This window comes from Sciurus vulgaris, assembly GCF_902686455.1.
Source record: "Sciurus vulgaris genome assembly, chromosome: 5".
Taxonomy (NCBI): domain Eukaryota; kingdom Metazoa; phylum Chordata; class Mammalia; order Rodentia; family Sciuridae; genus Sciurus; species Sciurus vulgaris.
Window position 1 is genome coordinate 13707946 of NC_136465.1, and position 142359 is coordinate 13850304.

Sequence of the window (142359 nt, forward strand, 5' to 3'; positions counted from 1 at the left end):
TAAATCGTGGTAGAAGAGCCAAATCTCAGGGTGGGCCCAGGCCTCTGTGGTCAGATCCTTCACTTTCCACACTCAGGTCCTTCAAAATGTGCGTCAGTGCTGGAAAAGTGCTGCCCTAGACCAGGACACGGGAAAGCTTTTCTCTAAAGGGCCAAACAGGAACCATTTCCACCTTGCAGGCCCCATGGCCTCTGCCCGCCACTCCCTTGACTGCTTTCGTGGTGAAGTGAGCCGTAGGACGCATGTCGGGTACGGAGTACCCCCGGGCCCTGACTCTCAACCCTGGGGCTGCTGGGCCTCATGCCAGGGGGGTCGGCCTACCTCCAGACACAACAGCTGCCCTTCAATTCTTCCAGAACCTTCTTCACAGACCCTCCTTTCCATTCCGCCTGGGTGTTACTTAGATGCACAGAGGACCGGGAGAACGCCTCCTCTCTGCACACCAACCGTGAAAAACAGAAGAAAGCTGGAGGCTCTTCTGGACTGTTCCTTATCACCCCCGATGTCCCTCTGGTCAGTCACTGCGGACGTGCTGGATCCACACCACTCCCTGTTCCCTCTTCCTCTCTTCTAAGCTAACAGTCTTTCTGTCTTGCTCTATTTCACGACTGACTGTGTGGTAAACTCCTAGCTGAACTCGGCACTGGCCATTCCAGCCCCTCTGCTCTGCGGCCAGAGTGAGCCTTCCAAAGGCATCTGGCTAAAGCCTGTGCTACAGGACAATGGCCAATCTTCACGCTGGCCTTTGTGTTCTGGTCTCACCCCCTCCCAGCTTGCCCTGCTATGCCCGACTCAGTCCTGCCAGATTATTGGACGTGGAATGAGCCCTTTCTGCTACTGCTGCTTCTGCAGCCAGCTTCCTCGGGTGGGTCCACTCAGGAGGCCGCTCAGCCTGTGCTATTTAGCCTCACTGTGAGCCGCTCCCAGGAAGTATATTGATTTGCCAGAGACGATAACCAAGTACCACAAACGGAATGGCTTAAAGCAGCAGAAATGGATTCTCTCAGTTCTGGAAACCTGAAGGCTGAGGTCAAGGCTCTGCGGGGCTGTGCTCCCTGGGATGCTGAGGAACCCTTCCTTGCTTCTTCTCGTCTCTGGTCATGGCATGGCTCCTTGGAGCTCCTTGGCGTCCTGCTGGATCACTAGTCTCTGCCTCTGTCTTCACAAGGCATTTTTCAACTCATAAGGCCACCACCTGTCCTACTGGATGGAGCCCTGCCGTAGTGACCGCATCTTAACTTGACTACATTTGCAAAGGTCCTGTTTCCAAATAAGGCCACGCTCAGGGGCAGCAGGGTTAGGACTTAAGCATGGCTTTCTGGAGGGCACAGGAAATCCTGCTTGCCTGAGTTCTGGCCCTTCTACCTGACCCCATGGCACCGTTCCCTACTATCTGTCATTGAGAACGTCTGTTACCCGCCCTCTGCCCGCCCCTGAGACTCTGAGTTCCTTAAGAATAGTGACCATGTGACCACGCCTCTTCTTTCTTTCTTGACCCCCGTGGCCTCACCCACACCATCTGTGGTGTCTGATGAAAGGAGTTTAGCGGTCGGAAAGCCTGCCTGTGGCCCTGAGTCCGGAGGCCCACCGAGCCCTGTCCCTGTCACCCCAAAGGTGTCCTTCGTTAAGCCATCTTACTTCCCTGGACTTGGTTCTCCTCTCCTATAAATTGTGAATAAAATGTCCTGCCCCAGAGGGGCTGAGTCAGCTCGTGCGTGATGAATCCTGCGGAGTTGCCTGTACAAATAGAGTTCCTGTAGTCACACTTTTCCAGGCCAAGGTTTTAGTTCCTCGTCCATTTTTCTTGGTCCAAAGGTCCCAGATGCAGCAGCCGCAGCCCTAGTCACCGGTCAGGATAGTTTTCTCTGGTGCTTGGGGGTGGGGGAGTCTGGAGAGGAACCCGATCAGCTGTCCTCTTATCAGGGCTGGAGGTCAACCTGTTGCCCTGCTGGAGGAAGATGTCGCCACCTAGTGGCTTCCCCGCCAACAGTCCTTCTGTAAAGGTCACATCCTTGGTGGCATAAAGCTAAAAGGAGTCAGCCCAAGCTACAAGTAGTCATTTTACCAGCAGAAGTCCAGAGATACTGCCTGAATTATACAAAGCGTCACAGTAAAGTGACACTTCCTACCACCCCGCACTTCCTGATTCTTGGGGGAGCCACACTGCCCTGTGACCACTCCGTGCCCCTGCATGAAGTCTGTGTCTGTGCCCTGGGACTTCCCCCACCACCACCACCAACAGGTTGTTCCCACTGTGGCTCCCCAGAGCAGAAGGAAGCCCAGGACCTGGAGAGCTGAGGAAGGTGGGTGCACTGGGGTGGCTGGGCACCGCAGATCAGCCCTGGCTCTCACACCAACAGGTCCTAATCCATGGCAGGAGAGCCAAGTGGCAGGCTGCAGAGAATCCCGCTTCAGATCCACAGGGTGGAATAGCAGCTCTATTAGTTTCCTGTGGCTGCTATAACAAATTATCCCAAATGGGAAATTTATTCTCTCGCAGTTCTGGAAGCTGGAAGTCCAAACTGAAGGTGTCTGTGGGCATGCCCCTTCCCAAGCCTCCTGAGAAGAACCGTGGCTGGCCATCCCTGGCACTCCTTGGTAGTGGCAGCTTCACACCCACCCCAGTCCTGCCATTCTCTTTGCCTGCTTTCTTCTCTGTGTCCTTGCATCTGTCTCCTTCTAAGGACACCAATCATTAATTTCAAGTTCATCCTTATCTGGTGTGATCTTAGTTCAACCTGGTTGCATTTGCAAAGTCCCTTTTTCCAAACAAGGCCATATGCAAGAGTTAGGACTTCAACGTATCTTAGGGAATATAGTTCAACCCATAAGAGCAGATATCCATTCATAAAGCACCTCCCGGGAAGAAATGGTTCTCGAGATGAGATGGTTAATTAGCATGTTAGGGGACTTATCAGAAATATAGGGAAATTAGTGTCAGAAATAGACGAATTCACTATCATAGTAGATTGTTACACACCACTCCCAACTACTGATAAATCGAGCAACAATAATCCATTTACCTCCTGCTCAGTTATCCAAATGCTAAGCAAAGCTTAACAGAGCAGACGCTCATGGAACACAGCTTCGCAAGCACGTGGTCACTGCAAAATTGGAGCTGAACAAATTTTAAGCAATTAGATTCATACAGACCACATTTTCTGACCACGCATTCATTAGGTTAACAACAAATGACAAAAGATAACTTTTTAGAAAATCAATATTTAGAAATTTGAAAACAATTCTAAGTAACTCAGACATTGAAGAAGAAACCATATTGAAAATTAGAAAGTAATTAGAACTGACCATTCATGAAATACCACATCTTAAAACTATGCATGCAATGTTTGTTTGTAGAACATCTGTGGCCTTAAAATACATACATTAGAAGGACCGGGAATGTGGCTTAGTGGTAGAGAGTCGGCCTAGCTTGTGCAAGGCCCTGGGTTCTAATCCCTGCACTGCAATAAACAAACAAGCAAACAAATAAATAAAGCATGAAGGATAAAACTTAGTAAACTAAGCAGAAAAAGAACAACAGAGTAAATGCAAAAATAAAAAGAAACCACGAGTCAGCAAAGCCCAAAGTCCATACATTGAAATGACAGATAAAATGGGCAGACTTGAGGCAGGATCATTGAAGACAAAAATAAAAAGAGAGAGGAGGAGGACAGAAATAATTTTATGAATAAAAAAAGGGAACTACACATATATCAAATATTTTTTAAAATAAAAATTATGACTATCTTTATGACACTGAAAATTTAGATGACCTGAACAAAATCATATACAATGACAACTTACCAAAACTGATTCCAGAAAGAATAAGGAACTTTAAAAGTCCTACATTCATAAAAGAATGAATGAATAATTTTTTAAAATTATTCTGCTGGGTCTGGCAGTTTTATGTGGAAATTTTACCAAATATTTAAAACACAGATAATTCCCATCGTAGTGCAAACTTTCCTAGATAATATAAAATAGAGGGAACACTCCCCAATTCATTCTATGAGATTAGTAGCACCTAAGACTAAAACTAGGAAAGGGTGGTTGGAAGAGTAAAACCCAAATAAATGTATGTAATTCAATGTTCAGATTCAAGAAGAAAGATGGTTTGACCACGTCCATAGCTACAGGAAATGCATGTGATGAAATTCAACAGACTTGTGTCATAAAAATCTACCCGTAAACAAGGATGAGAAGGTAAGTCCTTAGCTTGTTAAGGGGTGTCTATACAAGCCTCATGGTAAAATGTGACAGTTACTCTCTGCAAAATTAGAAGCAAACCTAGCATTCCAACTACAACCATTTCTACTTGACCATCTTACAGAACAATGAGGTTATGCTCAAGACCAGGGGGCACAAAATATGAGAGTTGGGAAGGCAGAAATTAAGCCATCATTTCCGCAGATATTACACTCATCTGCATTGAAACTTTAAAGGGTCTCTTAAATTATCAGAATTAAAATGAAAGTTTAGGAGAGTTGCTAGATATTTTCATATCCAAAGAGCAATTATATTTCTATGCATCAGTCACAGCATTAGAAAATGCAATTTTAAAAATGCTATTTATAGGAGAAATAAACTGCATGAAATACTTAGAATAAATCAAACAAAAATGGGCTAGACTTTTATGGAGAAAACAAAGCAATTGTTTTGAGAAACAATAAAGAAGATCAAAAATGGAATACTAACCTTATTCACAGGCAGAGAAGCTAAATATATCAACAATAAGGTAATGATTCTCTCCAATTTCATCTATTGATTCAATGCAACTCCTATTGAAATTCGAAAAGGGTTTTAATAGGTTAGTTCTAAAATTTATAGGGAGGAACAAATGGTCAAATAGCCAAAACACTTTTTTTGTGGTGGTGGTATTTTGGGGTTTTGATTGTTGTTGTTGTTGTTGTTGTTGTTGTTGTTGTGTGATGCTGGGGATCAAACCAGGGCCTCAGGCATGCTAGGCAAGTGCTCTACTACTTTGCCATGCCCCCAACACCCCAACACTCTTTATTAGGCTGCTGTGATGGCATATCCTAATCATGGCGTGTTCCACCTTCCTGGCCACGAGGACAGCCGGCACTGGTGCCGTGGTTGAATCCAGGGTTTGCCTTCACTCTGTTAGCAGGGCTGTGACGACCTATCAGTCAGACTCTGCTCCAATAAGTCTCCCGAGTCAAGATCCTCCTAAGGCAACGAGCAAGCTGGAAATTGAACGTGAAATTCAAACGTATCCCACAGGACAGGCAAATTAAGGCAAGCATTTAACAAATCAATTATGCGAGTGAGGATTTTTCTTAGTTTTCATCAGATCGTACCACCCAATTCTGGTGAAATATGGCAATATAAGTCATCTTAGAACTCTGCTTGCTTGTGGGAATATGAACTGCTGCAAAAATCTTTGGGGCAAATAACTTTGTAGTATCAACTAAATTAAAAAATACTCATACCCTTTGGTTCAATCATTCCACTCCTAGAAATCTTTCCCGGAGAAACAGAAACAAATGCTCCCATCACAGGAGAGAGGACTGTCATTTATGAGCTTTCACAATGTGACCAGGCAGTCCTCTTTAGGGGCATTATCTCACCGCATCCGGACAGCAATACCATGAAGCGAGAGTTGTTACTATGGGATTCATAGTTCACATGAAGAACTGAAACTAGCTACCTGGTAAAGTGCATAGTTAAAAGGGAGAAGCCAGGATTCAAACCCAAGAGACACATGGTAGCAAGCACTTAAACACCTCATTACACAGACTCGCTTGTCAATCATCCAAGCGGAATAAACTGAACACTCGCCCAACAGTGGAGACCGAGTCAATGAAACACCCAGGCTGGGAGGCATTGCAGTTACTCCAGAGTGAGTCAGGCCTAAGTATTGACTGCAAAAGTCATCTCTGGTGTGTTTTTAAATAAATGAGCAAATTGCAAGGTAATTTGGATCTCATTAAGCCATTTTAAGCATCTTTAAATGGTCCAGATTGGTATGTTTATAGGTTAAATAGTAGAGTTAATCATGTTAGTCCTTTGGGGCTATATTTCTCACAAATACCTTCTCCCATTTTGGAGATTGTATTCTCAGTTTCTTTAAACAAACCATATTTTGATGGATAGAGGTTCTTAATTCAATGCAGTAAAAGAGATCAGGCTTTTTTTTTTTTTTTTTCTTTTTTTGTAGTTACTGCTGTTGGATTTAGTTTAAGAGGGGAACTTCAGACTTTCCAAAGGAAAGAAGTCAGGAACTAACACTGCAGGACAGTTCTGAGAGCAGGGAGCCCTGCAGGGCTGCGTGACCCGCTGGAATCTTCTCCTCCGAATGCTGCTGACCTCGAGGAAAGCCATTCATTCATGGCCAAATAGTTATTAAACCAAGGGCAACACTGTTCTAAATTCTTGAAGTAGCAGTGAACAAAAAAGGGTAAAGCAGGGTTTTGTTTTGTTTTGTTTTTCATCCCAGTGGACCTTATATTCCAGCGAGGAAGAAAAATATGAGGAATGTCCGTAGTTTTCTAGAAGGTATGATTGCTAATGGAGAACTACAATGAAGAACATGCATAGGAAATGCCAAAAGTGAGAGGGTTGAAGTGTAAATTTAAATTTAGAACTTGGCAGTCAAGAAAGTTTTTTCAGAGAAGATGGCATTGGAGCCAAGATTTGAGGGAGGCAAGGGAGAAGACCCAAGGGCTTCCAGCAAGAAGAAGCAACGTGTGCAAAGGCCCTGGGACAGGAGCACGCCGGGGCACTTGAGGAACAGCTGGGAGGGAAGTGGCCCAGGAGCAGAGAGATGGGTGTCCAGGGGGCTGATATGAGAACTCTGACATTCACACTAAGGGTGATCAGGGGAGCACATGAGTCAATCAATATTTAAAGAATTACTGGCTTGAACCTTGAACGTCAGCTGTTGGGGCAAAGAAGATAGAAGCACAGTGATCAAAGGGGCTGTTTCAGTCATCTCAAAGAGAGATGCAGAGGGAGGAGGCAAGGAGGGTGTGGATTCTGGAGGTCCTTCAAAGGCAGGGCTGCCAGGATTTGGAGTGGATCTGGGGGATAAAGGTCAAATGTGAGGCAGCAAGAAAGATGGCTTTTCTTTTCTGACACCCTAGACCAGGGAGAAGACCAGGCACTCTGCAGTCTGGACATAACATGGTACAGTGCAGGTACAGTGCAGGTGCCTCTTGGACACCCAGTGGGCCGGGTTAAGAGTTGGACGATGGAGTCGGAGATTTCTGGAGAGGGCCAGGCCACAGATGCACGTGTGGGAATCGGGAAGCAGCATTCTGCATGAGATCACCCAGCCCTGACATTAGGAGGTCAGGGAGAGAAAAGCCAGAAGCCATTACCACTAACAGGAACATGTTGACCCGTAGAGCAGGGAGGCGGCTTTGGCAAGAGCCTGTTGGTCATGGAGACGGTTCTGGGTGCTGGTGATATCTAGTCCATGAACTGCAGAGTCATCAGGTGGGCGTTTTCTTGATCTCAGTCCTTGATTGTTTATGTTTTATGCACTTTATATTTTTTAATATTAGTGGACAGTTAATATTGTATATATTTATTGGGTTCAGTGTGATGGCTACATGTGTGATGATACATGTCTACATTGTGGAATGATCAAATCAGGCTAATTAATGTGTCCATCACCTTGCCTATTTATCGTTTCTTTGTGATGAGGACACTTAAAATTCATTCTTTGAACTGTTTTGAAATACATAGCACATTATTATTAGTTACTAAAACTCATCTCTTGGGCTGGGGGTATAACTCAGTTGGTAGAGTGCTTGCCTTGCAAGCACAAGGCCCTGGGTTCAATCCCCAGCACCGCAAAAAAAAAAAAAAAAAAAAAAAAAAAAAAAACAACTCATTTCTCCTGTCCAGCTGAAATTTTGACTGATGTCTGCCTTTTCCAGTCCACCTCCCTTTCTAGCTCCTGGCAACCATGGTTCTGTTCTCTCCCTCTACAAGTTTGGGATTTTTTAGATTCCACATGTAAGAGATCATAGAGTATTTGTCTTCATGTGTTTGGCTTATTTCACTTAGCATAATATCCTACAAGTTCATCCACGTTGGTGCAAATTATACAATGTCCATTTTAAAGGCTGAATAACATTCCTTTATGCATACGTACCACTTTCCCTTTATCCTTTCATCCATTGATGATCACTTATGTTGATTCCCTATCTTAGTTATTAGGAATAGTGCTTTGATGAACACAGGAGTATAGATTCTCTTTGACATACTGATTTCACTTCCGTTGGACATATACCCAGGAGTGGGATTGCTGGATCTCATGGTAGTTCTATTCATAGTTTTTTTGAGGAATTCCCATAATATTTTCCATACTGGCTCTGCTAATTTACACTCTCACAGTGTCCAAGAGTTTTCTTTTACCCACAACTTCACCAACCCTTGTCTTTTGTCTTTTTAAGAATGACCATTCTAGCAGTTGTGAGATTATGGGTTATTGTGGCCTAACTCCCCGGATGATGAATGATGTTGAATATTCTTCTATGTATCTGGTGGTGATTTGTACCTTGTCCTTTGAAAAATATCTATCCATATCTGTTGCTTATTGTTTAGGTTGGTCTATTTGGTTTTCTGTTATTGAGTAGTTTGAATTCCTCATGTTTTGGATGTTAGTCCTGCTATGGTTTGGATGTAACCTATCTCCCAAGTGTTCGTGTGCTGGCATTTGGTGCCTAGCATGGAAAATTGAGAAATGGTAGGACACCCAGAGGTCATAGGGGTGCAGCCCTCAGAAGGGACTAAGGTAGTTCCTGTTGGACCCTAGTTAGTTCTTATGAAAAGCTTGTGATAAAGCACAAACCTGGCCACTCTCTGGCCGCAAGAGCTCTGCTTCTCACAGACACTGCCGCCATTGTGATGTCATCCGCCATGAGGTGATGCAGCCAGGAAGCCCCCATTAGATCTGGCTTCACACTGTTTAGACTTTCAATCTCCCAAACTATGACTAAAATAAACCTTTTCTCTTACAAATAACCTAGCTTCCAGTATTTCATTATAGTAATGAAAATGGACTAATATAAGCCCCTTATCAGATGTATGATTTGCAAATAATACCTCCAATCTGGGAGGGGGTCACTCTTCCTCTCAATTTCTCCTTTGCTGGGCAGAAGCTTTTTCGTTTGATGCAATCCCTTTGTCCATTTTTTATTTCATTGCCTTTAAATACTTTTGTATATATAAGTTGTATTTCAAAATTTTGGCAGTTGAGAGTGAACCAGGAAAATGATACTGAATATAAATGACCAGAAATGACTTATGTTGAACCACAGGAAGCTACATCATCATCATCATCATCATCATGAGTCCCTTTTCCCTTAAGGAAAATGACCCCAATTCCCAATATGGAAGGTGTGTGGAAGAAAGGCCTTTGTTCATTAGTGGAGGATTCCTCAGTGGTTTCTTAGCAACCATCCATGAGGCGTAAAGCTGGGCGGGACCCTGGCTAAACTGTCCCATGCTGCTTAGCCTTGACTTGCTCCTTAGTAACCCTACCAAGAGCGCTGAACCCCTCTTCCCTCTCTAGAGCAAGCTCACATTTAGTTTGTTCAGTTTTCTTACAGCTCTTTGAAATACGTGGGGAAGACAAAATGATTCCTCAAGCTACGAAAAAGAAAATCACGATTCAAAGAAAAACAGAACAACGCCATTTCTTCAGCAAGGAGGGGACTTCTGATCTACCTCAACTCCGTTTCCTGAGAACAAAAACTGGGGCTGGAAGCCCAGTGACCTGATGTTCCTGGAGCCCTGGGGTCAGTCTGGAGGAGTCGTCCCAGGGTCCAGAGAATGAGAATAATAAGACAATATATTCGTTTTATCGTGAAAACAGTTTGACCCAGCAGAGCCCCTGAAAGGGACTCCATAACCCCCAGTGGTCCCAGACAGTCTTTGAGTGTGGCCGCTGCCCTGGAGCACTGGGGCTGAGTGGGAGCTGGCTGGTCACCTGGGGGAGGTCAAGGCGAGGTCGAGGGGAGAGGGCTTCTGGGGACATGCCACACTGTTCACCACCTCTCTGAAGGCGCCTTAAGTAAGACACAGATTCCCTTGCTGGGGAGAGCAGCGGGCCTCAGGGGAGCCTGTGTGAGGGTGGAGGGTGACCCTGGAGGTAGTGGACAGGGAAGCCAGGACCCTGGGGTCACGTTGTGGGCCACACCAGCTGTGGCTGGGAGGCTGGCGATGAGGGAGCCACCCGGTGTGCTCAGGTTGCTGCTGTGACAAAACCCCACAGGCTGGGTGACTGACCCAGCAGACATACGTCCCTCAGGGTTCTGGAGGCTGGGAAGCCCAAGGCCAAGGGCTCAGCCCATTCTGCTTATGTGGAGGCCCACTTCTGCCTCAGAGGGTCATCTTATCACTTTGCCCCCACAAGGTGGAATGATGTCCCTCTTCCTGTTCTTACCAAGCCACAGAGCCCATCAGGAGGGTCCTTCTCAGGCCCTCACCTAACCCCAGACACCTCCCAAGGCCCCACCTGTAGGCACCATCACACAGGAATTTGGGGGGACACCTTCAGTCTGTTTCTGTTCCGGCTGCTTTGGTGACTAATGCCATTGAGGTCTGGGAGGCTGTTTTCCTGAATAATCACTTGCCTGAAACACCATCCTCTCCGGCTGGCCGGCTGGCCAGCTGGCAACTTCAAATAGAGCACTGTCCACTGCAGGCTGGTCCAGGCACTTTCCCCAGCAGAGGGGGCCGTGGCCACGGAGGACCTGCCCCTCCCCTGCCTCCACTGTTTTGCTGAGCTGGGTCTGGGCACGCAGGAGCCTCGTAAATACCGGTGACAGGAATACGAGGAGCCAGCCATGTCCTCAGCCAACCCTGAGCCACCTGGGCAGGAGCTCGGATGCCTTCTGGGAGACTGGCGTGGCTGACTGGCCTGCGGCCTGGAGCATGGGCCCTGCCAAGTGCCAGCCCATCTCTCTGCAGAAAAGCTCCCATTTTTGTCTGTGTCCCCCTCCCTGTTTCAGCCGCATCTTTGAGACGAGGTGGCCAGAGCTGGCAGAAGCCAGGTGTCTGGGAATGAGAGGTGAACTCACTTTTTTTCCCCTCTAAATGACTGTTCTCCATGAAAATCTCCCTCTCCTCTCAGCAGCAGACTTTCCACGTGAAGGAGTACATGGAAGTCAGGGGGGACCTGTGAATTGTAATGTTGGCTAAGGTCGTCTTCAGGACCTGTCACCCCACTTTCTGTGCCTCTTCCAAATTGCCAGAGTCCACTCCGTCGCCAAGGCACCAGCTGCCCCAGGACTCCTCCCGGAGCAGGATTAGCTGGGGTCTCAGGTCCGCACCTGCCCCAGCTGGGAATGCGTGGCCCTCCGAGTGCCTACCTTCTTCTCAGCCCCTTCCACAGGCGCAGCCCCGCCCCCACACTCTTCGGCCCTCCAATCTCTGCTCACTACAAAGTGCCAGGTATTTCACAATGGATCTCATATTGCTTTTTCTTGCTATTTAATATCTTTGTGATCTTCTCTCCCAAATCAGAATGTAAGCCCCTTGAGGACAGTCTCATTCCTAGTACCCGTCTACCTCCTTCCAGAAGATAAGAACTCCATATGCATGTGCACACACACACTCAGAGGCATTCCAGGTGTGGGTGAAAAGTTGGAGGATAAAAAGACAAGCCACATGCTGGAGGAAATTTTTGCAAAAACACATACCCAATAAAGGACTTCTGCCCCCAATACACAAAGAACTCTTAAAACAATATCCAGCTAAAAAACTGGGCAAAAGAATAGGCACCTCACCAAAGAACACATACAGATGACAAGTAAGCATAAGATGACAAAAAGGGGCACCACATCTATGTCATTGGAAAATTCAAGGTAAAGCAACAATGAGATACCACTGCATACCTGTTAGAATGGTCGAAATCCAGAACATGGGCAACACCACGCTGGTGAGGGGGAGCCACAGGAACTCTCTCCATTGCTGGTGGGAATGCAGTGTCACAGTCCCTCAGGAAAACAGTTTGGCAATCTCTCAGAAAACTAAACCAACTCTTATCAGAAGATGGAGCATTTGTCCTCCTTGGTACTTATCCAAAGAAGCTGAATACTTACATCCACACAAAGACATGCCCATGAAAGTTTATAGCAGTTTTATTTATAACCACCAAAAATTGGAAGCAATCAAAATGCCTTTTTTTTTGAGGGGGTACTGGGGATTTAATTTAGGGGCACTCAACTACTGAGCCACATCCCCAGCCCTATTTTGTATTTTATTTAGAGACAGGGTCTCTCTGAGTTGCTTAGCGCCTCACTTTTTTGAGGCTGACTTTGAACTCGAAATCCTCCTGTCTCAACCTCCCAGGCCTAAAACTGCTTTAAAATTTTAAAAAGATGGACTGGGTTGTGGCTCAGTGGTAGCGCGCTTGCCTAGCATGTGTGAGGCATTGGGTTTGATCCTTAGCGCTGCATATAAAGAAATAAAATGAAGGTCCATCAACAACTAAAAATTCTTTAAAATTTTTAAAAAGAGTTATAACTAGAAAAAAGTCAATTTTAGTGAGTCCATGTCTAATGTGTCACATCCAGATACCTTAGTTTAAAACCAGATGGTACAGGCCACATGCCAGACACTGGGCTCTAAGCACTTGCATACATGAACTCATTTCAGCCCCATAAGAGTCCCATGCGTTATCTCCCCCTGACAGCCGAGGACACGGAGACCCAGAGAACAAAAGGGCTTGCTCACACTCAAGAATAGACCACTGCCATCTCCCAGAGTCCCCTTGTGCTCCTGTAGCTGAGTGTCGACATCTCTAATTTCTTATGAATAGAATCATACAATATGTTACTCTTGTGACTGGCTATTTTTCCCAGCATATTTTTAAAAATTTTTTTTAGTTGTAGATGGACACAATGCCTTTATTTTATTTATATTTTTTAGGTGGAACTGAGGATCGAGCCCAGTGCCACACACGTGCCAGACAGGTGCTGTACCCCTGAGCCACAACCCCAGCCCCCTCTCAGCATATTTTTTGAGATTGAATCATACTGTTGTGTGTATCAGCAGTCTGTTCAAAGGAACACTTTTTTCCTATTTTGAATAGTGGTATTAATTTTACTATGGTTGTTGTTATTATTATTCCTATTATTATCATTGGGGTGAGATCTCGCTATGTTGCCCTGGCTGATCTCCAACTCCTGGGCTCAGGCCATCCTCTTGTCAGAGCCTTCTGAGTGCCAGGACTTCAGTCACATGCCACCACACACAGCTGTATTTTATTATTACATCAGCATATTTTATTTTTAATTGCCACACAGTAATTGCTATATTCATGGATATTTCTACACTTGTGTTCAATGAGCAATGATCAAATCAGAGTACTTAGCATGTCCATCACCTCCAAAATTTATCTTTGTGTGAGTGTATTAGGAACATTCAAAATCCTCTCTTCTTGCTATTTTGAAATATACAAAAAAACATTATTAAATCTAGCCACCTTACTGTGGCATAGAATGCTAGAACTAATCTTCCTACCTAACTATATTTTTTTACCCATCAACCAGTCCTCAAAGGGACCAATTTCCAATGGCAACTTTTCAGACCTGGTAACCCCAGCAGGGTTAGGAATTGGAGTAGGAGCTTCCCTAACTGTTCAAATTGTACTGACTCTGGCCCAGCTTCAACACAGCAGAGGGATTAGGTGGTATCAGATTGGACCCTAACTGGGCTTCAGGTACTAGAAGTTACTAGAGGGGCCCAGCCCAATTAAGGACAGGAGGGCAGGTTACTCATGGAACCAGTCATGGAGGGCTTCTCCCGAGACTCTTGCTTTTCTTCTTGGCTGAATGTCCAGGATTGCCTTGCTCTGCTTACTTCATCTAAGAAGGCTGAGAAGTTTGAGCTCCTCCAAGTAAACAGTTTTGTACTCTTAGACATGCTGGTAACAATGATGGTTAATAACAGATCAGGGAAAGCCATGGAGGAGGCTCAGCCCACTGTGTGTGACGGGTGGCTTTACATTCTAGAAAACAGATGATATGAACTAAATCACACATTTTAATGTGAAAATGATGTGTTTCTTGGAGAAAAGGTGGGCACATTCTGACCGCTCCTGGCACACACATGCAATTTCAATTGTGCTTTTCCAGCAGATCAGGGATGCTCCTGGCCTGGGTCTTGCCTAGTGTTGTTGCTAAACACTCAAAGGGTCGCTGTTCAGGACGATAGTTCTCGGGGTCTTTAGTTCCACGTCTGTTAATGAGATGCTGGCATCTAACATTCTCTAAGATGTCCTGGTGGTTCTAAAACTATTGGTTTTGTATCTTGGCACCAAGAGCAAGCACTCATTGTTGTGTGAGGCGCTGGCCACTGGGGGGAGCTGCCTCCTCGGAGGAAGCAGGAAGTGCCTGGTTCTGTCCAATCTTCTATGAAGTGTCTACGCTCACCAAGGGGTTTGATAGAATGCCACAGATTTGTGGTGATGAGAAACACGAAAGCCAGATCAGAAGGCCAGATAGATATCCAGCCAACACAGGACTCCTGAATATATGATGTGACCAGCCACAATTCCCTGCCCCAGGCCAAACAGGACAGTACCTTGCCCTGGATATACATTTCCGAATCACTTTCCCAACAGAGGGACCAGTGTTTGCTGGGTAGGTTGGTAGGTTGGCTGGCTGGTTGGTTGCTTGCTTCTCCTTTTACTTTAACAAATAGATACATGAAGATCTTCTGTTTTTTAAACTATTTTCTCCATTCCTTTTAGTCTAGAAATCACTAACACTACTGACTAAAGCTGTTTCTACTTTAAGCCTACCTCACGGGCTTCCAGGTGTTTTCTGATCCACCTGAGGCACATCACAAACACCGAAAGCCTGCGAGAGGTGTGGGGCACACTGCTGCCTCCTGAGGGGTCTTCAGAGGCTGCAGAATGTGGCCTCACCACTGTGCACAAGGAGTCCGAGGGAAGAGAGGCACTGACCATGTAAATAATACATACCACAGAGAGGGATGTGGGCTAAGTGCCATGGACACGCCCTGAGGAAGGTGGGCTCCTCCCCCCTCAGCTGTCCACGCGGCTCCTCGGGCCTGGACCACCTCATCTGACACTGGTCATGATGGACTGGCACCCAGGGCTTCCCTCACCTTCTATCTGCCTCACTCACCTTTGGTTTTCTCCGTAGCACCACCTGTCCCCCAACATCAGAGTGTGTTTCTTTGTCTTTGTCTGGTCAGTCTCCTGCTCCGGGATGTAAGTGCCCAAGTGCCAGGTTGGCAAAGCCTGGCCAGAACATTAGGTGGGGCTCCCATGGGCTCCAGCTGTGCTTCTCGTGTCGTTGGCTGATCCAGACTGTTAGAACAGTGATGTGGCTACAGAGCCTTCAAACAAGGAAAACTTAAAAAGGAGCCACAGCCCTTGATGAGAAATCCCCTGCGTCCTTAGGCAGTAGGGTAGTGGGACAGGAGGCGCCTTTCCTCCCCCTGGGTGGGGTCTGTGGGGGTGAGGAAGGAGGAGCTCCACTGTGCGCTCCTCCCCAGAGGCTTCCTTCCTGCATCTCAGAAGCAGGTGTGACAACAGCACACCTGTACTGTGCGAGGAGCACAGGCTGGGGACTGTCCTAGGACCCTATGTGCATGTGCATTCAGCTCCTTGCCCCCCAGGAGAATTTTGAGATGCTCCTTACCGATAAAGGCAACTGAGGGAAAGTGTCACCTCTCCAAGACAGGAAATGGTGGAGCCAGGATTTGAACCCAGGTCCTCTGACTACTCAAGCATGCTCTGAGTCCCTTGTCTGGCACTGCCTTTGCCCCAGTACAGGACCTGGGGCAAAGATGGAGGGTGGGACACCCAGACTAAAATCCAGCATCCTATCATTCTGTTTCATCTAGAACAAGCATCTACTGCCATTCTGAAGTAATGCGACCTCTCTTGATTTCAGTTTAACACAAAGTACATCAAGAAATTACTACGTGCAAGCTTCAAATGCTCGTTTTCTCTTGGAAGAAGGGGCAGGGTGAAGTATAGATTGGCTTGCTGAGAGGGCCCTCCAGTGTGGGGCACTTATTACTGGCAGGTGAATTGGGAGCACTTTAATTATCCCAGCCTGACCACTCACCAGCTCTGAGGCTCTGGAGTAATCACGTCACTTCTCTGGGCCTCAGCTTTCTCAGTTGTAACAACAAGAACCACACTGAGCTGCTTGGTAAACATTACTTTCACAAGGATACTCGTAGTGGTGTAATTGATACTAGTAAAATGTTGTCAACAACTTAAGTTCAACAATGGAGAAATGTCCCCATGACATGGTAGTAGACACTGAAATAATCTAGAACCACTAAAAATGACATTGAAAACTAGCACAACATAACATGATAAGAAATCATGATATGGAAACTGTCTCTATAAATTGGTGGGGAAAATATCCTGAGGGAAATAATCTGAGCTATTAAGTGTTTACCAACTCCAGCAAGATAGTGCAAGAGATGCCACCTGCTCATATCCCCTGGAAACAATCTGCACCCATCCACAAGCAAAAATCACTTTGTGGGAGTCTCAGGATTATGGCTGGAGCTGTGGAACCCTGCTGGAGCCAAAGACCCAGGGAGACTGTTAAGAGTGCAGACCCACATCCAGGGGCAGGCCCACCAATTGCATCTCTGGGCTCAAGCCAGGAAACAGTCCTGCTCCCTGAGGGGTTTGGCGAGAGCCTGTTGGGCTTTGAGCTGCAACTCAAACCATCTCCCGAAGGGTCCAAAAGGAGTTGGGGCACATCCTAGAGTCTCATTAGAGGGGTTTGTCTGTCCATCAACAGCTATGTTGGCAGTGGGCCTGAAAGCTGACCTTTGGCTCAGCTTCCGCCCTCTTTCTGATAGTCCCAGCTTCGGACAAGAACCCAGAGGAAGGATTTCCCACATCTTACCCTCTTGGAGTGCATCTGAACCTCCAAGACCTCGCTCCCTAGAGGGCCCAGTCATGGCTCCAGCCCTCTCACAGCTCTTGGAGAACCGTCTCACTTGGACAGGGAACTGTGGAGAGACCTATGCCCATTCACGTTACCAGAGGCTTAAGGCCTCTGTTTCTCAACAGATTCCCACAGAGCCCAGTCTCAGTTCTGACCCTCACTTATCTGTAGTCAGGCCTGTGCAGGGATCTGCTGGGAGGCATCCCCATCTGGGCTTCTGGGCAAGGCTTCTAGGCTCTGGTCAGATTTCCCATACAAAAGCAGAGAAGTAGAAAGCTTCGTTGAAGAAATCATAAAAGAGAACTTTCCAAATGTGGCAGAAGATATAAATATCTAGACACATGAAGGTTAATAGTGACCAACAAGATTCAATCCAAATAAGAGTTCTTGAAGGCATATTACTAACCAATTGTCAAAGACAAAGAAAGGACCCTTAAAGAAGCAAGAGAAAAGAAGAAAATAACATCAAAAAGGACATCAGTATGTCTAGTAGCAGATTCTCAGTAGAAACCATACCAACCAGGAGAAGTGGGATGATAAATTCAAAAGACTGAAAGATTAAAATGCCAACCCAAAATACTACAACCAGCCAAACTGTTCTTCAGAGGGATAAAAGCCAGGTGTGGTGGCATACATCTATAATTCCAGCAGCTATAGAGGCTGAGGCAGGAGGACCTGAGTTAAAGGCCAGCCTCAGCAACTTAGTGAGATCCTGTCTCAAAATAAAAATAAAAAGGGCTGTGGATGTAGCTCAGTGGTAAAGTGCCCCTGGGTTCAATCTCAGGGAGGGAGGGAGGAAAGGAGGAAGGGAGGAAGGGAGGAAGGGAGGAAGGGAGGAAGGAAGGAAGGAAGGAAGGAAGGGGAGTGGAGTGGAGAGATAAAGACTCACAGACAAATAAAAGCTGAGGGAGTTCATCACCACCTGGCCTGCCTTAAAAGAAAAGCTAAAGGGAGTCCAAGGTGAAAGAAAAGGATGTTAGTGAGAAGCAGGAAAACATCAGAAGGCATAAAACTCACTGGGAAAAGTAAGTATAAAATCAAATTCAGAATACTCTAATATGGTAATATGGGTTGTAAACCCCTTTTGTCTGTAGTAATTTAGGTTAAATTATTGAAATAATAATAGCTACAATGAATTGTTAAGGACAACAAAACAAATTATGTGAGCTATTGTCTCAAATTTTCAAAATGTGGTCAGGAAAGGAGTTAAAGTATGGAGGGTTTTTAAATGCAATCAAAATTTACTTATTATCTGCTTAATATTATAAGATGTTCTTTGTAAGTCTTATAGTACAGAGCAAAAACCTGTGACACATTAAAAATAAAAATCAAGAGTCAATGCATGGTACTAGAGAAAAATCATTTAACCACAAAGACAATAAGAGAGGAAGAAATGAAGAAGGGATATACAAATCAACTAGAAAACAAATAACGAAATGGCAATAATAAGTCCCTACCAATCCGTGTTTACACTGAATGTAAACTGATTAAATTTTCCAGCTAAAAGCTGTTAGGTGGTCAAATAGATAAGAAAACAAATCCCAACTATACGCTGTCTCACAAGAAACTCACTTCACCTGTAAGGACACATGCCGAAGGAAAGTGAAGGAAAGGAAGACCTCCCAAGTTCTAGAAATCAATAATAGGAAGATGTTCAGACTTTACAAACACATGGAAATTTAATTTAAGAAGAAAGAAAATAATAAAAGAGTGGAAGTAAATGAACTAGAGTCTAAAGAAAAATAAAGAATAAAAAGAAGGGTTGGATTTTTTTGAGAAGATAAACAAAATTGATAAATCTTTAGTTCGACTAAGAGAGAAAAGACTCAAAATCAGAAATGAAAAAATGAAACAACTGATACCACAGAAATGCAAAGTTTAGTAAGAGGTTCCAATTAATTATTATATGTCAACAAATTGGGTAATGAGAAGAAATAAATAAGTTCTTAGACTCAACTTACCAAGATTGAACTATGAAGAATTAAAATATCTGAACAGATCAATAACAACAGGAAACTGAACCACTAAGCAAAAATGTCCATCAAGTAAAAGCCCAGGACCTGAGGGCTTCACTGCTGAATCCTACCAAAAGCTTAAAGAACTGATACCAACACTTCTCTATTCACTTGACTATTCCTGAAAATCAAAGAGAACTCCTTCCAAACTCATTCTACAAGGCCAGAATAACCCAGATCCCGAAACCAGAAAAGGGCACAACAGAATAAGAAAACTATAGGTCAGTATCCTTGATGGATATAGACAGAAAAAAAAAATCAACAAAATACCAGCCAACAGCACATTTAAAAGATCATTTGCCATCACCATTTGTGATTCACTCCAAAGATGCAAGGATAGTTGGACACATGCAAATCAATAAACATGGTACCTCACATTTGCAGAGTGAAGAATAAAAACCATATGATCATTTCAATATGCAATAAACCCCGTGTGATTCAATCCAAAAGTCCTTCATGATAAAAACTTTCAACAAATTAGGCATAGAATGAATGTAGCTTAACACAATGAAGACATGTACGACTAATCCACAGCCAAGACCACACTGAACAGGGAAAAGAACTTTTCCTTTAAACCTGGGATAGCTGCTTTCATTGCTTCTATTCAACACAGTCATGGAAGGTTCTCACCAGGGCAACTGGGTGAGAGAAAGAAACGAAAGGCATTAAAAGAAACGAATTGGACACAAAGGTATTAAACTGCCTACAGCTGATCTTGTGTATAGGAAGCCCCAATGACTCCACCAAAAACCTGTTATAACTAATAAATCAATTCAGTAAAATTATAGGAGGCAGTCAACATACAAGAATCAGTACCATTTCTACATGCCAATCGCAAACTAACTGAAACAGAAATCAAGAAAACAATTCCATTTACAATAGCAGCAAAAATAAATAAAATACTTAGGAATGCATTTAATTAGGAAGTGATGGAACTCTACACCCAAAGTATAATATATTGATGAAAGAGAACATAAATAACAGAAAGATATCCTATATTCATGAATTGGAAGAATTATTATTACAAATAGTAATATCCCATATTGCCCAAAACAACCTGTGCATTCACACTGTTTGGTGGGAATGGAAATTAGTATAGTCACATTGGAAAACGGTAGGGATATTCCTCCAAAAATTAAAAGTAGAACTACCATATGATCCAGCAGTCCCACTACTGTGTATACATCCAAAGGAAATGAAATCAGCGTGTTGAAGAGACATCTGTGCTACCATCTTTACTGGGGCACTATTCACAATAGCCAAAATATGCAATCAACCTAAGTGTCCCCCAACAGATGAATGCATAGAGAAAATGTGGTGCATAGTAGAACCACTGTGTTAGTCAGCTTTTCGTCACTGTGACAAAAGACCTGACAGGAGCAGCTTAGAGGAGAATATGTTTATTTGGGGCTCAGGTTGCACAAGTCTCAGTCCACGGTTGATCAATCCCATTACTCTGGACTAAGGTAAAGCAGAACATCATGGTGGAAGGGCATGGAGGAGGAAGGCATTTCAGCTCATGGCAGCCAGAAAGGGGGGTGGGGGGAGAGAGAGAGAGAGAGAGAGAGAGAGAGAGAGAGAGAGAGAGAGAGAGAGAGAGAGAGAGAGAGAGAGAGAGAGAAATGAATGAATGAGTATACGTGCTCAAGGAGCCAGGGACAAGATTTATTATCCAAGAGCATAACATCAGTGACCTGCTTCCTCTAGTCACATCCCAGTTACCATCCAGTCCACAGTTACTGTTCAGTAGTCTCTTCAAATTATTTATCCATCTAATGGATGAATCCACTGATGAGATTACAGTTCTCGTTATTGCCTAAAACCCCACCTGAACTTTCCTGCACTGGGGATCATGCTTTCAAAACATCATCTTTTGGGGGGACATTTCTTAACAAACACACACACACAATGTGATCTTGTTATTTGTGACAACATGAAGAACCTGGAGGACACTGTGCTAAGTGAAATAAGTGAGGCTCAGAAAGACAAATACCACATCAGCTCACTCACGTGCAGAACATAAAATGTCATCTCCAGAAACTGAGCATAGAACAGTGGTTACCAGAGGCCACAGAGGACGGGGGAAAGGAAAGACAGAGAGGGGGTGGTCAGTGGGCACAATGCTAGAGTTAGGTTGGAGGAATAAGTTCTTGCATTCTGTTGCACGGTAGTGTGACTCTAGCTATCTAAACTAGATACTTGTTGTATATTTCAAAAGAGAAGACGGGATTTTGAATGTTCCCACCACAAAGTAATGAAAGATGTTGAAGGTGATGGAGATGAGTTGGTAATTAAACAATGTATCCATATATCAAAACGTCATTTTGTATCTCATGAATGAACCATTTGATGCAGCAATCACTACGATTTCATACGTTCTGATTATTTCACAAGAAGTTTGCTTTTCTTCAGAACAAGACAAAATAGTTTTCAAAGTTAGTTTCCTTTCATTTTTTATCTTATTAGTTAATGCTTTAGCAAGAGGGTTTGGACTGGTCGTGGAGGGATGGAAGAAAGGGGAGAGGGAGAGGAGAGCTCAGTTCCACCAGCATTTATTGAGCTCCTGCTGTGTGCAGGCACTGTATAAAGTGTTGACAGTGATAGTTGAGGGACATCTCAAAGAACTAGGGGTTGCTAGGAAGACAACCAACAAGGCAATGGTATGTTCAAAGGCCCTGGGGTATGAAACAGCAGGCACTAGAGAACAGTAAGGAAGGCGAACGGAAGGGAGTTTGTGTGGTTGAAAGACAGGTATGTTGGAAATGACCACATCATTTTGTCACCTGTACCATGGAGTTTGGATTGCATTCTGAGGGCCCTGGAGTCATTGAGGTTTGGTTTTGTTTAATTTTCAATTGAAATTGCATTGGGTGTGTTATGTTCTACATAACTCTGTCATAGTTTCTTGTATCCACTACCACACGGGAGATAGTGAACTGTTCCCACACACCAACATGCCTCCCCCGGCTTCTTATAGCCTCACCTCCCTCTCTCTCCTCCCCTTCCTCTGCCTGCCAGACCCCCGGCTAATTCAAGCCTTGAGGGGCCTGAGAAGCCCCCATTTTTGCCTCTGAGCTCTCTCAGGGTTGGAGTGGGCTGTGAGCTGGGGTGCCAAGTTTGGGGTTAGCCACGGTCATGGGAATGTCCAGAGGCCAAGGAGGAAAGGTCCTGGTGACCAGTGGATTTACCATCCCGTGACGAGGAGAGAAGCCTGGGCTGGGTGGGGGGAGGCTTGGTGGTCATCTCCTGTCACTGCGGGTGTGGAGCTCGGCCTAGGGCAGAGTGAAGAGGAGCCCCACGAGGTCTGCCACCCTTAAGGTGGGTGTCTGTCTGAGAGGAGCTGGTGTACAGAGGACCTCTACTGGTCCCTTGTTCAGAGCTGGCTGCCTCCACCCGCCGGGCCTTGCTCTTGCTGGACCGGCATCTGCAGAGGGGTCTCGCTGGCCTCATGACCCCGCCCCCTGTAAACCTCAGAGCCAGGCATGTTACCTCCTTCTGCACCACGTCCACCGCCCAGCTGTGTCTCCTCAGACCGAGGAGTGCAGGGCTTGTTAATCTGCGGCCCGCATGGGGGCGGGGAGGTGTGCGTGGGGAGGAACTTAGAGGTCACAGGATCCAAAGCCTTTAATTTACAAAGGAGAAAACTGGTCCCCAGGGAAGAGAGACTAGGCCAAGACACAGATGTGACCTGCTGGCAGAAGGGGGGCAGTTCGTTTTCATGTTCAGAAACTCTTTCCACCTACAGGTCAAGGGAAGTGAAACCCAAGAAGGACGGATGAAAATTTCTGATCTTTTTCATGCCTTTATTTTTACTTTTATTTTTAATTGAGTGTCTACTACGTGCCAGGGAGGGCTAGGGTTTTCGGATATGGAGCTGAATCGGGCACCCTCCCTAATGCTACCGGTTAATGAGGACATCGAAGGGTTAAATTTGGGAGCACTGTGGTCGGGATGGGGAGTCTCCCCGGCAGGAAAAGTGCACCCTCTTCCCGCTCGCTTCTCCGGACTCCGGAAACCTGGGCGCGAAGAGCCCGGGAAGGGCTGCCCCGCTGGCTGGCGCGCAGCCTCCCCCGCAGAGCCCCCTCTGGCCCGGGAGTGGCCGCTCTCGAATTACAACAAAGGGGGCTGGAGGCCGGGCCTGTGGCCGCGACCGCCGTCAGCCAAGGGGTGGGTCCGGGGAGGGGTTTGCCGCCCGATTTGGCTTAAAAGTACGGGGAAAGAGCAGAGCGGCGACTCCGGCGCGCGGCTTCCCGGCTGGGCTCGCCTTCCCCCTCTCCGAGCGGCCGGAGAACTGCTTGCAGCTGCGGCGACGGGAGCGGAGAGGGGCCACCGTGGAGAGCCCAGTCCCGGCCCGGCCACAGCGGACCCCTGCTGCCAAGTAAGAGCGCGCGTCCCGCGCCGCCCTCCCCACGGCGGATCGCGGGAAAGCGGGAGCGTCCCCGGGGGTCTCCGGGCTCGGCTCCCCACTCGGCCGCCCCTCGGCCCATGTCCGGATTCCTGGGACCGGAGCGGCGGGCACCCGCTGAGCTAAGGTTCCTTGCGCCGAGCGCGCGAGGACGTGCGGGCCGGCGAGTCCCCTCCGACGCCGGGGCCCCGCCCAGCAGCCCCACCTCGCCAGGCCCGCGGGAGGCGCTGCGGCTGGCGCGCCCCGGAGCGCGGCTCCCTGCTAGCCCCGAGCGCCTGTGGCCCCGCAGGACACAGCCTGCTGAGCCTCGGTGCGCGCTGGCTGCCTCGGAGGGTGCAGCCTGGGCCAGGGGCGTTGGGGACCGTGACTGGAGTTTTGGCTTTTTAGATGTGGAGCGCTCTCAGGGGTGGGAGGGCAGGGGCCACGCAGGGTTGGCCCGGAGCTCCAGAGCGCACGTCCTGAACTGCGGTTTCTTCGCGGTGCGCGAAAGGCGAGCGCCAGAGCAGCCCGAGCAGCCCGAGCCGCGCCGGAGGAGAGGTGCAGTCGGCACGCCAGGGAAACACGTCGAGGTCTCTCCCCTTGCTCGCCTGGGGACACGGAACCTTTCCCGCTCTTATCACTGAGAGACCAGCGAATCCCGGTTGTGCGTGCGAGATCGCCCCGGGCTATAGCGAATCCCATCTGAAGCCACTAGTCCCGCGGTCTCCTATGCCTACGAGGTTCACGCAGGCGCTTTGCCCCCCGCGCCCCCCTCCCTGGTCAAAATCTGGGAACCCTCGGGTGTAGCTCCTTGCCCGAGGTGGCGCGGTGGTGTAGAGGGCAAGGTGGGGGACGGGGGTGGGAAGGGGACTGAGTTACTCAATATACTTAGGAAACCTTAAGTCCTGATGAGAGGGGAGATTCATGACAGCCAGAAACATGCCCCCAAATCTTGCAGCCCAGGAGGTAAAATCGGCCCAATCATAACTTTTGCCGAGAAGGAAAAGTACCGAAGCTCAAAGCCACTGGGTTGGTCAATGTGGGCTCGAACCCACAGCCCTTTTTCCAGGGCTCTCCCTTACACCAGTGCTACCCTGTCTGACCCAGAGCCCCAAAGTCTTTTTGTCGTATTCGCGGAAATCCATTTGGTTATTTCTGGTGTCTTGTACTTAATGGCCAGGAATGGGGCTTAGACTGGAAGACAAGAGTTCATTACTCTGGTCAGTTCCCAGATGAATGCCTGACTCACCCCGCCCTACCTTGGATACAGTTTTAATCTCCTTGCCTGCTTTGTGCCCTTTCTCCTTCTAGACGGTATCCCCTGAGATGTCCATCAAACCCATGACAAAATGAATGCATCCTGTGGGTGCCTGGTAGCTCTCCCCAAGGAGGTTGGGTCTCAGTGGTCCGTGTATGTATAAGCATTTGCTCATCCCCTCTGACCGTGTTAAAAAGTGTCTTGGTGGCAAAAACTAAATATGAAACTCAGGTCCTCAGGTGAGCCCTGCGCTACCCTTACACATTGCTTGACATTTTGATGCTTCCCAGACAGGAGATTCTGCGAGGACACTTTTATCTCCTCTGCAGCTGGGCTCCTTGCCTGGCCTCTCCTGGCCTCTTCCCAAGTCCTTGCCCTCTGACCTCTGGATGACCAATTTGAAAGGGCCTTGTGGAGGAAACAGATTTTCTGTGCTCTGGACGTGACAATCAGAAAGCTGACTAATGTCCCAGAAAATTCTGCATTGTTTATTTAAATGCTTTTTGATTCTGAAAAATTTCAAATATGCACTGAAGTAGAGAGGAGGGGAGAGTGGACCCCCATATACTCCTCACTGAGCTTCGGCAGTTGTCAGCATTTTGTCGCACATAAATCTGCACCCTTTTCTCTTTTTTCATTGAAGTATTTTAAAGTAAATACCCAACATCAGGACATTTCATCCCTACATAATTCAGTATGATCTCTAAAGATATTAAATGTCTATGATGCCATTATTGTACCTAAGAAAATGCGTGAACATTCTTTGGCATCCATCACCTGTTATCAAGTCTAGATTAAAAATTTTACCCCAAATGTCATTTTGTGGTTGCTCTGAGTTCTGTTGATTCATATAATTTGTTACATTCCTATTGTACATTATTTCTTTCAAACCACTTTCCTATCCACGTTGTTGTTTGATTTTTGCAACTTCCCACTAAAGAGTGAGGTGGGTATTATTAAATTCATTTTACACTAATGAAACTCGAAAACAGATAAGTGGTCCAGATGGCACAACCACCACCAGCAAAGCCTGCATCTGGCTGACCCGCCTCACTTCTGGGCAGCGACCCTTCAGGTCTTCCTGCTCATGGAATATCGGTGGCTTCCTAAAGACTCTGCATTGCCTTGGGCTTCACTGGGCATATCACTTCCTGTATACACGTGGTCAGAAATCCCTTGTAACTATTCAATAATTGGCCATTTGGTGCTTGAGATAAATGAGCTGCAGAATCAAAACACCTGAGTTTGTTTCCAAACTTACTGGGCAACTCTTAAGAAAGCAGCTTGCCCCTCAAGGCTCTGGGATGGAGGGCGGAGGCCTCTGAGTTAGGTAGCCTCGTCCTTTCTCTGACTTCTTGGTCTAAAAGTAGGATGAGCAAAATGACTGCAGCTGGGCTTCCTGGAGGAAACAAAGGCCCCAGAAAGGGACTTGGTAGAGAACAGTCACCCTGCCAGGAGCATTGCTGGGAACTTTGGCAGCTGCCATCTTCACACTGAGCACCTAACTTCTGTGACAGGGAAGCAGAGCAGAGATACAGCTTAGTTTATGAACAACTTTGTTCTGCCTTTGTCTTGTGAGGATCTGCAGCACCAGAACATCTTGCTTTTAGCATCTTTATTACTTAGGTTTATTTGCTTTTGAAATGGAGTGATAAGATTTTTTTATATCTTATTAATGAAACTTGTGAGTTGGAATCCTCCTTCCTTGGCAGACAATGTGAAAAAAGGAAGCCCTCATTGCTGGACTCCTACACGGTCTGCTGTTATGATCATTGTACCAAAATAGACAGGGAATAAACAGACCTTCCATAACAGAACCAGTTGAGAGCAAAGAAATGGGAGGATCCTATCCCATCATCCAACTGAAGGAACTCAAAAGAGGCAGAATGTTAACCTTCAGGCACACTGTTTTCTGGCAGCCATAAATCTCTTCCCCTTTAGCTAATAGACTGTTGTCTTGGGGGTAAATTTCTAGATGATTCCACATTGCAAGAACATCATTGCTTTCTTCATCTTATAGTTTTGGGAGTCTTATGAGCTCCTATGAGCTCCTGGCTTTAGAAGAGCAGCTTGTAATCACCATGTGGTCAGTCTGTGTGACAGTCACACCCTAGTGGACCATGCAGCCTCAGATGAAGTGGCTGGAGCCCACCCGGCTCTAAGGCCATAGAACCAGCAAGATCAGCAATTGTGGACTAGGAAAGGAAGAGCCAAGCAGATACAGCCGGGGTGCAGTAGCAGCTGTAGTACCCAACATCTTAGTTGTTGGTCTTGTCTAAATTGAAGCAAGTCTTCAGAAACTTCTCATCCTAGTAATTCTTGAATGTGGTGTGTGCTCAGTGGGGAAGACAACCTGTGTGTTGGCTGGCTTCTCACACACTGTCAGAGAAGTCTCTAGGCACCAGGACTGCCTTTGCAGAACAGTCACTTGCTGGAGGATTATAAAGCACAATAGTGACAGTTTAGATATCTGTCCAGAGTTTTAAAGAATATTTTACACATCCCTTGACAAAGCAGTTTTACCAGGAAAATTGTGTTTGGGAAATAAGGATGTTAGAGCAAGAATGAACTTAGCAGACAACGAGGGTGTAATTAGGATCACGGCTGATCAGTTCTTCTCATCCCAGGATTTGGATTTCTTCACTTGGAATACCTCTAGAATTATATTTGAATATAGTTGGCCCTCTGTATCTGTGAGTTCTGCTTTTGCAGATTCGACCAACCATGGATTGAAAATATATATTTTTTCAATACTGGAAAGTTTCCAAAACCAAAACCTCATTTTGCCATGTGCTAAATATTATGCAGAATCCATATGAATAAAGTGATGTGTAGGCATTGTATTAGGTATTCAGAGGAGTCTAGAGATGATTTAAAGTACACAGGAGCACCGTGTAGCTTATGTGCAAATACTGTGCCATTTTGTACAAAGGACTTTAGTATCTGTAGATTTGGGTGTTTGAGGGGGGCCTAGAAACCATCTCCCACCCATATCAGGGGACAACTATATACTATTACGTGCAAATAGCAATGTGTTTTCTCTTTAGTTTTTTCATTGCCAGAAATCATGTCAGACAAGCACATACAGCTGCTCCTATGTATGTCTTGCGGTAATAGTTCCCACATGTGCTCCTTGATATGTTGCCAGCATAATGTATAACTTCTGCAAAAATAATGCCATCTGCCCATAAAGTATATACTTGATGAGAGGGTAACTTATGTTGATGACTCATGAACAGCGTCATTTTCAGTTTCTTTATAATGTCCTTGAGCTTGATCCATGAATTTCTCCCTCCACCAGCCTGATATACCATTGGTGGACCTGGCCGAACAGAGCACAATTTTTAGAGGGCCTGCATGACTCAAAGATGTAAGAGGAAGGACATTTTTTTCTAAGTATCTTTCTAAAACTTCTCCATACAAATATAAAATTGAATTACATTTTTAAAATCTACCATATATTTTTCCAAGAATAGCATATATAGGTTTTATATATATATACATATATACACACACATATATATATATACAGTGTATATATATATAACCCAAATATATATACCCATATATAGGTAAAAAATTCTAATTATATACCTAGATGAATTTTTTCATTGCATTTGTTTTTATCATGGTAAATATGCATACTATGAAACTTACCATTTTAACCATTTTTAATTGTATTGTTTGGTAGCATTACGTACATTCAAAGTAATGGACTGCTATCACCACGTCCATCTTCAGAACTTTACCATCTTCCAAAACAGACACTCTGTAACCCTTAAACACTAACTTTCTATTTCCCCATCCCACTCCATCCCAACTTCCTGTCTCTGTGAGTTTTGATACCCTCATAATAAGTGCAGTCACACAATGTTTGTCCTTTTGTGATGACTTATTTTACTTTGGGCAGTGTCTTCAAGTTTCTTCCATGTTATAGCATGAAATTTCCTTTCTTTTAAAGTCTGAATAGTATTCCGTTGTCCATATGTACCACATTTAATTTACCCATTCATCCATTAATGGAAGTCATTTCCCCCTTTTGTCGGGAATAACGCTGCTGTGAACATTGGTGCACAGATATCTGCATGGATGCAAAATGAACATGCCATTGTAACTGCCACCTGAGTCGGGAACAGAACATTACAGGAGTGCAGGAATTTAAGGGGAAAGCCAGGAGGTTCCAAGACTTTTCCGGCCCATATCCAACTGTTTCAGCTACAATTTAAGTCTTGAATTGGATGTTCATTTTCTCTACCATGAGGAGTTTGGAAGAGATGTTTCAAAAACTACAGTTTGCAATATAGAAGACCACCAGAATAGTTGTGAGATTTATGCAACTTCTTTCCTTAAAATATCCAGGGAAGGAAGTTGGACATATGTGGGACTTGTAGTTGTAGCTGACTTCAGCTATCACACTAGTTCACATTCTTCAAGGGTCCCATGGCGAGGAGGGGGTTCAAATCCACCTGGAGAACTCCTGTTCACATGTTAGCTTCTGCTACAGCACGGCTCATAAGCCCTGAGAGGGAATTCTCTGGCCATGTCCTGCCTTCCTGCTTCACTTTCCTTCCTTCCTCTTTTCCTTCTCACCTGGTCTTTTTTTTTTTTTTTTTTTTTTTTTAACTAAAAGGATGTATTGGCGATTCCTTACTGCCAGACACCCTGTCAGCCCTGTCAGTCACCTTAGGAGACCAAAAAAAAAAAAAAAAAAAAAAAAAAAGAACAAGGCGTGATATTTGACACGTGCGTTTAAAAATGAATCCACAGCCAAGAGTAATATTCTGATGCTGCAGCCAAGTGCCCAGTGCCAACAGCAGCCTGACAAGGAGCCAGCCTAAGCACCAGGGGAGCCGGGGTCGTGGCAGCACCAGGGAAGAGAGAATCCCTGCAGGCTCTTTGGAGTTGCAGTACTCTGCTCTTGGGTGCCACAGCCAAGTCCACGATGATTCTCTAAACACCTTGAAACTGCCTGGGATCCACACGCTCCCAGCCTCCTGCTAAAGGCCACGCACAGCCACCGCTAGTGGCCAAGAAGAAACAAATATATTTCAGACATCAGTGAAACCCTGTGGGGTCCCTGATCCTTTTCAGCGGCACTTAAGACTTTCTTAAACCTTCACTCCCCAGGGTCTTTTTTTCTTTCCTGCAGCGCACAGAGCCCTGCCCATCTCTCCACCTCTTTGGGTTATCCATCGCCCCAACATCATGGCGCACCCGCACTGTTTTCTGGAGAGTCGGGACAGTCCTCTATCTGGCTTCCCTTCCTTGGTCTTAACCCACGCAAACTGTCCTCTGTAACAGCCGGGTGATCCTCCTAGAGCAGGACGCAGTAAGCTCCTTCTGTGAGGAACGAGATCGCAGACATTTCACACTCCATGGGCCATCTGGTCCCAGTAGCAGCTTCGGGCTCCATTTTAGGGTGGAAGCAGCCACAGACGGCATGAAAAGGGACACGTGTGGCTGTGTTCCCGTCACCTTTATTTGCCGATTTGGTTCCCAGTGGAAGTTCGGGGACCAGGCTCTAGATTACAGATCAGCCCACATCCCCTCCTGCTACCCTCCCTTGCCTCCCCACCCCTTGAGGGGGACCTCATCTTTCTCAGCATGACATCCAAGGTTCCCCATGGCTTTTCACTTTACGGTCTAGCCTCACCCTTTCCTCCTCTCACCGAGGCCACTTCCTGGGCCTGCCCCGATTCACCTTGCAGTTCTGAATTCCCAGAACACCTGTGTTATTTCAGACCCACTGTACCCTGTTGCTGGATGACGATTGGCGCCCCTCCCCCACACACCTGCCAATCAAACTTTTCCTCTTCTCCAACACCTGCGCAAGGGTCAGCTGCCTGGAACTCTCCCTGTTGCTCGTCCTCCGTTAGGTCACTGCCTTATCAGTTCTCTCTGGGCCTTGCATTTATTTCTCTTATTACCTCCCACAGTATGCTGTGAATTCCTCAGAACGTATCAGATTCATTTTTGAATTCCCAGTGCCCAGTGCAGTGTTTACCATGTAGCAGATACTTAATAGATATGACTGAACTGTCATTTAAGTAGATTCTGACTTAACAGATTCATTGAGATGTGATTCATTTACCCCACAATTTACCATAGAAAGTGTTTGCATCAATGGAGTTTAGTATATTCATGGGTCTGTGCAAACATCATTGCTGCCAATTTTATAACATTTACATCAACAGGAAGAGAAGTCTGTGCCCCTAGGCATCAGCCTTATCCATCACCCACCCACCGCTGAACATCTACAAGCTACTTTCTGTATCTGTATGGCTGATTCTGGTTGTTTCACACAAATGGAATCATATAATATTTGGGTCTTTCGTTTGGATTATTTCACCTCACCTAATGTTTTCAAACTTCATCCATGTTGTATCATGTGTTAGTTCTTTATTTTTTATGGCCAAATACTATTTCAGTGTGTTATACCACATTTTGTTTATCCAATCATTGTTGAGGGACATTTAGGCTGTGTACACCTTTTGACTCTTATGAACAATATTGCTGTGAATGTTCTCATACACGTTTTGTTTGAACTTGTACAAACAATTGAAAGTGGTTCACATGGTAATTCTATGCTTGATGTTTTGAGGGACCATCAAACTAGTTTTCACTGTGATTGTATAATTATAAATTCCTACCAGTAATCATGAGGGTTCTAATGTCTCCACATCTTTGCCAACACTTGACACTTTCTACTTATAAAAAGAAGAAGAAGATGATGAAGATTATAGTCATCCTCATGGTATAAAGTGGGATCTTGTCATGGTTTTGGTTTATACTTGTCTAATGACTAATGAGGTTGAGCAAATATTGGTGTGCTCATTAGATTTTTGAATACTGTCTTTCAATTCTTTGCCCCTTTATTTTCCTTTATTACTGGGGATGGAACCCAGGGCCTCACACCTGCTAGGCAAGTGCTTCACCACTGACTCATACTCCCAGGCCTTTACCCAATTTTAAATTGGTTTGCTTGTCTTTTTATTGGTCAATCATAGGAGTTTTTACATATTCTGGACTCCAGACCCTTATCAGACATATGATTTATGAATATTATCTCCAGTCTGTGGCTTGTATCTTCCCTTTCTCCATGGTATCTTCTCTTTCCAGTTCCAATCATATTTACTTAACTTCTATTTGGTGAAAATAGAGCCAGAAATGTAAACATACAGGTGCTCACCATCTCACGGCTCCCTGTCTTAGGGAGATGATTGCAACAGATGACAGAACAGCAGCACTGCAGCAGATGCTTGGCCACGGTCGCCACGGCCGCTCTGCCTTGTGAAGCACCAAAGGGTTTAGTTCTGATGAAATCCAGTTTCTGTGTTTTTCCTTTCGTTGCCTGTGGTTTGGGCGTCTTACATTGTCTGATGAGGTCCTGAAGATCTACCCTTATGGTTTCTTCTCAAAGTTTTACAGTTTTAGCTTTTGCCTGGGGTCTTTGATCCATTTCCTATTGATTTTTGGGAGTGATGTGGAGAGCACTCTCTCGCGTGTGGCTGCTCAGTTGTTCCGGTGTCACCTGTTCTTCCCGCATTCCTTCTTCGAATGCTCTGGCGCCTTGGTCATGCATGGGGTGGTTCCAGCGTTCCCCGTCCTGACAGCGAGCTGTGTGTCTCTCCTGTCACTACCATTTCACCTTGATTTTTAGGTGAGTCCTCTCACTTTGCTCCCCTTTTCAGAACTGTTGGACTATTCTGGGTCCCTCGTAATTCCATATGAATTTTAGAATCCATCAGCTTGTTAAAAGATGATTGAGATTCCAGTCAGGATTATATTGAATCTGTATATCAATTTGGGGAGTATTCCCATTAAAAAATATGAATTCGTAGAGTCCATGAATGGGGTGTGTTGCCATTTATCTAGACCATCCAGTTCCTTTCAACAAATGTTTTGTAGTTTTCAGAGTATGAATTTTGCACTTCTTTTGTTAAACTTATTCCTACTTTTTCATTAAGTATAAATAAGTTATACTATTTTTATACTATTGTAAGTATAAATTGATTTCTTAATTTCACTTTTGGATCATTGTATCCTGTAACCTGGCTGAAATCATTTATCAGTTCTGATAGTTTTTTTTAGCAGATTTCTTGGGATTTAAAAAATATACATATGTGAGTACATTCTTAAACCAAAGAGGAGGGGTTTGTGAGGTGGCTATATGGTGCTCTAGAATAAGGAACGACTGTGTTTTAGCTTTTGTGTCACTGTGACCAAAATAATAACAACTTAGAGGAGGAGAAGTCTACTGGGGTTCATGGTCTCAGTGGTCTCAGTCCACAGAAAACCGGCTTCATTGCTCTGGGTCCAAAGTGAAGCAGAACATCATGGGGGAAGGGTTTGACAGAGAGAAGCATCTCCCCTCATAGCAGCAGGGAGAGAGAGAGAGAGGTGTGGGACAGGGAGGAAGCGGGGAAGGGGTCTCAGGGAAGATGAATCTTCCCAGGGCGCGTCCCCAGTGATCCTCCTCCAGTCCTGCCCCACCTGCCCACAGTTACCACCCAGTCAGTCTATTCTAACTACCATGGACTGATGAGATTACATTGCGGTTCTCATAATTTGATCACTTCACCTCTGAGTATTCCTGTATTAACAGGAGCTTTTGGGGGATGCCTCTGCAAACCATAACATTCTGCCTCTGACTCCCAAAAGCTCACGTCCATCTCAAAATGCAAAATCCATTTAGTCCACCTCCAAGAGTCCCAGTCTTAACAGTTTCAGCATTGCCCAAAAGTCCAAGTTCAAAGTCTCCTGTGAGACTTATGGCAAACTCTTGCCTTGAGCCCCTATAAAAATCAAAAGCAAGTTACACATATCCCATACACAGTGGCACAGAGTAAACATTTCCAATTCAAAAGGAAGGAGTCGGGGCGGAGAAAGAAAAGGTGGGGTCAAAATATCAGCTGGGCAAATAGACCTTACAGTATCTAGGACACAAGCCTGAACGATGTTATTTCCAGAGGATTTGGGCAGCCCCACCCTTTGGCCTTGCAGGTTGCAGCACACTTGGTCTCTCCTCAGCAAGCAGTTTTTCTCGGCAGATCGTCCACAATACTGGCATCTCTTAATTTCTGGGGTCTCCATTCCACCTTTGGCTTGACCTTCACAGTTCCACACTTGGCCCTTTCAGGGGCAGCATGCAGGATTCCAATTCTGCTACACTTTTCATGGCCTCCTATGCCTTCCTTTAAAATCTTGGGGGAAGCTTCCATGACTCCTTTAATTTACATCCTATTCCTGCAGATCTTGGATGATGTCAATTTCTGTTGTCAGCTCCCACAATACCTAGTCCCCCTGGAATCACAGATGCAGTGGCCTCTGAGTGCCTATGCAGCTGAGCACTGTGAAGCAACTTCTGGTCCCCCATTTTCTCTTCTCAAAGGAATTTTCTCTTCTGTACCCTGGAGCCTGTAGTGGGTATGGTCTTGCAAATTCCTGAAATGCTCTGGAGGCATCTTTCCTATTGTCTCTGTGGAAAGTACTTAGCATCTCTTTAGGGGCTGTAATGACCTCTACAAGCACCGCTTTCTTTGCCACAGCTTTGCAAGCACATTTCTGGCTAAGGTGCAAGTTTTGTTTTGTTTTTTAAACCCTCTAGCTCTGCTTTCTGCTCCTCATTCTCATAGTAAACCTGTCTGAAGTCTTCCAGCAATACCCATGCCACTAACTGGATGCTGTACTGCCTTGAAATTTCCTCTTCTAGTTTAATTAGTCCATCACTTTTATATTCAGTCTCACACAAAGTCTCAGGACACAGCAAAATGTAGCCAAGTTTTTTGACAGAATATAACATGAGTAACCCCTGTTCCAATTCCCAATAGAGTCCTCATTTCCCTCTGAAACCTCATGAGCACAGTCCACATTCCTATCAAAATCGTGTTCTTCTGAGTGCCCACCAGAATCAACTATTAAGCTCCGCCTATGGCATCCTAAAACTTTTCCAGTCTGTATCTATAAACTTAAAATTTCCTCCTGCAAACCATTTCCAAAGACTTTGGAACCACATAGTCAAGTTAGTCACAGCCACAGCCCCACTCCTCATACCAGTTTCTGTTTTGGTCAGCTTTTGTGTTGCTGTGACCCCAATACCCAAAAGAACTACTTAGAGGAGGAAAGGTTTATTGGGGCTCATGATCTCAGAGGTCTCAGTCCATAAACAATCAACTCCATTGCTCTGGGCCCAAGGTGAGGTAGAATATCATAGAGGAAAGGAGTGACAGAGGGAAGCTGTTCCACTCATGGCAGCAAGGAGAGAGAGAGAGAGGGAGAGAGAGAGAGAGAGAGAGAGGGAGGGAGAGGGAGAGGGAGAGAAGGGAGGATGGGATTGAAGAAAGAGGCACCCTTCCAAGGCAGCCCCCCACCCCAGGACCCACCTCCTGCAGCCATGCCCCACCTGTGCACAGTTATCACCCAGTCACTCTATTCAAACTAGGATGGACTGGTTAGGTCACAGCTCTTAAGAGTCTAACCATTTCACCTCTGAAAATTCCTGCATTAACAGGAACTTTTAGGGGACACCTCACATCCAAATCTTAACAAAGTATGAAAGCAGGCAGAAGTAGATGCTTGCGGACCAATAAGACTGGAGCTCAGGGTAGCAGGTTGAAGCTAGTTCTTGTCATGCTAAAGAGAGTGGCAGCATCTGACAGCTGAAAGTGGGAGCTGTGCCATGTCTGGAGACACAGGAAGAATATTAGAATCATTCTCAGAAGGAGTTCCAGTGCAGGCTTATGATCGGTCCAGTGTTGATCAGCTTTAAAGTTAACTGAGAAAGTCTGTCCTCTTCAGTTAGCGTAAGAACTTCAGGTTTCTGAGTATATGCCACTACCCTGCGGATGCCACGCTCTTGATGAGTGATCACTGGTGACCCAGTACCAGCTGGCATTGTGCAGCCAGGCCCAGCCGGCTTCGCTGATGTGGCAGTTGGTGCCTGCTGCTATTGCTCACTGGGTTTCTGGATGGGAGCCAATGCTGCAGGGGGCAGAGAAGGCCAGGTCGCGGGCCCTTAGCAAGCTGTAATGCAACACTCCTACCTCACTCTCTCAAGGAGCCAGACATCTCCAAACAAGCTCAAGGGGCCACTGTGGCCCCTGTACCTGCCATTCCTGTCACTGCACCCTCCCGGTTTAGCTGTCATCTGAGAAACACCGGCCTGAAGAATTGATTCTAGGCTGAGGTTACGATGTTCAGATGAGAGCTTGGCCTGGCAGTTTCTGGAGATGGAAGAGGTCCAGAAAAGGTGTCCAAAGTCCTGCTCGGAAGGCAGGGCCCTGCCTGAGGCACAGGCAAGCTAAGCTGGGTGGCATGCCACTGGGGACTGAGCCGTTGAACTGTCTCTCCATCAACTTTTGATGGATCATCTCAGAAAAACTGGTTATGCACTCCCTCCCTCCCAGGCAGGCTCGCGCAGTCTCCCGCCCAGGACTCCCACAATCTCCCACCCCGTACACTTATCTTACCCAACTGTCTGAGCCCCTCCCTACCCCAGGACTGTGCCTGGACCCACTCTCGGCGCTTCTCCTCCAGGAATCGGTGTGCAGTGAGCCCCATCCCTGGGATCACTGGACACATTTGCAGTGATGGGAGTCGTCTCAAGTTTACGTGCCCTTTTGGACCTCGCTTTGTTCTCCCCTTACCTGCCTTTTGTGAACTTTAACATCTCCCTCCAAATGGCAAGAAACCCAGGCCAACTTGGCTATTGATGTTAGCTCTGGGAAATATGTCTGAACATGTGTGTGGGATTGGGGAGTAGGGGGGAGTGGGGGTGGGCAGGGGTGTTCAAACCTGCTACCCAGGTGGTGAGTTCAAAGTGGTTGACGGGTAGAATGTTGCTCCTCCTGGTTTTTGCCTGGGTTGTTCCCAATCTTAGACTATACTAGTTATCACCTGCTGAGCAGTGACTATGAGTCTGTCATTGTACCAGGCACTTTTGATTTCTTATGTAACCCAGCAAGGCACTAAGACTCTTCTCTGTTTGCAGAAGCCAGATTGGAATCTGAGTCCACTCTCGAATATTCTTCCAATTGTCATGTGTTATCCTATAGTTGAACTGTGTCTGGATTTTTCTTAGGGATTGGGGGTTGGACAATTTGAAGCCTCTGGGCATCCTTGTCTTGATCAGTTTCTGTGTTGCTTTTAAGTACCAATTGTGGGTTTTCCCTGTCCCTTCTCTCTGGGCTTCATGCTGGAGAGATGTGTCTGTTCTATAAGAGATCCAGAAGGCATTTCCAAAGTGTTTGTACCTTTAGTCTCCCAGGGAAGCAGCCTGGTCAAAATGAGATTCCACCCAGAGCCAGACATGGACTGTGGGGAACCCCAATTGGTCACAACAAATTATGCCAACAAAGGCCTCTTTCTGAAGACAGAAAAATATTCAACTTTGTATGCCTGCCTTCTCACCACCTCACTGTGCTCTGTATATACCCGCTCTGTGGCCAGAAATAGACGGGAATGAGGAGGAATCCTTGGCCAGGAGCCACATGGACCAGCCCTGGCTGAGCCTGGTGTCAAAGTCTCCGTTCTTGTCTGAGGTGGTTCAGGAGGGCCACCTCGTCCCCCACCCACTTCCATCATCCTCCAGTCCATCATCCTCCAGACACGCCCCATTCACCCAGGACAGCCTCCTTCCACGCAGGATGTGTTCCCCGTGGTTAGAAGCAGCGCCCAGGCCACAGCTGGAATCATGGCTCCCAGCTGTGCTCCGAAACATGAGCAAGAACCATTTGTCACTCCTGTTGAACACGGCAGAGATCCCAGGCATGGAGGGTCCAGTGGAGGAGACAGCCCCCTCCTTGCCCCTGACCCCAATGCCTGCATCTGGTAGAGAGGTCAAGCAGGGCACTCTGCCTGGTGACAGAATTCAGCTGAGTTCCTGGCTTCAGTCTTCTAAGCCAGTGCCCAAAGCAGTGTGGCAACTGTTCCCAGCTAAAAAGTGACACGGTTGTTTACACCATGCTTCACATCTGGGGCAGGCGGGACCATGACTGGGAGCTCCCAGTATGAAGCCAGTGCTGGGAGCAATGACTCATTTCCATGCCCACTGGAGACCTGTGAGGCCGTGCACATAAGGGGGCCCTGCAGATGCCTGTTATAGGAGAGTCCTTCGCCTGGATGCTTATGTTGGGGGAGGGGACAGTTAGGAAGATCAGATGAGGATCTTGGCTAAGAGCAATTTAAAAAGTCAAAACCACAGAGTCCAGACATGATTGATGTCTTTCGCCTTATTTGTGCATAACTAGGAATTACTCTAGCTATTGACAATATTGATAACCGTTGCGTTGTCGTTCACTAGGAGCCAGTTTGTCACATTGGCCATTGTTTGAGGGGGTGCCACGAAGTCAAGTGTCCATAGTTAGAGGTTGCAGTTTGGGGCTGTCCTTTTGCTTAAGGACCTACTGGGGAGTCAGTAATTCACTTGGCTTTGCAGAAAGTATTGTTAGGCAAGTGAGTTTAATGCCACAGGATGCTCTTTTCTAGAAGATGATGAAATGATTCAGAAGAGATTGTTTTTAGAGGAAGAAAACTACTTGAGCAGATCCCAGGGAAGCTCGCTGCTCAGAGTTTTGGGGACTAGGACTTTTACATTCTTTCCCAAGCAGACTCAGCCCTTGAGAGAGTCACCTACTGAAAGGGCCCTGGAAATTTCAGCTTTAGCTTTTCCCCTTTTCCTCTTGCAGTCCTGTTGGGTCATAATTAAATAAGACTTCAGAAAGTGTTCTCAGATATCCATGCCACTTCTAGAATCAGAAATCAGGGATTCTGAAATGTACAGGAAAGTCGCCTGGATGACTGGTATCCTCCAACGAATGGTGTTTATCAGACGATTGAAATAGCACTGTTCAGATCCACTCAAAACTGGAGTAAGATCAAGGTCGAGAATCACTTTCCTTCCCTCTGATACCAGCCTCACCCCAAGTTCCCAGCAGGACCAGCAAGCGTTGGTTGGTATGAGTTCTTCGTAGAAGTCTTACTTGTAGACCCCTGGAAGTACCATTTCCCATTAGACTTGGCACAATTTATCACATACTTAGTTTATACAGCATCTATGAAACAACTTTCTTGTTAAGGTAATTAAACTTTTCTCCAATAGTTTGTATTCTGCAAATGTGCATTTCTAGCCAGGCCTGGAGGTGTATGCCTTTAATGCTAACAACCTGGGAGAGTGAGACTGGGATTGCAGGTTCAAGGCCAGCCTCAACAATTAGGCAAGGTCCTAAGCAACTTACTGAGACCCTGTCTCAAAATAAAAAACAAAAAGAACTGGGGATGTAGCCTAGTGACAAAGCCCCTCTGGGTTCAATATCCAGTATCAAAATAATGTGCATTTCTAATTTCCAAGCATGGTGTTGCAAAAAATGAATCTAGAAAGCACTACCTAGGCTTCTTCTCAAAAGCTCCTAATTCCCCAAATAACACTTGGGAAACTGGAGAAGAAAGAAAGAAAGAGAGAGAGAGAGAGAGAGAGAGAGAGAGAGGGAGGAAGGAAGGAAGGAAGGAAGGAAGGAAGGAAGGAAGGAAGGAAGGAAGGAAGGAAGGAAGGAAGGAAGAAACCAAAAACAACAGGAGAATAAATTCAAAATAACTCTTCTATGTACTTACATGAATACATGGCAGTGAATGCCACCATCATTTATATCCATAAGAATGGGGTCTTAACTAGAATAAGATATATTCCCTGTTTGTAAATTATATTAAAATGAAATCAACTGTTGTATATAAGTAAAAAGAATCTTTAAAACAAATTTTAAAATAATAAAATAATATTGGAATTAAAAAATTACATGCAACCCACTGAATTATGCAGCTAAGTCTCAACCAAAACTGTAGTTGGCGCTTGGAAGCCAGACTGGAGTATAGCAGGTGGCCCTGTTAGGAACAAGATATATCAGCGGATTTTTTTTCTGACTGCCTTCTATGGGTCAGGAAATTAAAGAGTGGTGTGATCTTTGATTTTTAAGTACGTGTTCCTGTTTTCCCTTTTGAAAGTTCTTTCTAAGTATATATAGTTTCTATTTCACAAATGAAATACTGAGACTTAGAAAATTGAAGTGTGTCCGAGGTCACAGAGCTAAGGAGTAGAAATGTGATTGGAACCCAGTTCTGTTTGACTCTGACACTGTATGCTCTAGAGAAGTACCAGCACTTCTGTTTTAGCAGCAAGAACGTGTGGTCTTCTTAAAGGTCACCATGAGCGGGACAGTGGGGTGCCCAGGGCCTTAAGGCAGCGGGAGCTGATTTCAATTGCTGTTTGTTAGGAGTTCCTCGGACCCTGAGTCCCAGTGTGTGATGGAATTCTTTCTCTATCTCGTCTCTCAGACACCCCTTGGGGCCCGGTGCCTCTTGTCAGCAGAACTTACCCTGTTTTCAACTGTGTGAATAGCACATCCTTGAATGGATTGAATTAAATTGAACAATGTCCTCAACTACTTAGTTACAAGCCCACTGAGAAAATATTAGGGACATAATTTACCACTTTCTGATAAGCCACAGTCACGGCCAGCTTCCTGCAGTCACTGACTTTTATTCCATCAGTCAAATGCTTTAGTCCTTAGGCATCCTGCCCTGAGCCCTCTGCCGGTGACCCACTCCTGGGCTTAACTGTGTGAATAATTAAGACCATCTGCTGCGAAGTTCTTAGAGCTCACTTGAATGGGGTTTCAACAGAATATTCTCCAAGGTGGGCCTTCCTCTCACAGGATAGACCCTGGCACGCCTGTGAAACCCCAGTCTGGCTCGATATGTGTGAACTGAGCTTCAGAGATTCTCCATGTTCATCCGCTGTGTTCGGCTGACCCAGTTGGCAGACGCTGTCTGCTCGCATGCAGGGTCGGGGATTCTGGAATTTCCGTGATGTGTGGTGATGCAACTTCACTGGAGCAGTCTCTTCTTGGACTGTCAGAGGGAAGAGACACCCTTGGAGGCCTGTGGAGGGGGACGCTGAGAAGAGATCGGCCTGTTGTCCAGCCACTGTCCCAACTGGGCAAAGAGATCTGACTGCAGCTAGGCCTTCCTGTTCTTTGTGAAATGGTCTCTGATCAAGGACGGACAGAACAGGTCTGAAGAAGAGAAAAGCAACACTCATCCATCCACATGTCTTCAGATGTCCAGAAGGGCAGATGGGGAACTTACTGTATTAATTAAAGGCAAGAGACATAGGGTATTTCTGTTTGAATTAGAGGGCAGAGATGTGGTGGCCACAAGGTCAGCAAGGTCCCCCCACTTGGGTCCCTGGTCACCCAGAATGCCTGGCAGTTTTGCCCTCCTGTAAGTTGGATGGATGTCAGTGTGGAAAGTGAATTTAACAATGCAATAGCTGCAGGCATGAAGCCATCATCTCCCAAGAGAGAAACACAGGGGGAAATACTCCAAGTCCCTGGTAACAAAAGCAAGGCCATTTAAAACAAAATACCCCTTTTTACTTATCAAATGGAAAAAAGTTTGACAACATAGTCATAGCCAGAGTTTTGAGGCTTGGGGGAAACCCACATGCTGCTGGCTGAGCTATAATTTGGCAGTCTTTCTGGAAAGCAGACTAATACAGTTTTGCAAAAGTGTTGGCTTTTTATGTACACTTTGACCCACCATCTTACGCTTAGGAATTTATTCCAAGATTGTGTAGAGCTTCAGCAAGATGGATATTCATTTCAATAATGTGCATGACAGTTAAATAGCTTAGCAGTTTAACATGTATCCATTTGACCAAATACAATGTAAAAAACTTCATAAAAGAATAGTGAGTGAGGCCTGGGGGTGTAGGTCAGTGGTAAAGGGCTTGCCTAGCACAGGCAAGGCCCCAGGTTCCATCCCCAGCAACACACACACAAACAACAACAACAACAACAAAAAACTCAACAAGGCATGTTTGCAATGTACTGTTCAACATGAACAGCAGCTGACAGAGGAATGGGCTAGGGTTGCAGTATCCCCTTCAAAGGCACACCCCCAATGATAAGAAGACCTCCCATTCAGCACCCCACCACTTCCCAGTAGCAGCATGGGTTGGCGACCAAGACTTTAACCCATGGACCTTTGAGGGATACTTCCCTGAACCACAACACAACCAGAATACAGGTTGGAGCCAAAAATGGCAAAAACATCTGTACGGATGTATACCAAACATCTCTGACAATAACCCACTCTGCCTGGATCTAAAGTGCAAATGATTTCCGGGCTGGGTGGTGTACACCTGTAATCCAGGGTCCTCCGGAAGCTAAAGCAGGAGGATCACAAGTTCAAGACCAGCATCAGCAACTCACTTTGAGACCCTAAACAACCCTGTCTCAAAATAAAGAAAGAAAGAAAAGGACTGGGGCTGTAGCTTAGTGGTAAATTGTCCCTGGGTTCAATCCCTAGTACTGCAAAAAATAAATACATAGATAAAATGTAGATAATGGAAAAGCCTACCCAGCACCTTCCACACACACCCCTGCTCTGTCACTGTGAGCTTTTCCTTAAAGATAACTTTAGTGACCATTTGTACTTGATTTCAATTAAACAAAATATTTAAGTAAAAAATAAAAGCAGTTGACAAAATAGTATGTAGAAAATTCCAATTTGTAAAAGGAAATATGTACAGAAAAAAAGACCAGAAGAGAAGACACTAGAAATTTGATAGTGGTTATCCCCAACAGTGGTATTGCAAGTTATTTTCTTTCTTTTACCAGTTTGCATTTTTTTTCCAGATTTTTATTATCAACTTGCATAGTTTTCACAATAAAGAGGACACGAAATCCACTAAAGTTATTATTAAAAGGAGAGAGAAGCAGCTGGTCTGACGTGTTACAATCCCCTGGAGGAGGGTGCAGAAGGCCCTGCAAAGGAAGCAAGAAATTCAGGAGCACTTTTCTAGGAAAGACTTAGGCGTTGAGTGCAGGACATTCCCAGAGTGCAGAATCCAGGGAAATGGGTGGAGCCGTTTTTAGATAATGCAAATCCAGAGATTAAGAGTTCTTTTAAAAATTGCAAGATCACATTTTCTCTGTTTCTTTTTGGAACAAAATTAGAGGCTCTGGAAGCCTCTGAGCCTTCCAGGGGATGGGAGGGAGGCAAGTGCTGGCTGGGGCAGCAGAGCACTCGGGAAGGGGCACGGCCTAGGCCAGCCTGCCCCCTGCGTTCATTTCCTGGCTTGTACTTCCCTCAGTGCAGCCTTGGGCAACCTACCGACCTTCTCTGTGCCTCAATTTCCTCCTGAGGATACTTTGTTTCTTACTGCATCAGGTGAAGTAAAACCGAAGAGAACAGTAGCCCTCCTTATCTGCAGGGGATACATCCCAAGACCCCTAGTGGGTACCTGAAGCCACAGGTAGTACCTACTATGCTTTTTCCCACTAGAGATACATACCTATGATAAAATTTAATTTATAAATTAGGCACAGCAAGAAAAAACAATAACAAATAATAAACAGAAAAATTATTACAATATACTATAATAAATTTCTGCAAATGTGCTCTCTCAAATCATCTTATTGTACTATGCTCACCCATCTTCTGGCATGAATTTCTGTTTTCCTTCTTCATAATTACACGGCCATCATTACCATAGATTTTGGCAACTTTGGTGCATGAGTTTTCTTTTCTTTTTAAAAGGCCTCATGTGTTAAGGGCTTGGTCACCAGTCTGTGGCACTATTACGAGGTGATGGAAACTTTGGGAGGTGGGGCCTACAGGGAGAATGTTAGGTCACAGGGGGTGTGCCCTTGAAGGTTTCTCTCCTTGCTTCCCAGTTACCATCAGGTGAACAGCCTCCTCTGTCACTTGACCCCACCATGAAGTTCTGCCTTGTCACAGGCCCAGAGCAATGTGGCCAGCTGACCATGGACTGAAACTTCTGAACCATGATCCAAAATAAAATTTTCTTCTTTATAAGTTGAATTCTCGGTATTTTGTCACAATGACAGAAAACTGACTAACATATCAACTATTTCTTTTTAATAACTTCATTATTTGCCTTTTCATTATTAATCTTTCTACTTTTTTGTTGTTTACAGTTCTTATGGTGGCTACCATCCATGAAGGTTAAAATTGAATTAAACTTTCAACTGTTGTAAAATCAAGTCTAGAAGGTAATAGTACTTTTACCACAGCTCAGATCACACAAGAACCTTAAAACACTTCAACTCCATTTAGTTCCCACACACCTCTGTGCTATTATTGCCATACATTTTAATCTTTCTCACACACACAAACACACAGTTTTTATTTGTTTTCTTGTGGTGCTAGATTGAACCCAAGACCTTGCCTATGCTAGGCGAATGCTCTACCACTGAACTAGAACCCCAGATCATATTGCAAATATTTAAAATCCCGTATGACATCATTATCATTTTACACAGTGGATTTTTAATTACATTTACCTACATAGTTTCCTTCTCTCCTTTCTACACTTTTATACTATTATCTGGCTTAAGAATATCCTGTTAGTATTTCCATCTTATGGCTATGGTAACAAATGCTGTCCCACTTATGGTTGTCTGAAATGTCCTTATTTCATCTTCATTTGCTCCAGTAAGTATAGATTATCAATTTATTTTTTTCCTGCCATTCAAAAATGTCATGTTGCTCTCTCATTGTTTCCTAATTTTGGTGGAGAGACCAGTAGTGGCCCTACTGTTCTTTGAAAGTAACATACTCACTGTACTCTGGCTGCATGAAGATCTTCTCTATCTTGGATTTTCCATGGTTGGATTGTGATGTGCCCAATCCATCTGTATGTGTGGGTTGAATGGCATTTGCCAATTTTTGGAAAATTCTTGGTCATTGTCTCTTCAAATATTTCCTCCGCACATTCTTTCTCGTCTCTTCTTTGGGATTCCAAGTATGTGGATTTTAGATCTTTCTAACCAGTCTGTGCCCTAACTGCTAGAGTTCAGCCCTTTGGGGACCCTGTCTAGGAGCCCGGGGCTGTCTAGCAAGTCCCTCTCTCCCTGGCAAGCTCTGAGCCCCATTTTTTTGTCCTGTCAGGCCTTGGAGGCTGCCAAGAGCTTTGCTCAACTTTTCAGCCTGTTGACCCCTGGCAAGTTCTGTGAAGGAACAGCAGAGACAAACGTGAGCCTCTGCTCTCTGCGCTTCCTGTCCCGCTGGAGTACTGGCTTCTGGAGGCCTTGCTGGCTTGGTTTGCTGCCTCGGTAGCCTTCCGGTGTCTTCACATGCAGTCACATTCCATTTAACAATGGAGATACATTCTGATAAATGCATCCTTCGGTGAGCCTGTCACTGTGCGGACATCATAGAGTGTATGATGGCTGGCACACGTCAGTCCCTCCCTATGACCTCTTGATGCAATAGAGGCGTGCGAACATGAGATGCCCAGGATGCCCACTGCTGCTGAAATGACACAGTGTCCTGTTTCACATTAAAGTTTTTTTTTAAATAAATAAAAGGAGTACACTCATAAATAATGACAAAAAGGTTTATATAGTAAGTACCTAAACCAGTACCCTAGTCATTTGTTATCATTATCAACTACTGTACATAATGGCATATGATGTACTTTTATATGACTGGCAGCCAGTCGGCTTGTTTCCACCAGCATCACGGGATTGATGCCTCATGCAGTTTGGGTGCTGGGTAGTAGCTGTTTTTCACTCCGTTACCATTTTATGGGGCCACCATCGTGTTTGCAGCCTGTTACTGAGTGAAAAGTTGTTGTGCGGTACATGACAGGGTATTTTTAGTATTTCTCTACTTTTTCTAGTTGTTCTTGGCAAGAAAACTTATCTGACAGGAGCTGGTCTGCTGTAACCAGAAACAGACAGATTGCTTTCTGGGGACAGCAGAGGGGTGGTTTCTGTCCCTTGGGGCTGAGGCTCCAGTGGCAGAGTTAGACACAACAACAGGGTAAAGCATGAACAAAATGCGACTTTCAAGGGACCAGAGGAGACGTTCATTCTCAGAGGAGGACCTGGGAAAGTCTCCTGAGGAACAGGAAGGATTGTGGTACCGTCTCTGGAGGGCCGGGCCGGGCGCTGAGCTGCAGGTGGACAGGATGGATCGAGGGGATGTGTGGTATGTGAGGGGCTGGAGGGAGACAGGGGAGAGGTGCAGTTGGAACTGAAGCCAGGAGAGCGGGGGGCTCTGTGTTGATTCCCAGTCTGAACTTGATGTGTTTTGTACATGATGGGGGATTGCTGACATCTTTGTAGGTGGAGGGTGACCAGTTCCAGCATCATCTGCACTAACTGTGCAGCTAATCCCCTCCTTCCATTCTCTCCCCTGTGCAGTAAGAAATGGAATGCCTGTCCCCTCTCCTCCACAAGGTCCCCAGGCCTCTATAGCCAGCCAACGTTCTGCCTCAGAACCACAGCCTCGTTTGTCAGGCCATGTCTGAAGGGGGCTGTCTCGGGAACCCCTACCACTTACTGGCCTTGTTGTGAGTCACATGATGTGAATTGCTGGGGCTCCAGTGACACCAGAGGGCTTCCTCAGCTCTGGCACCCACCATGGGGCGCTGGGCACTGCAGACATCCCAGGACCCATGGAGCTGCCTCTCTTCCAGCAGATGCCAGGTGGCTCTGGGTGGCTGTGACTTTAGGAAAGTCAACCGGTCCTTCCTCAAGAACAGCGCGTTGTGAGCTGAGGAGCCTGCTCACCCTGGCCTGCACGCGAGGTCACAGTGCACTGTATTCTGCCCCTGTGGCTTCCATCCGCTCGTCCTGCTTTTTGCCCTTTTGAATCCCAAATCCCAATCTGCTTCCTCCTTCAGATGCACCTACAGTCCCTTTAAAGTCCCAGATCTCTGAATGATGTCAGGTCCAAGGCACACAGGGTTCCTTGCTGCATGGCCTCACTCTGGAGTTAGAATCAGGTTCCACTGATATGGTGACCACAGCTTTGAAGTCTTTAAAATTTCCTCTAGCAAGTGCGCCTGTAGTGCTCATGAGGTGACCTTCAGTTCCTCCTCAGAACAGTTCTGCGGGCTCCATATGAGTACAATTCCCATTCTGTAGATGAGGAAAGTATTTTGCCAAGATCACACCACTACCAAGTGTCAGAATGAGGATTCAAACTCAGACTGTGTGGCTTCAGAATGCCCTCTTCCTGCTCTGCTAACCTGCCTGCCTGGGTGGTTCAGGCTACTTGGCCCCTCTCTTGTTTGTCACAGAGAGCTTACTGACTCCTCTCTGGGCCAGGAGCAGGCTGGTCCTAGTCTCCTGAGTTCTTCAGGAACAGACACTATGAAAAAGAGGAGATTGTCACCAGGGCACGGTGGTTTCTCTGAGGGTGAGACATAGGCCTCAGGAGTGCTCTCTTGCAGAATTCCCAGTTTGGCTAAAGACAAACCCACTGGCCTCCCCTGTTGGTGGTCTCCCCCTCCTCGTGGTCCAGGATGGAAGGCATGGTATGTTCAGAAGCATGGGTGGGTGCCTGGGAGCAGAGCAGAGGAAGGTTTAGACATGTGTGGGAGAAGAGAGGGAGGGAGGGGGAGATGCCAAGCTTCCTCTCGGCTCCTGAAAGAGGCCACGTGCCTCTGGTCCGCAGGCACCCCACAGGAATGCCTTACCCTAGAGAATTGGGCAAGTCCATGCAGGCCCCTGCCAGACTCCCCGACACAGGGCTGCTTCAGGGCAGCACTCAAACTCTGCACCACACTGGCAGCTCAGTCCCTGGAGCCAAATCACCTTCTCGTCCAGTAAACCTGTGCATAGAGCCATGAAGTTTACCACGCACAGGCCAGAGAACAGTAAGGCACAAGCCCTGCCCTAAGAAGCGTGTGACCAAATTGGGCACATGAAGTACCTGGGCAGGTAGCAGAGGACTGTCCAGGTCTCGGCCCAGCCTTGGCAGGAGGTGGCCCTGCAGGCTGGTTCAGTAGAGATGCTGCTTGGAGGACGCCAGAGGTGAGCTGGGCTCTGGAGAGCGAGAGGAGGGAAGCAGCGGGAGCCAGGGAGCATGTGTGCAGTGGTAGCTGCGCTCGGCCATCAGATTCACTGTCTCCCTCCCCACCAGCCCCAGGACCCCCAGGAGGCCAGTCTACTGGGCTTCTCCAGTGGGTGTCCTCGCCCTTTTTTGCCTTCAGGTTAGGTTGAGTTGGGTTTGCCCAATAGGAGGCACCAGAAAGAGATCAGAGAACAGGGGGGTGAGGGCCGCCATCCCTCCCTAACCCCCCTGCTGGTTGCTGGTTGCTAGGGACTCGGAAACCCTTCAGCAAAGTCTGCTCTGGTTCTGGAACCCACTCCTTCCTGGGGGGCCCCTCAAGCACCCTGGGTGGTCATTCTCACCTCTGTTTCCAGCCCAGGGTTCCCCCACATCCTTTCTTAGTTCCCCTGAACTCTGCCCACGTCTCCATAGACTTTTAAAAACTCTTCTCAAGTTGAGTTCCAGTGTGCCACATTCCCTGCCAGGAATCCTCCTGAGAAAAGCATTCCAGAGATATGGGAGGCAGGTGGGCAAAAGAGGTGGGCACCCATTGACCCGTGTGGTCCAGACGTTAGCTGGGGTGGAGATGTGGTGGAATACAGAAATGGAAGAGCTTTATACACAAAGCCAACAGGTGTAAATCAAAGGGCTCTGAGACATCTGTAAGCTTGACACCTGTCCTAGCAGATTCTACCCTAACTTGCCTCTCCTCCCTGCCAGGAGGCTCCTGCTGCTTCCCCTCCAGCCTGCCCCTAACTGCCTCAGGGCTCCGTCTGAGGGATCCTCTCACCACGGACCAGGATGGAGAGGCCCATCTGCTCCTGCCTCTGCAGCTGTTTGGCCTTGCTTGCCTTCCTGCCCTCCCTGAGCCTGGCACAGTACGAGAGTTGGCCCTACCAGCTCCAGTACCCCGAGTACTTCCAGCAACCAGCTCCAGAGTACCACCGGCCCCAGGTGCCTTCTGATGTGGTCAAGATCCAGGTGCGCCTGGCAGGGCAGAAGAGGAAGCACAGCGAGGGCCGCGTGGAGGTCTACTACGACGGCCAGTGGGGCACGGTGTGCGACGACGACTTCTCCATCCATGCCGCTCACGTTGTCTGCCGAGAGCTGGGATATGTGGAGGCCAAGTCCTGGACGGCCAGCTCCTCCTACGGCAAGGGCGAAGGTAAAGTGCTCTGTGCTTTGGAACTCAGTGCATGGCACCTGCAAAGACCAGGAGCAGCTTTCTGTAGGGTAGCCTGGCAAAGAAAGCTGAAAATGCCATCAAGTATAAATAAATGCCTGGTAGCACTTCATCTGCCTGCACAGGCTGCGTCCTGCAGGAAAGTGGACGGGAGGGCACCCAGGATGTATTGAGGGACTGCCATCCTGATCTGCCTGGGACTTTCCTGGTTTGAGCACAGAGTGTCACCAGCAAACCAGGAGTGGTTAGCGACCCTAAGTGGGAGGTGAAATCAGCCTGGGGCATCTCTCCAAGCCAACGCCCTGCCTGGGGGCTACATCATCAGCCCAGAGAACCGTACCTTCCTCCAGATGGTCCCTCAGAACAGGGCCTTTTCCCTGTCTCACAAGGGCTCCCTGGGCATTAGCGCATTCTACCCACTTGGAGTTCATCACTTTAACACTGATGTGCTAGAGTGGCATTGGACATGACAGGAACAGAGCCGCTTTGTGTTTTTCACCTGATTTTGGCCTATTCTTTCCTCCCTTGATAGATTCAAATCATTCTATCTTAAGAAAAAGCAGCAGCAGCAGCTCCTAGGAGCTCTGGAAGGTGGGCCTTGGAGACCTGACCCTTGAGCTCAGAGCCAGTGCTGACATAAGGACAACCAAGCATTGCCTAATGTCGGGGGTATAGTCTAGAAATGGGTCACTAGGTGATTTGTTGTTGTGACATCATAGAGTGTACCTACACAAACTGAAACAGCTAGGAGGTTGCTAGGTGATAGTATAGAATTTGGGGGGACTGTTGTTATATACATGATCTTCAGTCAACTGAAACGTCATTCAGTGTGTGACTGACTGTACTTGCTTATAGGAAGACACGTATCCCATTTGGTCTCAGTTTCCCACTCTGGAAGTTGGGCTTTCTGAGAACTCTTGAAATCCTCAGTCTGTGTTTCCAAAAAGGAGGTAGAGGTGAAGGGCATCATTTGAAACAGTTGCCCTCCGGGAGCTGAGTCCTTCCCTGGGTTGGTAAAGCAGAGGCAGCTCTTCCACCAGCTGAGCTGCCCAGGCTTCAGCAGGGGCCTGGCTGCCAACATGAGAGAGGGGCTACACTCCTGTCCTGGACTACTGGATCAGTGCCACCCTGACTGCATTAGATTCTTCTGAAGGGATTAGAAATACAGAACATCTCAGACCTACAGCCACATCTTCTGGTTTCTAGAGTCGGGACTGGAGCTGGGGAGCTGAGCTTCTGGAAGCCTGTGCCATGATTGTATCTGTGAACTGCTTTGGGAGAGAGTGAAATAGACAACTGTTGGTCTCCCTCCCAACCCTTCTTTCTGTTCTAGAAATTATAAGAGAAGGGTTGCACCATCTCCTGCATGCCTTACTTCCGTGCAATGGAAAATTTCCTGTTGGGAGAACTGGCTCCAGAGCCGATTCCTAGTATCAAATGTGTTCAGCAGCTCACTCTGGGCTCCTTGCAGTGTGGAGAGCCAAAGCAGCCAAGATGGGTTAGCAGATGTGGGGCCGTTGGAATCCATTTCCTGTCTTCTTTAAAACTTCCAGTGCTCCTGCGTACGTCCGCACCTCTGTGCTGACAGCTGAGCAATCCAGGCCTGACGTTAGGTTCATGGTTTTTATTCCAGGCTCTCCGGTCTTCTTTATTTCATGACAAGTACTATCCAATGACAGTGGAGTATTTTTCTCTCTGGTGACAACTTTATTTTATTTCTGCCCAAATTGAAAACCTACCTGTCATCGGACAAGGTGGTTATGGATTTTTTCCCAGCAGGAGCAGGTATGGGGTGTTTGGAAAGATGGACTCGCCTAGGTGGGATTTTGCTCTCCAAGGATGATGTGGGCGAAGAGTTCAAGAGAATAGAGGAAGGGACCAAAATCATGGTCCAGGGAGCCCATGCTTGGTCATGGAGGAGAAAAGGACCAGGCAAAGCTGCTGCAATCCATACAGAGGGTGGGGGGTCCCTGCAGACACTGCGGCTTTAAAGGAATATGGATGGTGGAAAGATGGCCGAGGGGCCCAGATGCAGAGTAGAGAGATGGAGGAGGGCTTGCGATTGGTAGATAAGGTGTGGGCTATGACCATGGAGGAGCAGCTGCAGCCAGGTGGGGGCAGGCCCCTGGACAGAGGAGATGTGGCCGAGAGGCCGAGAGTACTAGAAGGACACTCAAATCACCAAGGTTACGACAGGTGAAGTTCAAGGAGAGGACAGAGAGAAACACATGCTAGACCCGGTGAACCCTGTCCTGTGCCCAGGGGTTTAAGGGTTAGGCTGTCCATCTAAAGTGGCCTTTGGTTTGCATTATGAGAGGCCTCTTAAACCTGAATGTGCATTTCGCCATCCGTTGAGTTTTTGTTTGTTTTTAGCCCTGGGTACCTGTTGGGCACGCCACGAGTATTAGCTAATTGATTCATTTTGATCTGGGAGAATATGAGAGCGGTTGACAAAACAGTGTGTGCTCTTAAGACCAGAGTGTGGCCAGTGCCCTGGGCTCTGCCCCAGTGGAGTTTGATCTGCAAATCAGGCTTGTGGATGGGCTAGGAAGCCTGCCCGTGACCCTATAAAAGGCCACCTCTCCAGAAGTCCCCAGACTCCTGTGCAGTTCAGGCAGAAGTGGTGAAGCTGCTGTAAGCACCAGGATCCCTCGCCCCTCCCGGGTTTCCATCCTGGTTGTCTGCAGGTCCTACTGCTCACAGCACCTCTGAGCTCAGATAAACTAGAGGCCCTTTTAGGCAGTTCTAGAAGGGGCAGCTGACCCACTTAGCATCCTCTGGGTGGCTCTCAGCCACATAAACTAAGGTCCTGGTTCTCCACCCTGTTGCACCCCTATTCCTGATCAGAACAGCAAAGCCAATGACCCTGCAGATTCTGACTTAAGCAATTTCCATTACCCTGACAGAGCCCAGGGCCTGGCATTCAAACGGAAGTTCGTTTATGATCTTTCTTCTCCAAAGGACCCGTTAATTTGTTCACACATCTCTCATCAGGAGAAACATTTCTTAGGGTAAATGAGTGGAAAGAGTAAAACGAAATTTTGCTTCTGATTGAATGGCTTTTTTGTGTCCAAAGTGTGCGCCTCATCTTGTGTCCCAAATACCACTTTCCCAGCCAGCTAGATGCCAGTCTATGCCTGGCACCATCCTGTGTGCCTGCAGGCAGACCCAGAGGCTCCTGACTGGAATCAGGACAGTCAGGAGATGGGCACTACGTACATGGGGGAAAACAACAACAACAACAACAAAATCCACATGAAATTGGGCTAAATAGTAGACCACGCATGGTGATGTCATCCAGTGCTAAGTACAGATTTACAGAGTTAAGGAAAAGTAACTGATCAAGCACAGGTAGAGGGCAGCCTTACTGGGGGTCCTTGGAAGGCGCAGAAGAGAGCAGCTCTTGGGCAGCTTAGCTCCACTCAGCACTCCTGGGTGTTCACTCCATTCGCTCCATCTCCAAAGTGTGGCAAACCCCATAGCATCCAGGCTTTGCAACTCTGCACGGTTACTTTAAAGGTGTGCTGATCTGCTCCAGCCCTCTGCGAGGGTGGTTTCTGTTGCTGCAGATGGAATAAGGGCACCACTTCTTTTTACCATCTGCTCTTCGGCAGCGCAGCTACAGAACATTCCAAGGGAGAGGCCCCGCTTGAAAGGTGGAGGGTCTTTTCCGTTGCTAGTACTTAGTAAGACAAACATGAGCTTGTTGTAGAAACAGCAATTGATTAGGGAGCATATGTTTCAGTGGAGCTGGACGGCTTAGAAACCAGGCCAGATTGAGAAACCAGTTGGAAAACCTCAGCCCAGATGTTTTCAATAAACTCTTTGTTCCCACAACGTGTCTGAGGCGCTCTCCTTTAAGACTGGACTTACCATCCATCACAGCAGACACGTTCCAACCAGGTCTGGAAGTCAGAAGACTGGCCCCGTGGCCTCCCCGACCTTAAAGAACCTCAGCTTCCCTCCTCGATTTTCTAATCTTTATAATGGGGGTGTTTTTATTCTTTTTTTTTTTTTTTTTTTTTTTTTTTTTTCCTTGCATTATGGGATTTATTGTTTCCCTGACTTCCTGGAAAGAGGAAAGGAAGATTGAATATGTCCCAGGCAAATCCATTATTTCGTTGGATCTCCATGGCTACCTGTTTATTGTACATTGTTTTTATTTGAAAAATGGGAACCAGGCTTGGTTAAGCCGCTGACCAAGTCACTAGTGCCCAAGTCCATGGTAGATGGGACTAGAACCCAGGTTTGTAGGACTCTGCTGTTTAGTAGACTTCTAAAAGGAGCCTTAAGAAAAACAAGGCACTTGGTTTTCTTTTCTTTCATTTGGTAGTGGCATTTATAAAAATCACTATTTGAAAACCCTCCAGAAATTTTTTTCTTAATTTTTGTTTTTAATTGTGGCAAAACATGCATAATGTAATATTCACATCTTCACCATTTTGAAGTGCACAGTGCAGTAGTACTGTTTAGTAGTACTGTTTAGGTATGTTTGGTATGTTCACCTTTTTTGTGCCGACACCTCCAGAACATTTTCATCTTGCGGCACCGAGGCTCTGTGCCCATTAAACAAACACTGCCCACTCCCCCTGCCCCTGGACCCTGACCACCCCATTCTGTTTCCTGTCTCTGAGAGTGTGGCTATTCTAGGTGCTACATGTAAGTGGAATCATCTAGTATTTGTCCTTTCAGGACTGACTGACTCCACTTCATCTGATGTCCCCCAAGGTTTGTCCAGGCTGAAGTTAGTGTGGGAATTATTTTCCTCTTTAAGTCTGTTCCATTGTATTTATGTACCACGATTTGTCAACAGACACTAGTCTTGCTTCCACCACTTGCCCACGTTGCGAATATGGCTACCATGAACGTGGGTGTGCAGATACTTCTTCGAGATTGCTTTTGGTTCTTTGGGATATATACACAGAATTGCTGACTGTATGATAGTTTCATACTTTTTGGTACCAGGGATCAAACCTAGGGGCACTTAACCACTGAGCCACATCCCCAGTACTTTAAAAATATTTTTTTATTTAAAGACAGGGTCTTGCTGAGTTGCTTAGGGCCTTGGTGAGTTGCCGAGTCTGACTTTGAATTTGCGATTGTCCTGCCTCAGCCTCCTGAGCTGCTGGGATTTATTTTAAATTTTTGAGGAGCTGCCTTGCTGTTTTCCATAGCAGGTGTGTGATTAGGCCTTTGCACCAGGGATGCACATCTGTGTCAACACTTGTTATTTTTCTGTTTTGTTTTGATAGTAGCCATCCTATGACATGAGATGGTAGGTGTCTCACTGTGGTTAACTTCTAGCTCTTTGCACACTGGATTCTCTACCTAGCAGGTGAGATAAAAGAGCTGGAGGTAAGCAGAGTTCCAGAGTAGGCTTCTGGAATATGAAGAGCTGGCTCTGTGGGTTAATGTAGCTGCTCCATCTCTCAACCAGGCAGAGTAAACATCAAGAAACGGGCAGGGCACTGAGTAGGGAATTGAGGCCCAGTCTCTGGGCTGAGAAGCCTGGTACATGTGGACTGCCTCTCTGAACCAGGGCTCTGCTTCTGGGATGTGGAAATAATCATGCCACCTTGTCTTCTTCCCTGAGGTATGGAAAGATCCAGCAGGTAGTACGTGGGAAATTGCCAAAAAAAACTGTAAACCTTCGATTACAGAATACCTTTGCTTTTCCCCAAGGAGTCAGAGGTCAGCCTCTGCCACAGGTAGCAGGTGAGACTGGCTTGTGCCATAGTCCATAAATTAAAATCCTCCTCTTCCTCATCATTACCATTTTTGGTAACTAAGGGGTAAACTGGGCTTGTGCTGTGTACTATCCAATCAGCATACACCTCTGCAGCCCAGGTATCACTGTCACCTGCTTTAGCTTTAACCAGGGTCAAAAAGCTAAAAGTGCCTGCACCAGAATTCAAACCCAGCTTCATCTCCAAAGTCCCTGCTCTTTCTGCTAGACCATGGAGCTTCTGAGCTTGAATCAGATTTCTGTCCTAACTGTGCCCAGTCTACCACTTCCTCAAATCACATCAGTTGCCTGTTCTGGCAAGGAAATCCAGATGGTCTAGGACCAGATGCGGTATCTTTGCATAAAATCAATTGATGGCCACACACACGTAGCCAAAAAAAAAAAAAAAAAAAAAAAAAAAAAAAAATTTCTCTTTCCATGTAAGACACTGATGCCCCCCAGACACCCAAGCTGCATTGACATGGTGCTTGATTTCTCTCCTCTGCTTCCTTCAGGGCCCATCTGGTTGGACAATGTCCACTGCACTGGCAAAGAGGCGACCCTGGCAGCCTGCTCCTCCAATGGCTGGGGTGTCACCGACTGCAAGCACACAGAAGACGTCGGCGTGGTGTGCAGTGATAAAAGGATTCCTGGGTTCAAATTTGACAATTTGTTGTTCAACCAGATAGAGGCAAGTCACATGCTCTTGATGACTTCCTTTTTAATTTTTATTCTGAGACAGGGTTAAGTTGCTGAGGTTGGCTTGGAACTTGCAATCTTCCTGTAACTGAAATTCCAGGTGGGTGCCACCTGTTCCCCGGGTAACTTCTTCACCTGGACATTTTTCTTCTCCCATGTAACTTGCTTCTTGCCTGATGATTTTAAGAAGTGTGTGTGTGAGCACCAAACAAGGGAGATCTGTGCCCCCCAGCTCTGGTTTGAGGACACCTTTGGGGTGGCATCTGTGGGGAAAGGGCATTTCAGGCACAGAGAACAAGTGGGACAAAGTCAAGAGTGCAGAGTGTGACCTGGGATGTTTGGGAGAAGGTATGTGTTGATAGCGCGAGAATTGAGGCTAAGAGGGCAAGCAGGAGACACCTTCGGAGCCTGCTGTGTGGACTGGAACATGTATTTGTTATTATTTACTGAGTAACACATTTTCCTGGATTTTTCAGCCTAGCAGCCACATTTATTGTCTCACGTGGTTTCTAAGATTCAAGATGGCATGGTGGCTTAGCTACTTGATTCCTCGAAGAGTCTCTGGAAGCTGCAGTCAGTAGTGGACTGGGGCTGGAGTTTCCACCCCCATGCTAATTCCTGTGTTTGTAGGCAAGCTTTGGTCTCCTGCTGGCTGTGGACTGGAGCCCTCTGTTTCCCTCTGCCTGGCCTCTCCATAGGCTGCCTGTGTGTCCCCAAGACTTGGCAGTTGTCTTCCCCCACAGTGAGTGATCTGTAGGAGAGTGAAGGGCAGCATCAGATAGGAGCCAGATATCTCAAAACCTAATCTCAGAAGTGATGTCCGTCATTTCTGCTGTATTCTCTTGATCACACAGACCAACCCTGGTACTGTGTGGGAGGAGATGACATAAGGACATGAATACAGGCAGTGGAGATCATTGGGGACCTTCTTTGGGGGCATCTTGGAGGCTGGCAACCCCTGGAGAGTTGATTTCAAATCTAGCTGAGGATCAGATTACAAATGCAGACCTGGGCCTCACCCCTGACCTGCTGAATCTGACCTTCCTGTTACAGGCCCAGTATGTTTTTCTAAGCTCCCCAGATGATTCTAAGGACTCTGGGGTTGCCAGCCCCAGTCAGCACTTGGAAGAGGCCACCGGGGCTTGTGACCCTTTGACATGGCACAGTTACAGATTGAGCCTCTTTTTTTCAACAACTTCTTCACCCACCCAAACAAAGCCAACTAAACAGATGGCTTCTTGCTCTGCTCTTAGGTATTAAGGTAGGATGGGAAAAGGTAGCAACGAGACTCCCGTCCTCATGGAACATGTTAACTGTCCCAAGGGACTGTGGGATCTGTCATGAGCCCAGGCCAAGGAGCCTCACTGTGCCTTGGCCTCAAGCCCAACCCATCAGTAATGCTGAAGAAAAGTGACTTGAAATGGCCCTATTTGGGCTCCAGAGGAAGTGCTCCCGGACTGTTGTCCATGTGTTTTCCTCTCGTGACTCACACTGCCCTGCCTCTCTCTGCCTTCCCAGGGCAGGCCAAGTACACTGGGAACAGGTCCAGCCTACCCTGAGCGGGCAAAGGATTCCCATCCTTCCCTCAGCTGGAAAGTCCAGACCACTTCCAGTGGACACTCAGAAGTGTCCTCTTTCCTTTGAGATAACCAGAGGGTGTGTTGGAGACAGGTACTTTGCTTAGTAACTGAACTTTGCCAACGACACCTTTGCTTCACCATAGTTGATTTGGAAGGTGCGCTTGTGCAGAACTTTCCACTCTTCATTACCTCAGGCAGAATAGTTATCCCTGCTGGTATGTATCTCATCTCTCTGAGAAGCCCTTGAGGGCAGGAGCTGTATCTTACTAATCACTGTACCAAGCAGGTGTAATTCTAGGTACCTCATGAGAACAGTATCTTCAACTCCCAAATGTTCTTCTCTGCAGAAATGCAAACCAGAGATTCCTTAGGTGGATCTCCCCAGATAAAATACTAAAACCAGTGATGATAAAGACATAGGAGCAAATCATCCCTTCATAGCATTGTCCTGCCTGATAGGACAGTGACCCTCATTATCATGTCTTTAACAGGCCTCTGTTCGGCCTAGAACCTCAGGATAACTCTCCTGGAGTGTCCAGTGAAGCCCCAGGGTTCTTGACATAAGGAAGGAATGGATTGTGTGAATAAAAGGAAGATTGGCCAAAACATCAGTGGGTTTTAGGTTGAGAAAAGGAGAATATTCATCTTTCACTAGAAAAAATGATCCTGGAGAAAGGACGCTGTGAGTGACCCTTCATTGGATAAATGTTTATTAAATGCCTACTATGTGCCAGTTCCAATGCTAAGCATTTGGGGTGGGGATTAAGATGGGTCATATCAAAAGCAGAAACCTAATGGAGTGGAAAAGGCATAGAGGATCTGAAAAAGATGTTGCTGGAGGGAACCTTCTTATTCTGGGAGGGCTGATCTCCCCTGGCAGGGAAGCACAGTACCCGTCTCTGTCCTGCACATTTGTTGGATGTCTGCTGCACACGTCATGTCTGGAATACCATTTGGAAAGACAACATGGTTCTCAGGACCTGTGGAGGCAGGATGTGGGCCCTGGGAAAGCTGTAGGATCATCCAGGCAAAGAACTCAGGCCCTGATGCATTTACAGTAACCTGAGGGGGCTGTCAGGGCAGGCGTCTGGTTCAAAGGGCCAGATGATTCACAGTCATCAATTACACTTTCCTAGAAGGCCACCCTCTTGCTGTCACACAGACTGGACTGGTGACCACGAGCCAGGGTGGAGCTTCCTTGTCCAGCCACAGACCAGGAGGAAATTTTCAGCTGATGGGCGGTCCCCCTGAGACTTTTTTTCTTTGGTGTCCACTGAAATTAGGTCATGTGGGGGCCTATATTAAGGGTGCCTCAGGAAAGCCTTTGTGAGTTGCCAGAAGATTGTTGCATCCTCTGCTTTGTGGCTTAAGCTCATGCTTACTGTCAGCCTGGCAGAGATGGAGACACCCAGACCACCTACAGGGGATACTTGGGAGATGCTGAGATGTTTCTCCAAAATACCTGATGGAATGGTCCGTGTCAGCCACTGATGTCACGGAATCATTCCTTTCAGCTAAGAAAATGACCTCTATTAAATTTTTGTGGATGAGAGGATGAGACATAGCTTTGGTGGCCATGCAGTTAGGTGGAGTCATTGGGTACTGACTAATGAGGCCCTGGGAGAACTAGTGACTAATTTAGTGTGAGCACAGTGCATGGTCTATAATGGTGTGCCTTGAGGCTCTGCTTCTGCCGACCCATCAAGCATCAGGAGTCTGCATGGAAATTAAGACGTGGGCTGATAAAATATTTAAGAAACAGAACTAGGAGGGACTGCTGTAATATAAAATTGTGGAAAATCACTGTGGTAGAAATAATAGTCTCCAAATGTAACAATAATAGACCTCAATGTAACATAGTAAGGATAGATGTTACATTTTACACACTTTACATTCAAGGTTCTGTATCATGGTTCATGGAGAAAAGGAGTCAGCCACAAGTACAGGCAACAGGGAAAGTGACAAAAGAGCGCTGGTTATTAAAAAAAAAAAAAAAAAAATCAAATCTCTGTGGTGTTGATTGACTAAACACATAGCACGTGCCAACTTGAAAAGTGAGAGCAGAGTGCTCCGCAGAGACAGGGGTGGTCTCTGTGAACTCGTCAGCTCAGTTCTGGTCCATCTCTTGACCAGGTCACGCCAGCAGAACGGAAACAAACCTGGAAACCATATCGTATGAGGGACAGATCATTTTTCTGTCAAGAAAAGAGATGTGGGGGAGGTGTGTTGGTTCTCTTCAAATGTCTGAGGTACTACCATGGAGAGAAATTTTATAATACTGTCCAGTCCCAGAGCTAAGATGGAGGGTCAAGTGTTGGGAATCAATTTCAAACATGGGGAACCCACAGTGGACTGCTCCCTGGGTAGGGGTGAGCTCCTTGTCACTGGAGGTGTGTAAGCAGGAACTAGACGACCTCCTGCCAGGAGTGTTACAGTCAGATTCCTACGTGGAGAAAGACGTGGGATTGGTGATTGCCCAATCCTAAGACCCCTTCTTTCCCTGAGGCTGAAAATGTACCCTCTTTCCCTGAGACTAAAATGTACCCACCCATCCCTCTTTGGAGCTGCCCACTAGCTAGCTCTTGGTACTGTAAATGCTTGTGTAGATTGACACCCCTCCCATTACACACACACACACACACACACACACACACACACACACGAGAGGCCAACTAGTGTGTATGTTGTGTGCTGGGGCCCTCTCCCTGCCTCTTCCCTGGCCCCTCACAACCTTGACCTTGAAACCAGGTGCAGATTTTACATCCTCGCTCTTCCACCTCCGAGGATATGTGTATATACAAGCCCTTCCTTGATAGGTTTGGGCCGGTGAATTCAAAAGTGGCCAAGAGTGAAGTGCAGTCCAAAACCAAGTGTTTTCTCTGTGTCTTGTGGCCCGGTTGTAAACCCCTGGGCTGACAGAGGTGATGAGGACACCCCTGTCACTTCCCACCCCTACTCTGCAGGGACATGGCCCAGGCTCTGGGGCACACCCCCTCAGAGATGCCTAGAGATTGGGGACAGATCACAGAATCACAGGTGGCCTTCTCAGGCTTGCACCTTCTCCAGGGTGCATTAGAATTCCCTGGGCAGCAGGGGACACTGTACCAGCCTAGAGCAGGCTTGTTCCCCTAGGGGATGCCAGAGGCATGAGTCACGAAGCCCCAGAGCCTGGCTGATAAGAGTTTCACTTAATTGACTAATTGTGCTTCCTGGACTTCTGTGGGAATGGGACATCCTAGGGGCTTCTTGACACTTCATAAATTCCCCTCTAGAGGGGGAAAAATGCCCCTTCCTCATATGAATGGCCCCTCCAAGGGAGAGTTCGCAGGTTGGACCTTGAGTTACCTGTTGGCCAGTGTCAGAACACCAGGCAAATACCATGGTCAGTAATCCACAGTGGCAGTAGTTCTCAGAGTGACACAGCATGCACTCGTCATTTGCAAGACAGTTTTAAATGCTCTGCAGGGGGAAAAATCAGACAATTTCTATAAAAGTGCTTTGCAAGACTATGAAGTGCTACAGTACATTGCTATCCCTACTACTGACTCAAGAACCAAGTTCATCCCACTCAGGGATGCCAGAGGTATGAGTCACGAAGCCGTGGAGCCTGGCTGATGGAATTTCACTTGATGAGCTAACTGTGCTTCCCTGAACTCTTGCAGCATCTGCTCAGGGCTTGCTCAGGGGCTCCCTGACACTTGCCGAATGCCTCTCTAGAGGCAGGAAAAGGGCATCTGCTTCTCATGGATGGTCACGTGACCATTTCATGCAGGAAATTAGCAGGACAGGGTCTCACTTCTCCCCTCTCCCAACACAGACTGTACCACCTTGCTATGGATTCTCACTTTTAGACCCCAGAGTTGGGGGCTTGAGTACCAGTCTCATGGAGACTGAGCCTTGCAGCTGTGTGTCTGGAGTGGCTGATCCCTTGGGTCTCTGGATGCTCACTGCGAAAGAGAAGTTTGGCTGGATATCAGGAAAATAAGGCTTGGGGTCAATAGCCAGAAGGAGGTAGGCAGGAGCAAATAGTAAAATATAGCAACATGTTGATTCCAGGAAAATAGATTGTTTTAAACTCAGAAAACAGGGCCCCAATCAAACCTCCCAGGGTTTCAAAACTTCTTAAAACAAGAGGCTTTGTTTCCTGTCTGTGGCCGGTGGACAAGTTGGAAAAAGCATCAGATAAGGAGAGATGACAACTCCAGATGCCCTTCGGAGCAAACCCCTGTTCACTGGCTGGTTTGCACATTGCTAGTCACGTGCTTCAGAAGGCTCCTGGCTGGGGCCATGTGTCGTTAGACCAGGAAACAGGAGTGCGTCTTCCCCCTCCTCACCTGCCTTCTTCCCTACCCATTTTTAAAAGTTTCTTTGGCCAAAAGCAAATAGGTTACCAGAACTTATCAGAAATCCCCAGGCTGTGAGATTTAGATGTTACCTATCCCCTAACTGACTCTGTGCCTCGGTTTCTTCTTTATGACAGGAGGCAGCCATGAAGGCTTGAGAGGCCCCTAGAGAGAGGATGAGGACAGAGTCAGGAGGCCATTCATTTCCACTAGAGGGGAGAGCCTGACACCCCTACCCTCTGCTCTCTGGCATTCTTCTGGAAGGACTCAGTAGACCTGAAAAAGCCCTTTCTTCTCCTCTTAACCACAGGGACTAGGGTTGCTGTGAATTTTTTAAATTCCAGGAGTCCTGGTTTTTATTAGTCACAGTCAGCTGCCAAATGTTCCAACATCACCCTCCCAAGCAACAGGCTTATCTGCCTGCATCTGGGGGCTCTGGGAGGTGCAGGCCCCAAAGGAAGGGTCTCCAGAGAGACTTCCAGAAGAGTGAGCACTTCCTAGCCAGGAGCTTCATTGTCCTCTTCCTGGCACCAGAGCAACAGGTCACATCCAGTGATTTCCACCTGTGTGCAGTTTAGAAAGGGGTGAAGCCTAAACACGGACCCCTTCCCCCAGATGACGGAAGGATAACTGGACGACTCCCCTCTGGAAGGAGAAATGGTAGCAATGAGTGGCTCGTGCTGGAGCCTTTGGCAAAGGTGTGAAGAGCAGAGGTGGAGATCGGCAGCCCTGCATCCTCGGCCAGCTGGGCTGTCAGACGAAGCTGTCCTGGCTGTCTTCTGTCCCACCTCCCCGGGAGCTTGAGCGAGAGCATATGTAAGATCCTGCCCTACATGTGGCCAGGGCTTGCGAGCCACCTTGGGACACACAGAAGGAGCTCTAAGGTGACCTATTTTCCCAACCAAAAATAGGTCACAGCGTCTGAAAAACAGGAGTGTTTATGCAGATAACAGAATAAAATATTTGAAATTGTGCACACCCTAGTGAATCCGGAAAGTTGGTTTCTGGCCAAGGCTTTGCCCGTGGGACCTTGTGCAGAGTTTAAACATCATTCTAATCATTCGTGAGATGAAACAAACAAGTCAGTAAAATCGTACTTATTTGTAGATTACATAAATGAATCAGGAGCATTATTATTTATTTCAGGTGACAGGAATGAATGAGCAGTTTTACACTCAAACTTTGGAAAGTATGGATCAGACAGTACATTGCACGGTTGTCTGGAGAAGAGAAAATTGATGGGAGAGAGCAGGGGAAGGTTGTTCCATGGTAGTGGGGCTGAGCTGGGTGGGGAAGCCTGTCCCTGCTCTGGTGGTCAGCCCCATTCCATGGGGAGGTCTGGTAACACAGCTAGGGCAGGGCTGGTGGTGTCTAGCCTGGCTCTGCAAGAGGCCTGAGTGCTTCATCTGAGGCACCTCTGCCATGCCGGGGTCACTGCTGAGGAATCTCCCACCTTATCCCCAGGAGGCTGTAGGTACAGGATCTGTTCATTCGCTTCATGCATTTTATTCGAGCACCTATACTGGGCATGTGGATAAAGGGGTTGATGACACAGGCAGTCTTGCCCTCCCTGAACTTGCTATCCAGCAATGGAGAAAGATGGTTTTAGAACCATTACTTGGTTCCCATGGGGTGGTGGCTCTAAGGACACAGGGTGTATGGTGGATGATCTGGCCTGACCCAGGGCTTGCCTGGTCTTCAGCCTCAGCACTCCACCAGGGCCAGAGGGGCTGCTGGGCCAGCAGGGCTGGTGCCTGGAGCAGGTGGTGCACTGGCTTCCTGCTGACAGCAGGCCTTGCCTGTTCTCCAAAGAAGCAGTCTGTTACCTGTCCAAGTGCTTCCAGTTTGGAAAATGTAACTGAGAACATTCCATCTTCCAGCACATTTGCACAGCTCTTGATTTATAGGAGGAAGCCCAGACCGACTGCTGGCTTTTTCCTCTGGTGGCGTCAGCATGACCTCAGCCCTCCTGTCACCCTGCCGCACCCCTGGCCCCCACTGCTTTCCATCCTGTAGAGTTTAGCGGCAGGAATCGCTGAAATGCCTTTCCTGTCTCCCTTATTCTGTCTGACTCAGTCGGAAGTCAGTCTCCCGGCTAGAGAATGTTGCCCACAGCTTCTTGAACTATGGATTCCAGATTTGATCATCCAGAGGGGGTAATTACAGCATAGGAGATATTTCTAACACAACTTGCCTCGTACTGTTTATAGACGGTCTGCTCTTTACTAAGCCATCTAGACTTGTGCTGAGGATCAGGAAGCATCTCATTCCGCTCTTCAACCATTTATTGGTGTCAGATCTTACGGGAAGTGGAGGTGACATGTTGAATAGCTCTGGTGACAAGAGAAATGCCTGGATAAAGGGCGATGTCCCCATGTCTATTGGTAAGTCCTACAAGCAGTGCTTATATTTTCAAGAGAGACCAGGACTGCCTAGCTGTTTATTTTGCATGCAAGAAAGAATAAAGGAAGTCTTTATTGAAGTTTCTGGTTTGGGTGCCCAACATTTCTAATTAAGCTAAATTCCTATTGTTAGATTTTAAAATATATGTCAATGGCCTGTTTGAAAATGTTTGAGGACCCACTGTGTGACTGGCACCAAGAGCTGTGGGTAATACAAAACGAACAAGAAGTTTTGCCCTTTGGGAGATTAACAGTCCAACTGAGTGGCAAAGACATGTGGAAAGATAAATACTGGTACAGGTATTCATGGAGAAGGTGGTGCCCCCTCCTCCCTTCCGGCTTAGGAACCTCATGGCAGCAAGGAAGGCACCTATCCTGTGTGTACCAAGGCTTCATTTGATCCCTGGGACATAGCAGCACTTGACAAATACTTATGAATGATTAACTTGAGAGTGAATCCTGAGGGTGGGTAGGATTCTGATAGGTAGAGAGAAGGGAAGAGGGAATCACAGGGGTCGGCTTGAGTCAGTGGTGTTGGGAGGCCCCAGGCAGGTCTGAGCGAGACGTGCGTACGCCATAGTCAGAGGGAACGAGTCTCTGGGCTGGATGGGAGATGAACAGAGCCCAGCAGACAACCTGGGGCTGAAGTGAGACGATGGGATTAGAAAGCCCTTCTGGTACTTCCAGGGTTCTCCTCGCAGGAGACCAGAAGACAGAAGAGGCCTTGCTGAGGCCCACTGAGGACGAGAAGAGGGTGGCAAAGGACTCGAGGCTTGTGGTCTGCATACTGGCTGGGCAGCTTCGCTCAGCTCCACGAGAGGAGGAAGAACGGAGGGCGGGTTAGGTGGGTTTGGTTTAAGTGCTGAGGACGGGGGCAGGCTGGCCGTCGGGGAGATGGGTCCGAGTCTGCAGGCCATTTTTAAAAACAGGCAAAGAAAGCAGCTGGTTATAAAAGCAAGATGCAGGAATGTGTCAGCATTAGAGGGTGATGGCATGCTACATGAACACAGGGCATGGGGAATCAGCTGTCGTAGGTTCTAGTTGGATGTTGGTTGGCGAAATGCTGCGTCTCCTTGCCCCAGCACCCCGCACCCCAGGATGACTTCTCAGAGGGAGGGCCTGTGCCAATTGAAATTGTGTGTTCTAGAACAGAGGAAAGGAGACAAATCACTGGATAGAGATCAGGCCCTCCCAGGAGGCCACTTGCCCAGTGCTGAGCTTTTAGACCAACTGTTGAGGAGGTTCTTTAGGCTCATTTGCCCCATTGCTTTGTTCCTCCTCCTGGTTCCCTGATGCAATCTTCAGCTAGACTTTCAAAATGCGTGATTCTTTCTCACTGGCAACAGCCCCACACTGTTCCATTTTGGAATTTGAAGTGACGGACAGATGCTGCAGATGTTACATGGCATACGGACCTAAGCCGAGTGTCCCAGCCCCCAGGCTCCTTCCCCATCCCTTCTTTCCACCAACCCACTGGCTGAAGCATGGCCTCACTGTACCTTCGTTTTCCCTTCTGGAATCGGGTGCTTTTAACTCCTGGGGCCTCCCCAGGTAACAGGATGTGATGAGTCCTGGGTGGGACAAGTCCTTTGGAGGGAACCCTTTTGGACACCTGGGTCACTATTATCTCTGGCAAGAAGGGCAGCATTTAGGTTTTCAGGAGTGTGTGGTATTTTTATTGTTTTGTTTTGTTTTGTTTGTTGTTTGTTTTTTTGAGACAGGGTCTTGCTAAGTTACCCAGGCTAATCTCAAACTCATGATCTTCCTGCCTCAGCCTCCCAAGTAGCTGGGATTACAACTGTACCCAGTTTTGTCATTTGAATTTTTAAATGAGCCAGGTGCTTGACCAGCTTCTAGGCTATTGGACTTAATTTTAAACTAGCAAGTCTAGAGAGCCCTTTGTTAAAAAAGACAAATGTGCATCTATTTTCAAACCTTCTCTTTCAGGGCTGAACTTCTGGGAAAAAGAAAATCTAGCACTTGTGGTTTGGGAAGGGATTCCACAGCAGTGAAGTAGGGGACCGTGCGTGCCTGCACGTGGTGTCCAACCCAGCTCTCCCGGGAGCCCGGAGGAGCTGGTTCACTCGCACGAGCGCCCAACGCAGTCTGCTGAGGACTGCCTGCCGCTCCCCCTGGCCTGAATCAAGAGCAGCTGGGACTGAGTTCTCCCTTCACAGACACAGTTCACCCCGACACAGCCCCTCGGGTGCGGTCCTGGGTTTCCAGCGTGCACAGCAGCAGATAGTAAGCCCCAGGCCCTGTCCCTGTGTGTCCTCTGTAATTCCAGGTAATAGATAAGACACGGACATGAGGGCGAGGCTGCTCGGAGCGTGGTGGTCACTATGGCCTGGAACACAGGCTTGGAGTCATGACAGGTTTTTTTCCTGCTTTGCTGCTTATTGGCTGTGTGAACTTGGACAAGTTGCAAAACCTCGCCAAGTCTTTTCATGTTTTCACTGATAGGTGGCTATACCCCGAATCAAGAACTTCAATTAATAGGAGCCTTGTGTACAATTGGTTGGTATTTGATTAGCGATGGCCATCGTGGTCACTCTTCAAAGAAGAGGCAGGGCCCTGTGGAATGTAGGGAAGAAGCCTGGCAAGGTACATGGAGGACAGAGTCTATCTTTTTGTCAAGTATATGAATGAATGAGATGCATATGAACCTTGCAGAAGGGAGAGATTTGGTTCCAGGGAGTGAGGGCAAGATGCGCCATTTCAGAGGAAGGACTCCTGTCCTGACTGCTTTCCTAAGGCACTGCAGGGACAGGTCCCTTTCCATCTGTCCCCCACCCACAGACACACTCCACACATAGAGGGTGACACAGACACATACCCACTCCACACATAGAGGGTGACACAGACACATATCATCATGTACAGGGACACAAACAGATACTTGCCCCAGAGACACACATACAGATTCAGACACACATGACACGTAGACCGACAGACAGGCAGACACACACACACATGTGCAGTGAGTTGGAGGAAGAAAGTGGACGGTGGCAGCTGGGCCTCATTGCCAGCATCCTGGAGACCACAGGTCAGTGGGGGGACCCTGCACTGAAGCAGGAGTGGGGCCAAGCTCCTTTGGCAGGTGGGATGGTGCCTGCTGGCCTCAGGCCCTGTGGCCAGCATGGCCCTTCCCAGGGATCTGCTGAGCGCTGCTGGCCGGGCCTTCCTCCTCCTATAGCACCAGTGCTGAGGGTCACGTCTGCTGTCAGCCAGCCTGCACTGCTGCCCCACAGCCAAGGAGAGGATCTGTGAATGGAATGAGGTCAGCCTGGAACTTTCCTTCTGGGCATGACACATTCCACACTGGAATGCCAGCCAGCCTCCCAAGGTGGGGAGAGGCAGGAGGGGCTGGCCGCAGGCTGGGGTTAGACCTCAGGCCCCCTCTTGGCTCATCCCTGTCCACGTGTCTTGGTGGCACGGGTCCTGTGGCCTGAATGAGGGCTGTAAAGGATCCAGGATCCAGGCTGGGAAACATAATCCTGCCACTGGCGGCTTTCCTTCCGCTCTGCGTGGAAGGGAATCGGGGCCAAATGCCATCACTCTGGGCCACATACTTTCCACCACCTTGCAGGACTTGCGGAGCAGGGCCTGGCTTAGGACCCTGAAGCTGGTGGGAGGAGCTGTGAATCCCTGGGCACCCAAATAATACTTCTGTTCAACCTTGTGGTTCATTTGCATCCTGGCTGGACAGGCTTGGGACGCTCAGGTCACTGGGTTCCAGCCTCCCAGCCTCACCCTGACCAGCTCCACATCTCCCTCCCTGGCCCAGCGAGGGTGTATCTTACCCTGCACCTCAGGGTGCTCCAGGGGAGGAAATTGGAATCAACTAGTTGGTTTCCTTGTCTGAAAATGGGAATTAGGAGAGCTGTAAACCACACTGTCACACAGCCGAGGGTTGAATAAGAGATCGCACATAAAGTGCTCAGCAGAGGACTCAGCCACTTGACAGATGAGACTCCTAGATACTGCATTTCGTGGTGTCTGGGGATTGATTTGGAGCTGAGGACATGGCGGGGCTGGAGGCATAGGTGGAACCAGTCGTGAAGGGCCATGAGCATCTCACTAAGTCATTTGTGCATTGCATAGATAAAGAGGAGCCAGTCAAAGGACAAGTTAGATCAGTGTTTTGGAAAGAGCTCTCTGGTGGTGGGCAGACGGGGGATACTGTTGCAAGAGCTGGCCATGGCCCCACTAGTGCAGGAACAGGGGCAGAAAGAGGGGGGCTGGAAGTGAGAGGTTCAGGATGGAGCTTCTTTAGGATTTGGGGACTGAGGCAGCGTGCCCCAAAGAAGCATAAAAAGCATCAGTGTGACTCTAAGGAACCCCCTTCTACCGTTCCTCTCATCCGGCCTGGCCTCTGGCAGTCCCTCCTTCTGCGTGGTAGGCATGCCACAGGGGGTATTCAAGCTGTGTCAGCAAGGAGAACCCACGTGGCAGGGAGAAGGGGGCTTCCTTCGACCCTCTCCTCCAGCCCCCTTCACTTCCTGAAGGTCCCTGCCCATGAGTCCTCCCCAACCCTGACCAGTCTCCACCTGGCACTCCCAGAGGGTGAGTTGGGTAGGTATGAGAAGGGGACATCCCAGGGCACCTAGAGCATGCAGACTCTCACCTCACCTCCACCAAGTACCTACCCCCACCCCGTCTACCTTCCTGGCCCCTTGCACACACTGGGCACCCCACCTCATTTCCCTCAGAGCCCCTTGCTCGGGGCCTCTGGAGAGGGGAGTGCGGGAATGCCATCCCTGGCATGTGAGGCAGGAGCCCTGGGGCTCACATTTCTAGAACGCCAGTTACCAAGATGATTGGGAGACATGCGCACACATGTGCACACACACTCACAGGTGTGTGCACACATGCTTTGGAGTAAAATGTAAAATCCAAATTATTTTACATGAAAATTCAAAGAATGCTTTCTCATGCTGTGAATTTTGAGGCCTATGCAGGGGGAGGCTACTGCCCACAGCTCTCTGGGTTCTTTGGTAGACTGTTGGGGAGCTCCTGGGTCCCTCATGTCTTCTCTGATTGCCCCAGGTCACCCTTGCTTCCTGCTCAGTCCCTGCAGCCACAATCTCCCCCTGCCACACACACACATAGCACTTTGTAACTGTTTTGGGCTGGGTGGTCATCAGGGGCACCATAGCCCCCTGTGATCACTGAGGGAGTTCTTGCTGCCTGGCACCCCTTCCCAGATAGGCCAGGGATGTAACCCCTGTCCATGCTTCCCTCTCCCCAGAACCTGAACATCCAGGTAGAGGACATCCGGATCCGCCCCATCCTCTCAGCCTTCCGCCATCGCACGCCCGTGACCGAGGGCTACGTGGAGGTGAAGGAGGGCAAGGCCTGGAGACAGATCTGTGACAAGCACTGGACGGCCAAGAATTCCCACGTGGTGTGCGGCATGTTCGGCTTCCCCGGAGAGAAGACATACAATGCCAAGGCGTACAAGTAAGGGGCTGTGCCAGGTGGGGTCTTCCTGGGCACTCTCCCTCCCTGCTTTGTCAACGAGTTGGTACTGGTGACTGGCTGTCCACAGCCCATTACAGCCAGGCAGGCTGGCTGGCGTCCCTCCAGCAATCCTGCACGGAGCTTACCTGTGAGGAGCTCGCAGGCCTGGGAGTCGGGCCTGCACCTGGGCTAGTATAGAGCACCGAAGGTTTAGAACAGTCAAGGGCAAGCTGCTCCTGGCCCAGAAGTCCCTCCTCTCGGTGCCGATGGGCAGCTCACAGACCACAGGGCCTGAATAAGGGCAAGATACAGGCTGGGCAGAGCAAAGACAGCTCTGACTTTAGAAGACATGTTGGCTTGCCCTCAGCAATGATCACTCTGAGAAATCTAGAACAATTTCGTAGGTAATTGAGAAACTGTTCATCTCAGTTCTCTTCAACCAGTCCCAATTAAACCTGGCAAGGCTGTTAGGATTCCCGAGGTTAATTTCACCCAGGGGGAGAGAGGTAGATCGTGATAGGACTTAGAGTTGTTTGACCTGAAGGTGTCCAGGGAAAGGATTTTGATGCCGTGACAAGTTGTGGATAGGGTATGCAGCTGTCCCTCAGTGTCCTTGGGGGACTGGTTCCAGCATCCCGCCCCCACACCAAAATCCATGGACACTCAAGTCCCTTATGTAAAATAAAGTCCTTTTGCATATAATGTACACACATTTTCCTGTGTACTTTGAATCATCCCCAATGCCTAATACAATATACATTTTGTTTAAAGAGTTGTCATATGTATCATTTAGGAAATAATGACAAGAAAAATAGTCTGTACATCTTTGGTGCAGACATTTGTTTCAAAGCATTTTCCGTCCAGGATTGGTTGACTGCAGATGCAGAACCTGAGGATACAGAGAGCTGACGGAATTTGGACGTGAGGTTTTCCTGTCCCCAAGTGCTTACTGCCTGCCAAGAACAGTTATTTAATCTTAGCAATGCCACCAAGAAGTGGAGGTCTAGTTTCAAACTGAGGAAACGAGGATAGTAGTAGACCAGTAAGTGGCCGATCCAGGCCTCAGAGCCAGGTCTGCTCTCCTGGAGAGTGCCTGCTTACGCTGTCTCTTCCTGACTTTGGATTCAGGTCTCACCTCCCCCTCCATTTTCATGGGGTGCAGGGTATGCTGTATCCCTCTGGGTACCTGGCCCTGTCCTGCCTGGTCATGGCCTAGACACAGCTAAAGAGGGCTATGCTTTGCTCCTAACCCCCAGCCCACCACATACAGGAGTGAGTGTAGACAGCACCCTGAGATGACACCAGGGTGAATGCCAACTTGCAAGTTCCTAGAAAGGGCTCAGATCTTTTTGGCACCAGGAGGTCCCTATCATGTGAATATCTGGGGGACTCCCACCAACTGGCTTGCTCTCCCTGGTGATACCCTCTGGTCTCAGCTTTTGCTACCAATGGGAGACAAGAAACCCAGCCCCTCTTCCATGGCTTCCTCCCTGGCTAGCTCCACCCCAGCCCCAGCCTGGCCACAGGTTTGAGGCTGGGCATCACTGGCTTGTTCAGATGGCATTTGAAAGCTGTCTCCACCTGTGGCTACCAAAGTCCCTCTCCTGATTTCGAGGAGACTGTCTCAGGCCAGTTTGAGCACCTGGGCCCCAGGTAATCTCCACACATTTGAACTCCGCTCTGGCTCTTGCCATACCCACAACTGTAGGCTTCTCTTTTTAAATGGGAGGAGAGAAAGGTCTTGGAAGCCAGGAGTTGTCCCAGGTGGCTAGGGTTAGGGTCCCAGCCAGGCAGTGGCAGGAGGGCACAGAACCTTCTGAACTTGCCTCTATAAGCTTCTCTGTTGTCTTTTGTATTAGTCTCTGGGACTCAGTTGGCAAGTGAGCCTGTATGTGCCCTGGGATGCAGGGAGGAGTTTCTGAATCTTGGTGGTACTTCTGGGACTGAGCTGGCAGGGGCTGGAGGGAGCTAATGGCAAAGAGCCAGAAGTGCAGCAAGTCTTCAGTAATTATGGGCCCGTGTCTGCAGTCTGCAGAGGAGGTAGAGACCTGAGGGTAGTGGGCCTAGGTCACACCACCTGCTCCTGAGAAGCCTGCAGGACTGCCCAGGACTGCTCCACAGATGGCTGTCCCACCAAGGTCTACACCACAGCTGTGGCAGCTCTGGGCCTCTCTGGTGGCCAGGCCAACTCTGCAGGGCTGGGGCACCACTGGCCTGGGAACAAGGATATCCTTGGACCCCATTCAGAGGTGGAGGCACCCAGAAGCCTGGGGGCCTTCCTGGTCCCTGAATGAGTGACTTCCAGTGGCTTCTTTCCCCATCTCCCATCCACTCTTCCCGCTGCCTGTGACTGTCATGCTGACACACACCCATGGCCTCCCATGCAGCCCTTGGCTCCAGGAAAGAAGTTGTTTTCAAAGTAGTTCTCAGGCTGTTTCTGTAATAATCTCCTAGCCTTCGCCAAAGCCCCTTCTGGATTTTATAGTTTAGAAATTCACCTGTTTAGCCCCAAAGCCTCTCCATCTTGGCTTCTCCCCACTGTCTTACTGGAACTGGCTCTCTCTTAGGTCTGAGTTACCTCATGGCTCAGAGCTTCTGTTCTCCCGTTACCTGCATGCATCCCAGAGGCCTCTGCACCCATAGCCCCTCCACAGGTAGGGTCAGCTCTCCTGACTAACGACTGCTCTCTGCCCTGCCCTGGCTGCTGTGCTGGGCTGGGGAGCCGCGCATACATTTCAGGGCACTATTCCTGGGGCCAGTAGCATTGTGGAGTCATTGTCTGGATTTTTTAAAGCAGGATTTAGATGTAGGTATTGATTTGAGATTAACTCAGTAAGATTCTGCACTGAACATCATGGCTCAGGAGTTAGAAAGGGCTCTAACAGTTTGACTGGTTAGCTGAAACTTCCAAGCCCCCTGTGAGTTGGAAGTGCTGGGCCTGCCTTGGTCTGCTGTGGAGGAAGGATGCAGAGGCTGAGGGGGCTTGGACTGTGGGAGTGGGTTCAGCATTGAAGACTTGCCCAGGTGGGAGAGTCTGGAGTGCACACCCTTCACCATGCTGTGAGGAGTGTTTGTGAGGGACCCGGCCTTTGATGAGCTCTGCAGCGTCTCTTCTTCGTGGGCCAGACTCCAGTGGGAACAGCAGCCACCCAACTGGGAAACCTAATGCAACGGCAGTAGCTCAGAGTGGCAGGGAAGTGGTGCCCGTCAACCTCCAAAGACAGGGAGTGTGTTTCCTGAAGGGACAGCAGAGTCAAAGCAGCTATCCGAACAGTGTGACTCCCGCAGATCTCTGCTCTGGCTCGTGCTGTTGGTGCTCCTCCCGGCGTCTGGGAAGCTTCCTGACTTCTCCCTCCACCTGCATAAGCAGACAAGGTCAAGTGAAGATGTCTAACCTGAAACGTAACAACAGAGTCACAGCTCTTAAGTCAATTCCCAGACTTGAGCCCCACGTTACAGACCTAAAACTCCAGAAAGAAAGGGAGGCCAGGTTCCCCTGAGGAGGGACCTCAGTACCCTGCCCAAACTTACCCCTGTAGTTTCTTTCAGCCCTCTCCAAAGGGTCCCTTACCAGGATGACCTTGCACTGGGAAGAAGGAAATGAGATCTTTCAGGGACTCCTGGGCATTGATTCCAGCTGACAGTAATTCCAGGAGATACAAAACGTCACCGTGGCCCACCAGTCAGAGGGGCTTATGGAGTTTCAACTTAAGTCTGTTTCATGGGGGATCCAGTGAATCTCCAGACCTATCCTGTGACGATTTCCCCAATGCTGGAAAGAACAACTGGAGTAGACATGCTCAGCCACTGGCAGGATCCCACACAATCTAGTTCCCCCTTGACTGGGGAGCCCCTAAGACCTTGCTTGTTTAGTGGAATCGGTCCAGCCCAGTGTTCCCACTACAACCCAGCCACAGGTCTGGGGACCTCTTTCAAAAGTGTCTTCCAGCTTGGCCAGTCATCCCTCTAATCTCCCCAGAGCCTCATCTCTGTATTGCTGGGGCCGGCAAGTCCGTCTGTGCAGAGTGAATCATGCTGGGCCAGAGGAGGAGGTGGTCCCAGAGCTGAAGGCCTGTGGAGGGTCACAGTGGGCTGTGCATTCCTGGGAGCTGATGTAAGATAGAATCAGGCTGCCGGGGAAGGCAGGAGCAGGCCTGGGGCAGCTCCATGTTTGCTGTGGGTGCCTCGCTCTCAATTAGAGCCCAGGACATCTGTTCCTGGAGAGGGTGGTGTTCACTGGTGGCTGGAAGCCAAAGGAACTTCTTGAGCCAAGGCTGCCCAGTGTGGTCTGACCAATCCTTGTGCAGCTCCTGTTCCCCTGAGTGTGTCCTCCCGGCCAGCCAATGTGGGGGAGTTCAGGGGGTCAAGCTGTGGGTTTCCCAGTGCTGGGGCCTTGCAGGAAGTGGGGGGGGAGTGGTTCTTGGAATGATTAATGGTCCTGCAGTGGAGCTCTCCACTCCGATGTGACTGGTGAGCACGCATCCTGAGTTTCCCAGGATCGTCTATATTTCAAAGATTTGTGTTCATGCACCCACCGGTGAACTAGAATTGTTACAAGCCTCCGGTCTGGGTTAAGGAGAGGACGATGGCCCCTGTAGCTCTGTGCTCACAGCTCATTCACCCCGTGACAGCACCGATGCTTTCAGGGTGGCTGGACCAGCAGGGCCAGGACCACACTTCGGGCCCTCCCAGGGTCAGCCCGAATAGAGGGCTCCTCTATTGGATAGCTAGCTGACAATGATGCTGCCTGACTTTCCGTGGTATCTTACTACCTTCTGCCAAGGAGGTTGAAGCACACCGCTCCAACGAGCTGGACAGCATGAGAGGACAGGGTGCTTCTTACCCTCCTCTTTTCTAATCCCACTATCACTCAAGACCCAGTTCCAAGCTGCTCGTCCATGAAGTCACCCTCATCTCTCCGGCCACAGGGAACCCTCCTTCTCTCATCTCATCTGGGCTTTTTCCCCTTTAGCCATACATTTTTTATTTATTTATTGCACAAACACTTCCTATGCTCCACATACTGTTTTAAGAGCTTTATAAATTTTAATTAATTGAACTGAAAAAATGCTGTGGTTTTACTGTCCCCTCTAGAACTCCTGTTGATATTGAATTGCCATTGGAACAGTTTTAAGAACGGGAGCCTTTAAGAGGTGATTCGTAGCTGGGCATGGTGTTACACACCTGTAATCCCAGCAAAGCAGGAGGCTGAGACAGGAGGATTGTAAGTTCAAAGCCAACCTCAGCAACTTAGTGAGACCTGACTCAAAATAAAAAATGAAAAAGGCCTGGGGATGTGGCTCAGTGGTTAAGTGCCCCTGGGTTCAATCCCTAAATACCAAAAAAAAAAAAAAAAATTGACTCATTTCTGAGGACTCTGTACTTCTGAATGGATTAATGCCACTATACTGTGGGACTGGGTTGGTTATCATGAGATTGGGTTTGTTTTAAAAGCAAGTGTGACCCAGTTTCCTCTCTCTCTCTCTTGTGTGTGCCTGCTTGTCCTACCATAGGGTGACACTAGGCCCTCCCTATGTAGGCACTGTGCTCTTAGACTTCTCAGTCTCCAGAACCACGAGCCAAACAAACTACTGGTTGTTTATAAATTATCCACTCTGTGATATTCTGTTATAGTAGCAGAAAATGGGCTAGTACACATAACAGTCTTATGAAATACATATTTACGCCACTTCTGCTTTGAACGTGAGGAAACTGAGTCATAGTTACCTATTAATCTAGGTATTACTTATTGCTTGGTTACTATTTTGGAGAAAAAATCACATTGTCTTACCTTAATCCATATTCTTCCAAAACAACAACAAAAACAAACCCAAAAAAACAGAAAAAGGAACAATTTGCATGTGTAGGAAACACAGGCTAAGACATTTCCTAGGACATGGTGTGGTGACGACCTCCACCTCATTGATTTGCCCAGGTAAGGATTTGATAAGAGAGGGATAGTTTTATTACCATTATTAAGAAAATTGTACCTTTGATGCCACAGGTGGGGTCATTTTAAGACCGTTCTCACTGGATTTACTTATTTAATCTTGCCCATCGTTGGGAGAGAGTTTAGCTGTCAACTTGTACTGACATAGAGAAATAAAGCTGGGGAATGACAATAGCTTGTGCTGAAATTATCTGAAGAGTTACGGGGGACAGTCACTGAGGGGGTGTCCTGGGATCAGGGACCTCACCTCTCTAGAGACCTTTTTGCATTTGGTGAGGACAGGCTTTGGCATTATTATTTCAGTACCCAGAGTTAGTCCTTGCCTTCCTAGAATGGCAGCTGAGGATGGTAGGCCCTGTGCACCCTCTGGGTCCTATCCCCAGAATGTCTAGCATTAACCTGCACTCAGGGGGTGCTTGCAGAATGCGTTGAGCAGGACCCCATCCTGGAGGCAGGCTGTGCTCTGGAAGCAGCGACCGCATCCACCTTGTTCTGCTTCAGAACAGAACCAGGGGTGAATGCCTTCTCTCCCCGCTGCAGAATGTTCGCCTCTCGGAGGAAGCAGCGCTATTGGCGGTTCTCCATGAACTGCACCGGCACCGAGACCCACATCTCCAGCTGCAAGCTGGGCCCCCACGTGTCTCGGGACCCTGTGAAGAACATCACCTGTGAGAACGGACAGCCAGCTGTGGTCAGTTGTGTGCCTGGCCAGGTCTTCAGCCCTGATGGGCCTTCAAGATTCCGGAAAGCCTACAAACCAGAGGTGAGCAGGGAGGTGGAGGTGTGACCACTTGGCACCTGGAAGGGTTACGAGGTGGTCAGGGAGCAGCAGGAACATCCAGAAGAGAGTGAGGAGAGCTGGCCCCAGCTGAGACTACCACTATGGCTGCCTCACTGGGGACAAGAGTCCCCTGTAGGGAGGGCGAATCGCTGGGTGAGGAGAATGCCTTACCGTCAGCCGTCACAGACTCCTGGTGCAGAAGCAGATGACACGGGTGGCCAGAGGAGGACCTTGTGCCCCTGCACAGTTCCCAAAGGAGAAAAGCAGCTGGGACTGTAGGAAATGAGGTGCAACCCCCAAAGCACGTGCCATCGCCTTCAATATTTTCAAACATGGTTTGGCAATTGACAAATACCCGCCTTACTGCATCCAAGTCATCCTCCCGTTAGTCACGTTACAGTGACATGAGGTGGGACCTTGATGTGCACGGGGCATGTATGGATGTCAGAGAGAGACAGTGAACGGCAGGGGAGGTGGGCGTGGAGTGTATCCCATAGGTGACCTCCATGTCCCCACATCGGCTAGCACCTCCATTGAGAACGACGAGTGAATGGCCCCAACCATGGTGGGCTTGACCCCTCCTCTGAAAAAGAGAAGGTGCCCTGATCTGTCTTCCCTCCGTGACCATGAGGGGCACTTCACTCGTCTTTTCTCGTACAGCCACCAAATGGTCCCTGCAATGTTTCTGTTCTAGAAACTGCTAATATGGGGTAGGGGGGCAAGAAAGCATCCAGGAAGAGAAGAGGGAGGGGCAGGCAAGAGGTTGACCACTGATCAGGGCTGTGTCCCTGCCCATCCAACCCGGGTACTTAGTCATCCCGGCAGCCTGGTGTGTTCCGTGTTCGCTGTGGTTAAACCCGGGGTACAGGGGTGGAGGGAGGTGGAGGGCAGCCTTGTGCCAGCTGGGTGCGGGTGGAGGGCGGCCTGGGGGAGCGGCAGCTGTCCCTCCCCTCTCTTAGGTCTCCTCTTCACTCACTGCCTCCTGTCCCCTCTGTCCTTCCCCTGGGCTTCCCCTCCCCTCCCCTCTCCCTGCTGCACCTGCAGACCTGCTCCTGGGAAGGGTTTTCATCCCACAGAGGAATGAAATCAGGGTGAGAGCCAGAAGCCACATGGGGTGCCTCTCCCAGGTTGGGGAGGTGTTTGGACAGAAGAGGAGGCTTAGCTGAAAGGGGTGAAGTGCAGGCTGTGAGCCCAGCCCTCAGCCCAGGGTGTGGGGACTGTTTGGAGTAACTTCTTCCCTCAGGGGCTTCAGAGTGCACAACATGACCACACCACCAGACATGCTCACAGCCAGGGACATGGGCCCTCCTGGACAACTCTGTTTCCCAGCCCTCCACAAACCAGCCCCCTGCATGCCCCACCCTCCCCTGCCGCGTGGTCTGATGGCCACGTCCTTTCGCCTGGCTTGAGCCAGAGCCTGTGAGCTCTCCCTGTGTGTCATCCAGAGTACCAGATCCTACTGTTTTGGAGTTCCTCTGCTGTGTGGTTTATAGCAGAAGAATCAAGTTCATACCAAACCAATGGAAAAAAAAAAAAAAAAAAAGAAAGAAAGAAAGAAACAGGACGCTTACATCACATTTTCCTTGGTTTCCGGCTTCCCTGCAGGGCCAGCTGACTCTCTGCCTGGCCACTGCTGGGCTGGGGCTGGGTTATTTGACACTCTGCCTCCATGGAGCTGGGGCCAGGTTGGTGGGCTCCGTAGGAGGAGCCCCTTGACATTTATTTAGCTATATAGCTTGAGACTGGGGTAGGGGAAGGGAAGATCACAGTTATACAGAAAACAGTAGTTGCATTGATGATGTCCCATTTTTCTGAAGTGAGAATAAAAGTTCCTAAAACCACTGAGCATTTTGCCCTTGCCCCATCCCCTCCCTTTTTCTCTCTCTCTAGCGCCTGGATCAGAGCATTCCCAGGGTCTGAATTCCGCAGCACCCCATCCTGCCAGGCCAGCCCTGAGACACCGCCACTGGGGGAGAGAGAGTGGCAGGTGTGGAGGAATAGGCTGTCATGTGATGCTTTGGCCCTCCAGGTGGCCAGGGGGTGACTGTTTGAAATGCACCCCTCCAACCCAGCCTGCCTTGTGCTGTGGGTGGGTGGGTTGAAGGGAGTCCTGGCCAAGGACAGCATGGGTCAGCGTAGAAGGGCTGTGGTCTATCTGACTGGGATGGCCATGTTGTCACCTAGTGACACAGAGCCTCGCAGACTTGTGAGCCTCCCCCAGCACATGTGAGCCTCCCCCAGCACATGTAGAATTGCCAGTAGGTGAGCGTGCACACATGTGTATGCACAAACAGGCACACGTGCAGAAACTGGTGCAAAGCAGGACTTGTGGACAGATGAAATCCTGTGGTTTCCATCCTATGGGACGTGACCCGTTAGCTTCAGGACGCTGGTACAAGTTCCAAACTCCAGGAGGGGACGAAGGCTTCCAGGCCATCAGTGAGCATCAGGGGCGTTTAAACTGCAGTGCCCCCTCCTCTGCATGCCAGGGGAGGACTGCAGCTTCCGTAGTCAGGCTGCTTTGGACTTGGACTGGAATCCCGGAGCAGCTGGACAGATGTTACTCCCCATCCCTGCGCCATCTGTGTTGTGAGTCACGGCATGATTAGGCCTGGCTCTCTTAGTGAAACCCCCCTTTCTAGCTCCCAGTCTTCCCCTTCCTTTATTTGCTCCTTCTTTCCTCTCATGGTGTGCACAGCAGAATCTCCACAGGGCAGCTTCCCTGCAGGCCTGGACCCTAGTGCTCCGTTGTAAGCTAGTGGGATTGTGAATCCGCAGATTTGGGGGGTCGGAGCTTCTCTTTGCAGCTCTCACACAGGAGGTTCTGCAGCCATGGGATGGAGGAATGTGTTATGGTGGGGTCCTGGAGCCAAGCTAGGGTGGGGTGGCAATCTCATGAGGTCCTCGGTGAGATTCCCAGTGGTCTGGGACAGACGGTCCACTGGAGGGTTGCAGAGAAAGCTGGGCTGAGCTGCTGCCGCCACATGAACCCCTCCCAACCTCCCCACCCAAACACATCAGGCACAGTTTCAGCTCCTAGGCTGGGGACCTGGCCCAGCAGAGGGGAAGGGAGGGGAGGGGAGCGGGCAGTGACCACGCGCAGGCCGAACACGCATCGGCTTCTGCACTCAGCAGGACGGTGTGTCTCTCCAGCAACCCCTGGTGCGGCTGCGAGGTGGTGCCCAGGTCGGGGAGGGCCGAGTGGAGGTGCTCAAGAACGGAGAATGGGGGACCGTCTGTGACGACAAGTGGGACCTGGTGTCGGCCAGCGTGGTCTGCAGAGAGCTGGGCTTCGGGACTGCCAAAGAGGCCGTCACTGGCTCCCGGCTGGGGCAAGGTAAGGTGTGGGCCAGCTGTTGGTGGGGCCTCTCTTCACAGAAAAACATGTCCCTGCGAGCTTGGCCCCTGCTGGGAACCGTGACCTCATCCAGCCCTTGTGCTGTGTTCCTCCACCAGCAGCTGCTGCTCCATTAGAGAATCCCAGACTTCTCCCCAGACAGTCGGGGTTGGAGAATACGGAATCCCCATTTCATGGGTTTGGAAGCTGAGTCCCAGAGAAGGGAGTCAGTCCTCAGAACAAAACAACAGTAGCAGCCAGAGAACACTCTGACCTCGGTCTCCTGACTCCTGACCCTGGGCTCTCTGCTGCCCCATCAAGAAAGACAGGATTCTTGGACCTTCCTCCAGGAAAGGGTCTCAGGCCATAGGCCATGCAGGACACAAATGAACCCACTGTCACATTACTTTTCTACCTTGCTGCAGCTCCACAGTGTCCCCTGACAGCTGAGAGAGTGACCAGGATGCCCTTCTCTGGCCTCATGAAACACTAATGAGAAGGGCCTGGTTTTTATTAAGTGTCCTAAACAAATGTTTCATGTGAGCAAAGAACGTACATAAGAAAGCTTTTAAGGGGGCTGTCTGTTGAGATGGCAGGATAGGTTAGGGCCTCATGAAGATGGCTCATGCTTGCCAGCCCTGGTCCTTCCAAAGGAGGAGTCTTTGCCCGAGACCCACCACAACCCTGTGAGTGCATGGCCCTCCCCAGGAGAACTGTTTGGGTGGGGAAAGTCATGGTCAGTCATTTCCTGAGATCATTCCAGCATTGGCTAGCCAGGGCGGCTGGGCTGCTCTGGCTGGGAGGAGGTAGGGAGGAAGGGGCTTGGGCTATGGACGAGGCGTGGGGAGTCCTGCACGGTGGGGAGAGGATGCTCACATAATGGCAGATGAGGGGCCATCACCCCACAGGAAGTCATGTGGTGAGGTCATTGACGGCAGCCTGGAGGAGTGATAGTCCCCCTCACCCAGGGCCTGAACACCATATCCAGTGGTTCCCTGTGTGAGACTCCAGAGTCCTGGGTTGAACTTCCCCTCCAACTCCGTCAAAGCTCTCCCACTTCTAGCAGTCGAGTTCATCTGTCTGTGGCCATTGTTGGTTCTTTCTGTAGGATGCAGTGCCCCAGCTACCATGGGACAGCTCTGAAATGGAGGCTCCTGTGGACTAGTGACAGTCTTGGGGTCACAGCACTGCTAGAAAGGACCCCAGGTCCTCTAGTCCTTCAGATGAAGGAATTTGAGGCTCAGGAGAACAAGTCTGACTGAGGTCACCGCAATAGCTGATGGCAGAGAAAGACTGAAACCCGTCTTTTCGGGCTCAGATTTGACCCCTTTTATTCCCAAGAAGCCCAGTTCCAGTCACATTTGGAACTCCTCTCTACTCTGCTCTTCAATTCGTGCTGGCAAGCTGGCTGCACGTTGAAGGTTGAAGACCTGGGGTTGATGTTAGCAGGACACCATGCAACCTGGTGGCCTCCATTGTTCCCTTTGACAAACGTCCTCCTCCCTGGTCCCAGGGAACTCTTCAGGGTCCCCTTGACTCCTAAATATTCTCACAGTCCTCTCCACCCGTGGACCCGCATGAGGGTTTGTCCTCTCCCAAGGCCTGCAGGACAAGGGCCACTCATTCTGAGGAATAAACAAGTTCCCAGTGACATGAACATTCCATTCACCATGGGTGGGTGCTGGTGACATAATGGTTTCACTGCCCGGAGCTGCCAAAGGTCTCTGAGGCCTGGTGAACTCTAGGAAAAAGATGCCCTGGGCATTTTCGCTGCTGGCCTTGAGAAAGCCAGTGGGTGACTCATCGTCTCTTGCCACGTTGGGTGGGCAACTCCAGAAGGCAGAAAGGGAAAAGTACTACATTCAGTGTCACAGAGCAGGCAGGGTCAGCGTTTGGTCCTGGCCCTGAGTAACCAAGTGACCACACCCACACCCGGGGTAGCAAAAGGCCAGTGGCTCAGAGCTGAACAATCTTGATTCTCATCCTGGCTCAGCTACCTACTTGCCCCATGACCTTGAGGAACCTTCTGGGCCTGGGATTCTTCCCTGTAAGGCAAGGTGGCTGGATGGATAGTGTCTGAGGCTCTGTCTGGTTCCAGCCTCACAGGATGGATATTGGGTCATGAAGGGCTGTCCTTGGTATTCAGAACCCTGCATAGCAGGTCTCCAGTTGTCTGTTGACACAGTCACCTCCCCGTGAGACTGAGGATTATGCTAGGACTGTGCCTGTGTCTTTTATCTTTGTGTCCTTAGAGTCTGTGCCCAGCACATAGTGCTCCCGAGATGGTCATGTGACAAGGAATGAATGAGCAGATGAATGAACTGTTCCACTACAATAAGAAGAGTCATCTGAACAGATAGCTGGTGACCTTCCATTACTCTAGACCGACACTGTCCAATAGAAACATAACACAAGCCACATGTGTAATTTTGAATTTTCTAATAGCCACATGAAGTTAGTGAAACTAACTTTAATATTTCCTTTAACTCTGCTTATCCAAACTATTATGATTTCAACATGTAATCAATATAAACGCTATTAATAAGATTGCTTACATTTTTAATACTAGTCCTTGAAATCAGGATATAATTCACACTGACAGCCTGTCTCAATTTGTACTGGCTATATTTTCAGTGCTCAGCAGCCACACGTGGCTGCTATCTGCTCTTTTGGCAGGGCCGTGCTAGAGAAGTGGCTTTAAAACCCTTCTGCTCACAGTAAGACATTTACAAAACTGAAGCGGAAGTTTTGTGAAACAGGCTTTACCTTGACATCAGGCAGAGCACCGTAAGTCCTATTCTTTTGTATTGTTAGCAGGACACTATTTTCTAAAATCTGATTGTTGCCTGCTTAGTTGTCCGTCTGACCTCTTAATGGCCTGGACCTACAGAGTCCGTGGCATTACTCCAGGAGGTCATTTGTGGCTCCTCCAAACCTGTGGTTACCCAGGCCAGGGTCTATAGTGGAGGATGGGCAGAGCCAGGGTGGAGGTGGGAGGGTGCTATGAAGAGAGGGCTTTAGGGAGCAGTCCAGAACCCAGAGACAGGTAAAAGCTGGGGATCAAGGATGCTGAATGTCACACTCAGATCAGCAAAGGGAACCCGGGGCCCACAGTTACCCAGGCACATGAGAGAAGAACCCCAGTGTGCACAGCCTTTCAGCACCATCCCCCACACCGTCCTACCATCACAGAACAGGGAGGGTCAGGGAAGAAGGCAGGACACACTGGGTCTCCCATCTCTGGGCTCCGCCTCTGATATGCCAGAGGGTGGGCCCTTGGCACATGCTTCCAGGGATGTGTCCCTTGATATCTGGGAGAGTAACACACATTTGCACAGAAATTAAGTCAGGAGACAGACCAATTGTTAGATAGGCCTTGAGTTAAATGTTCTGACTAGGCCCACGCTGTGATCTAACAACACCAATCATCATTTGAAGGCCATTTGACAGGATCCTGGAGTGGAGAATTCATTTATTCCACCAACATTTTTAGTTATGGTTTCTGCTCTTAAAGAGCTGGTATCAAGTGGGAGAAATAAGAAATAATCTCAAAGATAAATTATACTAGCAAATATTTGATGATATATAAGAAATAATACTGATTACAATGCCTGCCATTTCCTGAGTCTCTAGGAACTCAAAGGAATTAGTCTCCCCCATTCCTCACAACCTCAGGCCTGCACAATCAGTATTATCATTACCCTTCCACAGATGAGAACAGCTTGGGATCCATGGCTCCCCGGCCTTCCGTCCTGAGATTAGATTCAGCCTGGGGTGCTCCCAGCCCATTGCCTCCTAAGCCAAAGGTATAAAGGCTGCAGCAGCTTAGATGAACTTGAGGTCTTATCAAGCCATGCCAGGGAGGGGGGCGGATCTGAAGTGTCACTTGAAGTCTTCCTCTAAGGTAGGCAGAAAGGAGAAAGCCCTCCAGGAGCAAGAGAGGGCTGGAGCATCCCAAGGGAAGATGGGGCACTTAAACCAGACCTGCTGAGCTCCTTTCCACCCTAGGCGCCCCTCTTGGTTCTCCTGAAAGGGCTTCAGAAGCTTAGCGAGAACAGGCTGTGGGGCTACCATCTGGTTTGAATCCTGGATCCCCCACTGGGTCAGTTACTTCATATTTGCTACTCAGATTCTTCATTTTGAGGGACGGCTGTAATGATGAAATGTTTGTAAGCAGTGTATTTAGGACGGGATCCATCCAATAAAGTGAGCGCTCAATAAAGATCATCCATCATCAAATCCCCACCACCAGCCTCAAGGGTGTCAGAAAGCCGCTGCTGTGGCCCTTGCTTGCTTCAAGGGCTCTGTTTAGGATCTGTACTGTGTCCTTCCTTTGCACTCTTGAGTCCTTGGGTACTTGCAATCATCGTCTCTCAAGGGTTTATAAATTTATAAAATTCCAGGGAATTGGAAGCGTCATCACTTATGGATTTCCAGGGAAATGGAAACTTGGCTCTTGCCTCCTGGAGGAGTGGATCCCAGAAATCAGTTTGTGGCCTCAGCATGCTTAGTTAAACCCTGGCTGTCTCCAGAGCTCCCAGTAGGGTCACCTGTGGTTCTCTCCGTTTTTATTCTTGACCTCACTGTGTCACCAGTCTTTGTAACTCCTGCCTCCCCAAGGACCAGGAGCTCTCAGCACGGGGGTCCGCCTTACCCCTCCTTGAATCTCCAACACCTAGCCTGACAGCTGATGGGCAACAGGTGCTCGGTGAGGCCAACCGCATCTGCAGAGACACTAGGGAGCATTTGCTGTACACCAGGTGCTGGTTGGGAACTTACAAAGGGAAAGCCAGGGTCCCTGCCCTTATGGGTCTTTGGTCCAACAGGGAAGACAGAGGCTCAGTAAAGCAGAGTGCTGAGTGCGGGAATCCAAAGCAGACATGGCTGATGTGGGGGTCAGAATGGCTTCTCTAGGGAAGCGAAGGATGTGCAGGAGTCAGCTGGTGAGCCGTGGGAGGGAGAGCGGTCCAGGCAGAGGGCGTGCTCAGCTCCATGGAGGAACCATGAGACCCAGCCCAGGTGAGGACAGCAGAAGAGCTGGAGCACAAGAGCAAAGCCAGATCACACAGGACCTCGGAGGCCACTTGAGGGCTGTGAATTCTGTGCACTTCTCCCCAGGTGCATTAAGAAGCCATCCAGGCATTTTCAGGCGGGAGTGACATGATGCAACATGCATTTAAAGTTCTTGGGGGCTCTTCTGTGGCAAATAGGTTGAAACAAGCCAGAAGGAAGGAGACTTGCAGGCCATCATGTCTCTGCGTATGGGAGATTATAGGGTTACTGTGTCACAGTGATGGAAATGGGGGGGAAAAAAGCATCCAGATTTTGAAGAGTGAGCAGAACATGATTGATGGGTTGTCAGGGATACAGGAGGAGGAGGAGGACCAATAGAAGATTTGGGGTTCTAGCAACAACAGCTTGGTGGTTGGAGGTACCATTTTCTGGAACAGGAAGGGCTGGTAGAGAAGTAGGCAGAGGAAGATCCCAGAGGGAACGAAACCAGGAGACTCTTCCCAGGAGTTTGCCCCAGTGGGGAGGAGAGCGCCAGGCCTGAGGGAGGTGAGGGGTCACAGGAGAGCCTCAGGAAGACGGGAGGTTTGAGGGCACATTATAGCACTGAAGGAAGGACCCGTGTGACAAGCTAGCAGCAGAGCAGGGTCCAAGGACATGGGTCTGTGAAGCCCAGAGCACCTGCAAAGAGCTGCACCTGCTGCTGCCTAATGGCCTTGGCAGAGGGGTGGCTCCTCTGTGAGCAAAGGGAACTGGAGAGTGGTCCAGAGAGGGCGGGGAATTCTCTCCCCAGCTGGGAAGCCTCACTATTGTCATCCCAGTGGCACCAAGATCCCCATGTTGTCACTAAGGGTCACTTGCTGGATGTGTCCTCTCTGCCCCTCCAGTTCCACTCCCCACTCTTGCCCAGGGTGCCAAGTGCCCCAGAAGCATGGTTGGTCAACTGACTGGAACTAGAGAAGAGAGGACAGCAGGTGGGGTGTTTATTTCCCCTCAGGGCTCCCATGGGTGCTGTGTCCCTCCACCAAGGGGGACAGTGCTTATCAGGTGGCTTCTTCTCCTCACCCTCAGGGGTGCACCTGAGCTCCCATGTTATCAGCCCCCCAGTACTGGACCTTCCTTTGGGATTTCTACACTCCATCCTTACCTTCATTCAAAAACTCCCGTTTTCTAAGCAAACACCAAATTCCTAACTCAAACACCACCTGTTTCCTGCAAGAACCCTAAATGACATGGCAACAGTCAAAACTTAGGATTCTTAAATGCCTGGAATACTGAAATGGGGAAGGAAACTTAGATATCTTCTAGTCCAACTCCTTTATCCGTGTGAGAAACCCTGTGTGGTTTGGCCAAGATCACACCTGAGGTTAGTAAAGAACTTTATTTGCTCTGATGGTGGAAGGGAATCCCAAGAAAATCACAATGTTCTTTTCAGGGAGAAGCCAGGTCTCTGAGCTGACTAAGAGGCAATTGGGAGAGTCTTAAGGATAGGAGAGTTGGGTTCTCATCGTCCGGGGCTTTGTCTCCCGTGCCAGAGGTTTTCTTCCAAAGCCTTCATGGTCTGTGTTGCCCTTCCTCACCAGGGATGGGGCCCATCCACCTGAACGAGGTCCAGTGCACGGGGACTGAGAAGTCCATCATAGAGTGCAAACTCAACACCGAGGCCCAGGGCTGCAACCACGAGGAGGACGCCGGCGTGAGGTGTAACATCCCCATCATGGGCTTTCAGAAGAAGGTAGGAGACTGGATGCCCGAGGGGACTGTGCTACCAAGGCCCCAGAAAGGACAGACCAGGTGGCCTCACTGGGAAGGATTCTCCAGAGTGTCTGAGGGGAACTCAGAAAGGGCTCAGGCTCTGCTGCTATCGCTATGAATGTCAATGTCACTTAGCATTTGTAAACATGCCAAATGAGAAAACATATGCACAAGCACCACCTCCTTAGTGGCAGGTGCCTGGCTACCCCTGCAAGCCATACTCTGCTATGGGACTGGACCTGCAGTGTGATGGCAACTCAGTCCTTCCTGCAAGGCGCTCTGTCTGTAGCACCTGTTACTCTTCCACAGGCCCTTTCCAAGGACCCTGAGGACAGCAGGTCTACAAGCCACACAGATGTGAGCATAGCCCACAGTCCAGTCCAGACAATATTGGTAACCAAAGGGAAAGAAAAGGGAATTGGCGTTGAAGCAGGGACACAGCAACGCCCACCCGCCCCTTCTTGATGCGTGGCCTCTGAAACTTGCACTGAGTCTCCTGCCCTGGGTGACCTTGCCCACTGAGTAGCCCACAAGATGAATTCCTCCTTGCCTTCCACGGGGTCTATCCGATCCTGTGAAAAGGCCCAGGGACTCCTACACACTGCTCTTCGCTACGCCTTGAGTTTGGTCACGTGCCAGGCATCTGGTACAAGGCTGGCCCACTGGAATTGCTTCCCAAGTGTTAGTTACACAATGAGAAAATGCAGGTACACTCGGGTGCAGCATAGCTCCCCAGCCAGGCCCCCACTCGGAGGGCCATTCTTGCCATTGGCACTCGCACACCCGAGGTGCTGCTGAACTAGTCAGCGTGACACATCTCTTGCCGTTTACCCGGTGGGGCCCTGCGCAGCCCACAGCACTTGGCTGAGCTGTGTGTAGTTCACTTGTGGGTGAGCAGGAATGAGCCTGCCATCTGAGTGCCCAGTAGCATTCCCAGGGAGCCCTAATCGACCCACGAAAGGTCACGCGACCTGGTGTGCTCCGTCACTCTTGTGACAGGTTGGAGTTGGGTGGAGTGTAAGTGAAGTTTTTCAGAACCGCCATATAAGGTCATAGCCACAGATGTGCCAGCTCCTCACGCCAGCAGCCCTCACCCTTCCAGGGGCCCAGGGCAATGAGTGATCCTGGGCTCAAGCCTGGGGTGTGGGAGGGCTCACACCTGCATCTGTGGTTTGTCCCAAAGGTCATTCCTGTGGAAGCTGTGCCTACCTACGGGCGGCACCATTTGTCTTGCTGGGGCAGCTGACTAGGCTCTGCATGGCCAGGCTCAGGGCTCCACAGGGCGTCCGCAGCCACACGGAGCAGAATCAGTCAAGACTCCTGCGCTTTATCTGTCACAGTCAGCTCGGGCTGCTGTAACAGAAGACCTCAGTCTGGGCGGCTGAGACAACACGAATGTTTTCTCACAGTCTGGTGGCTGGAGTCCACATCAAGCCGTTGGCAGGGTGGTTTCTCTGAGACTGTTGTCCTGGGGCTTGCAGATGGCTCCTTCCGCCCAGGTCCTCACTTGGCCTTTCCTCTGTGCCTACACCTACCTCCCTGGTGTCTCTTTGTCTTATAAGGACACTTATAGTCAGATTGGATTAGGGTCACGATCTCAGGTGACTTTAATTACCTCCTGAAAGGACCCATCTCCAAGTATAGTCATGTGGAGGGAGGTGTCAAGGCGTCAACGTAATATATAGGAGGGGACCCAATTCAGTGCCTAATAATCACCCGTGGTTGATTCCTTAATTCATCTAAAGCTTTGGGTTCCGCCGGGAAAGGAGGAAGTGGGAGAGATGACTCCTAGGTCCCCTTCCCTTCCAGCCCCATTGAGTAGCCACTGGGAAGGGCTGCTGACTTGGCCCAGGCGGTCTTGTCTTCCAGCGCGGCATTCTTGATGTTCTCCCTGCTGGGAAAGAGGAGCTACAGTGGAGGCTCTGCGCGTGGCAGGCGGGCTTCCTGGGCCCACTGACCCACCTGGTGGTGCCCTTCTCCACCTGCAGCTCCCCCCAGCTGAGGGCCTGGCCCTTGTGCCTGGGAGTTGGGATGTCCCCACTTCCTTAACTATTAACACCTGAGTTGTGTTTCCCCACCTCCTGCCCCACCACCTCCAAAAACCAGAGTGGGACTGACTGGCCACAACCTCATCAAAACATGGTGCAACCTGGGGCTGCTTTGTCCTCCCTCTTCATGCTCAGAGAAATCCAGCTGCCTGCACTTCCTGCCCTCCTTTAACCCCTGTACTGCCAACACCGAGACCCAAAGGAGCAGGGAAGGGAGGTGCCTGGCAGTTGAGAGACTTTGCAAGGCTTGGCCTTCCTGGTCGCCTCATTGAATGGTGGTGGAAAGGTGCAGACCAGAGGCTCCTCGCTGACCCTGAGGCCTCCTAGGGATACTGCCACTGGCAAGGTCAGCCCACCTTCAGCTGGCAAGCCCAGGAGTCACCAGATGCTGTCATGTGAGGTGGGACCCTGGGAATGGCTAGCCATGCTCCATGCCGAGTTAACACCATGACCAACCACTCTTATGCTTCTAAGAAAAGAGGAAAACCCCACCCCAGTGTATTAGCCACCTGGATCCTTCCAGAGCAGTCAGAGCTGCTCCCTGTCACAGATGTGGTGCCAGGTCTGGTCAGTCTTGGAGAGGCTTTGGAAAGTGCATTGGTGACCATATGATTTCCTTGCCCCGGAGTCAATGTGGAAGCCACATTCTTTGGCCAGAGCCTCTGAAACTTCACTAGGTTTTAGAATCCAGGGTGGGGACACTGCCACTTAGGGGAAGGCCAGGAAAGCAGCTGTGATCAAAGGGGTAACCCTCTGACGCCTCCCAAAGACAGTCTAAGAGACAGTAGTCTTCACTGGGTGCTGGCGTGGGAGCACATCACCCTCTGGAAGCAGGAAAAGGGAACAGGTTCTCCAGGCTCCTTGTCCTCACCTCCTACTGCCTGAGGTGACAAAGGGAAGCCAGTTTTTATGAGGCAGTGGCAGGGGAAGGAGCCATCTACCCCAGGGGCAGTCAGGAAGGCAGGACACAGTCTATGGGGAATTGAAAAACAATAAACCCAATGGAAAGTCAATTTGCATTTCATCATCCCTGTGGGCTGCCATGCTAAACATGGGAGCTAGGCTCCGTCTACTGGAGGGTCCACACCCATGCCCTTCACCATGCCCTGGCTGCCAGGGGTGGAGGCAGGAGCCGGGCACCAGGCCCAGGGGAAGGGGAGGCTCCCCCAGGCCCCACTGCAGGCTCCTGAAGTTCAGGGCTTGGTTTTGCAGAGGACTTGTCCCAAGTTCTAGGCACAGTGAGGCCTATAGTCTCTATCACAGGCCCCCTGTCTCCCGCTGTCTCAGGACACAGAGACTTACCTGGCCCACAGCCAGGGCCAAGCCAGGAGGCTGGAGGCTGAAGGCCAAGGGAGTAGGGAGGGAGGAGTCAAGGCAGCAGACACCGAGAAGACACCAGAGACAGATAGGGGACACAGGGACAAGCACCCTAAGCCCCAGGGATTAGTCCAGACCCTGGGCCACCATGAACAGTGAATGCTTTGGAATGCCTAGGCCAGCCTCCAAAGCCTGACCTCCTCCCGGGAGACCAACCTGGTCCCCAGTTCCAGTTCATTGCTACCTGCCTTTGGACGGAAGCAGCCTTGGACAAGGGCTCTGGTCATCTGTGGATGGAATTGGGGTCGTTGACAGGTGCTTACCTTATCTGAGACTCCCCTTTCCCATAGCACTACTGCATCTGGGGGTTGTGGAAGGGCTGAAGGCTCCTGTCCTAAAGGACTTGCACAGGGAGAGCACGTGGTGAAACCTCTCAAAAGTCTGTCAGTAGGTGTCCCATCCAAACCCAGTGCCATTGGGTGGGTGACTGGATCTAGCGCCATTCATTTCATCTCTTGGGGGTGCTGACATTACCAGCAGAGTTCTGTGTGCAGGAGCCCAGGTTGCTGTGAAGCCACCACCCAGGAAGCTCTCTAGGATGCTGCTATTTTGGGTGGGGAGGGGGTTGTTTGCAGTGCTGACGGTCAAACCCAGGGCCTCGCGCATGCTAGGCAAGTGCTTCACCACTGAGCTACACCCCTAGCCCAGCCAGAGGCTGCTGCCGAATCTGGACATGACCCAGGCAGGACCCCTTGGCTTGGGGAAGTTGGGGCTTAAGGGGACGCGCGTTTCTGTCCTGGTAACCACGCCTTCCTTGCCATCCACAGCTGCGCCTCAACGGGGGCCGCAATCCCTATGAGGGCCGAGTGGAGGTGCTGACAGAGAGAAATGGGTCCCTGGTGTGGGGGACGGTGTGTGGCGAGAACTGGGGCATCGTGGAGGCCATGGTGGTCTGCCGGCAGCTGGGCCTGGGGTTCGCCAGCAACGCTTTCCAGGTGAGAAGCCCGGGCCTCAGGACCTGCCCCACCCTCCACCCAGCCTGACCTTCCCCATCGTCCACCAGAACCCTCTTCCAGGAGCCTTCCTGGCCACGCCCTGCCCCTGCAGGCAGGAGACCTTGTCCAGTTCCAGCTCTGTCCACTATACCTCTGAGCCTGGGCAGGTGTCTTCCTGCCTCTGGCCTGTTTCCAGTGCAAAACAAGGGACTGGACTTCGCTGTCTGAAGCCCACTCTGTTTCTGCACTGGATTGTCCCTGGGCTGGGGCTGAGCCTCAGTGTCCTGATTTGCCTTTTGCAGAGAAAAGCAATTCAGTTCTTTGGGACCTGGTGACCACTGACCCCAAAGCTACACCCCAAACAGCTTACATTCCCTTAGAAGCCCCCTCTGGCTAGAGCCTTTCCTGACTGTCTGTGCCTCACACATCCTGCCCTGAGACACTAGTAAAGATGTGTCCAGAGCCCTTGCCTTGTCAGCTGTCCCTTCTTCCCAGGCCCCCTTCTGCAAAGACAGGGTGACTCACCTGAGCCTCTGAGCTCTGGCCCAGCATTCCCACTCTCCCACCCTATCATAAGGCAGCGCAGGACCACGATGCTCTGGCTCTTCTCCTGACTCCATCCCACCAGCAGCATCATGACTGTCTGGGACAAAGCAGCCACTCTCTGTGCCTGTTTTGCTCCCTGTGACATGGAAAGAATCATTCCAAGCCCTCAGTATCCTAGCGCCGAACACTTCCATTCGGCAGGAAGATGCTTTGAGATCCACCTCGCATGTTAACCTGGCTCAGCTCCTGGTCCCAAGCTACCCTGCTGGGGCCTAAGAAAGGCGTTTCACGGAGTGGAGCGAGGAGCCCCGAGGGCAGTGAAGGAACTCTATGGAGCCTGTCTCCCCCAGGCTGGCTGCACCCAGGTCATCCCAGGGAGGTGCTGAGTCCTGAACACGGGCTTCCCTGTGGCTCTTTGTTTCAGCCTCCAGGAGAGACAGGCTAGTAACCGAGGGGCCCACACCCTCAGAGTTCAGCTGCCCTGGGCAACACGGTGTTTCTGCTAACGCTGTTTATGACCAGCTGGGCTCACTCTGATTCTCCAGGGAGAGTGGAAAAACAGCGCCACGTTTCAACAGAGCCCTGTCCAGCTGTTTTTGTTCTCTGTCAGCTCAGGCCTAAGACACCTGGGCCTCAGCAGGGGTCACAAAACGGGCCTGGACCTAACATCGGTCGCAAATCTGCCGCCAATTGCAATCCCCATCTCTGCTTGAGACCCACATTATTTTAAATTTTATTTTATTTGCTCTTCTTAGATATACATGACAGTAGCATATTATACATACATGGGGAATGACTTATTCTAATTAGGAACTTATTCTTGTGACTGTACCCGATGCAGAGTTATCCTGGTGGTATATTCAAATACAAGGATAGGGAGACCCATTTTTTCATCTGGAGAATAAGGAGGGTGTTTGGTCAGGTTCTTTAGAGAAATACAACCAATAGGGTATGTGAATGTACGATGATCCCATCCCTCAGCATCTGTGGAGGATGGGTTCCAGCACCCCTCCCAGATACCAAAGCCCAAGGATGCTCTAGCCCCTTATGTAAAATGGCATCTTATTTGCATATAACCTACACACATCCTCCTGTTTACTGTAAATAATACCTAATGCAATGTGAATGCTATGTCAATAATTGTGATATTGTATTGTTTAGGGAATACTAGCAAGAAAAAACTATACATGTTCAGTACACATACAATTAAAACACTTTTTTCTACCTGTGGAGGTTGAATCCCTGGATGCAGAACACATGGACACAGAGGATTAAGACTTTATATGCAAAGGGTGGGAGGTGTTGAGATTTTTAAGAAATTGACTACAAGTCCAAATTCTGCAGGGCAGGCCCAGGGAAGAGTTGATGGAGCTCAAGTCCAAAAGCATTCTGCAGGCAGAATTCCCTGTTCCTGGAGGGACCTCAAGTCTTTTTTTTTCTCTTAAGACCTTCAACTGATGGAATGAGGCCCATCCACATTATGGAGGGTACTGTGCTATGCAAGTCAACTTATTTAAATATAAGTCTCATCTAAAACCTGTATCATAGAAACATCTAGAATAGTGTTTGACCAAGTATCTGGGTAGCTTATAAGTCAACACATACAATTAACCCTAGAGACCTCAGGAACAGGGGCTGGGGAGATAGCTCAGTCGGTAGAGTGCTTGCCTTGTAAGCACAAGGCCCTGGGTTTAATCCCCAGCACCCAAAAAAAAAAAAAAAAAATAGCAACCAAGACCTCAGGAACATAAACCTGGATCCTCATCCCAGCTCTGCACCTAACTCTACTCCCCCTGATTATCACTTTTCTCTACTGGAAATTTCTCTGAAGTGGGATAGTATATTCAAACAATGTTTTGCAACCCCAAAGATTGAAGGGGCACAATAAATCTCAGGATCACAAACATGAGGGCTCCTCAGTCTCTGTGAAGAACCACCCTATTAAGTGCTTTCCCCAGAATTAAATCCAGAAGTTAGACTTTATGAGATTTTTAACTAATGATTGACATATGCAAATGGTTTCTACTCTCCTGCAAATCCTTTCGATTGGTTGGGTCTTCCCGGAGCACTGTGTTAAGCAGGATTCTGAGATCACATTCAGGCTTAGAGGAGAGAATGTTTCTGTTGATTAGCAATATCTGCCGTGGCTCAGGACAGGAAGAGGACAGTGTGACTTGCAGGTGCCTGTCGTTCCTGACCTGCAATACTGAGCAACCATTTGACCTCGACCACAGCTCTACTTTCCCAAGGGGCAAAATCCAAGGGGTAGGTTCAGGGAGACCTGGCTTCTCAGTCATTCTGCCACCACCTAACTGCCTGGCTGGGGTGAGTGAGTCCCTGCCCCTCAGCCATTTCCAACTGAAAAATAGGATCGAAAAACCATGGGATTTTTGTGAGGCTGTCAGTGGATGGAATATGAGTGACAGGTCACCGTGACAAACTGGCCCTTTCTTTCCATTCATGCAGGAGACCTGGTATTGGCACGGGAACGTCTACACCAACAAAGTGGTCATGAGTGGAGTGAAGTGCTCGGGAACGGAGCTGTCCCTGGCGCACTGCCGCCACGACGAGGATGTGGTCTGCCCCCAGGGTGGGGTGCAGTACGGGGCCGGAGTCGCCTGCTCAGAAAGTGAGCGCTTGGGGGGTCGCCTCCCCCCTTTGCTACCCCACCAGGCTGAGGGAAGGAGGACGGCCCTTGGTTAAGTGAGAAGAGCTGGGGCGAGAGATGAGCAACCCCCAGGCCCAGGTCGCGGGAGCTTGCTGGTGATGCAGGGGCAAGAAAGCGGCCGGCAGTCTTAGGAGTCGGGGGGCGAGGCTTGGGTTCAAGTCACGGGGCCACTGTTGACTATTTCAGTGAGCAAGGGCAAAGTATGTGACCACGGGCTCCTTTTTAATGCCAGTTAAATGAGGAAGATGACATGTTCCTTGGAGGCTAGGAAAGCAGGTGGAGCCACGACAGGACTCCGCACAGACATCTGCTTCCCTCCTCCAGCCTGCTCTGTACATCGCTTCCTGTTTTAAGACCCTGGAATGCTGGGCGTGGTGGTGCATGCCTGTAATCCCACCGGCTCTGGAGGCTGAGGTGGGAGGATCGCGAGTTCAAATCCAGCCTCAGCAATTACTGGGCCCTAAGCAACTCAGTGAGACCCTGTCTCTAAATAAAATACAAAATAGGGCTGGGAATGTGGCTCAGTGGTCAAGTACCCCTGAGTTCAATCCCCGGGACCAAAGAAAAAGGACCCTGGAAGCAATTTAGCTGCCTGGTTACACTTTGGGAGTTCTAGAGAGATGGACATTTAAGGGGAAGCCCAGCCAGGATTTGCAATGGCTCAGCTCACAAAGGCTTCTTCCATGCTGAGAGAGGACCAGCAGGACAGCCTCGTGGGTGACTGTCCTCCTGACCCCAAACCTGGCCCTCCCTGTGTAACCTGGTGAGCCTCGCTGAGCCACCTCTGTTACAAGGCCTGTTAACGGACCAGAGAACTCAGAGCTGGCCCTGTCCTGTTAGCTGACCTTGGCAGACTGCACTGCCGGACGTACGCTTGCGGCTGTCCCTGCAGATTGGGGATCAAATGCGATGATGCGTATGTTCAAGTGCTTAGTGAACAATGATCACTGTCGTTTAACCATCTCCGAGGACGAGGGTTGTTTTAGCCAGCCTTTTCACCACTGTGACCAAAAGACAAGAAAAATTCTAGAGGAGGAAAAGTTTATGGACACTCATGTTTCCCGGGGTCTCTCTCCACAGACAGCAGGCTCCATTCCCTGGGGCTCGAGGCAAAATAGAACATCATGGCGGAAGAGTGCGGTAGAGGACATAGCACCAGGAAGCAGAAAGAGGCTGCTCCTCTCACCAAGGACAGAATATACGTCCTAAAGTCACTCCCCAGGGCCCTACCTCCTCCACCCACGCCCTGCCTGCCTACAGTCACCACCCAAACACTCCCATCGAGTGGACTAATGCACTGATTGGGTTAAAAACGCTCACAACCCAATCATTTCACCTCTAAACTTTCATGCATTGTCTCACACATGAGCTTTTGGGAGTCACCTCACATCTAAACCATAAAAAGGAATGTGAGTAAACTGAACTCCGTCAGCACCTCCCAGCCCCTACAAAGCAGGACTTGCAGCCGCTGATTGCAGTTTCTCTAGGCAGCTCATCAGCTATCACATCCAGTCAGAGAGAAGGGATGGGAGGTCACCCCCTTACCTGCCCAAGCAGAGCAGAACAGCCACATCCCTGCCAGGACTTTCTCTTTATCTACCATATTATTTATATTTGCCATGTTCCATCCTTTCCAAAAGGAAATTAAATAAATAAAATTCAAGATAGCACAAGATAAAAACAGGTGGAAGGAAGCCAGGTACTGGCACAAATGGAGCTTGGAGAGAGGTTAATTAAAATGTTTGTACCATAGAGTTCTATGCACTTACTCTGAGTAGGTCATTAATTTCACAGTGAGCTTCCTAGCAGCCAAAGGAAAGAGGGGAAACATCCTCATTAATATAACTTACAGTGCCCATGAGATGGAAGAAAATTTCTGAGTCAAGAGAAGTTCACTATTCTGGATTCTGAGATGCAAGGGGATTTCTCTGTATGGGAACTGAGAGTTGAGATGAACAATACCTCAACACCCTTATGGCAGAAGTGAGTTGTAGAGGGCCACTGCCAAGAGTGCTCCTCAGCAGAGGCTGAACACATTACTCTGAGTGTTTCTCCAAGGAAGGGACAGTAGCCATATGGTCCAGGAACATAGCTCTCAGCTGGTTTGGCTAAATGCATGTTAGAGTAGATTAGGGAAAGGAAGTTTCAAACCACCAACATACATATCTAAAAATATGAGATAGGGCTATGAATTAAATATTATGCAGCCATGAAGCAAATGTCATAATGGATTTTTATCAACAGTTGACATGTATTTTGAGGGGTACAGTATTAGCAGACCATAAATCTACATCGATAGCATACGTAGTGGAAAGTACATCATTCCCAGAGAGTCAGACCAGGGCAGGTGGCAGTGTTCTCTCGCCCCATCATTATTGTTGTTCTTTCTTCTTATTATGAAAAGTTTGGAGCCACTTGGAAAATAGAGGGAATAACATAAGGAGCCCTCCTGTGCCCACCGCCCACATTCAACACCTGTTAGACTGCCCACCTGCCCTGATAAGCCACGCGGTGTCCAGAGGACGCCCAGCAAAGAGAAAGAGTAACTGGGGGTCGTGTTCAGCAAGAAGGGTGACCTTGAGGAGCCCTTGAGCCAGTTCCAGGAGGTGACTGTGGCAGGGACAGAGCAGAGACCAGAAGTGAACGCTGGTCCTCGCCCTTGACCACCATGTCTGCCCCCAGCTGCCCCTGACCTGGTCCTCAATGCCGAGATGGTCCAGCAGACCGCCTACCTGGAGGACCGGCCCATGTTCATGCTGCAGTGCGCCATGGAGGAGAACTGCCTCTCGGCCTCGGCCGCCCAGACCAACCCCACCACGGGCTACCGCCGCCTTCTGCGCTTCTCCTCCCAGATCCACAACAACGGCCAGTCCGACTTCCGCCCCAAGAATGGTCGCCATGCATGGATCTGGCACGACTGCCACAGGTAGGCCCTCCCTCCCATCATCACTCACCTGCCCCACCCTGACGTCCTGCAGGACCCGGAAGGGTCCCCCAGGCTGGTCTTCTGTGTTCACAGAAGCTGCTCTCCACTCCCAGCCCCCGGCCCACCTCCCCCTCCCTGAGCCCCTGCTTCCTGTCCCCAGCTCTTCTACCACTAGGCAACAAGTTGCTGGACACACGCTGCTTCCACAGACCTTCCGCGGATGGTCTTCACGCGCATACACACCTTGGGAACTACACACAACACTTTAGGGTTCTGCAATTGCCAGATGCCAAGTTCATGTAGAAATGTATTTACAGACTGATGCATGTTCTAAATGTCTTGAGGAAGACAGTGGGTATGGAAAGAGAATCTGGCCCAGGAGTCAGGAGCCCTGCTCCCCAGCCAGGTCTCCAGCCAGTTGCATGACGTTAGGCCACTAGGCCACATCACCTGGGATCTCTGGCATCCTTTCCAGCTTGCCAGTCTGTTGATATGATCCCAGTGCTATAAATCCTGGGCCGGAACCAAAGAACGGAGTGAACTTCTAGAGCCAGTGCTAGCTGGGGCCACCAGAAGCCACCCGAATCACTCCTGCCTTTCCTTCTTTTTTTCCTTTGTCCTCCCTTTTTCCTTTCCTTTTCTTTTTTTCCCCCTTGACTCTTAATCTAATCAAGATCCACTCTCCGTGCTTGGTCACATTGTGTGCTCAGACCTGAGCTGGGCAGATTAGGAAGACAGAAGTCGGCATAGTTGGAAAGGAAGGGAGGAGGCCTCTGTCATTCACAGGACAGGAATTCCCTGGGGGTCTTCAGACTTCCTCCAGTAAGTCCCCTTCTCTGCGCTCAGGTATCCCACCTAGAAAACAAAGCCTTTGCACTGGTCCCTGCCTCTCAAAGCGAGGCGCCTCTGCCAGTGTATCTGCCGTCACCTGAGGGTCCAAATGCCAGGGTGCTCTGCAGACTATGAATGTGAACCTTAGTTTTAACAAGACTCCCAGGTGACTGTGTGCACACCAGAGCCAGGAACCCTGGTCTAGGTGACCTCCGGGCTTCCTTGGTGCTCTGTAATGCTGTGATCACAAGACAGAAGCACTCAAGAGTATTGGCCCTTCTAAGTGCCAGGCTCTTGAATCCGTGTCATCCTAGGTAAGGCATGGAGGCTCCGTGTCAGCTAACCTGACCAAGATAACACAGGGAGTTGCCCGGCAGGGTCCCTGCCTGGGCCCATCTGACTCCAGAGCAGCCACTCTTCCCGTTGTCTCTGCCGTGTCTTCAACAGAAACTTACCTTTAACTTCACAAGTGTGGCCTAGTCACGTTCAAGTCAGTGTGGGGATAGAGTGGTTCAACCTATGTCAAAAGAAAGGACTATGATGGCATTTGGGGGCACTGATTTTCCTTTACGATGACTGTCTTGACGGTGTGAGAGTCCTGATGAGCCGAAGCACTTCTGATCTTCATATGGAAGCGTATTAGTCTTCTTCAGGGCATGAGTGGAGCAGAGTTCAAGTCATGGTAATACTGGTACCTGGCTTCCTTCAGAACACAGGCTGGAGGCCAGGGGCCAGTGGGGCTGACGCTGCCCATGGGCCTATAAGTGGAGGGTAATTGCATCCCAGCCCTGCATATGGCGGCCCACCCGAAGATGACATGGTAGGAGTCTCCAAGTGCCATGTGCTTACTCTCTACGGAATCAGTCTCTCCTCTAGGAATAGGCACATGGTGACATCATGGAAGTGTTCTGGTCTGGAGTCCCAGGGAACCCTGGCTCTGTGGTCTATTTTATTTCTTTGCTTACAGATGTTCCAGTCAATGGTTTGGGAGGGAAGGGTAGAGAAGAACATGCAGCTAAGCCTGTGTCCCTTTCTGTCCATAACTGAGACACTATGACCATAAGATCCCAGGACCATAAGAGGGGACTCCTCACCTCACCTGGTGACTTCTCCAGACTCTTTGGGTGGGCCTTCCAGCAGGGTGCCTGGCCTAAACCTCTGTTGGGTCCCTTTGGGAGGCTGATGAAATCTGGCCCTGCCTCAACTTAAAAAAAAAAAAAAAAAATTCTGGAAGACTTAATGTCCCATTTCAGCAGATTCACAGACACTTCAAGCCCATCTGTGGAGCCAAGTGGGAGAACCCTGGCTTAAATTAATGGGAATGGGGAAACACATCCCTTCCCAATTTAATTGATGCTACAATGAGGAGCGGGGCCATGTTCTTGGAAAGCTCTAAGCTGAAGCCCAAGGACTGATGCCCTTGGAAGTTTCTTCAGCAGCAGGACATGGAGGGAAATGCCTTCAGTTCTCTCTCAAATGCAGTGCCTTGGCTGACGACCTTGATGTGGACGCTCTGCTGACTTTTTTTTTTTTTTGTACCAGGGATTGAACCCAGGGACGCTTAACCACAGATCCACATTCTTTGCCCATTTTTTATCTTTTATTTTGAGACAGGGTCTCACTATGTTGTTGAGCCCCCTTCGCTGTCTTCTGTGCCCCAGGAAGTGGGCACACCTGCTCAGCTGGCACAACATGTCACAGCTTTGACAGGGACCACACAGAACCGGGTGCCAGTGCTCAGCAGTGTCCACAGCAGGGCAGCTGCTGTGTCCCAGGGGAAGCCTGGGGGAGGAGCTGGGTGGGAGCTAGAGGAGCCCTGGAGTGGGCCCCAGCATAGCAACGCCCCCCATGTCAGGGATGGCACTGCTGCAGAGGGGGCTTCTGTTCAGTGGCCGTGCCTCCCACATGCAGCGCAGACCCACGGAGGGTCAAAGCCCACAGATGCGGAGTGGCCTCTGAGCCAGTGAGAGGCCCTCATCACAGCCACGGGTCTTTGTCGCTGCCAAGGGGCTGCCTGAGGACAGCAGGGTGGACCCACTGAAAGGCCCCAGCTCTTGCGGCAGCCCCCTCTGAGCTGGAAAGCACCCCCAGCGTCTCTGAATTGCAGATGAGAGCGATGCCCCGGCCATGGCGGAGCTCCACCAGACCATCCAGCGGGAGGCTCTGGGGACACTTGGCTGCTGTGGGAGGAGACACCACTGCCAAGTGCATCGAGTCCTTGGTCGAGAGTTGCTGGGGCCACCAATGACCAAGGGTAGCAAAGAAGGGCCCTGAACCTCTCTCCTGTCTGTCATCACATTCTCCTCAAACACATGCCTCCTGCCGAGTCTTAGGACAGGAGCTCTGTGTCCCGCCATGAAGGCCGTCCTTCCTTCCTTTTATCCAGATCACAAGGACCTCCACCAAGCATGAGGCTTCACTGTCTTCTCTTCGTGTTCTGGAATTTCTCTCCAGGTCTACCTTCCCTATCTCCACACTGGGCGTCAGGCCCCCTCCTAGATTCCCATTCCAGAAGAGCCCAGAACTTGTCCTCCTGCCTTCCCAGGGTCCCCATCTGTATTTCCGAAGGTGTGGGGGTGGTAAGAGGGGGTCTCCAGGCTCCACCTGGGGCCTGTTGGGAGGGAGATGCGTCCCCAGGGTGGAGGGGATGCCCATGTACACCCCAGAGGTAAAGGAGAGGCATTCGGGTCAGAAACTGGTGAAAACTGAGAAGCCATAAAACCAGCTCCTCCCTCCCGGCTTTCCCGGGGCGGGGGGGGGGGGGGGGGGGGGGGGGGGATGAATCTAGCGGAGACTTGAATCAGGTCTTCAGGAAGCAGGAGCGCAGGAGGTGGCCGGCCTCACTGCAGCCCGTCTGTGGGCTCCGTCTGAATTCTGTTTAGACAACGGAACATAAACTACTCCTCTTCAGTCTTTCCAGCCGGCCAGCACGGTCACATAAGCCCCTCTCTGAAAGAGGCAGACATTTTTAGGCCATGAGTCAGACCTCATGTCTCATTGGGCTCCTTCAGGAAGCCAAAATAGACTCTTTCAAAGTCATCTCTTGGACCGCCACAAAATGCTCCTTGTGAATGCTCTCCAAGGGCCCCTGGCTCAGCACCATCTCACCCAGAAACACGAGTGACTGGGGGAAGCCCGACTTAGCAGCTCCTGGCGTTATTTTTAGCACAAGCTAAAACACAGGAAGGAGGAAAGAGAGCCTCTGTTTCCTCAGAAGGCCCCTCCTTTCCGTTCCCCTCTTCCCTCTGCCCGCCATTGCCCAAGCACAGCAGAGAGAGCTTGGGGCCACTGTGTAAGGCATGGGAAGTAGGGGCTGCCAGGGGCCTCGGAGTAATGCCACCTCTAGGTAGTATCAATGCCACTGCCATTGCTGCTGATGGCAGTGATAATGAGCGGTACTGAGCGCCCGCCCTGTTGCCAGCCTCAGGAGGCCTTTCTGTCATATAGCCTATTCGCTCCTAACGTTGCCCTGAGAGGGGCTGATGTTATTGTTCCTCTTTCCTGAGGAGGAAACTGAGATCCAGCATAAACAAAGCAGGCCCCCCCGCCCCCAGGCCTTGTCCCTTCTTCTTCACTGTTGTACCTTTTCCAAACGTCCCTGTGAGGGTGGAGACATGTGACAGGTCGGGATGGTGCTAAAGTCAGCCTGGTGCCTTCAGCCCCGGTCCTGGACAGCGAGGGATTCCAGAATGCTCCATATAGCAGCCATGTTTGCCTTGTGTATCCTGAGCCAAACGCGTCACTTTCCAAGACTCTGCATCTGTTCTCAATTCCTCCCAAGTGAAGAGATGGACTGCTGTAAACAGGCAGCCGGGGGAACTACAGCCTGTTTGCACAAGCGCCCCTCCACAGCTCCCTTCCAGAGCCCCAATGGGCCTTCCCGTGCTGCAGCCCTGTTGCTCCCTGAGAGTGACTCACTTCTCCTTCCCAGAGGGCCTCCTTCTTCCCCTTCTTGCTTCATTTGCTCAACTCAGTGGCACAGACGTGCCATCACTTAGCTCCCAGGGTCTAGAGGGGAAGTGGATGAATGTCCCCAGAGTGCGTGTCCTTAATGCCTCTTCTTTCCCACCTCCCTGCTTACCCATGGCACATCCCCCCTCATCCTCTTTCCCTCCCTACCATACGTCCACCTTAAAATGCTTTTAAAAGACATCAGAATATAATTTTTTAAATGAAGTCTAGAGGAAGGGTACCAAGCAAGCGGGGAGGACCACCTGAGGGCTCAGAAGGACCCTGGCTTATTAAAAATAATAGAGGCTTGGCGAAGCTCCGCGAGGTGAGCAGCTGGCTGACTCCGCAGCCCGGAAGCTGAGAAGCACCACAGACACCGGCTTCCTTACCTTTTCCCTTGCCCTTCCCCCATCTCTCCTGACCACCCAGTGGCCATGCTGCTTGAGATTCTCTCATGCAAATGGCCAGTGGGGCCACTGCTTGCAGGTGACACTCCCCACCTCTCTCTGGCCCCCAGGCATTACCACAGCATGGAAGTGTTCACCCACTATGACCTGCTGAACCTCAACGGCACCAAGGTGGCCGAGGGCCACAAGGCCAGCTTCTGCTTGGAGGACACAGAATGTGAAGGAGGTAGCTTTGTGTGGGGGGAACGAGGGGAGTTTTCGAGGGGCTCCAGTGCTTCCAGCCCTGTGCCCAGCCGGTCGGATGCTGGATCTGTCCCCTGGCCACTGCTGACTCTCCACGTGACCTTTCTCCATGCTGGGCCTTTGCTGGGGCTGAAGGATGTAGGCAAAACCTGGTTGTAAAGGCACCTGTTCCCCCAGAGTTGTGCGGACAGGCACTGGTAGGGCCCCTGGCCTGCCAGGTAAGGTCCAGACCCTTGGGCCTGCTGCTTGCCAGAAACCTTTCTTCCTGGGTGTCCCAAGACCCAGTTTCCCTCTCCCACCAGACTATGACCCTTCAGGTCCAAATGCAGAAGCGTTGCCCACCCTCTCTCACCTGCTTCCCCAGTTTAGGCACCTCTAATAAGTCACCACATCTGCACCCGCTGCCCTGATCTCCATTCTGATCACACCCGTGCCTAGAGAGGTGCAGCCACAGCGGCCTCTCCATGAATGTGAATCCCTTATTCACTGAAGCAAAGGTGGGAGCTTGGGGCAGGAAGAGGGATGGCAGCGGGGCTGGCGGGTTGGGGATACACGGTGACAGGCTCCCACCGCCCCTGCCTGCAGACATTCAGAAGAATTATGAATGCGCCAACTTTGGTGAGCAGGGCATCACCATGGGCTGCTGGGACATGTACCGCCATGACATCGACTGCCAGTGGGTTGACATCACCGACGTGCCCCCTGGAGACTACCTGTTCCAGGTGAGGTGAGGGCCCTGCTTATGGGAACAGGGAGGCAGCCTGAGCTTGCAATTCACTCCTGCCACTTGCAAATCAAAATGCATCTGCAAGCTGATTTAGTCCATGGGCCAGGAGTTGGTTACATGGACTCTGAGACAACCACACCTTTGGCCTCCTTTGATCTTCTCTCCCCGCCACCCTGCTTGACCCCAGCACCCTCACCCTGCTGTGCTCAGGCTGAACACAATCTCCTGTACTCACATGTGTTTGTCACTTCCCTGGGTCAGAAAGGAGGCTCTGCAGAGGGGCCATTCTCCATGCAAAGAAGTCAATCTATAATGGTAGACTCAAGCTGCAATAGCCTGGCCAGTGACTGTACTGTAGGGACTTCCCAGGGCTTCTGCCCTGGGGCACAGCCAGCCTTGAAGAGGAGCCAGGGAGCCTTCCCCCCCCCCCCCTTCCTACACACAGCGGCATGCTCCCCCAGAGGCCACTTGGCAGGTGAGGCAAAGGACACTGGACCCTTCTGCCTCCCCTTCTGGCACATGGCCATGCTCCTGTCTGCAGAAGCTTCATTTCAACACATTTCCACTCATCTTGTTTCCTAGTTGGCCCCATTGAGTGGCAAAGTAGGTGACCAGAAGTGTGTCATTCTGCCTTGAAAACTTTCCCCAGGAGGCACCCAGCCAGCTGAGCACCTGACCTGCCATCCCATCCCCATATGCTTCCCTGAAGAACCTGTACCTGCAGAGAAGTGACCACAGGGCTTTGAGAGGTTTTCCCGGCAGCCTCAGAGGCTGGAAATCAGATGGCCAAGCAATTTTTTACCCAGGAGGCCAGAACTGAGGACCTGGCAAAGCCCTGCCAAATTGCAGAGTGCTCTTTATTTAAAAAAAGAACATCTCTGGTTCTGTTCATGTACACAGCGCCCCATGGCCTACGTTGGCCGTCTGCTATGACTTGGCCAGTGAATGTGTATTATCCTATATTCTGACAAATGCCATCTATTCAATAACTATGATTTATTGAAGACTTATGGGAGGCCAGGCAGCCTGTCTCATTGAAGTGATGGAGCCTTAGGATTATCCACAGTTTACAACCAGGTAAACCCTGGTCACTTCAACTCCATATGATGTGCTCTTGACCCCTAAATGATACAGTTAGCAAACAGACTCAGAGCATGTTAATGACTCGGACGAATTAAAAGAAATATTTTCCTTGCTATAAACACAGAGCTTTAGATGCCTGCAAGCCTGGCCATTCCTGGACACAGTGCCACCTTCACTGTGGGCACCAGGATCTGCTTCAGGGACGGGACAGGGCACTGGGGGAGAAGGAGTGGGTGCTGCAAGTAGGGACTAGTGCCCCAAGACTGAGGCAGGACTGAATGGACCACTAGGTTTCTGGGGGTCCTTGCTTTGTCCCCTTTCTTGTCACTTCCAAGATTCACAGAAATACAGGAAATTAAAGTGCTTCCTTGCAGATGCTCATGAGATTTAGAACCCAGATGTGAGAATGGAATGGGACCGTGGCCACCATGGATTCCAGTCCCAGCTGCACCCATGCGGGTCACGCTGGCCCTGACAGCCCCCAGCAGGAGCCCTTGCTGCATCCTGTTGCCCTTGTGGCCATACTTCAGGGACACTGGATGGGCAAGGCACTGCTTGGGCCTCAGTGTGACAAGTATCAATTGCTCCATGTCACATGGGTGGGGCAAGGAGACAGCCAGGGTTTTTGGGTAGAAAAGAGACCAAAGGAAAGTCAGATAACTCCAGAATGGGGCATTTACCAGACTGGGACATGGCCTCTGTCAGGTCTGACCAGGCAGGCCAGACACAGGTCCTCCAGAGTGACTGCCTCCAGACCAGGACTTGAGGGTGAGGCAGGCTGGCCTCAGTTTCCCAAAGCATCTCTGAGGGAAGACCCAGCCAATCTGCTAAAGGGCCTTTCTGGGACCTCACACCTACAATATTCCTTAGCAAGCATCCTACCCCTCCCCCCACACACCAGGAGGCGGGAAACGGCCCTTCCAAATGTGTACAGTCCTGGAGGGAAGCCCTGTCATTTATGATCCCTGACCTTCACCCACAGCTCCAGTACAGCTTTTGTCTCATCCTCTGTCTCCAGCTCCATTTTCCTTTCTTCTGGTTGCTCACCCAGAACCTCTCTGTCCCTTCCCAGACCCCTGCTGCTTCTGGCTGTGTCCACTCAGCTGGGGTAATGGGGAGAAAGCAGGTGGGTGGGGTAGAAGGTGTAGCAGAAGGGGGTCCAGTCTTCACCAACAGTCTCAAGCCAGATCCTACGCCAGCAGAGCAAGAAAAGACTTCAGGATCACCTAAGACCAGCCCACCATTTTACAGAGCAGCCCCAATGCCCAGAGAGAGGAAGGGTGTGTCCAGCATCATTCAGCTGGGACCAGCACCCTGCCCCCAGCACCCCTCTTCTTGTGTTTGATACCACTCAGTTCCCCCCACTCCATCTCAGCAATCTGCTTTCTCCTCCTGCAGAAGGTCCTGGGAGGGTGACCCTTGCTGAAGGTGTGTTTTTATACCAAGAAAGAGGGACACAAGCCCTCTTGCAAGCCAAGCTTCTCTCTGGCCAGTCTCGCCCTTAGCTGCTCCTCAGCACCTGCCACGATCCCCTCCTGAGGTCCCCAGCTCTGAAAACTGGGCTGGCCTTGGCAGAGCCCAGGCCTGAGGTGAAGGATGGCCAGGAGGGATTGAGCAGCTTCCTCTGGCATGATTCCTCCCAGGTTGTTATCAACCCCAACTATGAGGTCCCAGAATCTGATTTCTCCAACAACATCATGAAGTGCAGGAGCCGCTACGATGGCCACCGCATCTGGATGTACAACTGCCACATAGGTAAGGTCCCTGGGCTGCCCCCACCCCTCCTCAGGCTCCAGCCCACCTTCCAAGAAACAGGTGGCAAGAGCAGAGGCAGCTTCCCCCTGTGGATAAAGAGCTTGGGGAACTGGGCCAGCACTGCGTTCCTGGACTCAGGCCTGGGCTGAGACTTGGTGTTCACAGCCAGCCCTGGCCACAGCGGGACAGAACCAGCCTGCCCAGCAAGAACAGACCCCAGAACCGTTTAAGGGCTGAACTGAGGCCACCAACTTTATGCATATGACCTCAAAATTGTGGGTGTCAGCAATTTGTGGGCACTGTGTATCAGGTTTTCCTCTGTCAAAAATTAGAAGCAAGTGAACCACTGTTACTTCTAGTCTCCAAAAAAAGAGGCTTTTCCCTTGGATTATATGACCTGGGGGACAAAGGAAAACAGTTTTCTCCTCTGCAGGAAAGTGATGGACAGTAAAAATTAGAGACACTGCATTTATTCATGCATACTCTTGAGTTTGATAGGGTCCCTATATATCTGGCCCTGCTCCTGATGGGTGCTCAGAGGTGGCCTCAGTTCCGGCCCTCAGGGCTGACCATCTAACTGGCCAAACTCTCTCCCTGATTCTCAGGTGGTTCCTTCAGTGATGAGACAGAACAAAAGTTTGAACAGTTCAGTGGACTCTTAAATAACCAGCTCTCGACGCAGTAGAGAAGACTCATGGTCACCTCCTGTCTTCGGGTCACGGTACATCTTTCCCAGGAGGACTAACCACCACAACCTGCCCCATGCAGACCCACTCAGGAGGAGGGTGCTCCCTCATTCACCAGGTGCTGCTGCCTGACCTCTGGCCTGGGAAGGCCTTGGGGGCTGGGACTTGTCCACGGAGCTGTAGGAGCAGTTCTGAGATCCAGCCTTACCCAGGACCCTGGGTGGCATGCAGGCTGTCATCAGCTTGTCCCATCCAAGCTATGGTCCACCCTGAGTCTGACACCTCCAGACTCTGCACAGATCATACAGGACTGTCTCCTTCTCCAGTTACACACGGGCAAATGTGAGCTTCTCAACCCAGAGGTGGTCAGGCTGGATCCCGTTGCTCTTCCTCTTAGGTCCTTTCCAGCAAACTTGAATATCTAGACCTCTCTTCCAATTAAGTCAACTGCCTCTAGTCAATTTTAGTCACACTTATAAGAACAGTAGTCCCCCCTTATCCACAGGGCGGATGTTCCAAAATCCCCAGTGGATGCCTGAAACCACATGTAGTACTGAACCCTATATTTAACTTTTTTTTCTATATATACATATCTATGACAAAGTTTTATTTAGGCACAGTTAAGAGATTAGCAACAATAGTTAATAATAAAACAACTGTAACAATATGCTGTAATAAAAATTATGTGAATATGATCTCTTTCTCAAAATACCTTATTGTACTTCCACTTTTTCACTTAAAGAAAGCACTTTATGGCTTCTCTTTGGCATATCCAAGTCGCCAGCATTATTGAAGCCATTATTAAGTAAAATCAAGGTTACTTGAACACAAGCACTGTGGTATTTTTACAGTGGCTCTGAACTGAGATAGTTACTAACAGGTGGGTAGTGTATGCAGTGTGGATACACTGGACAAATGGATGATGCACATCCCAGGCTGGACAGAGCAGGATGGTGCAAGATTTCATCACGCTACTCAGAAAAAGCATTCAATTTAACCTTTGAATTGTTTCTGAAATTTTATGTTCATATTTTTGGACCACAATTGACTACAGGTAACAAACCACAGAAAAGGAAGCCTCAGATAAGGGAGGACTACTGTAATGATGCCACGTGTTTTCTAAGTGGGCTCAGAGTCGGTGCTTTCCCCCCTGCTCTCTCTTATTTTCAAGATACCATTATTATATGTTCACAACCTTTGAAACACAAAGTAACTTAGTGGCATTCAACATCAGGCATCTGGGCCTTTGAAAATATAGCTCAAAAGGAAAATCAGCTACTTGTGTGAGTCATCTTTCTGTCGTTCCAATTCGATTGATTCAGTTGTGCTATAATCTGGGTTCTGCATGACGGGGACACTCACCAAACCCATGTCTTATCACATTTATACCTAGTTGCATAGTGGACTGAGAGATTCACGATACACACCCAGATTTCATCTAAACCAGTGTGCCCAGGCCCTGAGATTCCTGTGTTCCATTGCTGAAAAGGAGCTTTATAATAAGGTTTACCGTTTCACAACATGCAGAGATGGCTCCCATATCCCCACAATCCAGGGTGAGAGAACACCGCTGCCCTGACCAGTCTAGGGAGGTCACAAAGAGTAACAAACATCCAGCTGTGACCTTCTCTGAACTCTGCTTTTTTGCTGAAAGTTGTCAGGCACACAGCTGTTGTGTCAGGCCCACAGGGGACAACTAGATTTAAAAAGTCACAGAAAGTTTCCCAAAGCGGGTGGAGGGCACGTGGATCAGCAGAACAGGAGCTCTGAGCCATTTCCTGTGGCAGTGGGGGTGAAAGACCCAATCCAGCCACTGTTACCCAGACCTGGGGGCTCCCAACTGCATAAAGACTATGCTAGGTCCACAAATCAGGTCTACAGTGACATCAAAGCTCCAGGCAGGGACCCTGCGGCACCAACTCTCCACCAAAGCCAGAGAAAGGAGAGCACCAGGCCTCTCCCAGGACACCTCACATTTGTTCCTGCAGGGGAAGCAAACCCAGCATGCATTCAGATCTCACCTCTTGACTCTGTTCCGTTTGTTTCTGCAAAGAGCCCCGTTGTGCCACTAACAGGTAGCACAGGGACAGCCCAGAGCCTTGGGACCTGAGTACTACCTTGATTCAAGTACTCTACGCCAGATGGCTAGCTGCCATTCCTGACCTGCAGGAGGGTGCTGGGCAGGTGGCACAGAGCAGGAGCAACTTGCCCCCCATATAGGGCAAACTTTGCAAATGTCCCCAAGGCCCAGAAGGGATCCTCCAGGCTAGGCTTCTAGGGTGAACAGCCACAGGTCCATAGCACAGATGGGACTACAGATGGCACAGCAGCCCCTAAAGTCCTGCTGCAGACAATCACACCTCAAAGCAATCAGTCGAACAACTTTAAAGCTTTTATTTCTTTTTTCCCTCAATTTCTGGAGCTAGACAAACTAAAGCCATCACACCCTGCAGTGAAGCTCCAACAGTGGCGTAGGGCTGTCCCGTGTCTGTAAAGGCTTCTGGTGTTGGGACTCAGGCCTCAGGGTGGCAGGGCACTCGGGACGGCAGGCCGTTCTTTCTTTCTATGTTGGATTCCCAAGGCCCGGGCCACCAGCCTTCGGGCCACTGCTGCATCTGTCTGTGGCCTTTCCTTCACCAGACGCAGGAGCTCTGAAAGGAAGGTCCCACCAAGAGCGGGTGCTTGGATTCAAGATTGGCTGCTCCTCCCAGCAACAAAGCAGCCTGGAAGCCATGTGAGCCAACATCTAATTACATGTGTGGGGCCAGAGCCCGTTTGGGCCCACGGCAGCCTCCTGCTTGTGAGGCGGGCTGGCCAGGTCTCCAGGCCTCCATGTTCCGGGCTCCCTGTGGAATCCTGACCCAAACCTCTCATCTCTTAGCAACCAGTGGGGATTGGAGGGGTTAATCCTGCCCACCTTCCCAGTCTGTAGGGTCTTGGGTGAGACATCAAGTCAGGATGGGATGTCTGGTGGAGACAGGATATTTATTGTTCCCGAGAAATCTGAGACAAAGATCACATCACCATCCGCAACACAGATGGCCTCAGCTGGCCTGCCCCCTAGGCCTGCTTTGCAGTCATGGAAAACTGGCATCTAAGAGTCCCAGCCATGTGTTCTCCAAGAGAAAACGGCAGGAACTAACATTTACTTGGAACTTTCTTCATGCCCCTCTTGGCTCTAGGCAGGTCTGTGTGCTCTTTGAGTCAACCCTCCAGTCTATCGCATATAATCTGCTTATTTTACAGAGGAAGAAACTCACAAAGGGACTTCCTTAAGGCCAACTTGAATGAGTGACGGAGCAGGGTCTCACTCAGGGCTGACCCCAAAGCTTAAGCAGTTTTTGTCCCTGCAAGGTATGGTTGCCATGGCCCTCAGAAAGGAAGGCCACGCCTCTCCCTGAGTACTGCCCAGAAGAGGCTGTCACCACGAGGACAAACGCCACAGTACTGGCAGATTCCATGCCCTACAAGGCTACTGCCCTCTGGCTCCCAGGTCCCCTGGGGCAGGATCAAGGTTCCACTGGCTGCTATACCCTAAAGAGCAGGGATCTGAAAGAGGGAAACAGAGAGGGAAGGCACCCTCCTCACCCACCACCAAACACACACGTGCATGGCCTCCCCATCCAGGGACAAGTGTGTTCTTACTTGGCCTTTGCAAGGCTTTGAGCTTGGACTGCTTGGTTCCCTGCGTGAGAGGCCGGATCTTGAGCATGGGGAACTCCTTGGTCAGGGCGTCAGCAGCTGGGGAAAGAAGAGATCTGGAGAAATCCCCTCCTGCTATATGAGGCCTTGGGGCCCAGGAGCACACCTGTCACCCAAACCTGAGGCAGCAGCTTCCCGCGCCCAGCCCCAGCTTGGGCAGGACTGCTCTGCCACCACTCTGGCTGGATAAGAGACAACAGCCCGGTTTACCTCGAGCTCCAGAGCACTGCAGATCTGCTTGGGGAAGGCCTACCTGTGCTCTCAGGTAATGCCCTCAGCCCCTAAGGCAGGGGCAGCACTGGCCGGGCTGCAATTCTCAGCCTGGGTGAGGAGACTCTGCCTTCAAAAGCCCCAGGCTGAGAGCAGACCATCCTTCCGCCACTCGAGATCCCCCAAGGACACCTGCACTCCATCCCAGTCATGCTGTACTGCAGGGCACCTGGGCTATTCACAGAGGACAACAGGACAGAGTAGGAGGACAGGTCCTTGCCTTCTGCTGTTTTACAGATAAGGAAACTCAGGCCAGGTTTGGGGCCGAGCCCAGGAGATGGCCGTGGTCACCCCAGCTCGTGCAGGGATCAGAGCCACGCAGGCCCCCTGCCTCAGGGTGGCCTGCACCTGGAAATGGGTGGCCCTCCCTTCTCATCAGAGAAGGGGCTGAGCCCATCATGAAGCCATCTTACCTGAGGCCAGGCAAGGAAAGATGCCAAGTGCATGAGTGTCATCCACCCACTGAATCTTGAACCCCTTCTCCCTGTGTGGGGAGAAGGCACAGGAGGTTACAGAAGCCAGTGGCCAAAACCTTTTCCCACTGGATCCTGCAGGCAAGTTCCCCCCCCACCTGGGATCCTCGAGCACGGTGACCTTGAGACAATAATTGCAGCAAGCTTTCTCTTAAGAACATATGATCAGCTTCAGAAAGACAAGTGTCACCCTGTAAGCCCGTCAGGCAGGTCCCCAGGGTCTAGAACTGAAGGAGCCAGGACTTGGAGAGCTCCTGCAGCACAAGGCCAAGGCTGAAGGGGGCGTCCCCCCAGGCACTATCGCAGTCCGGCCGGGGGGTGGGCTCTGCGGCTGGAGACCCAAGACCTGTGTGGTGGTGGCATAGGCAGGACCTGAATCAGCCAGTCCAGGACACTCCCGGCTGGCACTCCTCCTATTGCTCCATGGGCTCTGCGCCTGGGAAGGGCAGAAAGCAGCTGTGCCCAGCACCCCTAGTGGCACTGCCCATCCAGCTGAGGACGTCACTGGTGGCCCCATCTGGCCACATCAACGGGGATGGAGAAGAGCATGCCTCTGGGCTGCCCCTCCAGCTCAGCTGAGAGAGCAAGGGAAGACATGTGGGAAGCAGAGGAAGGACCCACCCAGGGGGAAAGGGGTTTTACAAAGTCCACACAGGAAAGAGAAGTAAAGGAAGGAAGAGGAGACGAAAAAAGAGCAGTAAAAATGACAGAAGACAGGAGGCTGAATCCAAAGGAGTTCAGGGGCACTGAGAAGTCCTGCCGGATATATCCCTCTGGCCCCCATCAGAGCATCCTGAGCCAGTTCCCCCAAAACAGTTCTGGCACGAAGATAGCCCTTGGCCAGCTACAGACTTAACTGCCCAGTTGGCAGTACTGCCATATACTGAGGGATGATGGAAAGCCTCCTGGTCCCAGCAAAGGAGTCGATAACCAAAGTGCCTGCTCTCCCCTCTCCCCTGCCCCAGCCCCAGCCGGGCTGACCTGCTCCAGAGTAGGAGCCCGAGCAACACACCCACCGTCTGTCTGTCCTTCCGTAGCCTTAGGTACTTGGGAATGAGGCAGGTGGGGATGAGGGCAGACAATAAAGGGCTATCCCAGCTCCCCTCCGGAAGGCAATACCCTGCCTCCCCTGCCACCTGCTGGCACTCACTGGAACTCAGAAAATGTCGCCATTAAGTCCTCAGTCTTGAGCTCTGGTTCAAAATCATAGATCTCCACCACGTGGGCAAATTCCTTCCCTGGCAGCTCTTCTGCGAAGGAGGTCGTGTCCAGGTGGATCCTCTCGATCTGAATCTCCTTCTCAGTCAGCTTGTCTGTGATCTGGGAGCAATTGGACCTTTTGGCAATGGGAGCTCTGACACACAGGGCCCCAAACGACTGGCTTAAAACCACCCTGGCAGTTCAGCAGGCAGGAGGGAGCCCGGCTGGCAGGAGTCTGAATGGCAGCATGGCCCCAGAGTGGGGTGGACCAGTCAGGACTCAGGAGTTTTAGGGGTGCGCACTTGGTTTTACGGAGTCCCCTCCGGGGACTGGCACCTGCACAGATTATGTCTCACATAATTCTGAAAAGTATATTCTATACGCCCACTTTACAGATGGGGAAGCTGAGGGGCAAAGAGGTAGGCAGTTTTGCCCACAGTTGCAGTTAGTAAGAGACAGAGCTGGGAAAGTCCAGGATCTTTCCTTCCCTTATTAATGACAAGCTATTTAAGCGAGTCCTTTTGGTCTGCAATCTTCAGGTTCAAAGTAGCAGTCCAAGATGCCCACCCTTCCAACCAGCCCCACGGCCCATCTCGAGCAGAAACATGGTTCCAAGGAAAAATGACTGTAAGACAAAGCTCCAGGCAGGAGAGTGATTTTCCGTAGCGCATGAACAGCACTTGCACAAACATTCTGTCTGGTGCCTTGCAAACCTGTTCCTTTCTTTTTTTCTTAGAGGAGGAAACAGACTTAGAAAAGCAAAATGACACGCCTGGGGTCCTAAATCCACACCTCCTCCCCCCATGTTTCCTAAGGGACTCCTGTCACCCAATGCCCAGGCCTGAGCCACCCACACACCCGCACATCCCCCACCCTCCACCCCATGACCCTTTGTCCCCGTCCACCTGCAGCCACACCCACCTCACTGCCGCCCTCCCTTTTCTGGGCTCAAGAGCCTCATCACCTCCCGCAGCAGCTCACTGCAATCCTCCTCGGAGCAGCTGCCAGGCTCCTCCTCTTCCTCCTCCTCCTCCTCCTCCTCCTTCTCTTCCGCCTCCTCCTCCACCGGGCTCTGCTCCAGTTGACTCCCATTCCCCTCTTCCAGGGCGGGCTGCTGGCTGGACCCAAGCTGTGTGGCAGCCTCCACCCCGCATCCCTTCCCTGCTGGACTCTCAGGTCCTGGAGGCTCGGGGCCAACTGGCTCCAGCAGTGGCTCATTCTCACAACTTTGACCTGGGTCCTTCAGGTCCTCTGTTCCCTGAGTCATCAACACGGTGAGTCCCTGAAGGGTGTCAGGGTCCCCAGCACCAGCATCTCCAGGCTCTTCAGAGACCCCACCAGCTGGGATTTCTTCCTGGACCACTGGAATAGAGGTAGCTGCACATTCTTCTTGCCTGCGCCGCACCCGGGGCACATACAGAGGCTGGTCCGGCTTGCGTCCTCGATGCCATCGGCCAGCCCTTGCACCTCGGGAACCAGCAGCCGCTGCCTGGTTTGAGGTGGGCCGAGGACCAGGGTACTTTTTGGGGTGGGAGGCAGAAGTGTGGCAAGGGCCAGAGGGACCATCTGAAATGGGTACCCTGGATCAAAAACAGGAGAAAATGATCTAAAGAGTCTTTGGGACCACAGGAAAATGGCTGACTGGAGCCAATTTTCTTTCAGGCATGAAGTTCTCAAGTCAGCATTAGGCAAAACTCAGACCAAACTGACGTTTAAAAATCCCTTGGAAAGATACAGTGATGGAGACAGAATGCCATCTCTCACCAGCCCAAAGCAGCCGGCTTGTCCTCGGGCACTATTCATTAAATTAAGGGACAGCTGAATGTTTGGTTATACAACTCATAAGGCAAATACTTGCTTTTAGGAGCCACATTATTAGGAAAGCATGTGACTTTAAACACTAGGATCAGAGTCACTATAAGATGCTCATCCTGTGAGCTGCACATGGGAACAGAGATGGCTAGCAGGCTGGCAGGTGCTTCCAGGTTCCATGGTCTCTCTGGGGCCTATGCTCACCAAGAATGAGGGGCAGACCTCACTATTTAAATTGTTCTTGATCTCATCTGCCCCAAATGAACAACTGAATTTGCCAGGTGAGTTCCATGAATAAAGCATGTCAACTGCTGAAACAAAAGGCAAGGCTATCTTGGGACTAGGAATTGGGGGAGCCTACACCTAGCCCTGCTTCCTGTCAAACTCCACCCTCCCAGGGGCTGGCCAGCTGACCCAGCACCCACAAGGAACTGAGGCCCCTCCGAGGCAGCAGGACACACACCTGATGTCCTGGTGACAGATCACAGTCCTCCTCTTCCAGCCCTCCCCAACAGAGAAGCTGCTCAAGAGATCAAAATTCTCTGCTGTTCTGTGAATCAGATACCGCAGGCGGCTGGAGAGTGGGGGGAAAAGAAGAACCCTAGGAAGGGAACAGAAGTCCTGAGCAGGTGCTTCCAGGACCTGGCTCTTACCTGGTCCACCCCCAGGCTAACAGAGGCTTAACACCAGGCTCCATCTGTCCTATTGGGTCCCCAGGCAGGATGCAAATGACCGGAGCACAGGTGATCACCAGGAGCTAGTGATCCCAACCCCACTCTTGGGCAGGCCTCTTCAGTCTTGGGGTGATGCTCAGAATTACAATGGAAAGATGCGGTTGGAGGCCCAGGGCCAATGTAAAGACAAAAGGCCAAGGCCAGCTGCCAGCCAGCTACCTGGGTGCAGCATGGCGGGGAAGGGACAAACCCTGCCCTTCCTAGCATCAAAGGACTCCCTCACATCCCCCACATACTTTGACAGCTGCTTCTGCAGCAGGAAACGGTCCAGTTCCTCCTGGACCCGGTGGACAAAGTCATTCTCGGCCGAGGAGAGGAAAACACCGTCCAAGCAGAGAAGGGCCAGGGTGACGGGTGGGAGAGCCTGTAGGGGGACAGGCAGGGCCGGGGATCAGAGTACAGGACCTAGGCCCGCCCACGGCCCGAAATGTCGGTGCCCAAAAGGTTTCAGATGCTTTCGGGCCCAGGGTCTCTTCTTTGGCAACTGAGGAGTCAGGCCCGGAGGCAGAGGAGGCCGTGCCGGGTCTCCCGCCCTGGGTGGACGGGGAGGGTCTCCGGGCTCTGGCCTCGCACCCGCGCTGCGCTGCCTGGTTCCGACTCACGCGCGCCGCCAGCGGGGCTGTCCCGGGCCTGCTCCGCGCCGCCCAGTCGCCCTCCCCACGCCCGAGCCAGGGGACCGGGGCGTGAGCCCCCAGGCCCACAGCACTCACCACAGCCGCCCTGAGCGTCGCCGCCGCTGTCGGGGTCTACAGGGGCCTGCGCGCCCCCACTCGCCTGCGAAAGCCCCCGGCCTCGGCAGGGCCGCAGCGCCACCGCGCGGCCTGGGGGACGTATAGCAGGAGCAGCAAAGGGGCGTGTTCTTGTTACCTATGGAGGCGGGGACGCACCTGCCACTCACACGAACTTCACCGCCTTCTTCCGAACGACGTGACTAGGTAATATATTCACTGGAAAACCGAGACGCACAAAGGTGAAGTACTTGTCCAAAGTTGCACCGGTGGTAAATTCTAGAGTCTTGCTCTGAGCAAAGGTGGATCTAATTCCAAAGTCGGTTCTGTATTTTTCCCCCTGTAACCTGGATATGGGCAGCGCTAGGTTTTTTCGATTTTAGGTTTCCCTCCGCAGGGAACTAAAAGAGGAATAAAGAGGAAGCCGCCTTGGAGCACCAGGTATTTGGGCACCCTCCGCCCATCACTGCCCTTCCTTCTCCCTTAGAGGGGACCTGCTAAGAGCTCTAATTCAGACCAGATGAGTCGCTGACAAAGTGCTTGCCTACTGGGCACCTAGACGGAACCACCACTAGCATGATTTGCAGGTCGACTTAGGTTGCTCTGCCCCATCCAGTAGCCTTTCCTGTGCCCACCTTAAATGGGACTTCAAGTTCTTGCTATCAGACAGTCTGTAGGATGGACTATTATCATGTAGGAGACCAGGGTTGGAATCCTGTTCCCTGAAAGTTGTTAAAATGTAAATCCCTGGTCACCCTGAATCCAGAAATCCACAGCAGCTCAGAGCAAAGCAGGACCCTGAGTTAAGAGCACCTAAGACCCAGAGTTGGGTCCAGGATGGGACAGTCTGAGTGGGCCCTGCAGGAGAATACAGGCAGGGTGGTGCAGGAGGGCTGCCCCTGCAAAGGCCAACTGGGAAAGAAGACGTAGGAGTGGAGAAATGGAGAAAAGGAAAATGCATTTTGCTTTCACAAATTTTCCCAAAGTGTTTCTAAAAGGGACATTGACGTGTTGCCTTACTTACAAAAGCTCAATTCCTGATATCTATCAACAAGAATTAAAAACTATCTAAAGACAATAAGTGCAGAGAGAAACTGCAAATATCCTTTCTGGGTGTGGTTGTGAGAGGAGACTTGACAGATCCCAAAGCCCAACCAGAGGGCCTCCAGCTCCCAGGACAAAGGAGGAACAGGGACATCGTACGCATTCTGATGAATACCCTGCTTGTGCTCTTTGTTGGCTCCACAGAAGCAGAAGCAGGCCTCAAGGTGCCATTGTTGTATCTGATCAGGCTTCCTTGACTGCAGGGGCGAAACTGAGAAACAAGCCTACCTGACAGCTAGGGACAGGTAGGACCTAGCAAAAAGCCCATGCTGTCTCAGAAACAAAGGCCCAACTTCCTCAGCAAAATGTCCATTTCTTCCCCTAGAAGAGACACAAACCCCAAACCTGGGAAACAAGTCACGCTCCCTCCTCTTTAGAACTAGCCCATGACAGAGGTGTTCAACAAATTCCAAGTGTCAAAGTAGAAACAAAGTTCTCAGAGGAGGGCTGCCCATGATCCCCATTCCTGTCACACAATACTTCAGGTAACTCAAAGGCTGACAGGTAAAAAGGTACCAGCATCCAGGCTCCACCAGGGGTTGATAGGTAACAGGATCTATGCACACAATTTGGGGGCAAATAGCAGGTGAATGCTCTCTGGGGACCATTCAAGGTGAGCAAACAAGAAGCAGCAGCACAAAGAGTCTGTGGAATTTCTACAGCAAGAGCCTAGCAGAAAAAGATAGAAAACAAGAGCATCTGAGACAATTTGTTGAAAAAGCAGAAGGAATTTTCAATGAATAACTGCTTCATATTCTCCAGGAAGACAAAAAGCCTGGCACCCAGCTTCAGTGAAAAAGGAAGGATGGAGCGAGAGAGAGAAGTCAAAGACAACATCGGGCACCTCCAACTGGAGTTGGCACTGAGCACAAATCTTGTGGTGGAGTAAATGAAGATAACTGCTGTTTACCGGGAGTAACAGCTGCATGAACCACGCTCATCGAACCTTTGCAGAATCCCTTTAGGTGACAGTTGTCACCCGCAGTGCAGGAGTATGCACTGAGGTTTCAGCCCAGAGTCACTGACTATGGAGTGCAGAGTTGGCCTCAAAACCCAGCTCTCACCTGGCTGCCACACCCCTGCTCTGAGACACCCAAGATTAAGATGCTCCACCTCTACAATGTCATCAGAAGCCTCTTGACACTGTGGCCCATAGCCACACGTAGAAGTCAGGAACTCGATAAACTAGGTGAGGCCATCAGTGGGAGAAACTGGGTATGAGGTATAGCATTTCAGCCCAAATGGGACGCATGGTCAAAAAATGATGAAAGAACTGAACCCAGGCGACCTGGAGCAGCAAGTGGTCATATCTGAAGGGATGGGCCTGGAGTCCCCTGCTGCCTTAGCGACTCTGGGACAACTTCCCTTGCCTGGGGCAGCTGTGTCCCAGGCTCACACCTCCTGACTCTGGCAACCTCGACCCATCTGAGAAGATGCTAAAGACACTTGAAGTGTCCTTTGAACCCCAGGAAGATTAAATTTAAGAATATTCCGTTTATGTTTGTTATTTAAAGTCCTTGCAATGTTTTCATGGTTTTGGCATATTATAGAATCTTTCAGACACAATAGACAGTGATTCCAGTTTTACAAATGAAATGGATCTTCTGCTTCCAAATGGGCTAGAAGATGGCTAGATTCGTAAGAGAACTGATCTTATAATATTTTAAGATTTATAAGAGTTGTTTAAAATCAGCACATAGGAAGGATCTGCTTCATGGCCTACTGGGTGGGTCATTTGATGTGTTTGAAAAGAAAATCAGAACTTCTGGGAAGATGGAGTAGACATACTTTTCCTTGTTTCTTACACTAACTGCAACTGAAGAGTCTAGACATTAAATATCAAATAAGCTCAGCGAGATCTCAAAGGTAGAGAGAAGAGGGCACCCAGCTGGGGCCTTGGGGGCCAAAGAAAGATAACGTGATAAGTTCCCTGAATCTTTGTACCTCAAATCCCAGGACCTGGAGATTAGAGAAGCCAGAAACTCAGAAACACCGACAGACACAAACCCCAAACCACACAGAAAACAAGACCTCAACAAAAGCCGGTTTCCTCTGAGCAAAGCACCAGTTAAGGAGCAACCTCGCAAGACAGAAAGCTTTGAGAAAAGGATCTCTCTGTGCCAGCCATATCCCTCAGCCTGCAGGAGGGAAGGTCAAGTGGGAATGGTCACCCCCAGCTGGTGCCATGAGCACCACACTTGGTGTCATGACGTGACACCAGAGAGGGCCAAGTTGGGATCTGGCACTGTCATTCTCTCCAGGCAGTCATGGCCCCAGCAGTGTCACTAGAGACTCCCAGGGACCTGGACCTCCACTGTCAGGGTTGGTATCAGAGGAGGTCGAGGGGACAGGAGGACTTCCGCCATTGATCAAGGAGCTACCTGCCCGCATAGTGCCAGTGGAGGCCACCCGAGCAGACACTCCCCCACCCAGCATCTGTAGGGGTCTGGTGGGGGCAGGGGTGGGGATCCCCCACGCAGGGCCTGAAGGGAGTGGAGTGGGGAACCTAGACTTCAGCAAACAAGAGAGGAGGAAGAAAATACAAAATGAGCAGAAATCAAGAAAACTGCAGAGAAAATTGACAAAGATTTGCCGACCCCTTGAAAAGATCAATAAAACTTTAAAACCTAACAATAAAACTGACATGGGGAGTGGAGCGGGGCGAGGAGAAAAGACATATCACTATTATGAGGAATAAAACTGGGGTTTATCATTGCAGAACCTGCGGACCACCAGAGAAGCATAAGGAAATACACAATGTACAACTTTGCACATATATAGTTGACAACTTAGTGAAAAAAATCCCATCCTAAATGTTGCTTTGTCTATTCCATTTATATAAACTTTCGAAAGAGCAACAGTTTAAAAATGAAGAACAGGTTAGTGGTCCCCAGGGTTAGGGTTAGGGGTTGGGGGTGGGGAGGGGAGGGTGATCCCAGAGAAGAGGTAGGAGGGAGGGGTGTGACGCAGGAGTCACAGGAGGAAATGCACTCCAGTCTTGCCTGGAGTGGTTGATACAAGTACCTACACATGTGATCAACTCCCATCAAGCTAAACACACTCATGAGCACAAGTTCAAGTCAAAAGGGATTCTGTGAAGACTGGCAGATCATACTGACGAAATTATCTTGGTTGTAAAATATTATACTAAAGCTGGCAAGATTTACCACTGGAAGACGGGGTGAAGAACACACGGGATCTCTCTATATTATTGCTCACAATTGCACATGACTCTACAACTGTCTCAATAATGATTTCAATTTAAAAAAGGAAAACCAAATATATCAAATTTCTAAGTACAGTTGAAGTATCTAGTAATGATAAATATGGAGAAACTAGAACCAAAGTTTTAAGTGAAATTTGTTTTGCCATCTTGAACCGTAGTGTTTCTCATTCTACATGTAATATGTTAGATCTATAAGCAAAATTATTATATTTGTTAATCAAATTTTAAAATTTAATGAAAACTGGGTATTTAGACTTATTTTTATAAACTAATATAACTTTAAAAATCTAAATAATTATAAGAAGTCTTTTGTAAGCAAGTCACTCCCAGACATTACAAAAAAAAAAAAAACTACATAAAAAAACTACATGAAAACCCAAGAAAAAGGCAAAGAGATTAAAACAGTTAAAGAAAGATATGAGTGGATCAGCCTGTATTGGAGATTCAATACTGAAATAATTAATATGCTGAGAAAGAAAATTACTGGAGCAGAAAAAAAATAAAAGGCAACAATATTTTCTTTCAACAGAAGAAAACATGAATCTGTAGATTAAAATCTTGTTCCAGAAAATAGTGATGCACATTATGATTTTAAAAAGGTTATCTGATGATTGTGAAAAGACTCTAGCTATATGATGATTTAGGCAGAATCTTAAGGGGGGAAAATCAGCAACTTACAGATTTTCCTAACAACTCATGCCAGAAGAAAAAGGAGTAATATCTGTAGAATTTTCAAAGGAAAACCATGAGACCAGAAAATTCTAGAGACTGTGATGTCAGTGGAGATATCTCACCACCTGTGGTGACCTGGAAGTCATTTCTCACAGATATTCTGCTTTAGGAGGTGGAGATACCGGGCCTGCCTGAGCAGGAGAGGCCAGGACAGTGCCAGGCAGTTTGCAGAGAGCACGTATCTTGCAGTTCACCTCTTCAGCTTTTTATAAAATCCACAAATACCTAAAAAGTTCCTCTATTCGGGAATAAATGGCCCAGACAGGCCTCTTTGACGGCCTCCAGTTCTTCACCTCGATGAGAAAAACAAAATTCTCTCTTCCTAGCCCGGCATCTTACTCTCCCCTCTTTCATTCATAAATGGCTCCCCTTCCCAGTTTTGGCCTTAGTTCAGTGATTAGGACCTCGCCACTCTCTCTTTGGTCCATGTACTTGTGGGTCAGTGCTGTGGTTGGGGAATATGATTTGTTTCTCCAAACTCACATGGGAGTGTAATCCCCCACATTTTATGTTAATGGTATTAAGAGGGTGGAAACTTAATCAGAGTGTGGTGTTTAGAGGTGGAACCCTTGGAAGAAATTAGATTAGATTAGATCACTTGGGTGTAGCCCCCATGACTGAAACCCAGTGACTTTATAAGAAGAGGTAAACACAGAGATATACACACATTCGCACCACGGTGTGTTGCAGCCAAGGGGGGACTTTCACCAGAACCTGTTCATGCTGTTTGGGATTCTAGCCTCCAAAACTGTGAGCTATATAAACCTCTTTTCTTTATAAAGTGTCCTCCATCTGGTATTTCATTATAGTAATGAAAAACTAGATAACTATTTCTGAATTATGATTTGACATTTATCATCCTGCCTAGAAAATTACTAAAAGTCATAGGCCTAATCAAGAGATGAATAAAAGTAAATGACTAACAGCCGGGGGTATCATGAGAGAAAAGGCCTGTTCTTCACATTTGATTTACTTGAAACAGATAAACTGAAGTAATCACAGTAACAAAATGGCATACACATGTAAATCTCAAATGGAAGGCTGTAGGTGTAAAAATACAAAAGCATTTTTCATCATAACAAATGAGGGCAGAAACTCAAGAAAACATTCTACAATATGAAGAGGGGAGAAGGGCATATAATCATGGCAAAACCAATAAGTGCTATTTTCTTTCCAAATAACTGGCAGAAGTTGGGCAAGTTTGTTATTAAACACAACACTCAACCATATAGAAAAATATAACATGACGGAAAGAAAAATATCTTTAAAAAATTCGTTATATGAGACAGACATCATTACCCTATGTACATGTATGATTACACAAATGGTATGAATCTACATCATGCACAACCATAGAAATGAAATGATGTACCCCATTTGTGTACAATGAATCAAAATACAGTCTGAAAAATTAAAATAAAATAATAATAATAATTTAAAAATTGGTTATAGAAGTAACACCCAACCCAACTTTTTCAGCAAACCATAGGTGGGATAGTAGAATTATATCAAACATTAAAATGTATTCAAAAAGTAAAATACTATTATATGTTCCTTACCCAACTCACACCTAAAACGACTCTGCAAATTCATTAAAGTTTCTAAATGAAAGTCAAACACACTGTGCTTAAAGGGGAGACACCCGAGGTGCCACCTTACATTCGGGACTACACCAGGGTATCTCCCAAGGCCTCTGCCATTTGCCACAGGTACTCAAAGGAGCAAAAACTGGAACGTTTAGGAGTTTGATGAGATCTGATTTTCATTGATTGCGGTTGTTTTAACTAAAAATTCAATAAAATCTATTAATGTTTTTCTAAGTAACAGCCATGTCCTAGAGACCCTAGGAGTGAAAAAGTTAAGGCAGAGAAGGGCAGAGGTGGGGAAGGCTGTAGAGAAAGGGCAGAACCAGGAAGCACGCTGTGGGAAAGGCAGGGATGGGAGAACCCAGGGGCCACAGGGAGAGGGCAAGGAGCACCACCCCCCCCCCCCCCCGCAGGCCCTGCTCTACCTGATTGGCCTCCACCTGTGCCTCCCAGCTGGGGACGACCTCCACACACCCCCTAGATCTCAGATGCTTTTGTTGTCCCAGTTCCCAAGAGACCATACCCCCAGTCTTGGCTGAGTTCTAGGCTCTTCTTAAAGGGCCAGGGTAAGAGAACCCAAGATGGGGTCAGAGGTCTCCCCAGAGGGCTGCAGGGTTCAGGCTAGTCCTCATCTCAGCCTCCAAGCTTCTGCTGTGGCCTCCTTAAAACAACATGACTTTGCAGAGCTTGAACACCAAAATCATCCCTCAGTGCTCACCTAGGGTGAGTTCCAGGATCCCTGTGGATCCTAAGATCTGCAGATATTCAATTCCCTTATATCAAGTGGTGTAGAATTCGTATACTTAAATCATCTCTAGATTACTTATAAGAATGAATGCAATGCAAATGCTATGTAAAATGGTTATTCTACTTTATTGTTTAGGGAATAATGACCAAAAAAGATGCCTATACATGTTTGGTACAGATGGAATTAAAAAAAAAAAAAAACATTTCAATCTGCAGTTGGTTGGCTCCTCCTTGGGTAGGAAGGGTCAATCTCCCATCTGTCTGTTGTCCCAGTGTCTCAGGGGATAGAGGGAAAATGAATGTCAGAAATAAACATTAAGCCTTCGTAATGACATAGGAAGTGCCTCCATTGAAAAGTTTAAGTTGTGAAAAAACATGACACGAATTGATCTTATCTGTTTAATAGACAGTATCAGGAAAAAGTAGAGACAGAAGATAGACTAACGTGTGGGCAGTGGTTGTCTCTGACTGCCGCTATTATGGATTTTCTCTTTAGATTTCTGCTCTTCTCACACAAAATTGCCTAGAACATTCATGTAGAATACATTTGGTAAAGTTCACAGCACAGCAGATGTCTTGGTCCATTCAGGCTGCTGTAGTAAATTACCATGGACCCGGTGGCTCTAAACAACAAACATTCATTTCTTACGGTTCTGGAGGCTGAAGTCCAAGATCCGGGGGTGGGGGAAGCTCCATTGCCTGGTTCTTAGATGGCACTTCCTGTGCCTTCACATGGTGGAGGAGGCCAGGCAGCACTCTCAGTGTCTTTCTGAAGAGCCCTGACTCCATTCGTGATGCCGAGCCCTTGGGACCCAATGGCTTCCCCCAAACCCCTGTCTTAATACCACCCCTGGAGGATTAGGAGTCAGCCTAGGAATTTGGGAGGGTCATAAACACTCGGGTCCCAGCAGTAGGTGTGTCTTGGTTTCGATTCCCTGCTTTGGACAGGTTCTTGGACTCATCTCTGAAAATGGGTAGTTACAGATTTCTGTGTCCTTGTGTTTCCCCACCATCCGCCTCAGGGCAGCGGTAGCCACAACTCCTCTTTTTAGTGTCTTTTTTCGTTTTTGTCCCCTTGAGATTTCTTCTTTTTCTTACAATCTCAGTTATGCATTATTTTCCCCCGGCTTCTTGAAATTGAAATATCTTAACCAAGATAAAACCTGGTTCTTAACTGGGTGCCCAGGGTGGGGTAGCGGTGAGCACAGACTCACCCTGCAAGATGAGTGAATGCAAGAGAGAAAGGAAAGGAACCTCCCACAAAAGAAGAATTTTGCAAACCATGTGAAAATTTTGTGATGATTTTATAAAGCATGTGGAAAAAAAATTAATGCTAAAGAATTTAAAAGACACACCAGCCAAATGCAAGAGGTGAGCCTTTGTGTATCCACAATGGGGCAGAGTGGTGGCAGAAAGGACATGCTTGAGTAAGTCAGGGGTATTTGAATACTGGTTGGACTTCGGGTGATATGAAGAAATGTTCTACTTTTTAGGCATATTTTTGGATATCGTGGTTATGTTTTTTATCCATCAGAAATTCATTCTAAAGTGCGCATGGGTAAAATGATTACGATGCCTTAGATTTGTGTTATGGTTTGGATGTGAGGTATCCCCCAAAACTCACCTGTGAGACAATGTAAGAAGGTTCAGAGGAGAAATGATTGGGTTTGAGAATCTTAACCTAATTAGTGATTAAATCCTGATTGGATTAACTGGGTAGTAACTGGAGCCTGGTATGGTGTGGCTGGAGGAGGTGGGAATTTGGACATGGCTTTGGAATTTATATATATATATATATATATATATATATATATATAAAATATATATATTGTTATATATTATTTTATGTATAATATATATTAATATATATTATATATATAAAATATATATAAATTAAGTCATGGGTATTTGAATATATATTTATATATAAATTATTTATCTATAAATATGAATTATAATTTTTATAAATATAAATTTATATATATAAATTTATCTATATTTGTATCTGGCAAGTGGAGTCTCTCTCTGCTTCCTGATCAGAAGGTGCATCCCTCCACCACATCCTTCTGCCATGATGTTCAGCCTCACTTTGAGCCCTGAGAAATGGAACTGGCCTTCTATGAACTAAGACCTCTGAAACTGTGAGCCCTCAAATAAACCTTTCCTCCTCTATGATTACGCTGGTCAGATCATTTAGTCACAGCAGTGAAAGAACTGGCTAAACAATTTGCTTTAAAATGTTCCTGCTGAGGAACAGAGAAGAAAAGCTCAACGAAGTGGAACAAAATTGGAAAAGGTTGGTAATCACTGAAACCAGCAACATGGACGTCATTCTCTGTCCTATTGTACGTAGTTGCCACTTTCTATAAAAAGAAGTTTGATTTTTTCAGGCCAAACTAAAGTTCCTAGAAACAATACTAAGATAGATGGGCTTGATATTCAGTGTGTACTTGGAACATGTCTAGGTCCTTGTTTGGGAAAATGGAGGCACTGAAGAATTTTAGAATGTGTTAGAAAAATGTATAGTCAAAACTATATGCTCAAAATTTGAGGTAAATCCTTAAAAACTAGAAACACAGTCTATAGTTTCTAAAGCATCGCAGGAACATAGTAACGATAAGAAACTATTCAACATAAGAGCACAAAAGAAGAAAAGTAGAAGCAAAGGAAAAGGACAAGTGACAAAATAGTTTTACTAAAGAAAACATATACTTTTACATTAATAAAGCAAAACAAAAGGGGTAGTAAGAAAAGTACGTGCAACGATTTAAAAAAAGAATGAGAATTTGACCCCAGCCCTGCCTACCTTTTTGAAAATGAATTTGTAAGCAGAAAGTAGATTGTATGTGTTATGATTTTGATGTGAGGTGTCCCCCAAAATTTCACGTGTGAGACAATGCAAGAAGGTTCAGAGGAGAAATGATTGGGTTGTGAACAAATTAGTGAATTAATTCCCTGATAGGGATTCACTGAGTGGTAACTGAAGGCTGGTTGGTAGGGTGTGACTGGAGGAGGTGGGCCTTGGAGGCGTGGCTTTGGGACATATATTTGTATCTGGCAAGTGGAGTCTCTCTCTCTCTCTGCTTTCTGATCAGCTTGTGAGCTGTTTCCCTCTGCCACACTCTTCCGCCATCATGTCCTGCCTCACCTTGAGCCCTGAGGAATGGAGCCTGCAGTCTATGGACTGAGACCTCTGAAACTGTGAGCCCCCAAATACACTTTTCTTCCTCTACAGTTGTCCTGTGCTTTTAGTCACAGCTGTGAAAACATTGACTAAAACAGTATGTCCTAGAAGAATTGGGTCAGAAGAAGTTTTCATGGAAATCTAGACTCTCCTTTGATTAATCCTTTATATCTTAATTTTTTTCCTGGTGCTATAGATCCAGCCCCAAGCCTCTTGCATGCCAGGCAAGCACCTCTCCTCTAGTACTGAGTTACCTCTCCAGCCCTGCCTTCACCTTTCTACAGATCAGCATTTGATTTTGTAAATTTTTATGTTTATTTTAACCTGAAGTCCTTCAATAAAACACCAAAGAAGGAAAGAGACAAAGAATATTTTTAAAAGCATGTAACAATTCCTCCGTATACAAGTAGTATTGCAAATCAAATAACACTGAAACTTCACTTTGATCTTCTGTCAGATATTGGACATAATTGCTGATGAGAGAGGAGAGTCCACAAGTGAACAAAGATATAGAAGTCACCTGGAGGTGACAGGCCTTCAGAACCCACTAAGAGGTCACATGTGTTGAACTGGTGTACTGGGCACCAGGCCTTGGTGCCGTCTACTAACTCAACTCAGTCAATCTTAACACAAAGCGAGGGGCATCCGTACTACCAACATCCCATTTTATAGATAAAGAAATCACAGAGAAAGCAATTTGGCCGACCTTGCAGAGCCAGCACACATTCAACCACTCTGGAGAGGAGAGGCAAAGAGGGTGGGAACCTAGGGTACACACTGCCCCTCAGACAGTCAGTAGTGGAGCACTGAACCGCCCCGTCTACTGCTGGTAGGCTTCCTGGTCTTTGTCTCTGGCTCCCAGTCAGGACCCCACCCAGTTCGTGTCCACCTTTCTGATGTGTCCTGAATGCATTCATCACACTCAGGACTAAGAAGGTCAAAACCTGCTTCCTGACTCAAGGGGCTTTTGGTCTAGGTGAGGAGTCCAGCATTAAATAACCCACAGTCAGGTAACAAATCAGGCCCTGAACCAAACCAAGAAGACAGGAAGTGCAGGGCAGGTGGGGCGAAAGTCAAGACAAAGTCAGCCCTAGTTAGAGTGGAGAGGAAAGACCTAAAGCCCAGTGTGAACTGAACCTCACCCGACTTTGTACAGAGCCACTGGTGTTTTAAAGGAGGAATGTGGAGAAGGAGGGGGCGAGCCGGGCAGAGTAGAACTAGGGAAGTGATCATTTTAAAAAGCAGATGGTGGTGGTTGGTTCACGTGAGACACGTGGTTGGAAATTGACATTTGTCAAAGTTAGGCTCCTGCCGTCCCACGTAGACTTCGAGACAGGGGGACCCCACCTTCAAGTGTTGACTGGGAGAAACAGTAAATTCCCTGGGCAGCCTTGAGCTTTCCCATGCAGGTTCTCTGTGTGGTGGCTGGGGTGATCCTAGGGATGGGACTTGAGCTGTCAGAAACCGTGTCAGTGTTTATTCAAGTCTTCATAGGCCCAGACAAAGGCGCAGGGGACAAGAGGACTCTCAGGGCCTGCCCAGAGTATGTCAGGGAGAGATTATGGTGAGGTGGGCAGAGAGGGACAGTTCCGCGGAAGTGGAGCCAGAGTAGGACCTGGAACTCAGAGCTCGGGCAGCCCTGGGGCTTCATCTCTGTCTCAGGTCCCTGTCCCAGGTCCCCAGAGCTCTTCCTCAATTACCCGGTGTCTAACCCAGAGCCTGCTACGAGGGGCAGAGCTGGCATGCAGGGAAGGCAGATGGCCATCTTCAGACCCTTCCAAGGCCACAAAGTCTCCTGCAGTCCAGAATGGACCCTGCGATCTCCTGGCTCCCTCTGCGCACCCTCCTCCCATCAGCACCCGAGCCAGCCAGGTGCTGACTGCTCAAGAGGCCCCAGACACTCGAGTGGGAGTGTTTGATACCCCCCAGAGGCCTTCTCAGCCATCGGCGCATGCCTTTGAGGTGGCCTCAACAAATTATCCCCTGGGATCTATTTTTTCACACAGAAACAGGTTCTGCAAATGCCCTGCCTCACATCACACCTCCAGAGCCCATGGAGCGCAAACTCAGCTTTCATGTCTCTGGCTGCTCTGGGTCACCCACAGGAAAGGCCACATTTGTCCCCAGGTAAGAATGAGGGTGGCTCCAAACGCATACCTACCACAGGGACAGCGACTGCTGTACCTCATCCCTGTCTGGGAAACAAGAGAAAAGCCAGACTGGAAACAAACACATTGACCAAAAAGGAAAACCCACAGCATCATTTAAGAAAGCAGATCTTGGTAATTTATTAAAACAGCCGAAACTGCAGGCATTCCATTGTGCTAATCTGCCTTAGCCATGATCTCAGTATAGTACAGAGCTTAAGTGGTATTGAAGTCTCCATAAAGACAGGTGTATTAGTCAAGGTTCTCTGGAGGAACAGAATCAACAGGAAATATGATTAGAAAAGGGGATTTAGTAGATTGGCTCACACGATCAGAAGCTGGGTAGTCCACAATGGCCGTCTGCAGCTGGAGAACTGGAGGAACCAGAGGCTGCACAGTCCAAGAGGCAGAAGCCCCAGAACAAGAGGGATGAACAGTGCTACCCTAGTCCAAGATCAAGGCTTCTGGAAACTCCCTGGAGAATCACTGGCAGAGTCCGCCTTGGAAGAGTGAAGAAGCAGGAGTCTGCTATCCTCCGACAATTGAAGCAGCGACCAAGAACCCGTTCAAGTAGAGCCGAGCTTGCACGTGCGTCTGCTTCCTTGTTCTTCCAACTTTTTTCCATCTTATTGGCGGTGCCGCCCACACTTAGGGAGGGGCTCCACTTCAGTTCCTATCCCACATGCCAATCATTCCTAGAAACGCCCTCATGGACACACCCTGAAGCCTCTTAATCATAAGGATCTCTTAATCCAATCAAGATGACAATTCAAATGGACCATTACATCAGGGTTCAGAGGACTTCCAGGGTGGCCAACATGTGGTAGTGGCAGGAGGGTGGCACCCTGGCACCTTCCCTGTACTTTGCCATGTGCACCTCTTCATCCAGCTGTTAATACCCTTTCATAAACAAGTAAGGCTTAAAGTAAGTTATTTTGCTGATTAGAAGCCAGGTCAGATAGAAACTGTGGGTAACTTGGGAAGCTCCCACTTGCAATCGTGTCTGAAGGTGGGGGCAGCCTTGCAGGACGGAAGCCTTAACCCATGGGGTCTGCAGTAACTGGCTCAAGTCAGAAGAGAGCAAGTTGCAGGGCGCCCAGCTGGCACTGGAGAAGTGGCAGTTGTGGTGTGTCTGGTGTCGGGATGGTCTGCGTCGCCTGCTCACATATCACAGGAGAAGGGAGGTGGGTTTGGTTTCCAACTCTTCACAGCCTGAGGTGATCCTACCTCATGTCCACCCTTGCTGTCACCACCTCCATCACCGCCAGTCCCCAGTGGTAGACTCCTATGACTGCAGTAGTGAGCGAGCGGGGCTGCCAGGCAGAGCCAGCTCTGGTCAAATGACAAAGTTTGTTTTCAAAGCCTCCACCGAATTCTTCCTCCACCCTGTCCCCTTATACATCTGGCCCTCCCCTCTGAGTCACCCTGCCCACTTCCTGTCTTCATTCATTCTGCAGTGGAAATGTGATGCGGTGTGTTGGCTCTTCAGAGAATATCTGCACATGACGCTTGAGCTTTAACTGTGCATAAAAACGTTGACCCCTCTTCAAGAATTTAAGGAATGAGGAAAGGTATTTTGGGTCAGGAGCTAGATGCCCAGTCTGATAGGATTTGGGGTGAGGATTGCCATAACGTAAGATGGGGAAAATCACAGGAATCAAAGAGAAAACCCAGAAATAGTCTAGAGAATTAGAGTCCAGAAACGTGACAGCAAAGGGTCCTGCATACCCCCCAAGTGCAGACCCCCATCACAGAGGCGACGTCAATTCAGTTCACTCAATACCATAGCTTTTGGCCTCCCAGCCACACACCAGCCTCCTAACATCTTGTTGCAGCCACACAGTGTGCGTAGAAGGGGCAGAAGTGATGTCCAGGGACAAGGAGCCCCTCACCCTCTCGGACCAGCATAGCTGAGTGTAGACTGCGGGCCACTATTGGAGAACCAGTGGCCCTCCCCTCAGGCAGGGGAGGAAGTTGATGGTCTCCGTCACAATCAGAGTTGAGATGAAAGCCTAGCAGAATTTCCTGTTAAATGCAGATCACAGGACAAGGCTGATATCTGTCACACTCCAAAAAGGGCATGGTCTCCCCAGTGCAGGGTGGATGCTCAGGGCCAGTGGCAGGGCAGAAAGGCACCAGGCAGCTGAGACTGAAGAGACCAGCAGCATATTAGGACCCCCATGAAGGTAAACCTTGGCTCCAGCACCTTGGTTGTTTTTGTTTTCTTGCTTTTGTACCAGGGATGGAACCCAGGAGCACTTAGCCACTGAGTCACATCCCCAGCCATTTTTAATTTTTGTTTTGAGACAGCGTCTTGCCAAGTTGCCGAGGCTGGCTTTGAACTTGCAATCCTCCTGCCTCAGCCTCCCAAGTCTCTGGGATTACAGGTGTGCACTACCATGCCACAGAACTCTGGTCTTTTGTGGAAGGTGCTGAACTGAGGATTTTCTAGCAGACAAAGACAAAGAGCAACACGAAACCACCTAAGGAGGCTCATCTAGTCCAGGCCATTTCCTTTCAGCCCGAGTCCCTACTGCACACTTCCCTAGGGCCTCCCTGTGCAACCCTGTGGATTAGTCTCTCACGAGGTCCCAGGCCTTAGACTCCTCAGATCACTGCTCCCAACCTTTTTCCTGGCTGTCTCACCTGCAGCTGCATGTCCAGGATCCTAACAGGCCGCAGGTCAGCTCCCGGTTGCACTCAATCTCTAACCTGTCTCCCCCACAGGGCACGGCAGATACCACGTGCATAACCGGCATTGAGACACGTCAGTGCCAGGCTAAGATAGCACAATCATGTGGGCAAAAGAATTAGGTCATTCACCTAATACAGGGAGATCAGGCAACAGAAGACAAACATGACCAATGGACCAGCAGCACACTCCGCAGCCAAGGAAGTAACAACAGCCAGTCCTGCCCCAGGGCAGGAGGACCAATCAGGTTAGCCAATTAGCTTAACTGGCTCTCCTGCAGCTCAGGACTCACCTTTTCCTGTGGCCTTAGGGGAAAGAACCAAAGTGTAGCTCCATGGGGAGCCACTGGAGGCAGGAAGACAGAAAGAACTTGACACAACCTAAAGAAAACACAGGACAAGCACTAGGGTTCTCTCTTTTAATTATTTACCAGATAAAAAAGAAAAAAATAGTGATTGTTTCTCTTCACCCCCAACATTTCTGTTTACCAAGGTGGAATGGGAGAGAAATTCCTTGAACAGTGATTGGAGCGCCTGGCCTGAGGCCAGTTCCTCTCCTCTGTTCTCCTCCACCCCAAGCAGGAGGGGCAGGGCAAAGGGTCCAGGCAGATTCCTTGTACCTGGCAGCAAGTGGCAGTGTGGCGGTCACCTTTTTTCCCCCTTGCCGGAGCATTCAGACCCTCTCCTTCCTGCTCCTCACAGCCCCCTCCCCAACTCATCAAAGGAAGTGGGAAGATGGGACCTCGAGGGGCGGGGCGGGGAAGCACGCGGAGGTCCGGCAGAGGGCCACAGCCGCCCGCTCCTATTGCACATCCTGGCTCAGAGGCCCTCCCTGAGCAGTGGACTGTGAAACTGCTTTCTAGATTTAAACAAGGAGCCTGTTTGTGTGTGCCAGGCTCAGGAAGGGGAGGTCTGGTATTGTGTGGCTTGTTCTGGAAAATATATATATGTGTATATATATTTTTAAGTTATTCCATGGTGGGGCCAAAGCAAAAACTTTGCCTCTTTAAAAAAAAACATATGGGCTTCAGACACCTTGGGAGCTGTGTAGTCACCTGGGCTTCTCCCCACTCACATTCAAAAGAGCAGGAATAACCTTCCCCTGCCAGCAGATCTTCTGCTTACAATGGAAGAGGCTGTGTTCGCCAATCACCGGAGCCCCCAGCCGGCTGTCACACCCTGAGCCACTCCGGCACAACCTTTTTCTGAACACCTGGAGAATGTGACAACCCTGGGAAAAAAATCTTGTACACTCTATGTTTCTCCACGAAGCAGCAGCTGTTAAGTCCCCCAAATAAACCGTGTGTTTGGTGTCCATTCTCATTACCAGTGAAGCTAGAGAAGGACGGGAGGAAGCTGTTTAACAGGACGACAGCACACATTCCTCTCGAAAGCCGCGGGGCTGGGAGAGGACCAACCTGGCAGAGCCGCACAGCGTTCACCTTCGCTGGCAGCTGGTGGGTGAAGACAAACCTGACTGAGCCAATGGCAAGAACTGCAGGCTATGAGACGACAGGTCAAACACAGAACTGTATAAATTGTGGCACTATAAAGATGAGAAGGCAGGTCCATGACACCAGCTGGAGCAAGGCTGTGGAGCATCGCTTCCAGAAATCCTCTGTCCTGTTGTAAGTGGGAGCATCCAGACACGTCAGTGCTTCTCCGTCCTCCTCTTCCAATAAATTCTGAATGCTTCTCATTTAAATTACTATATACACACACAAAGCTGGTCTCTCTTTTACATGAGGGTCCTTCGTTGAGGGTCCTTCAATGGCTTTAGAGAGCTGGTTCCAATTGCCTTTTTGGAGATTTACTGCTTGGGACCAAACCTGCAAACAGAAGAAATGCCAGCACTGTAACAGGAGGATCTTTAAATGAAAGCATTCTGGGGATTTAAAGGACTGAGTCTTCATACAAATACCAAAACCCCCCTCCATTTGGGGCTTAGGTACTGGGAAAATTGAATACATAGGCAAGAAACCATCAGTTCTATGCCTGGCTCCTTTGTCAGCCAGAAGGTCACATGCCCACCAGCAACCCTGGGAAAGAGCTCCATACCTCCCTCTGATAAGGACAGTTTCTCAAGTTCAGCTTCAAGTTCAGCATCCGAGATCCTAGGGTTAGGCACACTGTTGGTATAAAGCGTCTCATGGGGGTTGTCGGGCAGGTCCAAAGGTTCTTTGGTGGTGTCCTGAAGGAGGATGTCCAATTCCTTCTCCAGTTCCTCACTGTCAAAATCTAGGAAGAAGAGACAATGTAAGAATACAATAACTCTGGGGGCGGGGAATGCATTCAGGCATCAAGAACTGGGCTTATCAAAATTCAGCTCAGCTTACAAGACACCTCAGTCTCCTTGTAGGTTAAAGGAGTCATGTGAATTGGGAGACAAATATTCTTTTTCTAGGAGATAGGTATACCCTGCCAACCTCATGGAACCAACCCGCTTCCCCTTGTCCTTGAAAAAGGACCTGACAGTCAGAAGCCTGTAGTAAGGACCACTGGATCAGAACGGCTGATCAAGGGTGAAATGGCAATTCCCTCTAACTACTCCTGGATGACCTCAGAGGGGCCTGTCTGCACCAGAAAAACAAGTCCACTGTCACAACAGTCACAGCACAAGGACGTAAAGCCTCTCAGAAAGGAAGAAAGGAAGGAAAGAAAGAAGGAAAGAGCGCTTTATCAACTTACCTAAACCATTGGTCACCCCACCAGCCAGAGTCTGAGAAACTTCGTCCTGGGTGTCACACAGCTGCAAGACACAGTGTAAAGCCCTGAACTGGGAATGGTGGCTGGGAACATCACATAGTCTTTGGGGGGAAAATGTTCAGGATTACAAAGGATCTGAGAATCCAGGAATGGTTCTTTAAGGTCACAAGATTATGAGTTTAGAAAAGAATGGCTGCAAAAAGGCCAAATCTGTCTTCTGAAGCTTGTGTCCCTCCCTGGCCCCTTCCTGTACCTCCTGGATCTGATCCACAAGGCTCTCTGCCTTCTCCACTGTGACATCCTTCATGGAGAGCTTGAGGGCTCCCACCCCCGCTTGGTAGGCATTGAAAACCTAAAGAAAAGGCCAAGTTATCAGTGCAAATGACAAACATTTAGCAAAATACAGACAATACTGCTTCATCACTCGAGAGTGCTTTGGGGTTTTGCTGGTCACCAAGTCTGATTCACTGCACACCAAACTTCCTGACAGGGAAGGCAAAGGCAACCCCAGCCACACCCACAGAGAAGCCAGGCTGCTTCACAACAGCATGGCCCTCCCTGGAGTGGGGATGAGCAGTGTGCGCCGGAGACCAGCCAGGTGCTGGCACAGAGGGGATGTGGCTACCATCTGATCTGTCTGGGAGGCATAGATGCGGTCCAGGATGCCTTGAACAGTGTCCAGCTTGGCATGGAGGGCCTCAATGCGCTTCTCTGTCCGTTGCTTGGCCTTGAGAGATCTCAGTGCCTAGGGGACATGAAGACTTAGGTCAGGCTGGACATGGCAGGCCAAAAAGAAAGAGAAAGACAGCTCCTTCCAGACAAGAAGACCTTCCCAGGCCTACTTCTGTCTCATAGGTAAAACGGGCAGACCCTGCTCCCCTGACCCCTAAGCAGGTGGGGGGTCAGTGCTCTGAGCTGCTGGGCAGTTCTTGCTGCCAGACCAGGATGCTGCCACACAGCTGGATCCGAACTCACCAACTGCTTCTTTCCTGCTCGGCATGCCCGGCGGGCTTCCTCTTTACACCTAGGAAACAAAGGAAATGAAAAGGAGTGTGCCACAGGATAGGTGGCATGGTCCCCAAGAGTCCCTGAGAACAGCACTGAGTGAAACCGATTTCAGATCTGAGGATCAAATCCACTCTCCCTATGGCCAAAACTGAGGTGCCCATCAGTCCCCTGCCAAACTCGGAAAGCAAACTGAGATGCAGCATGTGTGTGTGGAAAGCAAGATGACCAAGGAGAAGCTAAAACCCTCAGGGAGAAAGAACGAGCAAACGTGTCCACCACATGGGAGATGATGACCGTGGACGTACGCCTCTGCCTTCCCACGTGCCTGCATTTCTCTCACTGAGGCACAGAGTGATAGGTTCTAATTCAATGTCTGTCTGTCCTTTTAGAGGGACCCTGGTACAGGCATCCCAGGGAGGGAGCAGGAGCCCTCAGGGTGAGCCCTGCAAAGGCACAGACTTGTGCTGCTCCCTGATGCATACCACATTGCTAGGATGCAGCCAGCTGGATGGGCACTGGCTAACAACACCAGCATGGAGAAGCACAGATAGGACATGAACAGTCACCATCTTTGGGGAGGAACTGACTCACATTTTTCTCCTTTGTGTGTTTTTTGCATTGAGCAGTTAGTGCTTTTGTCATCAGCCAATAAATAACTGTCTCTCCTTTGTGAAGAGCCCCAGACATCAGTGATTTGGGCGCCACGCTTGCCCAGCCCTGCCTGGCTCGGGAGTTACCTCTCGGCTTCCTGGGATAAGGACTCCACCTTGCGCGAGAGAAGCTGCTCACTCTGCATCAGCTGGTAGACCCCAACATCTACATCGTTGACAGGAGACACCTTGGCATGTGGCCCCCGGGCAAACTTCACAATCTGGGGACAGAGACAAATGACTGCAGCCCCTCGCTACATGCTGAGAAATTCCAAGCAGGCGTGGGGAGGTGCATGCATGCGATGAACGGATGCTCTCCCCACCTTCTCCCCATTCTGCTCGAGGACAGTGACTCTCTTCTCCTTCTGCAGCTGCAGCAACACCAAGTAAAAGGTCCTCTCGTCGGGGCAGGAGTTAGCGCAGAGGGTGCTAAGCTCTGACAGGGCCACCACGGGGTGGGAGGAGAGGGGCGAATGCTGGTACAGGCGGTACACCTCCTCCGCCTTTTCCTGCAGGGGGTAAAGGGACCCACAGCCTGGTCACTGCCGCGAGGCAGTACACCCTGAGCCTGAGCTCCAGAACCGCCAAGACCTCAGGCAAGAGCAGGAGCAGCAACCCCACCCCACAAAGTAGCAGCGTCTTGAAAAGGAAAATGGATATGTGTAGTTTTCAACTTTGGAAGAAAGTTGGCGACTAAACAAAAGGAGGCACATGAAATGCCAGCTTCCACCTGGCACTTGACATTTCTGCCTCTCCCTGGCCTGTAGTTCCTCCAGTGAGGAATGGGGGTGGGGGCACAGAATGGGCCCTGAGCTAGAGCTGAGCCCAACTTGCAGCCCAGCCAGTGTGATCCTCACTGGTCATCAGCATCCCTTTCACAAACCAAAGAGGGCAGATGAGATCAGGTCTAATTCCCTCCCATTCTAGTCTCTCCATTTTATACCAACTGGAAATACTGCAGACATGAATGTCACTGAGCCCATAAAGTCTTAAGGGAAAAGTATGTGAATAAAACAGGGACATCAGTGAGAAGGTTAAGAACAAGTTCCAAGAAGCAATGCCACTGTTTCCAGACGGGACAATTACTTCTGTAAACAACTATTCACCGATATATGTGTAGGGTGCTACGAAAATACAGGGAAGGAAACGGGATTTGCAAGTTTACTTTTTTTGGTATTGGGGATTGAACCCAGGTGCATTTTACCACTGAGCCACATCCCAGTCCTTTTGATTTTGAGACAGGGTCTCACCAAGCTCCTGAGGCTGGCCTTGAACTTGCCTTCCTCCTGCCTCAGCCTCCTCAGTTGCTGGGATTACAGGAGTGTGCCATTGCACATGGCAAGAGGTTTCCTTTTAAGAGTTGTGGAGCAGAATTCTGAAGGGTGAGTAATCCTGAGGTGAAGCAGGTGGTGGGGGTACCTCAGGAAGAGCAGCGACCATGAGCACAGGAGTGTGTCCATGGGCATGTTCTGATCTGGAGAGGAAGGCAGCAAGGGCAGAAGTGCTTCTACGCCACGCAGAGTGGAGTATCTTATGCCCGGTCCTTTGCTCTCCAGTGGTGGGTGGTCACACAGAGGGACTGCCGGGACTAGAGCAATGGAGGGGCTGACAGCTGGGAAGGATGACTGTAGAGTCAGGATTACAGGTTAGGAGACCATTTACACAGCAAGCCATGGGGCTGAAATATGTGGTGAACAGGAGAGATGAGGTGGATTCAAGCAGAACTTAGAAGAAAGTTCAAAGTAACTAAATACGGGACTGAAGGAAGAAGAGGCCTAGGTTCCGATCTGAGTGACTGGTAGACATGACGCTAATAACTATACGAAAAATGCAGGAAGGAAAGCCTATTTTAAAGGGAAGATAAAACATACCATTTTGGATATGTTTGGGATGCCTGAGGGGCATCCAAGAAGAGACCTACGGCAGACAGCTGGATCTACAAATCAGAAGCTCAAAGGAAACAGCAGGGGGACCAGGGCAGCACAGAGAACTCACAAAGTCCTCAGCACACAGACAGTGATCAAGAGCCCAGTGCAAGTGAGACTACCCAAGGACACTCAGAAAGGGAAGTAAGGAGCTGAAGGAAGATAGTATTTAAGCAGTGAAGACCTAGCAGGAAAGCTTAAAAAAGAAGCAAGGAGAACCTGTGGTGAAAAGTGAAGATTCAAGGAAAAGGGAAATTTTTAAAAGAAAGTGGTCATAGCATCAAAGATAGCAGAAGACTTTAATAAGACAGAGAAAAAACTTTTCATTAGATTTGACTGTCTCAGCAGATAATAACCCCACAAAGCTACTGTGGTAAGGATAGTTTGGTGTCCACATACAAATAGACTAATGGTATACAGCATTAATGAAAGGTATCGAGAAAACGGCTGTTTGGAAAACCAGAGGGCTTTTCCTCACCACACAGACAAAAATAAATACTCAAGTATTGAAATCTAATGGAAAAAGTAACCACATAAAGTAACTAAAATATAACATAAAAGAATATCTGATTTGAATTTGAGGCAAAAGATGCCTTTCTAAGACCAGAAATTCAGTAGTTAGAATAGGAAATGTAAGAGCTCCAATGCATAAATGTAAAAACGTCTGGATGTTAAAAGACACTGGAAGTTAAAGTTAAGCAACACACTGGGAAACAATGTTTACATCACTAATGCCAAATGAGTTTTATGTATCTATCTCCAATACTCAAAGAACTACAAGTTCATGAAAAAAGACAAATGATGTGACATAAAACAGGCAAAGGATTTATGTGGGTGATTCACAAAAGGGGAAGTCAATGGCCAGCAGACAGGGAAAAAGATGTTCAACTCACAAACAGGAAGTAATTTAAAGGACAGATGTTGCCCAGAGTGGATAAGGACGTGGGGAGATTAGGCTAAGATACTCTTGATGAAGAGTTTAAATTAGTACAAACTTGAAAAGTATTTGGGCAATTTTTGTTAAAAAGGAAAAGACATATATGCATTTGTAGAAAGTCATTCCATGAAAATAAAAGTGCAAGTACACAGATGTATGTATAAGGCTGTCAAACTGCATTTATTTTAAAGGAAAAATGGAGAGAGAAATTGGAATGACTTAGATGTCCTGTGGGGAAAGCGTTGCATAACTTATAGCGTATATACAGATTATTACAGAGCCATCAAAAAGAATGAAGTGGACCCATATTGTGCAGAACCTGGAAAAATGCTCATGATATATTAAAGTGAAAAGAAAAGCAGGTCGCAGACCAACTTTATCTGCAGGAAAAAAAAAAATGGAGTGAATATACACATATTCATTCATTCAACCAATATTTACTGACTGTCTACTATGCACCAGGGACAGTTCCAGGGTCTAGGAGCTCATGGAACTTCTCCCTTCTCGTAGGAGCATCAGATGACAAACAAGTGAACAAGTAAGGTTTTTCAGTTAGTAGTAAATGCTAAGAAGAAACTAAAATGAAAGGTAACACAATACAGAGAATAACAGAGTCAATAAGAAGACATGTCTATGAAACACACACACACACACAGGAGAAAGAACACACCCAAAGAAATAGAAATGGAATGAACAGAAAGAAAACTTTCACTTCTTTGTATAGTTTTTTAAAATAGCAAAGAGATGGGCAATTTTCACTTTTTTGTATTTTTTTCAGTACTGTTTTAAAGAAAGTAAAAATTTACTTACTGTTTTCTACATCTGAACCTGGGAAAAAGCAATCTCCCTCATGATCAGGCTTTCTTTTCATATCTAGATCCTTTTAAATCCAGAGAGGTCTCTTTCATTTCACAAATATAAACAAGTCCCCATCCCCCAAGACAAAACAGGAGTCACCATGTATCTGAGAGCAGAAGTCACTGAATGAGATGTGAAGTAATGTTTAGTGATGTGAAATGGGTGTACAGTTAACAGTACTGTGCTCCTATAGAGCCTGAAGATTTATTTTTCCACCTAAATATCTCTGAACAATTCCTGTGAGTTCTGAGAGAACTACGTACTTCCCCACCCACCCCCATTCTCTACCTTTGCTCTCAAAAAGATTAGAACTCAAAAACCAGATCTGTGTGGCTCAGTAGATGGCCCTCTTCTTGCTCCAGGTTGAAAAACATGTGGGGTAAAGGACTGAGAAGAGGACCTATACTTGGCCCAGAAACATGCCACGCATCCTGTAGTCTACATGGGAACCATAACTGAGGTCTGGAGAGAAGGCCTCTGGGAGGTAAGAGGGCCTGAGTGGGGAGGGGTAAGGAAAATGTGGGCTGCTCAGACAAAAGTCACAGAGGACAGGGAAGACTGGTAGACTCGGGGAAATAGATGCTTCTCTTGGGATGGGGATTCTGAGCTGGCTCCAGCTATCTGGAAACCTCCAGAGACATGCGAAGGCTCTAAAGTTGGGCCTGAATTTAAAAAATAAGCACAAGGGCAGCACACTTTCACTACCTGGTGTTCAGTCAACTTTTAAACATACACAAACTTAAAGGTTCCTACAACCTCGTCCACAGTAGTTTTGGTGGGAGCCCAGGGACCATAAAAGAATCCACCTGTAATGGGAAAAGACTGGTGGGCTTGACAGATAGAGAAGGAGAACATCAAAAGAGAAGGTGACGGAATACACAGAGCAAGTGGCTGGCTGATGGGACATGTGACAAGATGGACAGGGAAAGATTCAAGAGCAAGTGTGGTCAGAGGAAAGGCCACTTCACCTTCAGAGCGTGGGAGACAGAGGGCTGGAGGAGGTTATACCTGAGGTGGAAGCACAGAACACTGAAGCCCTGGGTGAAGAGTCCAGGAGAAGGAGGAGGGCAAAGGATGGGTGGGAGCGTAGGGGTGGGAGGGAAGAGGAGGGGCCAAGAACACTTGGCTGTACAGTGGCTTTGAGGGCATTCCACAGCTTGTCAGGATGACAAGGACAGCGGGGCTGATCTAAGGCTGTGGATCTGCTGTGTGACTCCTGGTGTGGAACAAGAGTTGCTGCAGGCACTGAGATGGCACTAGTCGCACAACAGTGTGTGGTGTGGCCTAAAGGGAAGAGTGGCCCAGGAGGAAGCTGGCTGAGCAGGAGCCAAGAAGGCTGTAGGCGCTGGCTGCCTCTTGAAGGCAGAAGAGCAGGGATGGCCCAGGGCAAGCCATCAGTAAGCTGGAAGCAGGAATGAGATGCAGAGTGGGAACACAGAGCTAGTTTGCTAATTTAGGGGTAAGCAAAGCTGGAACTCACAGGGTTCTCAGAAATCCGGGGAATTTCTTGTCAGCAAACTACAAAAGGCAAAGTATCTCGTAAACCATAGTTTATCATTAATCCCTACAAATACCAGAGCAATCGGCTGCTTGTTACTGACAATTCCTAGACAGTGTCATCCTTAAAACATAATATTCTAACAAATACATAATGCTACCAAGTACAGTGCACAGGAAGTCAGGGAAACTCAGGTATCAACTCTGTCCCCAGGTAAAAAAGAGACAGTCTTCTCCTAAGAATGTACATGGAGGTTCCTGTCTCCAGGCCTCTCCCTTTTACATACGCACCTTGAGCAGCTCCACAGCCACAAGGACCTCCTCGGCTGGAACCTTATTATCCCCCAGCATGTTAGAAAGAGTCCACTTGAGGGGCTTCAGCAAGAAGACTCCAACCCCCCAGGAGATCCAGCTGCTGTCTACACTGGCCATGAAGTCTGACTCACGCTGCAGCTCCCCTCGACTGCAGGGAAAGAAGAAAAGCATGTGGTAGCACTTCATGCAATGTTCCCTTCCAGCCCCTACCTGTCCCTGGCCCCCAAAGAATTTTACCATCATCATGATGACCTTTCATTAGACGTCTATCCCATGCAGCTATCGGAAGCAGCACTATTTCTACTCCAGTGCTAGGCCTCACATCACTCTGCAGATAGAGTCATCAGCTTTTTAACTAATGAGGAAACTGAGGGTCTGAGATGGTAAGGAGAAAGCCAAAAAGAAGCCATGATTTGTCTGGCTCCAGAATACAAGCGCTTCACTGAGACTCCAGAGACACAGGGAGCTACTGGGCCTGCACTGAGAGTTCCTTTTACAGAGTTCAAAACAATTCAATGAAAACAATAATGATCACTGTCAAGTGCAAAACAGAAGGGAGAAGACAATGATATACAGGGACAGGGCTTTCTGCTATCTCTAAGCTAGGGTGGAGATGAGATGTGTTTCCTGGTCCTGGTAACATGACAGCTGCTAAATTCACTGAACACTTGCCATGGTAAGTTATATGTTAAGGACTATATATAGACACCTTCAAATTTTCACAATAAACCTAGGTAAAATTATCACCACCATTTTATAATTGGCCAAAGATGGCACATAATTTGTTCAGGACTACATAATTTAGCAAACAGCAAAGCCAGGATTTGAGTCCAATTGTCTGACCCTTAAGCAAAGTTAATTACTATGCTATGCTGCTTCCTTGGGGAAGTATCTCAGAAATTCCTCAGGTGTCAGACCCAGTCAAGCATCAGGCAGCTTCAGTAGAGAATCAGCAGTCAAGAGAGGGGGTATCAAGATGTTAAAGGTCTCTGGATAGGAAGAGGTAGATGATTGTCCTTCTACCATCAGGAGGACCATTCTGGTGTCATCCCTGAATGACTTCCTTGGCCACTCTCTGCACTGTTCCTCACTTCAGGCATGAAGCAAAATGTTTTCCACAGTACTTTTGTTTGTTTCAGAAAAGAGAATTTCAGAAAGGTTTGTACATCAAGGTTAGCCAACAAAAGGTACTGGGAACAGAAGTAGAGAAGACCACTTAATCAGGAAGTGCAGAAAACTAAAAATGCATATCAGAGTTGACTTTCTCCTTTTCTTCACTGAGGCAGGATCCATGCTAGGCTGGTGTAAGTATGTTAGACATAAGGTGAAGTACAAAAGATTTAAAATCTGAAGACCAGGGGGTCCAGTCTGGGGATACCTCTAACTAGCCCTGTGACTCTGAGTGAGTACCTCAATCTCTGTGACTCAGTTTCCAAGACTGTTTGCTGAGGATAATTACCTTGCCTTAAGACTTTTGAGAGGGTTGGATGGAATGGAACATGTAAAGTATCTACAAACTGTGAAGTGCTGTGCACCTACTAGAACTTATACAACACTGTGCCTGTCACACACCACCTACAGAGCTCTTCAAGACCCCAGATACTCAGCGAAATCCTCACTCTCCTATATGTCCTCTCTGGTTCAGTCTGTGCTAAGGGCAGGCCAGGAAAGGGCAGACACATAACCTGTGCCAGGGTTTGCTGGCAAGATCCCTACAGCCCTCTTCTCCATGAATTCTCTCCGCTTTGCTCTGATCTTCCTTGTTCAATCAATCCTATCTCCTAGACCTTCTGTTCAGAGGTAACTCAATTTCGGAGGCCCTTAAGAAATAACTACCTAAGGAGATTCCAGTCCTGACAAGTCATTGTCACCTCTGCCAGGCTGATTTCTCATCTGAAACCCGTCTAATCGGACTTCCCCGGCCTCCCGAAATGTCCCAGACCCCTCTTTCTCTCCCTCCAAACATTCCCTAGTCCAGCGTCCTCCTTGTCTTCCTCCCGGTTCGCCCACTGAACGCACGGTGGACGCCTACTCTGGGCCAGACCCCGAGCTGGGCGCGGTGCGCTGACGGAGGGCAGGACCGGGTCCCGGGCCTCGGGGAGCCGCCCCCCGCCCGCCCCGCCGCGGCCGCGGCCCGCCCCTCACCGCAGCAGGTCCTGCAGCACCGTGGCCAGCCCCAGCGGGACGCTGCCCTTGCGCTGAAAGGCCTCCTGCAAGTCCCGCAGACGCAGGCGCACCACCCCCTGGCGGCGGCTGTGGCTCAGCACC

General features: G+C 49.0%; 3 protein-coding genes across 7 annotated transcripts in view; 1 reads left to right on the plus strand and 2 right to left on the minus strand.

The window, feature by feature from the left end:
- The first annotated feature begins 23164 nt into the window (after positions 1-23164).
- LOXL2 (lysyl oxidase like 2) lies at positions 23165-107133 on the plus strand. 3 transcript variants are annotated; one of them, XM_079142277.1, is made up of 14 exons: positions 23165-23321; positions 48169-48613; positions 54872-55047; positions 68632-68843; positions 75334-75556; positions 78707-78911; positions 85505-85656; positions 89869-90036; positions 93049-93211; positions 95933-96176; positions 101476-101591; positions 102194-102330; positions 105062-105173; positions 105779-107133. In XM_079142277.1, the coding sequence occupies exons 2-14, from the start codon at positions 48250-48252 to the stop codon at positions 105856-105858; spliced, it is 2352 nt and encodes a 783-aa protein (XP_078998403.1). In that variant the 5' UTR covers positions 23165-23321; positions 48169-48249; the 3' UTR covers positions 105859-107133. The 3 variants fall into 3 exon arrangements, with proteins under 3 accessions (XP_078998403.1, XP_078998404.1, XP_078998405.1); XM_079142278.1 differs by having other exon boundaries at positions 78710-78911; XM_079142279.1 differs by having other exon boundaries at positions 78728-78911.
- A 1096-nt stretch (positions 107134-108229) lies between these two features.
- Positions 108230-116823, minus strand: R3HCC1 (R3H domain and coiled-coil containing 1; the record flags this gene model as incomplete). The annotated part of the gene is made up of 9 exons (XM_079139861.1): positions 108230-108510; positions 109505-109600; positions 110245-110315; positions 111455-111624; positions 112469-113084; positions 113780-113917; positions 114287-114414; positions 114624-114871; positions 116793-116823. The coding sequence occupies 9 exons, from the start codon at positions 116821-116823 to the stop codon at positions 108380-108382; spliced, it is 1629 nt and encodes a 542-aa protein (XP_078995987.1). The 3' UTR covers positions 108230-108379.
- A 13777-nt stretch (positions 116824-130600) lies between these two features.
- The window catches only part of CHMP7 (charged multivesicular body protein 7), a 12011-nt gene continuing 252 nt past the window's right edge, over positions 130601-142359 (minus strand). The window contains exons 1-10 of one of the 3 annotated variants that reach the window (XM_079141290.1): positions 142237-142359; positions 140068-140239; positions 134883-135068; positions 134647-134780; positions 133877-133925; positions 133527-133646; positions 133155-133253; positions 132884-132944; positions 132254-132433; positions 130601-132024 (exon numbers count right to left, since the gene is read on the minus strand). The exon at positions 142237-142359 is cut by the window's right edge and continues 251 nt beyond it. In XM_079141290.1, coding sequence (XP_078997416.1) covers positions 131972-132024; positions 132254-132433; positions 132884-132944; positions 133155-133253; positions 133527-133646; positions 133877-133925; positions 134647-134780; positions 134883-135068; positions 140068-140239; positions 142237-142359 — 1177 coding nt within the window. In that variant the 3' untranslated portion in view covers positions 130601-131971. The remainder of the gene's footprint in view (positions 132025-132253; positions 132434-132883; positions 132945-133154; positions 133254-133526; positions 133647-133876; positions 133926-134646; positions 134781-134882; positions 135069-140067; positions 140240-142236) is intronic. The other 2 variants (XM_079141292.1, XM_079141291.1) reach the window with 2 other exon arrangements.

Bases quoted from the DNA above. Each gene is read 5' to 3' on its own strand.
- LOXL2 (XM_079142277.1), top strand. From the start codon at position 48,250: ATGGAGAGGCCCATCTGCTCCTGCCTCTGCAGCTGTTTGGCCTTGCTT. The intron at 55,048-68,631 runs GCAAGTCACATG...CCCTCTCCCCAG, and splicing joins TGTTGTTCAACCAGATAGAG to AACCTGAACATCCAGGTAGA. The intron at 85,657-89,868 runs GTAGGAGACTGG...TGCCATCCACAG, and splicing joins TCATGGGCTTTCAGAAGAAG to CTGCGCCTCAACGGGGGCCG.